Source organism: Anabrus simplex, chromosome 6 (assembly GCF_040414725.1).
Source record: "Anabrus simplex isolate iqAnaSimp1 chromosome 6, ASM4041472v1, whole genome shotgun sequence".
Classification (NCBI taxonomy): domain Eukaryota; kingdom Metazoa; phylum Arthropoda; class Insecta; order Orthoptera; family Tettigoniidae; genus Anabrus; species Anabrus simplex.
The window spans coordinates 136068021-136212199 of record NC_090270.1 but is presented as its reverse complement, the minus strand read 5'-3'; positions in this window follow the sequence as shown (position 1 = coordinate 136212199).

Sequence of the window (144179 nt, the reverse complement as noted above, 5' to 3'; positions counted from 1 at the left end):
CGGCGGTCTGAGGATACAGCCAGACGTGAGACTATATGGTCTTCATACTTAGCACTTTGCAGTGACAAATGGGTACATTAAGATATGAGAGACAGTGCCGATATATGTATGTTCTTATTAAGGAATTCTTTCTCAAGACAATATAATAATAAAATAAAATAACCTTAAACGAATGAACGGGAACAGGTTGACCAAACAGATCTTTCATTTGTTTGATTCAAAACCTAAAACCAGGATGACTTGGTTTAGAAACACCAAAGAAGACCTTCAAGTGCTACAGATCAAAACGGAATATACCCTTGACAGAGGTATTTTAAGAAAATGATAGTGACGAAGGGGCTAAACCGAGACGAACAACGGAAGACAAGACACGGTGTCCCCTGGACAGAGGAACGCAAGCAGGCCCACTCATTTAAGTTCACTGCCGAATGTAACAAGACTTAACGTATCCTAGATAGCCCCAGCGAATAAATAATAATAATAATAATAATAATAATAATAATAATAAGCAATGAATCAATTGACTGAATGAATAAAATGTGTGTTAAATGCGTCGGAACGTAATAGAAAATACAGAAAATAACAGAATGTTAAGACGACACTACACGATGAAAAATCGAAACAAATACTACCAGGAAGTTGTCTATATTGCTTATTCATTATTCATCTTCCTGTCCCTCGTTAGCCGTAACCTCTTACAGTTTAATAACCATGCATTACATCGTTCTGAAGGGCAGTTGGTCCATCACAAAAGAAATTACCGCTTGATGAAGCGGAAGTTGCGGCTGAGACAGGTTTATTGCAGTACCCAGTTTCTGTCGGAAATACGTCTTCCTTATTACGTTCTGTATGTGTAATGAGGGCCGACCACTTTATGACACGCAGGATCTTGACAAAGAACATGCACACGAAACCAGTGGTGAGGACACTGCATCTCAGAATATAGTGACGTACAAGGACGCTGTCGCTGTTACAAATCACATGCTGCATTGGCTGGAGTGATCCGTGGTCTCCTAGAATAGACTTAACATAACGCTACAGGTTCCGGGAGTTAATGAAATGTGTTTTGTAGCCAGTGGCCAATTACGTAGATAAATACATGAAATTCTACCTGCAGTGTTATCATAGCTACTATACTAAAGTCCATTTATGTTCTGTAGTCATTTAAAATTCTGTGCTGTATTCAGTCGAAGTTTTGGTTCTTTCCTTGCACCTTTGGATGTGATATTTTTCGCATCTTTCATCGCATAGAGTACACACGCAATCGTCTTTCACTGTATGATATCACGTGGTCGCACATAATTTATGATAAAAGTAAACTCCTGTCCTCATGAAACCCGCGTACTGCCATTCTTGTTTGAACATGTCGGAGTTCCAGATTTGGATCCGTCCATTTTCTCTCCATCTTCACGTCAACTAAATACAATTCAAGGCAGACTTTTTCGTTTCTCTGCTTCCTTTCTTCAAAAATATGTGTACTAGCCTATGTCTTGTAGTTTGGAGAAAAAGCTTAAATTTCCAATCTTTTGGGAATTATTGACGAACTTCTGAAATTGAAATTGTTTATGAGAGTCTAGGTATTGTTATCAGAGTTACTACAACAATCAACGAGTTCGTGAACTGGCACCTACAGTGAAGGCAATACGGCGTACACTCAATAACTTCTTGGATTGGCACTTAAAGTGTAGGCAACACACTGCAAACCGGCGAGTTGGCCGTGTGCGTAGAGGCGCGCGGCTGTGAGCTTGCATCCGGGAGATCGCGAGTTCGAGCCCCACGGTCGGCAGCCCTGAAGATGGTTTTCCGTGGTTTCCCATTTTCACACCAGGCAAATGCTGGGGCTGTACCTTAATTAAGGCCACGGCCGCTTCCTTCCAACTCCTAGGCCTTTCCTGTCCCATCGTCGCCATAAGACCTATCTGTGTCGGTGCGACGTAAAGCAACTAACTAGCAAAAAGAATAATAATACGGTAATCATCATCATGAATCGTCGTAGAAGGGTTCACATAACAGCTTCCCACTCAATAGACCCGAATTCAGTTCCTGGAGCCTGCTGCTAACTTATTATTGATCCGTGGTGCTGAAACGAGACACTTCTGCTGTAACATAACAGAAGTGGGATAAAATTCAATTAGTTGAATTTCCATGGTTTCCCATTTGAATACTAGTAATTTTCTTGCAGGCCACGGTCCCTTCCTTCCCAGTCCTAGCTCCAGGTAAGACACAAACCAGTAGAGATAAAACGGCCACGTAGTTTATCAGACAGACGTTACAGAGACTAAGTTATGATGTTCCAGCTCATTTACGGGAAGCAGTTATACCATACAGTTTTATACGTCACAACTGGAGACGTCTTTATATATTAAAACTAGATATATTTACTCTCTAATATTAGCAGCAGCAATAAAATCAGCACCTCCATTCCTTTGATTGTGATCGTTTAAGGTCTACTGATAGAATGGTTCACCAGAGCTTGTTGATAGCGGATTCGACTTGTGACCATAGAATCTAAAAAATGATCACGAATCCAAAACAATCAGTGGATCGATTTCACAATGCCTTCTTTTCTGAGGCGATACTTGTTATAAAAAGGAGGTCCAAAATCCAGGTCACCGGCCCCTTAGAATAGTACCGTGTTCACTGGTTAAGCAGAACCATGGTTTTCCTCCTATAGTGGTACTAATCACAGGTGACGCAGACTCATGGTGTTCCTCGCTTGGTTGTATTAATCACGGGCAACAGCCAAACCCACGGTGTTCAATGGTACTAATCAGAGGCAACGCAGACCCATTCTGAACACAGGGGACCCGAGAGCCTTCGTGCATTAAACTGGAAACACATTTCTGGAGCTCATTTGATGACCTTCTCTTTGACGGGAAGTACCGTTGGAAGAGACATTTCTTTCGCGGAAGTGCTATTTCCTGTTTGTCTCCAGGTAAACAGACAGTATCTCTTTTAGGCAGAAATGTGACAGTACACAGTGAAAAAATGTGTTACCGCCCTCTGTATCTACATATAAATAAAGAAGAGAATACACGGGAGAGATTGTCAGCTGAACTGAAATTTGGCTCTGAAAATAGTTGTCCTGTTAAGTAAATGTTATACATGTTTGTTTTCTATGTTGTTTACAAATGTATTAAACAGACAGGGTCTACTCTTAGCCTACCACAACATTGCACAAACTGGTGCAACATGTCCGCAAATTGACTTTTAAAATGTGTGTACCGCTGGAAGAAATTCCGTGAACCAGTATGTGTTACACGATGTTTGTACACTGAGGATATGTTTGAAATTGGTTGCCTAAGTGGTTTTTCGTACTGCCTGCTGTTGGTGAGAAAGAAGAAGGAACACCATTCTTCATTGAACTGAAGATTGATTTTGTTATTCATTATATAAGGATAATCTGTGAAGAATATACGAATTAATCTAACAGACATCTGGGAAATAGAATAACTTAGTGACAAAGCAGTCACCTAGTTGACAGAATTTTAATGACGTTTCTGACTGTGTCCATGTGCCCCACTGAGTGATCGTCTAGAAACATTGTTCCTAATACTTATCTTCAAGGGCAAGAGATACTCTGGTGAATGCACTAAATACCGATAAATCCAGCTCCTGTCCCACACCATGGAGATCTTTCACCGTGTCCTCGACAACAAACCGCGCAGTGTACATTAGTCCAGCTCACAGTAATCAATGTGATTTCGCCAAGGGATGCGGAATAGTAGATGCATTCTTTGCAGTGTCTCAACTGGTGGGGAAACATTACGAGAAAATGAAACCACTACAACTGTCGTCGTTGATTTTGAGAACATTTTCAATTGTATATCGCGTCCGATGATTTGGTACATTTTTCGCAATTATCAGGTCCAGAAAACAGACGAAACAATAATCAATTGGGTGAAAATTCTGTACAAACTCAGCTTCTCTACAGGACTGACTGACAGCTTCCTTCTGTCAGTTGTATTTCAACAAGGATCTGCTCTTTGTCCGCTATTCTTTGTTGTCATGATGGACATAACGACGCCGGACTTGCAGAAGAATGCCCCATCAGTCTTGTTGTATGTTGATGACGTGATGCTTGCGACAAACATCAGAGAAGGTCTTGATCATTTGAAGAAGTTTGAATTATGTACAAACATCTTTGAGGCAGAATACCTGGAAACATTTCCACATCCTCGCTTCATACAAAGTAATGGAGTATCTCCTACCTTCCACTACTTCGATATCAGACTGAAGAGTGATAGTTTCTCGCATAAATAGAATGCACAAAGCTACCTGGATGCAATTTAGACATGTCACACACACTCTTTATCATAAGAGATCTATTCACCTAAAATAAAATATATCGTACAGTGATGAGATGTGCTCTGTTGCATTGTACTGAGTGCTGCATAATTGCATAAGCGCCGAACATTCTCTGCATATCGCGAAAATATTGATTCTGTGATGAAGAACACTGGGGATTTCTCTACTTGACCTCGTCAACAACACAGCCATTGTAGAAATGGTTGGCGTGGCTACGTTTAATGAGAAAATACTGGAATGCAGCCTTTGCTGGCCCAGACACATCTTACAAGCACCACATGGTTCTGTCATCAGTGCAGCTACCATTTTGCATATAAGGTAGAGGCAATGAAGACACGACGTGGTTAGTCACCACACGAGTCGTGAATCTTAAACTGAAAATACAACAGACTGCACGAAATTCCGTGCATTTCTCTGAAGAATAGACCACGCCCCGGTGTGACAACACTGAGGAGAAGTAAAAGAAGATAAATAGTTGTTATGATTAAAAACTCATATTTATTCGTGACTAGCTTTTAACCCACGGCTCCTTTCGCGTTGCCCGAATATTGCGAAGCGATTGTGTCCTATGAATTAGGTAAAAAATCATCACAGTCTTACAGAAAAGCGTCCCAGTTTTAGCTATTGAAGTGAAATGATTTTGAACAAACCGGGGATAAATCTTTCTGTGGTAGGCCTATTTTGCAATCTCCGTTTAGGTGTCTGACTTGATTGTAAAATTTCGATGCTTTCTGTGTGTTCTGCAACGTATCTCCTGGTTGAAAATGTTGTTTTTCAGAAGTTATAGGAAACCTTCATTATCATAATAATAATAATAATAATAATAATAATAATAATAATAATAATAATTTTCCAACTGCAGTTTCCCGGGTGTTGTGTACAAGCGCTCACCATCTCCTCCTGCCCCCCTACATCTTCAGGACATATTCCCATCTGAGACTTCTGTCGTTCACATCTGTCTTTACTGTCTCTATCCAGCGTTTCTTTGGCTTTCTCCTTGATTTTTTCTTGGATAATATGATAAAAAGTATTTTCTGGTAGTTATTTCGCTGTTCATTTTCATAATGTGTCCATACCACTGAACTCTGCGCTTATTCAATACGCTGATAATAGGGACCTCAGTGCCACCAACCTTCCTATTCTCTTCATTCCTGATTTTGTCCCTTATAGTAGTTTGATGTATAGTTCTAATGAATATAATTTTTGTTGCCTGAATTCTGCTATAGTCATTGTTTAGTAGAGTAGATGCTCTAAACCAAACGTGATAGATGGATGGAGTAGGTTTTGTGCTAAGCAGTTCTTGATTTTTGTGGTATTTTGCAATACCTCAGTAGGTGTCTAACTTGATTGTAAAATGTCGATGCTTACTGTGTTCTGGTGAGTATTTCCTGACTGACAATGGTTTTTTCGGGATTATACTTCCAAATCAGTTTAAGTGAGAAACCCATTCGAATTTGGTTCCTTCCAAAAAGCGGTTTGAGTTTGTTCCTTCCCTGATGATGATAATTTCTACGGTCTTTGTTTTAATCACCTTAAGCTCAAAATTATCGAACATATTGTTCCATTCAGTCAGTTTTTTCTGTACTTCAACATCTGTTTCTACCCATAAGAGCACGTCATCAGCCAACACCAGGACATTTGTTTCTGTGTCCATTTTCATCACAGACTTTATTAACTTGTTCATTACTGTTAAGAACCAAAGTGGTGAGGGTGCATTTCCTTATTGAACACCTCTCCTTGTCTCACATCATTCTGATCATCCACTACCGATATGATAACAGCTGTCACAATAATTCTGATATAGCATCTTTACTTTGTCAGTCAGGTGCTTTGGCAACTTGAGATCGTTCAGACATTCACAGATATTGTTCCGAAGGGCACTAACGCAGACCTTTCAAAATCCAAAGATATAGTCACCATCTCCCGTATTTCTATTTCCGCAGTACTTTTCTGTAAGCATTCTTACGGCTAAAGTGAGATCCATAGTACTTGGGTATCTGTCCTGAAACCGTGGAGTTCTTCCTCAAACAAAGATTTAACTATCTCTGTAAGTCTTATTTATTATCTTTTTGGACAACTTCTGGATGTTTGACGACAGCGTTATTCCCCTATAGTTTTTTATGTGTGATGCCCTTTCTGAACAGTGAAAATATGATTCGTTTTTCCCAATCATCAGGCATTTTGTTTCCTTCTCATATTACTGAAATCACTCTCTATATTTCCAATTTAAACCTGGAATTCCAGCTGTCTTTATCATATGTATCATCAAAGCCTGGGAAATTTCTACTTCACATGCTCTTTAGTGCTGTTTCGACTTCAAGCCATGTTAATGGGGACTGGTGCACCTATTCTACAGTTGGTGGTGGTGGTGTGTGTCTCCATCTCAATTTAACAACATATTGAAGTACCTGTTCATTTCATATCAAATCCCTTCCTCTGCTCTTCTCAAACTAGCATTATTTGTTTCCAGTGCAAGGTTGTTTCGTATTCATTTCTTTAACGTTTTACTATTTTATATAGAAGCTTTCTACGTCTTCAACAGTACAATAATAATGCTATTGGTTTTGCGTCTTCTTCCTCCATCCTGGTGCTAAAGTTAGCCCAGCACTTTTCCTTCTTTTCTTGGATTAGCTTTTTTACAGCTAACTTCTTGTTCCGATATGCCTGTGTTCGCTTTTAAATTTCTATCTCTTCCATCATACATTTTGTTTTAAGCATATTGTTTTATTTATTTTTTATTTTAATGCTGTCTTCACCCAGTAATTCTTATCTTTCGGTGTCACATTTGGTCTATCACATATTTTCCCAGCTTTATTTAGGTCCATTATTCTTATGGCCATCTAATTTCCTTTTGGGTAATTTCGTTCTTACCCTTTCTCGGTAATTCTCTTTTCCGAGTCGTTTCTTGGACTTGGCTTCGGGGACATAACCATCTTTCAGATCAGCTATTAATAGCCGATGGTCATTATCTAGGCACTCACTAAGTATGACTTTAACATCACTAACACAATGACCAGCTTGGCCATACTCCCTAAGAACTGAACATGACGTTAACGCTTCTCTGCATTCCTTACTTCTGCATGAGTCATCTAATTAATCATGGAAAATAACGAGGAAATACTGCGCAGGATGTCAGTTTTCTTGGCAGAAGAATATAAAGGTATAAGAACAGTCTGGACAACCCGACATTTTTCAAGAAGCCGTCGTAAGGTTGTGCCACACTTCCGGTAATTTAAGTCATAAATGTACTGCAGGCTCGTTCTTCACGAGCACGTAACAGAATCTAGCAGTCATATTATTAAATGAGGTTGCTATGTCGCCTTAGGATACTGGCATACGAAGTATAATGACTCATAAACTGTTCACAGAAGCCACACTTCAGAATGATGCTACACATCACTTCGTTGTGGCGTGTTCCCTTGTCACTGAATATCATGAGAGTCTTTAATGCAAAATATTGTTGATTTTCAATATTGTTTTACATCGCGCCGACACAGACTGGTCGTACAGACTGAGCCAGTGACTGCCTGGTTTGCATCACGTAGCTGTCAGCTTGCATTTGGGAGATAGTGGGTTCGAACCCCACTTTCTCATGATTTCCCATTTTCACACCAGACAAATGGTGGGTTGTACCTCAACTAAGGCCAGAGCCACTTCCTTCTTACTCCTAACCCTTCCCTGTCCCATCGCCGCCATAAGACCTACCTGTGTCGGTGCGACGTAAAGCAAGTTGTGAAAAAGTCCACAGTTCTAGCCCTTCAGGCAAGCAACTTATGTTGAAAACGTCCTAGGGATATGAGGTACGAATTATAGGTAAATAAAATATAATAATATATGAGATTATATTCTTTATTTATTCTTGAAAATTACAATCCTTTTCTTAATCATCGTTATCCGGTCGATTAGATTAGCAGTTTGCCTCTTTCTACCAATGCGAGCGCTAATGTAAGTCAATGCATTTTTTCACTTAAGCCCCACTACGAGCGCTAATGTGATTCAATGCATTTTTTCACTTAAGCCTCACTACGAGCGCTAATGTGATTCAATGCATTTTTTCACTTAAGCCCCACTACGAGCGCTAATGTGATTCAAAGCATTTTTTTCACTTAAGCCCCAGTACGAGCGCTAATGTGATTCAATGCATTTTTTAACTTAAGCCCCACTACGAGCGCTAATGTGAGTCAATGAAGAGTTTCACTTAAGCCCTTGTAACTACATTTTTCAAAAAATCAAAAAATTGCCTGAAGGTACATCAAATAAGAAACGAGTCAAGAAACAAGTGGTTTTTGGCTGATTTCCGGAACTGCATTTAGGCCGGAATCTATTTTCGAAATTTTAATTTTAATTTGATAGATCCATCCAAGACCTACAATTCGAAACCTTTCCGGGTCATTTAGCCCTTCAACTTTCGCCACAATTTAGGAAATCGTTTAATTTTACGTTTTTCGTAGTATGGGGGGACCCATAATTTGCCTGCTAAGAAAAGTTTTCAACATTAGAAAAAAGAAAAGCATGTGCAAGGACAGTGTTCTATACCTCAAGGATAGAGGAAGCACCAGTCTACCGTTCGGAGCTCACGTGTTTGCTAGCGCGGGGTGAGGCGACGAGCAGGGAAAATGCTCTTCCCTCGACACAGTCTAACTGCCGTTAGCACAGTAACCTCCTTACAGCTATGTAACGGAAAATATTGACTCGCTCTTCGGACATTTCCTGAGTGGCGTTTTCTTTCCTGTGTGTTAATCAGACCGTATTTGTGCCCTTATTAAGTCGTTATTATCACTCACCCTTGTGGGTTTTTTTTTCCAGAGAACTTTATTTCAGGTTGCATAGATTTTTATCTTGGTGCTTATATTTTCTGCCTTCATTATACCTACCGTTAGGAAGAAGTAGAAAAGGATTCGTAGCGGAGTTGGGCGAATAATACGGAACATTATTAATTGGCGTAATCATAGAGCTAGATAACGTAAAAATATTATTAGCTAAGTCACCCTCTTTTAATTTTAAGCAATCGTAATTAAATTAATTATAACTGTTACGGGGAATCCGTGGTTCACAGTGGTATAGGAAGCGTCTGGGTTGAATGGCTGGACAAGGAATTAACTAGAGCAGAATTTTACACAACAAATTTAGAAATTGTATTTCTTTCCGTTTTTCTAGTTTGAAATGTGAGAAATAGAAAATCTGAATGAACAACAAGTATATTAATGAGTTCGTCAGCTCTAACTATATAGTGGACTTAGAAGTCCGAAATATCAGTTACAAAAGCTTGAGAGAAATGCAAATTTTTAATTTACACCGAAAAGAGCCGAATAGGTCATGCTAGCTACAACATTTAATACGAGCAAGAAGTGCTCCAATAAATTACACTTCGTAGGAGTTTGCGCTCCAATTATACCATAGCCCAGTCTCGCAGAGGCATCAGTTTCTTATGGCGCACTTAAGTTTCACCTGACAAACTATCGGTTGTCCTTCATTAAAGTATGTACACCAAGTTGCCCCGATGGAGGCTTATCTATTGTTCAACAGTTACACGGTTCACTGTTCCCAAAGGGAACTAATGGCAGAAAAACTTTACACACTGAGATAAATGTACAAGGGAATAATTGCCCATACTAAGTGGCTATAGTGTAAAAACAGGATGAACATAACCGGCCATAAACAAAAGGCTAGGAGACGAAACATTTGCCCGCCTTATAGAAATGGTTAAAAATCTAAGTGGGCTTATGGCTCAGAGATACAGAGGCTAATCCTATACTACACCGGGGTGACTAAATGAGAAACATTAAATGCCAAATAAGTTTAAGAAAATTTAGGGGTTTGAAAACTTTAGTCACCCCATGCCAAGTTGAATGGGAACCGACAGAGGGTAATCACTCTTTGGCCCCTTACCTTACATATTTCCCAGTAGGGAATAAACAGAGTCCGTAGACTAGCCGAAATTTTACATTTAAACCACCAGTTTTAGAAATTTCCATTAAATGAGGGAGGTTTGAAACCTTTCCCTCACGCTATCCGCTTAGGAGACGCCGCACTCAAATCACTGGAGCAAGTAAGAAAATATGGCCCTAAAGCGTCCGCAACTCTTTACTGATAGGCTGAATTTCTGTTCACAGCCCCAATTTTAATTGGCTAGAGAAAATATTTACAAGTTTCTGATAAGTGGATTACAATTGAAGAAGGAACGAGCTGAAGTGTTGACAACTTCGATACGTAAACAAAACAATCCTCAAAAGTTAGGGTTTGTCAACTAAAAAAATAAACATTCCTTTATGAAATAATTAGAGTTCATCCCGCTAGAGGAAGCAATTATACCGATGTTAGAGACATCTAACAGTTAAGACCAAAGTATCTTGTAGTACACCAGTTCAAGTTTGTTTAGATAGATGGCCTTAGAGAAGGCGCGCAGTTTAACTGGCCGGGTATGGTTTGCCCCCGGTACAATAGCGATATTAACGTTCTATACACTCCACGTGTTATGACATAACGCTTTTAGGAAGATATATACGGTACCGTTACGCTTCAATGTGACTGGCTGGCGCTGCGTTTGCGGTGGTTACATTCCTCAGCCTAGCAGCTAAGTGAGCTCCGAACAGTATCTAGGAGTCTGACAATGGCATGACATCATCAGGTAAAACAACAGTGCTGCCATCTTGGTGTGCTATAATCGCCGTGCCACGCGGCTAACAATTAGAGCAGCTCTGGACTTGATTCTTCTCAGTGGCTTCTACACATGTATGACATAAACAGAATCGATAGTGATGAGTTGATAAAATTGTGGTGAATTTATTTCTTCAGTCTTCCGAAACTGATTTTGATTAATAAATTTATAAACTGTCTGAAAACGAAAACATGTGGTAACAGTTTTATACTTGAAAAAGAAACAATTAAAAATAGAATGACATGTTTCGTTCTTGAAAGGACAACATCCGATTCTATCAAGTAACACTCAACTATCTTAGAAATGTATAAATATTTATATTTATTTCTGTTTAAATACCTAAGAATTTGAAATCTGGAACTTATTTTAATGAAGTCCTGCTTTGTCTCCACTGCAGTATATATCCACTACCCATAACCTCAGTTGTCAGCGTACTGGGCTTCGGCTCAGGGGGTCCTGGGTTCGATTCAGGGCCGGGTCGGGAATTTTAACCTTCATTGGTTAATTCCCATGGCCCAGGGTCTGGATGTTGGTGCTGCCCCCAACATCCCTGCAACTCATTACTAACACTATCCTCCACCACAATAACACGCAGTTACCTGCACACGGCAGATGCCGCCCACCCTCACCGGAGGGTCCGCCTTACAAGGGCTGTACTCGGCTAGAAATAGCCACACGAAATTAAATTAAAATTAGCCACAACCTCGGCAGTTAATGGAGTAGAATGGTTAACTCTTCGCTCCACCGCCTTTGCCCTAATGAGTTAACCTGGTACACATTTTTGGTGAAGACTGAGTGATTCTCAGAGTCATGTGCACCTCCAGGAGTGGAAATCTTGTTTCTTAAATTTTTCGACTTCCTGACGAGGAATCGAACCCACGTCCTTCCGGGTGAACCGAGCACGCGTTTACCGCCTCGGCCAGGCAGCCCCTCTATTATTGATGTGACAGCCAATAATAAGTCCAAGTTGTTCCTACTCGCCCCCAACCAACCTACTCAATCCATGGGCACTTCATCTTAACGAGCGACATTGCCACTAGCTTCTCATCAAGGCAGCCTCGGTTCGAATCCTGGCTAATGGTTTTTAAAAATATGTCATGACCCTGTGGTTCGGATTACACGTAAAACTGGAGGTTGCGTGGCTAAAGTTATGTATCAACAGTCAAGTAAAGCCACATGCTAGCTTGAACAACTCACTAATCTGTACCATTATTTCACTGGTATGAGCTGTCACTATGACAAGTAGAGCTAGGCTGAAGTTTACTGCAGAAAAATATCCGGACACTTCTCATAAGAGGGTGTTGATTCGAAATCAGTTTTAATGTTAAACAAAATCATCTCTCACAGCGATCCAGATCAGATTATGCGGAAAAATGAAAATAAGAATGAAAATAATAGTCTGATAAGACGTTATAATCCGCCTCTGTGGTATAGTGGTTAACGTGATTAGCTGCCACCCCCAGAAACCCGGGTTCGATTCCCGGCTCTGATACGAAATCTGAAAAGTGGTGCGAGGGCTGAAACGCGGTCCACGCTCAACTGAGTAGAAGAGGGTTTGATTCCCACCTTAGCCATCCTCGAAGTGGTTTTCCGTTGTTGCCTACTTCTCCTCCAGGTAAATGCCGGGATAGTACCTAACTTAAGCCACGGCAACTTTCTTTTCTCTTCCTTGCTTGTCCCTTTCAATCTTAACTTATCCCTACAAGGCCCCTGTTCAGCATAGCAGGTGAGGGCGCCTGGACGATGTACTGGTTCTCCTCCCCAGTTTTATCCCCGACAGAAAGTCTCACGCTCCAGGACACTGCCCTAGAGGCGGTAGTGGTGGGATCTCTCGCTGAGTCCAAGAGAAAAACCAACCCGGGAGGGTAAATGGATTAAGAAACAAACAAACAAACAAACAAACAAACAAACAAACAAACAAACAAACAAACAAACAAACAAACAAACAAACAAACAAACAAACAAACCCCATAGCACTACAGCCCTTGAAGGGCCTTGGCCTACAAAGCGACCGCTATCTCACCGTCAGATAGCTCCTCAATTCTAATCACGTAGACTGAGTGGACCTCGAACCAGCCCTCAGGTCCAGGTAAAAATCCCTGACCTGGCCGGGAATCTAACCCGGGTGCTACCCCTACACCACGGAGCCGGCAATGGATTAAGAAAGGAAGAAGAAAATTTATATATATATATATATATATAGAGAGAGAGAGAGAGAGAGAGAGAGAGAGAGAGAGAGAGAGAGAGAGAGAGAGAGAGAGAGAGAGAGAGAGAGAGCTGTGAGAACGTTGAGGCCTATAATAATTTCAGGTAGAAAATAAATATACTGTAATTTGCGTAATATTTTTGTTCCAATTTTCTCTTCACGTTCCCTCAAGTATTAATTTATTTTGTACAAGAAATATTGGCTCAAACTCACGTCTTCGAGGTTCTAAGACAAGTACGGTGACCACTAGGCCACCCCTTCGGTTGACTTTGATGCAACTCCAAATATACAGTATATGCGTTACATTTCAATCGGGGATTCATAAGTTTTCCTAAATTATTAGGTTTCGGACCTGTCATATTTGAGTAAAATTTGTTCGCCTTTTAGTGTTCTGTCGTCTCCACTTTGTCCGAAGCGGATCCTGCCTCATGAAATTTGACCTCATTTTTTCGAAACGAAAGCGTATTGACCTAAAATCTTACACACGAGTTACTGTTGAGTGTGCCCCGAAGGGTACACTGAAGCTCGTTGAAATCGATTGGCTGCAGGGGATGGCCTCTCCTTGTTAAAAGTTATGGGCCCCTAGGAGTTACAATTTAGTTAGGGTTTATAATGGTAATAAATACCGACATGCTTCATTCGGATGGCAAAACAAAAAAAACAAAAAAAAATTGTGATCGCGTACTCATTTGCTAACGATAAGCAATTATCCTGACAGTGGAGGATAATTTCGATTCGTTCATTATATCGTGTGGACCGTGCAGAAGATAACTATCTAACAGCCAATGATACGCATGGTAGAAAAGATTATGGCCTTAGGCATAACTCGCTCAAAGTTGGATAGGACAGGTTAGTGGGTACCAAAATACTCACGAACGTGCTCTGTAGTGCGCTGAAGGAAAATAAATACCTTTTTGTTTGCTCATGGCAGTGAAGAACTTCAGCTTCTTCTGGAAGGAATAGAAAACACCAGTAGAGCGCATGGTTTTAATGTAAATATTAATAAGGCCAAATATACGATAAGCAGAAATAAACAATTTGGCGCTGATACACATTTAAAAATTATTGACACCAATAATAAATTTCAAATATATTCGAGAGATTGGCTTCACGAAGAATGGGACTCTACTAAAGAAATTAGATATGGGATGGGGATCTTTCTGCAAATATAAACAGTTTTATTTCCCCACGAAATTACAGTAATTTGGGATGCGCTATGCCTGTGATGCTATATATTCTTCTTATTTATCTGTTTTACCCCCCAGGGTCGGTTTTTCCCTCGGACTCAGTGATGAATCCCACCTCTACCGCCTCAAGGACAGTGTCCTGGAGCTTTAGACTCTGGGTCGGGGAATACAACTGGGGAGGATGACCAGAACGTCACCCAGGCGGCTTCATCTGCTATGCTGAACATAGGCCTTGCAGGGGGATGGAAATATTGGAAGGGACAGACAAGGAAGAGGGAAGGAAGCGGCCGTGGCTTTAAGTTAGGTAGGCCTATCATCCCGGTATTTGCCTGGAGGAGAAGTGGAAAACCACGGAAAACCGCTTCCAGCATGGCTGAGGTGGATATCGAACCCACCTCTACTCAGTTGACCTCCTAAGGCTGAGTGGACCCCATTCCAGCCCTCGTACCATTTTTCAAATTTCTTGGCAGGGCCGGGAATCGAACCCGCGCTTCCGGGGGTGGCATCTAATCACACTAACCACTACACCACAGAGGCGGACATGATGCTATATGACATGGAAATCTGGAAAAAAAATAGGTGCATTTCAGATGTGGACATACTGTCGCCGAAATAAAGTTCCCTTGGACTGATCGAGTACGGAATGATGACATTTTTAAAAGAATGGGGATACAGAGAGGAGTAATTTAGATAAATACAGAGTAACATCATACTTGGGCCGCAATGTAAACAAACTAGGTGGAAAAAGAATGGCACGAAGGAAAGGAAAATTGCAATCTCCTTTTTCTTATGGTTTCTGTTATATTTTCTATGTTCGTGTGTATTTCATCATTAGATCTTAATTTCCATATTTCTATTGTTTTCACAGGGCCTAAGATTTTTCTCATGATTCTCCTTCTAGTACCTCAAGTTTATCTAATCTATAGTTTAGTACCAGGCATTCATTTGCATATAAACATTCCGGTTTCACCAATGTAGTGTAGTGCTTTATTTTAAGATTTTTAGATAGACACTTTTCGTTATAAAAATTCTTTGTGATACCACATGCTCTTTCCATCTTCTGTACCCTTTCTTCTACTGCAGATTTGGAGTCGGACCATTTATAAATATAATGATTAAGATATATTAATAAAAGCCTGAAACTCCTGCCGAAACACCTGATGAACAGGAACTGACACTTCCTCCCTCGCACGCTTTCTGCATACCCCCAATCTTTTCCTTATTTCGATATCTGCAACTTTCGGAACACAAGTATGTACCCTGTAGCTTCCTTCGATGACATGATGATCTCCAGTGATTTTTAACGCTCCAGAACAGCGGAACTTCTGTTGTACACAGAGCCAAGAAATAAGTCCCTCCCTTTTTCTGTGTGGCCTGTATCGATATCAGTTTAACACCAAGGATGGTTGTCCCATTCGCGTCTTAATCATTCCTACCCCACTATCGCTCATTTTATTCTGAAATGATTGCCAAGACAGACGAACGAAGAATGCTGTTTACAAAACGCGAACACATGGGTGGAATGAGTCTGAATATCCCCTTTACACTGAGAGGAGTTGGAATTTCCCAATTAGCTGACTTAGACCCAGAGAAATTGTTATCAAAGTTATCCATCCGTACGTCTCATGTACGTGGAAATTTCGCTGTACGCCTCAAACACTGTACGCCTCGAGCACGAAGCCTCAAAATCTTCCTCGACAGCAGCTACCTTCCCAGATGTTTACTCAAGACTTCCCCTATCTTGTTCCACAATTAAACTGACCATTTATTTCCTTGGATCAAAGCGGGGCGCACTGATTCCGACAGCCTACAAATAAACGAAAGGTAAAATTTTGACACAGCTACTTGTTACACGTTGAAGTTGGTATTGCAATATTTCTCCACTACACATTTTAAGATAAAATTATAATAACACAGTACCCTCCCTTGTGATACATTCCAGTGCTACTCTTACTTCTCAGAGGATATAATTAGCTGTAACAACTGTGGTGATGATTTCAAAAACTTATGAAACTTTAAACAATTCTGCGAAAAGTTGAACTTGATCATTAACAAAGCCTTAAGAGTAGAAAGTTTCAGGTGAGATTTTTCAGATTTTCACAGTTTGTTTATTAGAGAGAAAACTCTTTCAACTCAATCATTAGTTCCGGGAAGAGAAAAAAATACTGTGGCAGTATTGAGAGTTGACTGTGCCTTATATTGTTTTCCTTGAACTGAAGAAAAACCTCCGTCCACCTTTTGTCTACTGAAACTTCTGCATCATTTCAACTGGCTATTTTCTTCTCAGTGTCATATTTGGTTAAGCAGAAAAATTTATCAAATCGTACTGAGTCATTCCCATTGTCAAAAATTCCTTTACTTGCCACAAAATCACAACATGTTTCCACATCAGACCATTCAAGAACATTTTCAGTGATGTCCATTAGAAATTGTTCATGTCTTTAAAATGACCAGATCATTGGTCTGCGTTTTAGGCATTGTGCAATCACAGGAAAGGAACCAAACGTTCCAAACCACACCACATCAAGCCACTATTGTGAAGTTTGAACGAGAAACGGAAGTGCGGAAGTTTCGAGTATCGATATCGTGAATAATGAATCGATATACATAAATGACTTTTTACCAGTTTCTACTGAAGTGCGATGTTTAAAATTGTCAATCTACAAAGCGGGAGATTTAACCGTCCCCAGAGTTTTCGAGGGGACAGCGGGACAGAATGCCTAAAAGCGGAACTGTCCTTCCGAATCCGGGACGTCTGTTCAGTTTATCCACAATCCTAATGGACTCCGCCGCAATGAGCATGCCACTCCTCTCCAACTTAGCAGTGGCTCCTGAAAGCTTGCTGAAGCTTGTCTTCAGGAATGCCAAATCTGATCGAACTGATGGGCACGACATGGCTTCTTTGGCTACTCTTAAATGCTAGATGCTCCAGCCTTTTCAGTGGGATGTTGGCTCCCACAGATCTCAAGTAAATTGTTCCTGGTTGTTGTTCACAATGGTGTGGTATAAAAGCTGCGTTAATAGAGTCTCCTGCAATCGTTTGAGGTTCATCGTTGTAGTTTTGTACTCACCTATCTGGTATTTTTTCACGTTTGATATGAATAATAATTAAACTGGCTTGTTACAATGCTCCTATACCTCAACTTTATTTTTCTATTGTTGGGCTAATTGACAATAATACTCGGCATGCATGCAATAGTTTTATACAAGAAGTAACAAAATAGAGAGGCTAATGTTTCCAGGAGTATATATATAAAGTAATAGTCTTGTCTGTACATTGCTCAGAATTTAAAAAAAAAGAATGGTATTTCTGTATCCGTCGTGTCCACAGCAACAATGAAATGCACTTTTTAATTTTCCGTAATTTCTGTCCGTATGTATGTACGCGCATCACGAGGAAACGGCTGAAGAGAATTTAATGAAAAAAGGCATGAAAAATCGGGGAATAAGTCAATACAATCTAAGATATGAATAATTTCATTTACACTGAGTGAAGTGGTAGTTTAGGGGAAAACCAAAAATGTAATTCTCAAATATACATGTTATTAGTGGTCTTATCGATAAGTACTACATGACTAAAATTATATAGAATTGAATTTCCTATCGTATATGTATTATACATTTTTACCGTACCTGCTATTATAACGGAGATGTTCATGAATTTCGATTTTTGTTGCTAAATCCATATCAACATCAAACCACGAGAAAATGAGTGAACAGAATTTAATAAAAATCGGTATGCAAAGTCAGAGAATAAGGCACTACAGTCCAAGGTATAAATAATTTTATTAACGTTGGATGAAATGGTAGTTCAGGGGAAGGTGCCTAAAATTAAATATTTTATATACCTATGTTATTGGTCCTATCGAAAAGTACTGCATAACAAAAATTATAGGAAATACAATTTCCGACCATTTATGTCTTATATAGTTTGACCTACCGATAATAGAATTGATGAATTTAGACTTTTGTTGCTTAGTCTATATCAACGCCGAACATTGCTGACTTGAAAATATTGTTCAATTTCGTTAACTGGTCATGTTTCTTTCCATGACTGCCTTAAGGTGTAAAACTGCGTCTCACAGGGCCATATCGCCAAGGAATATTGGGATTTTTAAAATGAGAAAACTTGAAGGAACGATCGCTTGAAGAATAAGACAAGAGGGATTCTTGAAAGAAGGAAGGTTCCCTTTACATTAGATGCCCTAATATCACAAAGTTGAAAGGAAACTAAATGTGAAGCCCTACAATATCGAAAGCTCATAAAACTGATCTACAATAACATTACATTGACCACTGCTGTGATGTGCTTTGTCTCTCTTGCTGCTTCTCTGCGGGGATTACAACAACGTCCCGAGTAAAACAGTCTACCTGAATATTGGTGAATGTAGCTGGGGAGTTAGAAAACTTTGCTCATGCGTACGGTACACCCGTCAACGATAGGTACTGCAGCTAGTTGAACTGTAACGTTGGAACAAGGGAATTAATTCGTAATTTGCATGGAAATATGTCCTTAAAGATTTGTTCAGTCATAATTTGGCAGTATTATTTATAGTTCACAAGATCCTAGACATAGCGCTGAAAATACTCACGAATGTCAATACATTGCTGTCCGGCCCATCTGACGTATAACTGGCCCCTGTGGCCGGAAGGTTTTGGCAGAGACATGGAGTTATTGCACGGTATCATAATTTAATAATTTTAGGTTCATTCACAGTTATATCTGTCCACTGTAAAGTTTTTGGTGAGATTTTATATTTCGATTCATTCTGGTATTGATATCTGTTTGATTCCTCCACCATATACGCCAACAAATCACTACAAATGAACAACTTGACATCACAACCTATATTTTCAGGTTCACTCGGCGAAATTTTAACGCCAGGCGTCCACGAGAAAGACTCCAAAAACAGTAGAATATCCTGTTCGGCCATTCACTGCCAGAAAAAGGGAGAATATTATCAACAGTACGTACATCTAGACCATCTTTGCTATCTGAAGCATGAGGTCATTGCTCACATGGTGCAATAAACGTGTCATTCAACGCATCACTTCCACATAAATGCATGACACTAGCACTAGAATTATCATTAGACAATTCATGTTCACTCTCCTCACAATCACGGGAAACATATAACAAATTATCAGCGTATAATTCATGTATAATATCACCAGGAGTCAGTCCACTGTTTTTGTTTACCGGGGCTGCCATTTTTGTTTACTAGCATTGATGGATACACGGAAGATATTCGAAGGCAAAAAACAAATGCAACTGACGCACTAAAACGGGCAAAACCAGTACTAAAAGAAGCGTAGTTTTTCTACCATTTAGGCACATCAACGATAATCTTCAAATAGTTCCTCAATAACCGCTAGACGGCATCAGAAGACAGACTTGCACAGACTTGCTGCAGAGCACCGTGCTTGGAAACACGTATTGATACGTGAGCGGACAGCATTGTGTTAAAAAAGAGTTTTAAAAATTGCTTTACAATCTTAAATGTATTTTCACGGAAAGTGAGACATAGTTCAAAATACCGACTTTTAATTTTCATTCACTTTTTGACGAGAGACCATCGCGGTGGTCTCACGGTAACACTAACACCTCGTCCAGTAATTAAATTATTATTTACAGTTTGGTTATATGCATTTCGGAAAGTTCACGCTTATACAACTAGACGATGGTTGCCTATTTGTACTTCCTCTTAAAACAATGATCAAAACCACCACCTGCCCTTCTTATATAGCATTGGAACAAAACATCTTGCCACAATACATACATTAATACGCCTGTAAATGCTACAAAAATGCAATCGTAGTCCACAATCAGAAGGAGATAAAAGGGACAAGTGAACTTACCTCCTTACTGCAAGCTTGACAGAAGACTACCCTCCCATTGGTTGTGAAGTTGGGATGTCTAGTGATTCACTGCTTCAGCCAGTAGGACTTCGAAGATTTTACTTTAGGCATTGCCGAACACAATTCTTCAAATTAGATCTCATCACGGTCTCAAAACAAAGCGTCCAACAATTCTCAGAGTGAGGGAGGTACGGGGTATGGGTATGCACAACTCAGCTGTTGATTGGTTCTCTAGTATCATCTTTGGAAGTGGGAGGGATGGAAAGCTTCAAAATCAAATTGTTCCTCTTTTGTTCTGAAGGAAATTCCCGAAGAGTTATTTCTATTGACTTACGAGAATTTTCCTTATTTTTAGTACGGTAAACATATGTCAAGAAATTATTTACTTAATTCTGTCGACCACACCAGCTAGAACATAATGCATTGGAAGAAAAATGGCTTCTTTAAAAGATTATCAATAAGCATTAAATATAAAATTATACTCCAAGTAGACACACACTCATGAAATGGGCATTTATAGGCACAACAAAACCAACTCATTCTTGCTAAAAGGAGACTGAAAGGATTCATGTCTTTAAAGCCTAAGTTTCTGTACACAGGAATAAAATAGGCAAATAGGCAAAATCTCATCCCTGCGTATGTGGTTTCAGAAGTTCTTACTAGACCAGATATTTATAAGATACCGACATATGATAAGCACACAAGTCGGATGTTAAAACTATTTAGCGAAAAATCCTTACAGAGCATCCCCGACTGGGCATGTAACCAGTCACTCCGAGATATTGCACAATACTCTCTAGCAGAAGACACTATTGAATTCACGATGCCTCTAAATCCATGGTTAGAGTATTTATATAACATCAAAAAGTCCGGCTCCATGGCTAAATGGTTAGCGTGCTGGCCTTTGGTCACAGGGGTCCCGGGTTCGATTCCCGGCAGGGTCGGGAATTTTAACCTTAATTGGTTAATTTCGCTGGCACGGGGGCTGGGTGTATGTGTCGTCTTCATCGTCATTTCATACTCATCACGACGCGCAGGTCACCTACGGGTGTCAAATCGAAAGACCTGCATCTGGCAAGCCGAACTTGTCCTCGGACACTCCCGGCACTAAAAGCCATACGCCATTTCATTTCAACATCAAAAAGAAACGGTCAGAAATTACAGGGATGGAAATCATTTATTCACCTTCTCTAGAATCACACCTTCCTGCGAAGAACCCTTCCAAATTAAAAACGTTATGGTCGTCAAAACAGAGCACACATAAGACCACACAGCCAAACACAAGCCCCTCGGGGTGACCCATTTCGGGCTACGAGATTCTCGTAAATGAGAATAAACGTGGCACTTCCATATTCATTAACGATAGCATTCCGTTCAGTGATGCTGCGTCTTGAAAACGCGAGGTAGCAGTATACGTGTTAGAAATATACAGAGTGTGAGTATCTATGCATCTTCAGGTCTGCAAGCCAGACTTCTACAATACTTTTCCGTCCTATTATCCATAAATTCCATTCAACATGTTACATGGGGGCGATTTTAATGCCGTAATGTCAGCGAAAGACCACACTGGTTCATGTCAAAGTTGCCCAGCTTTAGCCGTTTAATACAAGGGCTACGATTGAAGGATACTTGGGAAGTGAAAAGATCACAATCTGAGGGACGCACTTATTTCTACAATACAAGAGCCTCTCATTTGGATAGAATATTATTATAGCAAACATTTGCAAGGAGAAGAACGCGAAGTGGAAGTATGTCCTGCGGAATTTTTTTAATCATTGAGTATACGTATCCATATTAACACGACCAGCTCTAGGACCAGCTCCTGTAAGAGGCTCGTGGAAACTAAATCAAACTATCTTACAGGATAGATAGTTATAAAAATAATTTTACACAGAATGGCAACGACGGGGATGACAAATACACTGAAATCAAGATACTGCGGACTGGTGGCTGTTAATGCAAAACCCCGAGTTATAAAATCCGTAAACAATGTTCAGATATATACAGAAGATCGTACCAAGCCAATAATTTATCAGATAATACAAAAAGGACGAGCCCAGTTTCTGACGTAGTACCGGAAGTATCAAGAAAGAATAAAAATACTTGCCCGAGACAATCAGAGCAATAGTGACGAAACTCCTTCAGTTTATCATATAATTCTAGCATGCCGTAGGGGACAACGGAAATGCATTCATTAACTTACGAACTCTGATAGAAGGACGTTCCAGGACCATTTACAAATTAAAGAACCCATCGTGCGCTCTTTTGAAAACTTGTACGGAGATGAACCCAGGAAATGATCACAAAGACTGGTTCTTTGATGGCATACGAGGACGAGTACAGCATCGTAATCATGCATGTCGTTTACAGAAGAAGTGTACCAAGCTATTACAAACAGTGCGTTAAATATATCTCCTGGCATAGATGAAATTATATACTGTGATTTGTCCAGTCATCGAGAATAAACTCATTGAGGACTTAAACAATGCACTTTAACCTAGAAGCAATATCGATCGGATGACAGAAAGTGTAATAGTACTCGTTCCCAAAAGCCACGTCCCAAGACTACAGTCGACTTTCATGCTCTATCGCTCTTAAATTTTGTTTATAGGTTACTCCTCCGATGCCTGAAGCTTAGACTCAGCGCTTTTGTAGAGGACGCAACATCCAGACATTAATCAGGTGCAATCCAAGGACGCAATATCCTTAATACCGTCTGTGATATTCGAGACACGATAGACGGAAATTCAACGTACCTAGATCACGAGATTTTGCCCATGCTTATGACAAAGCAAACCACAGAAGATATTTAAATCTTTGCGGTTCAATCTACAATTCATGTCAATAATAGAGAAAATTGATGGAACATCCCATATCAATGTGAATCGCTATCTCACAAGTGAAATAAGAATTGTAAAAGTTGTTCGACAGGGCTGTCCTTTATTTATGGTACTATTTGCTATCGCTTTAGAACAGTTTGTTAGTAATTTAAAACGCACACTTTCACAAGGAACCTCATATATATTTGCTTATGCTGATGATGTCATCCTGATTATCAACCTCGCCACCAGCTAGTAACGGAATTAGAGACTATTCTGGAGCATTTATTAACTTTCAGAAGACCAAGACCATGCCTGTAGGTAATAGAAGCAGCGAGTACAGATATCTTCCTGCAACTTAACACAGGAAATTAACATATTAGGAGTGACATTTTTAATAGCGTACAGTAGATGATTGGGAAGAACTTGGCCCATGACCTCACGTCATTGAAAGGCATTCTCCAGCAAATTAAATTGCAAATCCTGCTGCAAAGTATCCATTGCGTTAACATATTATATGTGCTTTAGTAAAATCTGGCATGTCAGCCAAATCTTTTGCCATGATACGACAAATGCTGGGCATCCGGAAAACTTTAGCAATAGGATGGGACATTTAGCAGGGTTCAATATATCGGATCAGTAGAGCTACATTTTCACTACCTAAATCTGAAGAAGAACTTGCACTTAATGAAGTGCATAAAGAAAAAGCAAAGCACACTTTCTAAAATTTAATTTGAAATTGATGCAATTACCCCGCCAGCCCACTTTAAAAATAATCCTAAAGCAATTATGCAACCCCAGCGAAAGTAGTAACCCACCCGCAGCCAGACATCAATCAGCACGTGCCTTAAGCACGATATTCAAGATGTAGACTTCGTTATCTCCCCCGGACCTTCTTACAGCTACAGAAATGGCAATAAAGAAATTGCACACCCATATACTCCGACAGCAATATTCAGCCCTTAATATCAAGAAGACGGCACTGATTGTCAGCTAGTTCCAAGTATGGAAGAATGCATCGAATCATGCAGTTCCCGAAACACCTCGCGACACTTGGTACAGAAAACATGCCCACCAACAGTAAAGCTCCACCGAATTCATATGAAAGAAAACGACCTGTGTGCGTTATGTAGGAACTACAGAGATTTGCTTAGTGTGCAATCCAGCAGGTATGGAGAAAGTTTAAGGGAATATCACAAACAATTATAAAGCAGTCAGACATTTACATAGCGTCTGATTGGCTGCTCCGTCCAACATTCGGTTTGACGCCATCTGAGTAGAACAGTGTAGTAGTGTTGCTACTAGGGTGTTGCGTGCACAGCGTGTTACACACTGAAAGTCCTTGGAGTGAAGAAGAGGTCTCGTATATCAGTGTCTGGCAACGGAAAACTTCCGCTTATCCGAAGAAGACGAAGCGAGTCGGAATATATAACTTCCTAGTAAACCGGCTGGCCTATATGAACCAAGTACAAGAATGGTTTCATACAGTGAACGCTCCAATATTATGATGTGAAGGTGAAAAGCATGGACGAAAGAAACAGGGACTCTTGCTGTTTTGGATGTGCTTAAATTATTTGAAAATTAAAGTAGAATTTTTTCCAAGTTTGTACAGTGTGAATATTTAAACCGCCTCTGTGGTGTAGTGGTTAGTGTGATCAGCTGCCTACCCCGGAGACCCAGATTAGATTCCCGGCTTTGTCACGAAATCTGAAAAGTGGTACGAGGACTGGAATGGGGTCCACCCTGCCTCGGGAGGTCAAGTGCGTAGTGGGGGTGGGGGTCGATTCCCACTTCAGCCATCTTCTGAGTGGTTTTCCGTGGTTTCCCACTTCTCCTCCAGATAAATGCCGGGATGATACCTAAATTAAGGCCATGGCCGCTTCCTTCCCTCCTCCTTGTCTATCCCTTCCAATCCTCCCATAAGGCTCCTGTTCAGCATAACAGCTGAGACTGTCTGGTCGATGTACTGGTCCTCCTTCCCAGTTGTATCCCCGACCTAAAGTCTCACACTCTAGGACACTACACTTGAAGCGGTAGAGGTGGGATCCTTCACAGAGTCGGAGAGAAAAACTAACCCTGGACCGTAAACTGATTACAAAGGAAAGACAGAAATTAATTACTTAACAATGTTCACGTTGTCTATGTACAGTTCTTGTGCAGGTTTATGCTGATGTTTTACCATCACTTGAATAAGCCTTGTTTCAACATAATTATTTGTAATATGTAAGCATGTTTATAAGAAAAGTATACACGAGCTTAAAAACATTCAGATTGTGATATTTTTCCACCAATGGGACTCAAGTCTACTAACCATGGTGACAGACCTTAAAACTCGACGCCCTAACGGTCATGGCCACCAGATATGGTAGTAGTAGTAGTAACAAAACTCGCGCAGCTGTGAGTTTGCATTCGGGAGATAGTGGATTCGAACCCCACTGTTGGCAGACCTGAAAGTAGTTTTCCGTGATTTCGCATTTTCACACAAGGCAAGTGTTGAGGCTTAATTAGGGCCACGGCCGTTTCCTTCCCACGCCTAGCGCTTTCCTGTCCCATCGTCGCCATAAGATCTATCTGTGTCGGTGCGACATAAAGCAAATGGGGAAGAAAAAGTTCAATTATAGAACTAACAGCCACTTTTTCGTAGTATCCAATGGAAGGAACGACGATGACAACAACAACATAGCTTCGTATCTCATCTCTATAAATTACGAAGAATATCAGATCGTGTCGCACAACGTATAATTTCAAGCGGACGCGCAAACCGAAGTGTTAGAAGTGAGCGCAAAAACTACTTGAACATCTCTTCGATAATGGATTCACGTTCACTGTCAAGGCCGGACTACGTGACCTTGCCAAACCTTCCTCAGCGCTCAGCTATAACCGAGATCCCCAGCATTCTCAGTCAGCCAAACTGAAGTACAGTGTCCAGTTCCGATCACTGGATTGTGTTGCTCTCCATTATGATAACAACGGTGACCTTATATCATGTAAGGAAACATCTAGTAAATAATAATAATAATAATAATAATAATAATAATAATAATAATAATAATAATAATAATAATAATAATAATAAACGTTGAGCAGAGTGTCTCATACATTATAAGTCTGAGTCCAAGTTGGCGGATTTGATCCCGGCCCAGTCCGGTGGTTTTTGAAGACGCTCAAATACGTCAGGCTCGTGTCGATAAATTTATTGGCGAATAAAATATTCTGCAGGACAAAATTTGGGTGCATTGGCACCTCCAAAAAACGTAAAATTGTTTAGTGGGACGTAAAACCAATGAGCAATTATTATTATTATTCATTCAACTTCGCTAATCGGCCAACTAGGTACCACGATAAGCCCCACTTTACAATCTGGCATTTGTTCTAGCTCACTGAGTTTAGCACGACGTTCTTCTGTCCATTTATCACCAGTTGCCCGTTTTCCGTAGACTAGAGAAATCGTTCTTATTGTATAATCCGAAAAAAATGTTCATAAACTATGGAATATCACTATTAATTTGAATTCACATTTAAGAGATGACTCTGAGCTCGTAATTTTCTGAATATAATTTTTTCCTTTCCCGATATGCGCATAGGCGGAAACTTTATTCAAATTGTGTGTAGGTACTTTCTGACCGAAAGTATCCGTACACCAGTTTCGTCTCATGGACAAAGTACCTAGATGTACACATTTAGCTGAAAACGGACAGAAAAGTAAACAATAGAAGAACTTACCTTATTTATTAGGAAACACTCACCGATACACAATCCTTCAGAATGACTAAATAACTGTAGTCATTCACCAAGTCACAACACACTCGCAACAAAATTAGAGTAAGAATGTATTAATCTTCCTATAAATATACGGTTATAATACAACTTAAAAATCATAAGGTTGGCACATGTGAACTCGAATAGTAAACTCTAGCGGTGCAGTAGCACATAATAAATATTTCAAGCGTGTTCATGCTGTCTGTGCGTACCATCTTAAGATCAAGTCACTGAAAAGAATGGCACGGGTGTTAAACAAACAATTTCGGAGTAATTGGAATTATTTATGTTCATGTCGTACAATAAGCTATTTCATGAAATCAGGTAGCATAATTTTTTTAAATCATAGAATCCACTAACAACAGTGTCAGTACGATATTTGGTGGAGAACTGTAATGGTTGGTAATAGCATCTGACATTAAGTGCATTGCCAACCTTTTATAAACGTAAGCAATTGAGATCAATCAAAATGACCTTTTATCCATGTGTAGGACAATAAAAGCAGTTGCTGAAGGAATGGGATAAAAAAAAATGACCGGGCGAGTTGGCCGTGCGGTTAGGTGCATGCGGCTGTGAGCTTGCATCCGGGAGATAGTGGGTTCGAATCCCACTGTCGGCAGCCCTGAAGATGGTTTTCCGTGGTTTCCCATTTTCACACCAGGCAAATGCTGGGGCTGTACCTGAATTAAGGCCACGACCGCTTCCTTGCAACTCCTAGGCCTTTCCTATCCCATCGTCGCCATAAGACCTATCTGTGTCTGTGCGACGTAAAGCAACTAGCAAAAAAAAAAGTATTGCCGGTAGATAGCAGGACGTAACAAATAACAAATCCTCTTACTGCTACGTACTCGATGGTGTGTGGATTTTTTCGGTGAAGACCTCGACTAACTTCAAGTTGGACACCCTTGTCTAAACCACGTGTTCCTCATTTCATAGATGTTTTCACTCTAAGCTCAGAGTTCATCCAAGTGTTTGTATTTCTTCGAAGGCATTTCTTAATATCCCACAGATTGCTCGGGCTTATGTATACACGTAGGTGTGTTCATGATCTAGTCAATTGTTTCACGTGGTCTATGATTTCGAGAGTTCCCATCAATGGTACCCTTGCTTGTCGTATCGGTGGAGCTTGTGTGGTAAGGTGGTCCTTTGGCTAATGATGGGTATTCCAAGCCGGGCAAGTCAAAGATGAATATCTAGACTAAAAGACGTACCCTGCTATCAAGATGGTAGTGAGCAGACAGCCCTATTTATCGCTGATTAGATGATGGACCAACATCCTCTCTCAACGAAAGCCCAATGTTGCCAAGTACATGTTCAGTGGACGAGGAGATTCTCCAAGAGATGAATCACCAAGAGTTTAAGTAAAGTAGGATTTCAAGAATATTAAACCATGAAAATGAAAAGCGTTAGGGTATGATGATATTCACTTATGATTTGACAACCAATAACATTTCATTTATAGTTTAGAACCCTACTCTTTATCTGAACTCTTTTAATGTTCTCCAGGATCTTCGTCCACTGAGGGAGGAGATTTCGTGTTTGAATCCACAGCAAAGAAATTTTAATTCATTCATTCAGAATAGACACAATTGCACAATACGCTATCTAGTGTTCTTGCGCCGCAATCTTCTTTACTAGATCATTTTAATAAAACACTGGAAAATTCATTCTTCTTTCTCCCGGTAATATCTTACTTGCTAGCACGTATTATTATTATTATTATTATTATTATTATTATTATTATTATTATTATTATTATTATTATTATTCACAATCGTGAAACATTTAAATATCGGATTGTAAAAGCGGCTTTCTATGAAGAAATATTGAATTTTACGAAATCTATATATATAAAATAAGAGTTTTGTCTGTACATTGCTCAGAATTTGAAAAGAATGCTATTTTTGTATCGGTCATGTTCACAATAACAAGAAAATGCATTTTTTACATTTCCGTAATTTCTGTCTGTCTGTCTGTCTGTCTGTCTGTCTGTCTGTCTGTCTGTCTGTCTGTCTGTCTGTCTGTCTGTCTGTCTGTCTGTCTGTCTGTCTGTATGTATGTACACGCATCACGAGAAAACGGTTGAAGAGAATTTAATGAAAATCGGAATGTAAAGTCGGGTGATGAACCGCTACAATCTAGGCTATAAATTATTTTAATCACGCTGAGTGAAATGGTAGTTTAGGGGAAGCCTGAAATTTAATTCTCAAATATTTATATTATTATTGGTCGTGTCTTAATGAAAATCGGTAGACAAACATGTGAAATAAGTCGCTACAATATAGGCTATACACGCTGAGAAACATGGTAGTTTAGGGGTAGGCCTAAAATTTAATTGTCAAATATTTATTGTATTAGTGGTCGTATCTTCACGAAAATTGGTGTGCGAAGTCGGGGAATAGGTCGCTATAATCTAGGCTATCAATAATGTTATTCACATTGAGTAAAATGGTAGTTTAGGGGAAGGCCTGAAATGTAATCTATATATAAAATAAGAGTTTGTACATTGCTCAGAATTTGAAAAGAATGGCGTTTCTGTATCGTTCATGTTCACAGTAACAAGAAAATGCATTTTTTACTTTTCCGTAATTTCTGTCTGTCTGTCTGTCTGTCTTTCTGTCTGTCTGTCTGTACACGCATCACGAGAAAACGGCTGAAGAGAATTTAATGAAAATCGGAATGTACAGTCGGATGTTGAACCGCTACTATCTAGGCTATAAATTATTTTAATCGCGCTGAGCGAAAGAGTAGTTTAGGGAAGGCCTGAAATTTAATTCTCAAATATTTATGTTATTAGTGGTCGTGTCTTAATGAAAATCGGTAGACAAAGATGGGAAATAAGTCGCCACAATATAGGCTATACACGCTGAGAATAATGGTAGTTTAGGGGAAGGCCTAAAATTTAATTGTCAAATATTTTTTGTATTAGAGGTCTTATCTTCACGAAAATTAGTATGCAAAGTCGGGGAATAGGTCGCTATAATCTAGGCTATCAATAATGTTATTCACACTGAGTGAAATGGTAGTTTAGGGGAAGGCCTGAAATGTAATCTATATACAGAGTGAAGCGAAATTCGCGCACTCGGGCGTCGCAGTGCGACTCCCTACATGCCAGCAATAAAAAATGTCTTTCACAAAAGTTCGTCCTGCGAGTATATCAGGCAGAGAAAGGACGTTGAATAGTGGCAATCTGGCGACACTGTAACCACATGTACGGTAAGTACCTCTGTCAGCATCATATATCCGTGCTGAGCAGTTGGTGCATTGGATAGGGTTTTGGGTTGACATGCAGGTGGTAGAGGGTACGATCCTGGGTTAAGGCGCAGTTTTTTGTTTACTAATTTCCATCGGACATTACATACTGTAATACAGTAAGACACCGTACCTTAGGTCTCATGTATCCTACATTTACAACATTTTGTAACGCTGAACACAACAAATACCTTGCTAGGCCTACTGGTAACGTAAGCCCTTACGAAATACAATGGACTTGAACGAGGCAAGAATAACAGTTGCTACTAATCTATGAGATCGTTGGAGGACGGTAGAAAGAAAACAGGTTTCGCATTTAGTATATGAATTTGTGCGAATAAATTCACGCCCACGACGTGGAAAGGACGTCTTTCAAAGCTGACCAAGGGAAACGATTGTTCGTCCATTTGTAGGATCATAGTATGTAAGTGCAAAGGGTTTCTAGAGGACCCGCTGCAATGGCTGTTGACGATTAAGTTGCCAGATACCATACCACCACCTGGACTACATTTATGACATAAAAAAAATACGCTTCAACCCACGATCGACCCCTCGACCTCCTGAATGCTAACCCAAAACTGTAACCACTGCACCAACTATACAGCACAAAGCATATGTGCTGACAGAGGTAGTTACCCTACATGTGGTTACAGTGTTACCAGATTGCCACTCTTCAACGCCCTTTTTCTGCCGGATATACTCGAAGGACGAACTTTTCTGAGAGACATTTTTTTATTGCTGGCATGTGAGCAGTCGCGCTGCGACGCCTGAGTGCGCGAATTTCGCTTCACCCTGTATATAAATTAAGAGTTTTGTCTGTACATTGCTTATAATTTGAAAATAATGGTATTTCTGTATCGGTCATGTTCACAATATCAAGAACATGCATTTTTTACTTTTTCGTAATTTCTGTCTGTCTGTCTGTCTGTCTGTCTGTCTGTCTGTCTGTCTGTCTGTCTGTCTGTCTGTCTGTCTGTCTGTACACGCATCACGAGAAAACGGCTGAAGAGAATTGAATGAAAATCGGAATGTAAAGTCGGGTGATTAACGGCTACAATCTAGGCTATAAATTATTTTGATCACGCTGAGTGAAATGATAGTTCAGGGGAAGGCCTGAAATTTAATTCTCAAATATTTGTTATTAGTGGTCGTGCCTTAATGAAAATCAGTAGACAAACATTGGAAATAAGTCGCTACAATATAGGCTATACACGCTGAGAAAAATGGTAGTTTAGGGGAAGGCCTAAAATTTAATTGTCAAACATTTATTGTATTAGTGGTCGTATCTTCTCGAAAATTGGTATGCAAAATCTGGGAATAGGTCACTATAATCTAGGCTATCAATAATGTAATTCACACTGAGTGAAATGGTAGTTTAGGGGAAGGCCTGAAATGTAATCTATATATAAAATAAGTGTTTTGCCTGTACATTGCTCAGAATTTGAAATGAATGGTATTTCTGTATCTGTCATGTCTACAGTAACAAGGAAATGCATTTTTTTACTTTCCCGTATTTTCTGTCTGTCCATCTATATGTATGTATGTACACGCATCAAGAGGAAACGGCTGAAGAGAATTTAATGAAAATCGTCATGTAATGTCGGGTGATGATCCACTACGATCTAGGCTATAAATTATTTTATTCACGCTGAGTGAAATGGTAGTTTAGGGGAAGGCCTGAAATGTAATTCTCAAATAAGTTATTTATGTCATTAGTGGTCGTATAGATAAATCTATATATATCAATCTCACAGCTGCGCGCCCCTAACCACACGGCCAACTCGCCTGGTCGTACCGACTGAAACAGCCCGCCTGTATATTGGCGGGAAGTACCATGCCATTCCTCTGGTTCATACATTTGCTGATATATCTGGTTTGTAACACATTGGTTCATCATAGTATTCGAGCTATTCAATCCCTACTCGGAGGCACTGATTGGAATGAGTAGTGTGCATGTTTAACGGAATAATGACAGAGGAGTGTTCACGGCAGTCTGCGACCTGGTTATTCCAGCTCTGGAACTTCGGACTCTTAGATCGGCACCGTAGTACTGTTCGTTGAAAGTGAGAAAGTTTGCGGTGTTTCATTTGATCGAGTATTTTATATGATAGCATTGCTTTCAATCGCTACATTCCTACTGACGTTTTTGTAATGACCTATGTTGGATTAAGTTAGGAAAACCACCAAGTCAGTCTTTCTGAGAATCCCGTAGCGAAGCACGGGTACATCAGCTAGTCAAAGTATAATTTAGGGAAATGACCTTCAGATGTTGATAATGAGGTCCACAAATACATTGATGCTACCTTCGAGAGTAAATTTAATTTACAAAACCGTAAGTGAATCAAATCAATTGTCACGGTACTGCAGTTTCTATCTAAATGCATGATGATTTTTAAATCCCTCAGTGTAGGAAAATTGGTTAACACACTTTGCTTACTTAATACTGAATGTAGTAACGGCTGGCAAGAAAGAGATGGAAATAATACAAGAGCTAAAAACTAATCGGTTTAAATGACGGACAAATAACTGTAGCTTCTTGATGTAGTTCAGCAGGAAGTGAGTCTTTAAACTATGGCTGATTACAGTTTTCAAGTTAGTCGCTGAATAGCGTGCTACTTGCTCGTGAGTAAAAACTATTAATGTTAGCAGAATGGAAGTGTAGGTAAGAATTACAAGCACTCATCGGCACACTAATTATTTATGTTCCATACATTGTCTCTTGTATTACAGCAAAACCACTCGTAACTGACCGTAAGTTAACGTTTATTCTTGCCTGACCAATGAAAATAATAACATTTCAAATTCATTGAAAAATAAAAACTGTATATACAGAAAGTTCCCGAAATGAAATCCTGAAACTTATAAGGCTTGGTTTCTCAGAACCGACGCATGCGAGGTGCGAGGCCCGCCTCGCACAAATCCAGACTACACGAGCTTATGCAAGTGGTTTCTCAAGCTGCGCGGTGCGCAGTGTGCGCAACCTCGCAGTGAGACCTTGCAGCGTCACCGCGCACTGATTCGTCCGGCCAGATTTGTGCGAGGCGACAGCAGTGCGAGGCGACATTGTTTCTGTTCTTGTTTTTACTGTTTTAAGCAACGCGATGAGCTTTACGGACGAAGTGGACGAGGAGGTGATTGAAGAAGTTCGAATGCACCCAGTGTTGTATAACTTACAATACAAGAGCTACAAAAACAACGTTGTGAAAGACAACTTATGGAAAATGTTATCACTGAAGTTGGATAGAACAGCTAATAAATGTTGCTAGTTTTATGTATTATACGATGGTCTTGAGAAGGAAAGAGTTCGTAAAAATAGAAACTCCAAACGCGGAGGTACCAGACGATTAGTGTTAATTTACTGTCATTTGGAACCTCCATTCTTGGGATTCTTTGTTTTTTCATTGATGTGGTAGCTGCCTCTGTGGATCGGTGGTAGGGTGTCTATTATTATTATTATTATTATTATTATTATTATTATTATTATTATTATTATTATTATTATTATTATTAATGTTACTTATAACAATATAATGAGTTCAGTTTCAAAGGATTAAATAATTAACAGATTTAGAAATGATATATCAACCAATAAATCCATTATTTTAATATCAAACATCAAAATTGAGTTCAGTATTGTTCATTTAATAAAATCACGTGTTTTATTTTAATGACGGTGTTCATTCCGTTATTATGCTAACTGGGTCACAGAAAAAGTAAACTATAGGTAAGCAAATACATGTTTGTCAGTTAGAAAAAAACATTCACTCCACCCTGTTAGCATACCGTATTCTCTTTGTCATACTGATTCTCTCTCCCTGCTACAAAAATATTTCTTGAAGCTGTCTCTTATCATGAAAGCATCATGTGTAGAATTACCTCCGTTGTCAGCTGCCAGAGGAATCATGTTTTCTTCTGTTAATTCCAAATAGCCAATAAAGTGTTCATTTGGGCAAGGAATTCCCTCATTCCGGAGAAGGTTGTGGACGATACAGGCTGACATCACAAGATCATCAACAGTTTCCATTGATACTGCTATAGGGGTGAAGAAAACCCTCCAGTACTGACACATAATCCGCTTCCTCTTCCAACAGTGGCGCACAGGCTGCGAGATCCAATGAACAAGACATGTGCTCGGCAACGGATCCGCTTTGCAGCCTGGGAAACCACGAGCCTCGCAGAGTCATTGGGACGAAAGTACGCAACGTCGGCCTCGCACCTCGCACCTCGCATGCGTCAGTTCTGAGAAACCAAGCCTATAGGGATGGCAGAAATGATTAGATGAAGTACACTTTATTCATGAACTTACGCCCTAAAAGAGCATTGCGTAATGTTTAATATGGGTACCCGATGAAGGGTGCAGAAGGGCTGGAAAATTACTCAAAGGATACAAAATTTATTATTTTGACCTTAAAAAGCAAAATTATGGCTGTAGTTTAACATGGCAGGCGTAAATCTTTAATCACAAGCTGCGTAATCTTCTGTTTAACGCGTAACCCGAATTGCAGTCGTGTGACGCTCATTTTCGAACATCGCACATGATTGACGTTAATAGAAGGCATAGGCATATCGACGATACTGTCACGGTGGTACTAATACCAATCCTTCTTTAAAACTATATTTTAATTTTATTACAATTTATAGTGTTTAATTGAAGACCTCCCGGAATAAGAACGTAACCAACAAATCAGTAATTATTCAGGAGAGAGGAAAATTAGTTTTGGGATTTATTCCTTAGTATACACTACCTGAACGAATTGCATATGCACCGAGCTCGATAGCTGCAGTCGCTTGAGGGGGGAGACCTAGCTTAACAAAGGAAAAAGTAGGTTAATATTCATTCGATTGTTAAATATGCTACAATTGTTGTCGACAATTCTTGCACATGTCCCAGTGTTGGCATGCTTCCTGGCAACCAGAAGCAACTTCAGTAATGTCAGAATTTTAATAATTTTAATATTTTAAAATAAAATATACAAAATTTCCCGCCTTTTTAACAGTATATCACTGTTTCCCTCATAAATTCCAAATTTATAAGAATTTTGGTACTTTTCCTTTTTTTAAAGTGTGTATCAAAACTCCAGCTACAAAATGAACCTCAATCATTAACATAGACTGTGATTTGGATTTTTTGTCGCGTTTTTATTCCGAGCACCAGAAAATATGAATAGCTTTTAAAATAAAAATGTTATATAAAATCGAATTTAAATCCTATTGGTCTAAATGAGGTACAGATTGTAGTACAACATTATGGGAGCAAGCTCTGAAAAAATTATAATTATCCGTGAATCAGTAAGAGAGTTATGAAGGAAACAGTGATATATTGTTAAAAAGGCGGGAAATTTCGAACATTTTATTTTAAAATGTTATAATTAGAATGTTGACATTATTGAATTTGCTTCTGATTGCTCTTAAGCATTCAAATCCTGGTATGTGCAGCATTTGTCAACAACGTTTGTAGCATATATAACAATCGAATGAATATTGTCCTATTTTCCCCGTGTTGAGCTAGGTCTCCCCCCTTAAGTGCGGCCAGTATCCAGTATTCGGGAGATAGTAGATTCGAACCCCACTGTCGGCAGCCCTGAAAATGGTTTTCCGTGGTTTTCCATTTTCACACTAAGCAAATGCTAGGGCTGGACCTTAATTAAGGCCCCGGCTGCTTCCTTCCCACTCCTAGCCTTTTCCCGTCCCATCGTCGCCATAAGACCTATCTGTGTCGGTGCGACGTAAAGCAACTAGAAAAAAAAAATTACATATGCAAGTGTGCAAATGAGTTCATCTGTAATTGCTACAACTGAGGTTTAAAAATTATGTAAGAATTGGAAGTCATACAATGGAAAATAATCTGCAAAGTAAGTCTTACGTTTCTATATAACAGAAGAGAAATCCTGTCCATTTACTTGCAACACAAGTGATAGCAATTAATATTAGCGTAATAGTAAAAATAACAATAATATCAATAAGAAACGTCAAGACAATATTTCAAAATATATATGTGATTTGGTCTATGGCCTTTACTTAAATAATCTGTGAAAAAAATTAAATGGCGTATAGCTGCTTTGTTTTTTTTTTTTTTTTTTTTTTTTTTGCTATTTGCTTTACGTCGCACCGACACAGCTAGGTCTCATGGCGACGATGGGATAGGAAAGGCCTAGGAATGGGAAGGAAGCGGACGTGACCTTAATTAAGGTACAGCCCCAGCATTTGCCTGGTGTGAAAATGGGGAAACCACGGAAAACCATCTATGGGGCTGCCGACAGTGGGGAGTGTCCGAAGACAAGTTCGGCTCGCCAGGTTCAGGTATTTTGATTTGACTCCCGTAGGCGACCTGCGCGTCGTGATGAGGATGAAATTAGGATGAAGACGACACATACATCCAGACCCAGTGCCAGGGAAATGAACCCATTATGGTTAAAATTCCCGACCCTGCCGGGAATCGAACCCTGAACCCCTGTGACCAAAGGCCAGCATGCTAACCATTTAGCCATGGAGCCGGACATTTTCACTGAAATCTCACTTTTCAAAAATTTGTTGTTTACATTCGTATACCGGGGAGGTTGTCAATTGTTTGAAAATTTGGGTGTATGCCCTATACCGAAGAATAATATGATCAGGTTAGTTCTTGCGTCGATGGGCCGATGACGTAGATGTTAGGCCCCTTTAAACAACAAGGAAGCATCTTGCGTACGGCGTACACAAGCATCTCTCTTTATCGGTTGGTCGTTCAATCATGACATGCAGGGCTATAGAAACACGAATTATGTTATCAATGAAGGAACGTAATATAAATAACTCGGCACCATTGGTAGTAATAAGCCGACAGTAAAATATTGCCACTCCAGGTATCTTGCAAACTATCAAAGTGAAGCAGTTTTCACACTGCCTTTGAATTCTGACATTAGACGTCTGATTTTAGGAAGAACTATCTCGCCATCTCCAGTTTTCAAATCACGTAATTATTCCAACAGATTATATTTACATACTACTACGTTTTTTTCTCTGAAACGAAATATATGTGCTTCTAAATTACTTGTTGTTGTTGTTTGAGTCATCAGACCATAGACTGGTTTGATGCAGCATTCCATGCCACCCTATCCTGTGCTAACCTTTTCATTTCTACGTAACTACTGCATCATACATCTGCTCTAATCTGCTTGTCATATTCATACCTTGGTCTACCCCTACCGTTCTTACCACCTACACTTCTTTCCAAAACCAACTGAACAAGTCCTGGGTGTCTTAAGATGTGTCCTATCATTCTATCTCTTCTTCTCGTCAAATTTAGCCAAATCGATCTCCTCTCACCAATTCGATTCAATATCTCTTCATTCGTGATTCGATCTATTCATCTCACCTTCAGAATTCTTCTGTAACACCACATTTCAAAAGCTTCTATTCTCTTTCTTTCTGAGCTAGTTACCTTCCATGTTTCACTTCCATACAATGCCACGCTCCACACGAAAGTCTTCAAAAACATCTTTCTAATTCCGATATCAATGTTTGAAGTGAGCAAATTTCTTTTCTTAAGAAAGCTCTTCCTTGCTTGTGCTAGTCTGCATTTTATGTCCTCCTTACTTCTGCCATTGTTGGTTATTTTACTACCGGAGTAACAATATTCACCTACTTCCTTTAAGACTTCATTTCCTAATTTAATATTTCCTACATCACCTGCCTTCGTTCGACTGCACTCCATTACTTTTGTTTTGGACTTATTTATTTTCATCTTGTATTCCTTACCCAAGACTTCATCCATACCATTCAGCAACTTCTCGAGATCTTCTGCAGTCTCAGATAAAATAACGATATCATCGGCAAATCTCAAGGTTTTGATTTCCTATCCTTGGACTGTGATTCCCTTTCCAAATTTCTCTTTGATCCTTTATTGCCTGTTCTATGTAAAAATTGAAAAGGAGGGAGGACAAACTGCAGCCTTGCCTCACTCCTTTCTGGATTACTGCTTCTTTTTCAAAGCCCTCAATTCTTATCACTGCAGACTGATTTTTATACAGATTGTAGATAATTCTTCGTTCTCGGTATCTGATCCCCATCATCTTCAGAATCATAAATAGCTTGGTCCAATCAACATTATCCAATGCCTTTTCTCGATCTGCGAATGCCATGTACGTGGGCTTGTCCTTCTTGATTCGATCCTCTAAGATCAGACGTAAAGTCAGGATTGCTTCACGTGTTCCTACATTTCTTCTGAAGCCAAATTGATCTTCTCCCAACTCAGCTTCAACTTGTTTTTCCATTCTTCTGTAAATAATACGTGTTAAAATTTTGCAGGCATGAGATACTAAACTAATGGTGCGGTAGTTTTCACACCTGTCAGCACCGTCTTTCTTGGGAATAGGTATAACAAAAATTACTTACGTTTCGTTATTGTTATTTTATGTCTGATAGTGCTGTATTATGTAGATATAAGAAGTGTATTGTTATTGTGCAGTTACCGCATCACTGAGAATAATGATCGTTTCTGTGTACCATTATCGGCCTCGTGGTATAGGGATAGCGAGATTGCACCTTACCAGGACTCCGTAAATTTGATTCCTGGCCAGGTCGGGAATGTTAACTGGATCTAAAGGCTAGATCGAGATCCACTCAGCCTATCTGAAAACAGATGAGGAGTTCTCTGATTCATACAGTGGCCCCGGCATTGCAATCAAAAAACAACTTTAAAGAGGATTCGTAGTGCTCACCACGCGTCACTTCGTAATCTGCAGGCGTTCGGAATGAGCAGTGGTCTCGTGGTAGGCCAAGGCCAGTCAGGGTTGTCGTTTGTGTGTATAAATAGCCGGACTGAGTGGCTCAGATGGTAGAGCACTGGTCTATAATCTATTAGTTTCTGGTCCGTATTGACAGTTCAAGTACAAGTATGAAGGATGAGTTCTCAGTCTTCTGTGCCCAAGTTTGTGGGCTCAACCCCAGCTCAGTCATGTAACTTTTGAACGGGCTCAAGTACGCCAGCCTCGAGTCTGTAGATTTACTGGCACGTAAAAGGCATCCAACAAAAAATAATATTATTTTGTCTCCGAGTCTTCGAAAACCATTAATTTACATACTCATCTTTCCTCTTGACGCTAATGATCATAAACCATTATTCTCTATTCTCAGCTTCCTTCCTCTATCTTCTTACTCCCGCCTTCCTCAAGTCTTTGTCCACTTCCTGGGACGTCCTCTATTTCTTCCACCGTCTGCTGCAAATTTCTTCTCTTTTCTTCCCTTTTCCGTTATTTCATTGATCGTTTTTGTCCAATTTCTGTCAAGATTTATGCTGTAATATATGCATTTCTCACTGTAAAAAGGAACTTAAGTTTTTCAAATGCGTGCGGTTAATCCCTCTCGCTCGGGGACTAGTTCTTTATGTTCGTCTCAGTGCACATCTCTTCATTCATACTCAACACACCACACTGCGTACCACTATAGAAAAACGCATTAGTGAATACATCCATAGCGTTGGCGTCAGAAAGAGCAACTTGTCGTAGAACTGGGCCAAATCCATACTATGCCGAATCTTAAAATATTGGAAAAACAAGCTGCGAATGTTACGTACTTTGGAGCATAGAACGAAAGAAAAATGTTTCCATATTACCGTTTTATGAAGTCTATATAGGTTCCGATTTTGATGCTGTTGTCTGTTGACTCTCAACCGACGGAGTTGGCCGTGCTGTTAGGGTCGCTGTGGGCTTGCATTCGGGAGATAGTGGGTTCGAATCCCGTTGTTGGCAGCCCTGCAGATGGCTTTCTGTGGTTTCCCATCTTACATAAGCAAATGATTGGCTGTACCTTAACTAAGGCCACGGCCGCTTCTTTCCCACTCCTAGCCTTTTCCTATCGCATCGTCACCATAAGACCATATAGGGTTCTGACTTCCTTATTTTTTCGGATTTTCTTTCTACATATTTGCTGACCTAGCCCTACTCTAAACATCTATCTGAGCATTTTCCTTTAACAAGTCCTCATCCTTGCACGTCAGGCTCCAGCATTCTGTTCCATACATCATCAATTCATGTGGTGATAACACGGAACGGTCATGCAGCTTTCATTCAGGAGATAGTGGGTTTTCTGAAGATGGTTTTCCGTGGTTTCCCATTTTCACATCAAGTATATGCTGGGGCTGTACCTTAATCAGGGCTGCACACGGTTCACTCTCCGTCCTATCCTATCGTCACAGAAGGACCCATCTGAGTTAGTGCTACGTTAAACTGCTAACAAACGGAAGCAATTAGAGGTGATAACAGTGGTTAATGGGATGTAAGGGAAAGAAGATGGCGAAGACTTAGTACAGACAGATGACGAACACTCGTTTCCATGGTTACCACGGTGTCAGTTCTCTGTGCACGCTATTTCCAGGTAGACCACCGTCCCAAAAGCATATCAGTGATAGACCAATTCGAATCCGGAGCTCAGTGAACCGATAACACTACAATGACCATTCAGCCAAGGAACCGGACTATGTTGTATAAAATATACCCTTATTCCACAATGACCAGTGAGCAGAATAGTTGACCATTTAAGATTTCTTGAATTCGGGAGATAGTGGGCTTAGAATCTCACCGTCGGCAGACATGAAGATGGTTTTCCGTGGTTTCACATTTTCACACCAGGCAAATACTGGGGCTGTAGCTTAATTAAGGCTACGGCCACTAACTTTCCAATCCTAGCCCTTTCCCATCTTTCCGTCACCGAAAACCTTCGATGTGTTAGTACGACCTTAAACCACAAGTTTAAAAAAAATCTCTGAATACACGAGTTTTTTTTATATAGAATCAAATAATTTAAAGTAAATGCAAATAAACTAGTATCAACATCTAAATAGCGGAAGTGTGTTTCTGAAATTAAAACGACCGAGCTCGATAGCTTCAGTCGCTTAAGTGCGGCCAGTATCCAGTAATCGGGAGATAGTGGGTTCGAAACCCACTGTCGGTAGCCCTGAAGATGGTTTTCTGTGCTTTCCCATTTTCACACCAGGGAAATGCTGGAGCTGTACCTTAATTAAGGCCACGGCTGCTTCCTTCGCATTCCTAAGCCTTTCCTATCCCATCGTCGCCATAAGACCTATCTGTGTCGGTGCGACGTAAAGCAAATAGCAAAAAAAAAAAAAAAAAAAAAAAGTGATATGTGCTTCGAAATTCGTTGGCGTGTCGTGAGATATTATGTGCTGCCGGTGACATGTTACGGTGTCGGTCACTAAAGGTTTTGTCAATTAACCGGCTCTAGTCCTTTGAAATATAGATTATCAAGATCCCATGGGCAGTTCACGTCGAGAGGCCTGGTGCAGGTCTTTCGATTTGACGCTGTAGAGGCGACCTGTCCCTCCGTGAGGATAGTTCTCTACCTAGGATGCTTATGACAACACATACACCTAGCCCTCGAGCTATTGGAATTAACCAATGAAGATTAAAATTCCCGAGCCGGCCCGAAATCGAAACCGGGCCTTCTGAACCGAAGGCCGGCACGCTCACCATTTAACCATGGAGCCGGACATTCATGTCAGCAAGTGGGAGGAACTCTATCGTGCCGGGAAATCATGTGGAGCCTTCACCCTTGCCAAACCAGCTGATCTTGGTCACATATTCTAAAGTGACAAATATAGCCTCACACAACTACTCATAGAAGGCAAAGTGGAAAAGAGATACGTGGCGGTGCGTAGACGTGGACATTTCTACAGTGCTTCGACATTCACAACAGGGCAATAATTCTAATACAGTAAACGCAAAATAGAAAAACATTAAAAAATACTTTGTGTTCGCTCACCTTCAAAAGAAGAAGATTCAATACGTCAATACCAAATGAGATTTTGACGGAAGCTTCTTCTTCTTCTTCTTCTTCTTCTTCTTCTTCTTCTTAATATGTTTACCCTCCAGGGTTGGCTTTTCCCTCGGAGGGAGGGATCCCACCTCTACCGCTTCAAGGGCAGTGTCCTACAGTGTGAGACTTTGGGTCGGGGGATACAACTGGGGAGGATGACCAGTACCTCGCCCAGACGGCCTCACCTGCTACGCGGAACAGGGGCATTGTGGGGGATGGTAAGATTGGAAGGGATAGACAAGAAAGAGGAAAGGAAGCAGCCATGGCCTTAAGTTAGGTACCATCCCGGAGGAGAATTGGGAAACCACGGAAAACCACTTCGAGGATGGCTGAGGAGGGAATCGTACCCCCCTTGACCTCACGAGGCTGAGTGGACCCTGTTCCAGCCCTCGTACCACTTTTCAAATTTCTTGGCAGAGCCGGGAATCGAACCCGGGCCTCTGTAGGGGGGGAAGCTAATCACACTAACCGCTTCACCACAGAGGCGGACTTGACGGAAGCTTTTCAGAGCGTAATCGGGCTACTGATGTCGTGAAGCCTCCAGAGAGGCTTGGTGCAGGTCCTTCTAGTTGCCGCCCATGGTCGATCTGCACGTATGGCAGTGGGATGACGATGATGATGATCGTGATGATGATGATGTTGATGAAAGTGTAAAAACAGTGTCGGCACATAGACTTCACCTTTCGAATAACACCACAGGTTCTGCTCATAACTTTACTATCCCACCCGAAAGTCAAATCATTATTAACAGCGTCATATTTCCTCACTCCTAATGAACACTGTGGAGAGGTTTAGACTTGCACCCAGGATTTTTCGCACACGATCTAGTGATCAGAAATTGAATACCACCTCCTTTCATACCCTATCGGCCAACATTCTTTGGTGACGGTTTACACAATCGGAACTCGAACCAGCTAACCGTGGTGTCAAACCATACAATCTTGACACTTTAATAATCAGACATATAATATGTTACTAAGTGTGTGAACAAACAATTTGTGAAAAATCCACTGCTCTAGCTCTTCAGCCAAGCAACTCAATGTTGAAGACATCCTAGGGATTTAATAATAATAATGTTATTTGCTTTACATCCCACTAACTACTTTTACGGTCTTCGGAGACGCCGAGGTGCCGGAATTTAGTCCCGCAAGAGTTCTTTTACGTGCCAGTAAATCTACCTACACGAGGCTGTCGTATTTGAGCACCTTCAAATACCACCGGACTGAGCCAGGATGGAACCTGCCAAGTTGGGGTTAGAAGGCCAGCGCCTTAACCGTCTGAGCCACTCAGCCCGGCTCCTAGGGATTTGAGCTACGAATTTTAGGTAAATAAAATATAATAAAGTATGAGATCATATTCTTTATTTATTCCTAAAAAATTACAATCCTTTTCTTAATCATCGTTATGAGGTCGATTAGATTAGCAGTTTGCCTTTTTCTACCACTAGGAGCGCTAATGTGATCCAATGCATTGTTTCACTTAAGCACCACCGCGAGCACTATGTTGAACCAAGGATTACATTACAGAAATAATTATGTGAATAAGTTAATTTGGCTAGGATTTGAATTTAAAGAACGAGTAAAGAAGCAAGCGATTTTAGGCTGTTTTATTTTTCGGAACTGCATTTAGGCCGGAAGTTATTATTGAAATTTGTTTTTTATTTTGATAGAAATATCCAAGACTCACGATTTGAAACCTTTCCGGGCCCGTTAGCCCTTCAACTTTCGGCACAGTTGAGAAAACTGCTTAATTTTACGTCTTTCGTAGTATGAACCCTACTTTGTATGCTGAAAATTTTTTCAACATTAAAACCTGAATATTTAGTACAAAGAACTTGCTGCTATCTAATGATGTTCACACTTCTACAATAGGCCTATAAAATGATTCTGCTGTGAATAACGCAACGGCCATTATACTTCGTAAGATATACTAACTTACAAAAACTAAACACACGAGTTTTTGAAGGCCAACAACCCTTTCAATTGTTCACCATTAGCATATAATGTATTTGAGTTGAACTGAATGAAAAGCACGTGATCTTAGTCTTTAATACCTCTCTGCATCTCACTCGTTTGCAAATCTTCATGTGCCTGAGTCCCTAACGTATTACTCAGAAGAAAAACCAATGGCAAGGGCATTCCTCAAGAATTGATTGTGAAAGGTTCTGTTATGTTGCATCTCACATTAACCTCGGGCCAATGAATATTTAAATTGAATCTTTGTATCAGATCACGACTGACCTGCCAGAACACTCCTGCAGGGATCTCTTCACTCAAAGTGTATTTGTTGATGTTATCACTAATGATACCGAACATTAACATATTTAATGAGTAACAGTACTTAACTTGCAGCATTTATTTTTCTATTTCATTCTCCTTTCTTTCTTGCCTTCTTTCTGTTGCTGAGCTTACGATATCAGAAATAAGCAAAATAAGGCATAATTTAAACTCTGGAAGCATAGGCTACTTTTATCTAATGCCTTGACATACAGTTTCATCAATCCTAATTTGATGTGCAAGGGTTGAAGTAGAAATTTTTGGATCCTGGTTGTAGCTGTTTCCTTTCTGGCCAATTCACTGTATCCCAATGTTTATCCCGTGCCCTGCTCTCCCATTCGCATAGGAAATAGGGAATTTTTGTATAGCTTTTTTGTTGTACCAGCAACAATCCAACTATCTTCAAATCACCGCAAATTTGCCACCCATGCTCATGATATGTAAATTTTTCAAGCACCAACTTTAAGGTCTCGTATGTTTCAGACATTTTTGTGGAGTGTGCAAGTGGACATATCCCAGAACATTTGTATTATGAAGCAAAACAGCCCCTAAACTTATTTTGGAAGAGTCAATAAAAAGACGCCAGTTACTAGGATCATACTCTTTCTCTCCCAATTGACGTAGAAGATTTGAAACATCCGTACAAAAAACAAGTTCATCTTCTTGAGTAAAATACTTTCGGGCTGTTATCTTTGAAAGGAAAGTGCTTTATCAATCCATCATAAATATTGCATAAGGGTTGGGGCTTTTAACACGTCTGTTTATTCAAGTGGTCTAAGATGAAAGACAAACTCTCAACTGTCTTATTTTCAATCCTACATACCTCGCGGTCTATTGCGTATCTGGGGGAGTTTGTTGTGAATTTACCAGGAAACCCCCAACTACAAAATGAAAATTTAGACAGTAATTAACCTATAATAAAATGCAAACAATAACAAATCAAATCACATAATTGTTTTCTAAAAATAGTTGCGCGAGAACATCTCTCAACATTACATCTTACGAATTCATGCAGATACTAGAAAACAGAATTGCGTCAAAAATATACGTGATAGGAAAAAAATAGCATCATTTTTGGAATCAGGGCAGCGATTTCCATAAGAATTACATATTTTCTATTTTACCGCAAAATCATGTTGGCTAGTGAAATTAATGATGGGCACCTGACCTCGTTTAAAGCAATTTTTGTTTATTATAAATGCATATTTCTGGTTTTTTATTGTTTTGGTCATTTTTTACTCATTTTAGAGATATAGGGTAATTATTGGCTACATTTTGAGCAATTTTGTTTAAATTGGGGCGTCTTTTTTAACAACGTACTGCACCCGCCCCCTACCCAATGGTTCTCCGGCTATGAATCTACAGGGTCGTTAACTGGGTATAAATGATGTGGGCATCACAAATATATAAGAATAACTTAGCGGCATAAAGGGTAGGAGAATACGGGTGTCACATAACTAAAATCGAATGAGAACAATATTTTAAAATATTAAAATCAAAGGGTTTATTATTCTCCAGATGATTCTGAAAACTGATGCAAAGCAACCAAATTGAATATATGTGAATAATTACAAGTTTCGCAGCTAACATGTTGAAGATTGTTTCAATACGTTTTGAGTGAAAATTCATCATGACCTCGCATATACAGAATATTAAACAAATAAATCACTCAAACTATCCCCGTTAACACTGGGGTATATTTACATAAGTAACTTATAAAATAACAGACCGAAACAAAATAAACATACTAAACACACAGGATGTTTCAACACGAAATGCTCTGGTTCGGAATTGAACCCAGCACACACACACTCAACCCCAGGATTGGAACCTGTGTTGACAAAATAAAATGCACTTGCCACAATAAAACAAAACATGATACAATAGATACAAATGAACATGGATCTCCACAGTGTGAGGTTCGAACAAGTGATCACTAGACTCCACAGATGGGCACTAAAAAGCCCTAACTATCATATTCATGCAAAAATGGTTGCATTACAGTACCTAATTGATTCTATCTCTGACCTAAGTACTTGAAAGAAAGGGATAATCTTCTTAATGGGTCACATAACACATAAATCGCATGTCTTGGAAACGGGACCCAGCTGTCTACAACCCCGGCTATGTTTCACCTCACAAAAAATCATCGCTCTCTTCCTTCTACAGGGGTCCCCTTGTGGGTGCGTCCCTGTCACACGAAATATATGGCTCCTCTAGTCGGTCAGCCAATATACATCTTAATTCGGGCGCATAACTTCACTCTCAAGTATAACTTTGGCTGCCTTCGCGGCTTTCATACTATCATTGCTTATAAATTCATACTAGCCCGTTAATGTACTATTTCACAGAGGCATTTCATCTCATATTCCAATTCATAGCGGGTGTTCAATCTTTCCAACGCAGAGTCCCGGCTTCCAATCGCTGCTTTCCCCTTATGTTACGTTTCACCCTGTACATCGACACAAAACTCACTACCACATAATTGGCAATTAAAAATACTTCCATCAAAGATTTTACTGAGTGCTTAGGATGACATAATTATTTTCTCAACTCACAGCCATTTATCTCATTTTTTGAACGAATTTAAAATCTCCGCCTCTCACCTAGCTGCATGGAATGACATGGTTCGAACCTCACGACGGCTCACTCCGGCACTCCTTCCATCCGACAACTAAATTACATCAAAATATGACTCGCATGCATGATGACACCACTGGTTGACTGCCAATCAACATAAACAACATTTCAGTCGACACTACTGGCACTAACCATTCTACTCTAAGTCAAACTATTTAAGAAACAAACACGAGAAAATTTCCAAATGATAAATGAAGACTAAAATTAAAATAAAATCGAATCTACCGTATTTACAAAATTGAACACTGTGCCCTTAATTAGCACATTTATATATTAAAAGAAAGAAACCCTATCAATTTATTATTTACAAATTAATGAACTTTAAAGGGATATTCCGTTGTACTGCGAGTCGTGCTAGTAAAATAAAGGAACTTAGCCTCATCCTCCTGACACCTCGTGTAGCTACGGGAAGTCCATCATAATGATTTACTGCTTCATAGCTTCCATGTCGAATGATTTGATGACCAGGTCCAAACTGGAAATCGTAGAATGAAACTCCATAATCCCTGACACTGGAATCTCCTTGGTCTACGCCACAGAACACACACACAGTTAGGCCCGTTACGTATGTCTGCTTCAATCGCGCACTTTACGGCCCGATTTTCAATCCAAAGTCTCGGGATCGAAATACAAATACTGGGTTATTAATTACACGCCCACATTTATTTCAGAAGTGATGTCTCCTTGTCAAGCCCTGTGTCTCTGTTCACTATAACTGTTATTATAAGGGTTGCACTCGTCCCTTATTTGTTTTGAGTGATGGAGACGATAATAATAATAATAATAATAATAATAATAATAATAATAATAATAATAATAATAATAATAATAATAATAATAATAATAATAATAGTTCAAGTCCGTGCACAGAATTTTGACCAAATAACCCGCACGCGCACTCTCATGTATCACCGATATCACTTCTTCTCATACGCCATTTATTAAGGCATTAACTATTGTTATTTAAAATAAAACTTCAAATATTAAAGACTCTGTTATTCGGGACGGTCACACGTCTGTTTCCCACGAGACAAAAACACAGACTGCCTAGGGATGACGCTCCCCAAATCTTGTATTAGCTGAGAAGTTTCCCTCTCTCAAATTTCCTATACACCCTATTCTCGGTGTATTAGAGGCGCAATAGTGCGATAATCAGGTGACCAATGGTGTTGTATTATGGTTAAGACTCGCCCGGACGAAATAGGTTCGCAGAATCCCTTGTAATGAATAATAACTGTCTTCAGTTTTCAGCTCGCTCACGGGGTTCCCCCTGTCAAGAGGGTGTGAAGACACTTAACACATGGCCCATGTAACTTTCCTCTGTTATGTAATAATCTATTCCTTCTTTTAACAGAAGATAATCATCATAAAGGACGGCATACACTCTAAACAAAGTCACAAATCAAGAACAGCTCTTTTGAATCGTTGTACAGTGCAGTATTATTAACATCCTTAATTCCTTTAATGTAGAAAACGTAGTTGGCCAAACTGTTTCAAAAATGGTTCCAAGATTACGATGCTAAAATGTTTACCTCTCCCACTTACAAACACCTTGTGGTGGGGATAACATCTCCCGTATTTTCATCCAGGGATTCCCTAGCTCTGCTTGGAAAGGGGGGGGGGGGAATACACTCTAGCCTCCCGTGGCGTTCCAAGCTTCGAGACCCCGCGAGCTCGCTTCCAGACAAAGAAATGCGCATCCATTTGATCACTAGTCCTTGGTTCATGTCCCTGTCGGGTACAGTACATGTTATCTACGTCGATTTTCAACACAGGATTTCAAAATACTGTAGTAGAGAGCAAGTACCAGGTAGCAAGTAAAAAATTCGTGATTCCGAGAAAGAGTTGCCAGAAAGCATGCTAATGCTTCATTTTTGACATTCGGGAGATAGTGGGTTCGAACCCCACTGTTGGAAGCCGTGAAATGGTATTTGTGTGGAGTCCCATGTTCACACGAGGAAAATGTTGGGGTTGTACCTTAATTAAGTCCAAAGCCGCTCCCTTTCCACTCCTAGCCATTTCCTATCCCATCATTGTCATAAGACCTATCTGTGTCGGTGCGACGCAAGGCAATTTGTAAAAAAACTTCATTTTTTGCAATTTTTAAGTAAAAAGAATGAGAACTGCGGCTCAGGGCTACGATACTGAATTAACGTATAAAGTGTTAATTTACCTTCTGTAGCTCTGTCAGTTTGCATGATGAAATGTATCAGCTGTATTATCGCTTATCACATTTTGAGACGTCTAGTCTTATAGATCATTCCATGCTAAGAAAACAGAATTGCTCTTATGACAAAAAGGCTCTGCGCAACAGCATTACGGGAAAACCGTGGCGTATATATTAGTGAAACTCAGTACTTTAGTTCAAAATAAAAGAAAGAAAGCTGCAAAATATTTTTTTAATCTAGGGTACAGGGTTTGTAGGGCGGAGGGAGCTTATTTCGGTTTTTACAGCAACATGGGTAAACTACTGCAAATACAAAACCTCAGTATTGAAGCTGAAGGCAAATTGGGGGAGAAGATAGACAACAGATACATTTTATAGGCTCGGGATGGGGGATGCAGTTAGTTGCATTTAGTAAATTTGCACAGGCAAAGCCGGGTACTACTGTGCCGTCATATTGTCACACGAAAAGAATGGTAACAATTTAAAGCGCTTGTAAACATGTGGCAAAAATAAAATGTGCTTAAGAAGTAAAAGCTAACTAACAAAACCAAGCACACATAAACATCATAGCGAATTTTTGTATCAGTACAAGCCATGCCGTGATGTATCGCTACACACCACAGCATCAAAATCTTCAGTAACAACTGCTGTACAGTACAAGAATATTAGAGTAGACACATAAATAAATAGATGACATCTCTGCAACAGTGTTAAGCTGCCGGCGATTCACAGCGTAACATGTACCGTGGCAGAGCAACTCAGAAGGAAAATGAAGGGAGACAACAAAGCGATGGCTGTTTCCGCTTTTGTGCTTCCTCCCTGCGAATGTATTTATTAAACAGAGAATATTAAGTAATTATATAATAACTCACGGGCAAAATCATGCCTCATCCATTTTCTTTCTTTCATAATATCATAATTATAAAGTACATTATAATATTCTGTAATCACGAGGAATTATGTTTGTCTAAGAGGGGGTGCGTTCACTCATTGTAGGTCCATAAGAGCTATACCGTCTTCTTAACATGAAATGAGCTATAGTACTGTAATTCTCTAATACTTGCTACGTACCCCTAAAATGCTTAAGTCATATTTTACTTTTTAGGTCATATTTAGCTAGTGTTTAGGGCATATTTGCTGCATATTTCGTATTTATTTAGGTCATAAACTTCCGAACCACACTCATTTACTACGTATATTATAAAATTCTGTAAACTTCAAATATTTATCTCGAATTAGCTAACAGAAGTCAAAGATAGGTTAAGTTTTGTTTGTTTATTTGTTAGTTTGTGTCGACATCACGGGAAGGTTGGGTGTTAATTGCGGACAGTTTCGATTGCAGACACTAAATATTTGGGAAGAGTGCCAGCTCGTGGCATGGTTTTCCTATCTATCCCTCTTCCACCCATCTTACCAATCCAGTTCTACTCTACTTGTCATACACAACGTTAGATATACCACGGTATTGAGTTTTTAGTTAGTTTGTTTATTTCTGTTCATTAATCGTTTTTGTGCTAGTATGGGATTTATCGAGACGGAAATGAATCAGAGTTGAAACTTAACAGAGAGGTTTATTTATTAAAATTATTATCTGTTAAAATTAAGTTCTGTTATATACTTTAAGTGCCTTCGGACTGAGTAGTGGTCGCTTGGCAGGCCAAGGCCCTTCAAGGGCTGTAGTGCCATGGGGTTTGGTTTGGTTTTATATACCTTAAGTGAATAATTTTCATTTTCATTTCTTCGTTTTCTCCTTCGAGGAAATCCATGTAGTAACACCATTTTTACTAATTCTAAATTGTATGTAACTATAACATGCAATAAAGCACAGCTTCACTTAAGGTATATAACAGAACTTAATTTTAACAGATAATAATTTTAATAAATAAACCTCTCTGTTAAGTTTCAACTCTGATTCATTTCAGCTTTAAGTGAAATGTGTTAAAATACATTATATTTACTATTTGTGACGTATCTCTGCACGGGTCTTGAAGTGTGTAGAACAATTTAAGCTTAATTTGGTTGTATTTATTAGCAACCAAAGAAATTGATTTTATTATAAAATAATTCACTATTATGCATTTGTTTACTTACTTACTTACTTACTTACTTTTACGAATGCTTATCTGTAGGAAATAGTGCCTGCAATCGAGGCACATCGAGATCACCAATGGGGTTTCCGCAATCGAGATTGTCCATAATAAAGACGTTACCGAAAGGGGAAACCCCTGGAATGAGCTGGCACTCTTCCCAAATATTTTGTGTCCGCAATCGAGACTGTTGGCAATCGGGACGACACCACGGGAAAGCGGCTAAAGGGAACTTCTCGAAACACTACATTTATGGCCAGGGTTGGCCGGTGTGTGGGATAGGCTGTATGTTATTTGTTAGTACACCGTAGTATATCAATATTAAGGGGGGCCAAAAAAGAAAAAAAGGCCAGGATTCTGCGTTATAATAACATATTAATCGAAATTTTATATAGTGTAATTTACAAATTTTATGTTTCACGGGGATTTACCGTGAGTTGAATATTAATCGACATGCTCGAAATTAAAAACATTTTTCCTACATTTACGAATATATAGTATTCGGAAATATTACTTATACCTAAAAAGTGTGCGTTTCGAAAGTTATAGAAATTGCAATTTCCAATTATTTTTATCTGAGTCTGGGAAAAGTTCTGGATAAATTGCTGAATGGAATTGGCACAGACTTGTAAAAGGAGTACAAAAATAAAGGTTAAAGGTAAATAAATCCTAAACAAGAATAATGGAGTTCAGACCAACGAAGTCAGGTGATGCAGGAAATATTAGGTTAAGAAATGAATTTTTAAAATAAGTTGATGAATGTTGTTCCTCAGACAGAAGAATAAACTAACGATGGCAGAAGAAAGGAGGACATAAAATGCAGACTAGCACAAGCAAGGAAGAGCTTTCTTAAGAAAAGAAAATGGCTCCATTCGAACATTGCTACAGGAATTAGGACAATGTTCTTGTCTAGAGCGTGTCATTGTATGGAAGCGAAATATGGACGAAAACTAGCTCAGAAAGGAAGAGAATGGAAGCCTTTGTAATGTGGTATTACAGAAGACTGCTGAAGAAGAGTTTGGAAGATCGAATCACGAATGAAACAATACTGAACCGATCTGGTGGGAGGAGAACGATCGAACCCACCCTGTGAACAGAATGAATGATATACTGATCAATGAGATATCTCGATAGTTGTTGTAATCCTTCCTGTTCCCTTGCTTATAGATAGGAGCATTTACTGTCTTTGTCCAATCAGAAAGTACCTTACTACCACTCCGTTCTAAAATTATTAATCTATGAAGCCATTTAATCCCCGCCTTCCCAATATATTTCACCGTTTCAGGTCTAATTTCATCCATTGCTGCTGATTTATGACAATGGACTTTATTTACCATCCTTTATACTTCATGAAGCGTAATTTCATCATTGTCATCCTCCCCATGAGACCAGATTTCGCGACGTCACCAGAAAGATTTCCTTTTAGGTTGAGAACATTTTCAAAACATTCCTCCCACCTGTCCAGTGATTCCGTGCGATCGATTGTGAGTTCATCTGATTTACCCAAAACACTACTCATTTCCTTTTTGCCTCCCTCTCTGAGATTCTTCATTACTGTCCAGAAAGGTCTACCTTCTGCCTTTCCAGGTTATTAACAAAATCTCCCCATGAATTCTTGGATTCAACAACTATTTGCTACGCTCTGTTTCTTTTATCTACATACAATTCCCTCTCTACATCAGTTAGTATTTGGGGCTATCTATGATACGCCTTCCTTTTACGTTTACAAGCTGGTCTCACTTCATCATCCCACCAATATATTCGCTTTTTCCCATCTTTATGCAGAGTTGTTCCTAGGTATTATCTTGGTGTTTCTCTCCGTCTCGTAAAATCCCTGGGGCTGCGTTTTGAATCAATTCTGAATTTCTCCTCGACATTGTCGTCCGAGGTAAATCGTTTGCTCTTCAGAGCCTTCTTTACCTTACCTTGGATTTTTTGGGTCGCGGCATGCTTCCACTGGAGTCTGTGTCGTTTTGACTCGGGTTCGAAGTGATGACATCATGGCTCGTCTCCAGCAACCACTCGTGACAGAAACTCATCCCCTCCCTTGATATCGCGCAGCAGATGTTCAAGAGAGAAGTCCATTCGACATGGTTCCTGTGCTGGTTGAATACTGTGAGGCACCCATTGGGCGCACTTTTAGCGAAATTTCAGTCTTTTCTTAATGCTGGCGTGAACACTTCCGACGCTCACTCCGACTTCTGCTGCAATGGCTGCTACCGTAACTCGCCCGTCTTGCGTAATGAGGGCATTCACCTGCTAGACAATGGCATCGGTAATGTAGTGTGGCGTTACAGACCGTGCATCTTCGGCCAACGACATGCGTCATTCCCTGAACCGCTTGACACTTGCAACGGACATGCAGTGTTCTCGGTACATTTGTGTCATTCCTCGACGAATTTTCATTACCCGCACTCCTTCTGCTGTCATGAAAAGCTCTACACCCCTTTGTTTTTCTTTTGAAGCCTCCATTTCACTGTTGTCAGCACGACTGGGTGCAGTACACGTGCTCGCTCTGTCGTCCGTGTTGTACATCCATGTCCCTCTAGCGGCGAGTTTAGGACGTCAGCGCTCTTATAAGGATCGCACCTCCTTCCACGGGAAATTGCATTATGATCCTTTCGGCAGTTTTCATTTTATAGCCTCCGGCTTCTTTCTGTTTGAATGACCCTCATACATGTATTAGTCTACATCTGTAAGTAACAAATGTATAGTACATTGAAAAATGAACCTTATTATGTGTCTTGTAGAATTCCTTCGCTGTGAAATCCTTGAAAACTTGCGGAAAGACACAGTGTGGTAATAATCTGTCAGAAATACAGCGTGGGTGGACAGCAAATATTGGCTCACTTGAGCTGAGGCCGAAAGATGAGTACGTGTCTGGAGTGGATTGTAAATTACCGGTCACTAAATGATCCTGGGTCGAGACTGTTACTCCCAAAGCAATTAGGATGATCGCTCATTCCTCTCACGAATGGACAAGCTGAAAATAATATGTAAATATGTTCATTTCACTTTAAATCTGTCTCATGTTACTAATGAGATACAGGAACTATTTGTTAACGTCGTCCCTCTGCGTCATTCACAAACAACTTCAAGAAGATTATCAGGTTTTCGTGTTCATTTCGTCCAAAACAAGTTTGGTTCTACACTGATAAATACATATAGTATATAGATGGAAGTGAATTTCTATACATTGATAGATTAAATCGCAGTCCTATTTATCTTGTTCTAAGAACCATCCAGTCCACGGTATAATTATGTACGGAACACTGCATCAAATGTCATGCATACATCTAGTATTTACCGAAACCTGTACAACATTATGCAAACTACTTTACTTATCACAGCTTGTTTGTTTATCTCAACTGTATATTTGTTTGGTTCATTACTAACAACACAGGGTCCAAGTTGGAGGTAACCTCTGTATAAACCCATTGGAAATAAATAAATAAATAAATAAATAAATAAATAAATAAATAAATAAATAAATAAATAAATAAATAAATAAATAAATAAATAAATAAATAAATAAATTTACCAAAACCTTTCAAACATCTGTTGTGTGGGATAGAGAAACCTTGGGACTTGTTAAATAAGACTTAGAATCGAAACATAGTACAGCATGAAATACCTATCCCTAGTAGTGAGATAAATCAGCAATTGAGCATAATAAATGTTCATGAGTTCATTCCCGACCCTCCTACAAGTGGTTTACCGGCTGCAACTTCCGGCGAGTCGCCCGGATGGAGCGTAACAGCAAGACTCAATCGAGTCTTTCCCAGTCATAGCACTTAGATACAAGTACCAGTTCTAACTACACAGTTACTGAGGTTATTGGACAGACTTCATACACACTAAGTGCTTGGGTCTGATAGCCGCAATGTTCATGCTTCACCAATCTTATCGCAGCGAGCGAGTTTGCCTTGCGGTTAGGGACGCGCAGTTATAGGCTTGTATTCGAGAGATAGTGGGTTCAATCCCCACTGTCGGCAGCCCAGAAGATAGTTTTCTGTGGCTTCCCATTTTCACACCAGGCAAATGCCGGGACTGTACATTGATTCAGGCCACGGCCGCTTCCTTCCTACTCATAGCCTTTTCCTGTACCTTCGTCGCCATAAGACCTGTCTGTGTCGGCGCGACATAAACTAATTGTAAAGAAGTAAAAATAATCTTATCGCTGGTTCTAACGAGCCGACATATCGTATCTGTATAACTTACGTGAATAAAAATTACGTCTTTCTATACATTATTATAATTATAATTTTGATTGACTAAAGATTCATTTTCCAAAAAAAGCCTGTCCGTCTGGTCTGTTTTTTCCTTTTTTCCCTTTTCCTTTTTTTTTGCTATTTGCATTACGTCACACCGACACAGATAGGTCTTATGGCGACGATGGGATAGGAAAGGAGGACCTATTTGTGTCGGTGCGACGTAAAGCAAATAGCAAAAAAAGGAAAGTGCTTCGGTATCGTATACAATTAACATACTATGCAGTATGAAATCTTGGTATTCTACATGGGGTGTTTCCTAACACGTGGTAAGTAATCGGAAGAATAGTACACCCCAAAATAACTCAAAACATAGTGTTAGAAAATAATACTCTAGAGGTAGCATTGGTGCCACCGTCTACGAGAGAATCACTGTACCGAGCAGAGCATGTTGAAATCGCAGCTGTTTGGCAAAAAGCTCACTCTGCTGTACACATTAATGTAAAAAAAATTGGGGACTTTTAAAACTGTGTGGATATAGATAAGGTTTAAAATTCTTACATGTAAACATTCTCAGATACTACAGTATACTTGCGATGCTTCTCTCCAGTACGCGAAATATTGGTTATAGTCCTACTACTCCTGAATTCACGCCTGCTCATTGATTTTCGGACATGTGATTCATAAAGGATCGACCGTAGGGATTACGTTCATCGAGAGAGTTTGAGTCATTTTGGGACGCACAATCCACCCCCACCCCGCGATTACTTCACGAATGTTTAGTAACACCCTGTATAACTTACAACGACGCCTAATATCATTATAACATTTTATCATACATAAGAAAACTGCTGGTTTCCTGTTCAGAATCAGTCATTTTGTCTGTGGACAACCTATGTAAGAGCGGCAGGCATGTAGCGATGTTCTGATATCGTAAATTGATCTTCCCTCCAAGTCCCATTGCAGTCTACGTTGTTCAGTCCAAACAGTTCCATTGTTAGTAGCCTAATGCTTAGATTGTACAAAAATGAACCTGTCAACGAACGGTACAGCAGCTAGTTGATTAAATGAATACCATATCCTTCCTACTTTCTGATAAATGTGCCAATTGCCTTCAGGGAAACACCGTAACAAATATGTAATGACTGAATAATGAATCATAAATGAATAACTAATAGTTTACTCGAAACGGGAATTAGTGGCTTGAGGGAGAATGCGATGTGCTTAGTTCCAGCGGAGAAATTTATGTGCTAAACGTCTGATTGGCAAACACACAAAATATAATTATTAATTCAGTTGGATTAGGTTTAAGATAAATTTTGTCAAGTGGTTCCGAGGCAATGCCTTCCATTAAGTGCGCTTTATTTTCGTGGTTTGTATGGCCTTTTATTTCTCTCATAAGTAGATCTTAACTACAGTGAGTACAGAAAATATTTGAACTCATCAGTTCTTGTAGACTTTCGAGTGAGTTTACTACTACGTGGTATAGGTTTTACAGCTATAAGCTGGCACTTGGTAGATAGTGTGTTCCAACCCCTTCGTCGGCAGCCCTGAATATGATTTTCCGTGGTTTCTTATTTTGACACTTAGCAGGTGCCGAGGTTATTACTTAATTAAGGCTACGGCAGAGATGCCGTAAATTATATTGCTGAGGAGTTCTTGTACGTGCTTATAAGTCTTCTTACATGAGGATGTTATATTGAAGCACCTTCAAACACCACTGGACTGAGCCAGGATTGAACCCAATAACTTAGGGTCAGAAATTCAGTGCCCCACCGTCTGAGGTACTCAAGCTGGTCCTGTAAAATATAATTGTATGAATAGATTAGCTCCTGCGCTGTTGGAACTTGGCGTACCAAGTTCGAAGACGTACATATTAAGAGGTGACGCGTGATGTCATCCCGATTGCCAACAGTCTCGATTGCGGACACAAAATATTTGGTAAGAGTGCCAACTCATTCCAGGGGTTTCCCCTTTCGGTTACGTCTTTATTATGGACAATTGCGGAAACCTCATTCGTGGTCTCGATATGCCTCGATTGCAGGCACTATTTCCTACAGATAAGAATTCGTGAAAGTAAGTAAGTAAGTAAACAAATACATAATAGTGAAATATTTTATAATAAAATTTATTTATTTATTTATTTATTTATTTATTTATTTATTTATTTATTTATTTATTTATTTATTTATTTATTTATTTATTTATTCATTTATTTCTACAGTATTTTGAAATCCTGTGTTTGAAAATCGACGTAGATAGCATGTACTGTACCCGACAGGGACATGAACCAAGGACTAGTGATCAAATGGACGCGCATTTCTTTGTCTGGGAGCGAGCACGCGGGGTCTCGAAGCTTGGAACGCCACGGGTGAGGCTAGAGTGTATTTTCCCCTCCCAAGCAGAGCTAGGGAATCCCTGGATGGAAGTAAGGTAGATGTTATCCCCACCACAAGGTGTTTGTAAGTGGGAGAGGTAAACATTTTAGCATCGTAATCTTGGAACCATTTTTGAAACAGTTTGGCCAACTACGTTTTCTACATTAAAGGAATTAAGGATGGTAATAATACTGCACTGTACAACGATTCAAAAGAGCTATTCTTGATTTGTGCATTTGTTTAGAGTGTATGACGTCCTTTATGGTGATTATCTTCTGTTAAGAGAAGGAATAGATGATTACATAACAGAGGAAAGTTACATAGGCCATGTGTTAAGTGTTTTCACACCCTCTTGACATGGGGAACCCTGTGAGCGAGCTGAAAACTGAAGACAGTTATTTATTCATTACAAGGGATTCTGGGAACCTATTTCGTCCGGGCGAGTCTTAACCATAATACGATACCATTGGTCACCTGATTATCGCACTATTGCGCCTCTAATACACCGGGAATAGGGTGTATAGGAAATTTGAGAGAGGGAAACTTCTCAGCTAATACAAGATTTGGGGAGCGTCATCCCTAGGCAGTCTGTGTTTTTGTCTCGTGGGAAACAGACGTGTGACCGTCCCGAATAACAGAGTCTGTAATATTTGAAGTTTTATTTTAAATAACAATAGTTAATGCCTTAATAAATGGTGTATGAGAAGAAGTGATATCGGTGATAATTGACAGTGCGCGTGCGGGTTATTTGGTCAAATTCTGAGCACGGACTTGAACTATTATTATTATTATTATTATTATTATTATTATTATTATTATTATTATTATTATTATTATTATTATCGTCTCCTTCATCACTCAAAATAAATAAGGGACGATTGCAACCATTATAATAACAGTTATAGTGAGCAGAGACACAGAGCTTGACAATGAGACATCACTTCTGAAATAAATGTGGGCGTGTAATTAATAACCCAGTATTTGTATTTCGATCCGGAGACTTTGGATTGAAAATCGGGCCGTAAAGTGCGCGTTTGAAGCAGACATACGTAATGGGCCTAACTGTGTGTTCTGTGGCGTAGACCAAGGAGATTCCAGTGTCAGGGATTATGGAGTTTCATTCTACGATTTCCAGTTTGGGCCTGGTCATCAAATCATTCGACATGGAAGCTATGAAGCAGTAAATCATTATGATGGACTTCCCGTAGCTACACGAGGTGTCAGGTGTCAGGAGGATGAGGCTAAGTTCCTTTATTTTACTAGCATGGTTTGCAGTACAACGAATTCGTTGTGGAACCATTCTTTGCAGTTTCCATCACATTATACTGCACTGTAATCCTCTTCAAATTGCTATTCGCATTGCGGACATACCTGTTGATTTCCATCTCCTTGTTTCTGTATGTTTATTGGGTTCGACATTATTTATAATACACGAATATATATTCTCGTTGATGTGCTCTCTTTGACTATGTTTGGTCCTGTAAGTTATTTCGCTTTCTCGTCCCGCTCGATATAAAACTCCGTGAAAAATTTAACTCTAGATGGAATATGGCACTCCTGAGTTCACGTCTACAGTGAAAGTAATTTTCAACCATTTAGTTAGATAACGCTGCTGTTTATTTGCCGGATTTGTCTCTAAGACACAACAATTTGGCTGTCCGCAAATTCCAATTAAATAGCGCTGTTATTCTGCTTGGTTTTCTTCCTACTCTTTAAAGTCAATGAGTTGCGTTTGTCCGCCTCTGTGGTGTAGTGGTTAGCGTGATTAGCTGCCACCCCCGGAGGCCCGGGTTCGATTCCCGGCTCTGCCACGAAATTTGAAAAGTGGTACGAGGGCTGGAACGGGGTCCACTCAGCCTCGGGAGGTCAACTGAGTAGAGGTGGGTTCGATTTCCACCTCAGCCATCCTGGAAGTGGTTTTCCGTGGTTTCCCACTTCTCCTCCAGGCGAATGCCGGGATGGTACCTAACTTAAGGCCACGGCCGCTTCCTTCCCTCTTCCTTGCCTATCCCTTCCAATCTTCCCATCCCTCCACAAGGCCTCTGTTCAGCATAGCAGGTGAGGCCGCCTGGGCGAGGTACTGGTCATACTCCCCAGTTCTATCCCCCGACCAAGAGTCTGAAGCTCCAGGACACTGCCCTTGAGGCGGTAGAGGTGGGATCCCTCGCAAAGTCCGAGGGAAAAACCGAACCTGGAGGGTAAACAGATGATGATGATGATGATGATGATGATGATGAGTTGCGTTTACTACTTGATAGAATATTGATATTCTGTATTGGGTAACTAGATTCTAGCTCGTTGCGTAATTTCCAATATGGAGACTCTTTGAAAGATTTTTCGCTATTATTCGATATCGAAAAATTTATTTTCGCCAACGGATTTGACAAAAGTTATATTTCTTTCTAAAAATTATTTCTTGCTTTACTAATTACTATAATTAGTACCTCCCACTGAGAGTCTGCATTTCATATACAAAAATCACTCATTATATCAGCTACGTAGAATCTTATTCACTCAATAATCACTGGTTAATACGCCACATAATATAGTCACATCCAATCCGTTCACAACTCTGCTTCAATATAAGCATCTAAAAGGCCAGCCATGTTTACATGTTTTCAAGGTGAAAATTCCAATCTGACACCCACCGGAAATCGAGATTCGGTCGTCCACTAAGCGTATCACGACTCCAATAATAGCAAAGTCCAGTTGGTCTAACGTCACTCTAATAAGATATAGGAAGGAACATGGAAGTGGAAGGCAGTAGCTGTGGCTTAAATTAAGGCACTGAACCGGCACTTCTCCAGTGTGGAAATAGGGAAAACATGGAAAGCAATCTTCAGGGCTTCGTACCCACCATAAGGAGAGTTCAAGCTTACAGCTATACGGTCCGTGCCGGGAGCCAGCTGGCATAATAATAATAATAATAATAATAATAATAATAATAATAATAATAATAATAATAATAATAATAATAGGACTGGAACAATGCCGTATGTGTTGAACAACACTTTAACTAACCATTTGTCTTATTAGATGACGAAATAAGTCGGCCTCGTGTTGAAGGCTTAGCCTGCCTGCCGCTTACGCGGAGGCTCCGGGTTCGATTCCCGATCAGTTCAAGTATTTTTACCTGGATCAGAAGGCTAGCTCGACGTCCACTCAGCCTACGTGATTACAAGTGAGGAGCTATCTGACGGCGAGATGGCGGCCCCGGTCTAGAAAGCCAAGAATAATGGCCGAGAAGAATCTTCGTGCTGACCACACCACACCTCGTAATCTGCAGGTCTTCGGGCTGAGCAACGGTCGCTTGGTAGGCCATGGCCGTTAAGGTCTGTTGCGACATGGGGTTTGGTTTAGGTTTTATTTTTCGATGACGAAATACCAGAATTTAGCTCTTGAATTTCTTTCTAACGAGTCAGTTAATCTACTGACACATCTTTCACATTTAAGTAGCTGAGACTCGATCCTGCAACCTTGAGCACAGGATTTAATAGCCTGTTTATCTGAGCTATGCAGGAAATCAATTATTATCTAACTTTGAACTGTTTTGCCCTCCAGTTTCTTAGTCCGAATATTTCCGAACCTTTAACAGGAGGTATACACATGATTACTTCTCACCACCCACGCAAATCTTAATGGAGATGTCAGGTCACTGCTTAGTCATGTAAATGACAATCAAAATAAACGTCGTGTTCTTTATAGTCTATTGAACTGGTGCTAGTTGTAAGAATGTACCTGTGTGGGTCTGAGAAGACATGCGAGTGACAGTTAAATGGGCGAGGAGTGGCTTTCTTGATTCCGGGGACACCTCCAAAATAACTTCCATACCTCCCACATCAATCTCATTTCAGGTTTACGTGCTTGGGTGAGGGGAAGCCGCTGTCTACTTATATGGAGAGGTAGAGATCGGAATTCCAGCTGCTCTGTCCGAAGATTACATCACTCCAAAGAAGGACTGCAGCCGATCGAACAGGTACCGCGAATCGTTTCGTAAGGCCCTGTGAAGAAGGAAATATTATCTACTGTGAAGACGTGTTGCGACATTTTGCCCCAGACTTATCGTCCCACGACAAATCGTTCCAGATTACAAAATCATCCCACGACGGACCATGTCGCATTACAAAGTTGACCCATGTCCATTCAAACTGGTACTAAAAACAAATACGACATGAAATATATTTCTTTGGTAACATGTAAATCTCTCGGTACGTACAGTGACTCGAAAAATGAGCGCATAGCTTCGTATAAGTTCCTCGCATGTACACTTTTATCAGAAGCAATTGAACCTATATACAGTGTTGGCAGTTCATAATGAATATTTAAAAAGATAGAGCTCGAACATTTCGGAAGATCTGGTCAAAATTTCGGAAGATGTGTGTAAATATGTCGTAATTTTGAAGTACTTACATTTAAGTTTATTAAGATGAAAGCTATGTTTGGCAGTATCGACTTATTTCATATCACCTCTAAATTCTTCAGCCTTTCGAACAGGTTACAAATGTATAAAACACTACAACTCACCTGAATGCTTCATTTGTAGTGGGGTTTTTAAATATATATATTTACTTTATTCTTCCTCCTATCCCTCCCCGGCTCTACAGATGTCATTCTCCATCAAACGATACAACTCTATTCCAAGTTTGGAAACCTACGTCTTCGAGAACCCTTCTGGAATGGCATCATTGGTTTTGTACTGATATGTTAGTGTTTGAAGCTGGTATTTAACACTGCCTACATCAGTCATGCCAAGGTCACAAGCTGACTGACAACTCTGCGTGCACGATGAACAGCTGTTACGAGCGCTAGCCCAGGGCGTTATTAGTAGAGCCCAGATTTTGATGCAGTAATAGGATAGAATACAAACTTACTGAAGCGAGTAGCAAGTATAGTCTACCTTCACAACGATTATGCTATGTGGTTTGCATAACCATTAGGGGAACGGTCAATCAAAACCCCTATAATTTATGTTACTCTTGCTACATTATGGAAGAGCGAGTGGCCGATACTTCCTACTAACCAAAATAGTTTTCAATCTAACCTGTTACTGCATAAAAATCCGGACTTTAGTTATTAGATACCGTAGCGCAAGCCTGAAGGGGTGAACATTACACGTTCATAACTACGGTACTCTTTACAATACACGCATATATCCTTTCATATAAGAACTTACCCGTGAGCCTCCGTGGCTCAGACGGCAGCGCGCCGGCCTCTCACCACTGGGTTCCGTGGTTCAAATCCCGGTCATTCCATGTGAGATTTGTGCTGGACAAAGGGGAGGCGGAACAGGTTTTTCTCCCGGTACTCCGGTTTTCCCTATCATAATTCATTTCAGCAACACTCTCCAATATCATTTAATTTCATCTGTCATTCACTAATCATTGCCCCAGAGGAGTGCGACAGGCTTCGGCAGCCGGCACAGTTCCTATCCTCGCCGCTAGATGGGAGCTTCGTTCATTCCATTCCTGACCCGGTCGAATGACTGGAAACAGGCTGTGGATTTTCATTTTCTTAATAACAACTTACACAATTAAATGTGTTCAACAACAAGGCGTTTGTATAAAATGTGTCGAACAATTTAATCACCGTGTGCTAGAAAAATAAACAATTGCTTTAAAGGTTGTCATAACAATGAAGTTATTATTATTATTATTTTTTTCTAGTTGCTTTACGTCGCACCGACACAGATAGGTCTTAAGGCGACGATGGGACAGGGAAGGGCTGGGAGTGGGAAGGAAGCGGCCGTGGCCTTAATTAAGGTACAGCCCCAGCATTTGCCTGGTGTGAAAATGGGAAACCACGGAAAACCATTTTCAGGGCTTCCGACAGTGGGGTTCGAACCTACTATCTCCCGAATACTGGATACTGGCCGCACTTACGCGACTGCAGCTATCGAGATCGGTATAACAATGAAGTAAAAAACAGGTATTTTTTTGTTTTTAGGGAATCTGTATGCTTAACTCTCCCATGAACAATTATGAAGCAGATTAATACCGAATATTATGCCGCTACTACGTCACCTCTGCAGCTAAACGCCATGCTTTCATAAACTTAAATAAAAGTATAACAATAATGTTATTTGCTTTACCTCCCACTAACTATTTTACGGTTTTCGGAGACGCCGAGGTGCCGTAATTTAGTCCTGCGGGAGTTATTTTACGTACCAGTACATCTACCGACACGAGGCTGACGTATTTGAGCACCTTCAAATACCACCGGGCTGAGCCACGATTGAACCTGCCAAATTGGGGTCAGAAGGCCAACGCCTGAACCGTCTGAACCACTCAGCCCGGCGCTTAAACAAAAGAAAATAGTTTATGACAAAAGTAGCATAAGCAACCGTGTTGATACAAAAGTACACAAACAAATACTAACAAAAGTACAATCCGGGTGAGGAGAAGCGACTTGTGCCGTCGTGCAGAGGCATTTCTAGCACCGGCACTGCTCTTATGGCGACCAAGGTTTGACACCCCTGGCCTACATACCAGGGACTCGTACCATCGCTGGCACGCCAAAGAACAGTTTTCAAACATATGTATCCCAGATTCTGTTTAAAGTGATAGTACAGGAAATTAAGGTAACTTCGGGAGATCCCGATATTCAGTAGAACTGGTAGAACTCAACATTTTAAACTTAGCGCCACTCGTATAAGATTGTCATTATAAATACAAGCTATCTGAATAGCTGAAGGTGAGTATGCAAGTGACTTGTGATTAAAAAGAAGCTTGCTATAATATACTGAATAAGTTGTGTAAGCAAATAGGTAGATATCCGATATTTGTAACAAAATTTAGGGTAGGCGCATTAGGCAAGGTTTGAAGAAGCTGTCGTGTCATGGCCAAATCGTAAAGTATTCATCTTGGTGAGTACTGCTACCTGTTGCCCGCCAATGAAACTAGGAGATATCTTGACACTATCGAGATCTTCAAGAAACTCAATTTCAACAGCAGGTTTGGGAAATGTGGCATCTATCCGTACAATTCCGATATCCTCCAAGACGACGTTTGTAATATGATCGTTCTTGGATGAAAGTGGTTCAGATCATGTGCATGTTGGAGAAGATATCGCTTAATTACCAGTAGGCGTACAATCATCCCCTGCGAACCATGTGACCTTGCCGCGGTGGGGAGGCTTGCGTGTCCCAATGAAGCAGATAGCCGAACCGCAGGTGCAACCATATCGGATCGGTATCTGTTGAGAGACCAGACTAGGAAATGGTTCATCGAAAGGGGGGTAGCAGCCTTTCGTAAGTTGCAAGGGCGGCAGTCTGGATGATTAACTGATATGGCCTTGTGATAATACTCAACATGACTTAGCTGTGTTGAAACTGCTACATGGCTGAAAGCAACGGGAAACTACAGCCGTAACTAACTCCCGAGGACATGCAGCTCTCTCTGTATGAATTATGTACTGATGATGGCTTCCTCCCGGGTAAAATATTCCGGAGGTAAACTAGTCCCCCATTCGGATCACCGGGTGGGGACCACACGAGAAGTGGCGATCATCAGGAAGATGTATACTGACATTCTGCGAGTCGGAGCGTGAAATGTTCGAAGTTTGAATCGTTGTGGTAGATTAGAGAATTTGAAAAGGGAGATGGATAGACTAAAGTTAGATGTAGTTGGTGTAAGTGAAGTACGTTGGCAGAAAGAACAGGAGTTTTGGTCAGGCGACTACCATATTATAAACACAAAATCAAACAGAGGAAATGCAGGAGTTGGTTTAATAATGAATAAGAAAGTAGGGCAGCGAGTGAGCTACTACGGCCAGCATAGTGAAAGAATTATTGTCGTTAAGATAGACACTAAACCAATGCCCACCACAATAGTGCAGGTCTATATGCCTACTAGCACAGCGGATGATGAGGAAATCGAAAGAACATATGAAGAGATAGAAGATTTAATACAATATGTAAAAGGTGACGAGAATCTAATTGTGGTGGGAGACTGGAATGCAGTGGTAGGCCAAAGAAGAGAAGGTAATACGGTATGAGAATTTGGATTGGGACAAAGGAACGAAAGAGGAAGTCGTCTGATTGAATTCTGCACTGATCATAATATAGTCCTTGCCAATACTTGGTTCAAACACCACAAACGACGGCTTTATACGTAGACGAGACCTAGAGACACTGGAAGGTATCAAATAGACTTCATTATGATTTGGCAGAGATTCAGAAACCATGTGTTGGATTGCAAAACTTTCCCAGGAGCAGAAGTGGACTCTGACCACAACTTGTTGGTCATGAAATGCCATCTGAAGCAAAGGAAATTGAAGAAAGGAAAGAATGCAAAAAGATGGGATCTAGACAAGTTGAAAGAAAAGAGTGTGAGGGATTGTTTCAAGGAACATGTTGCAAACGGACTAAATGAAAAGGCTGAAGGAAACACAATAGAGGACGAGTGGATAGTCATGAAAAATGAAGTCAGCAGGGATGCTGAAGAAATGTTAGGAAGGAAAGATCAACTAAGAATCAGTGGATAACTCAGGAGATACTAGACCTGATTGATGAACGACGAAAATACAAGAATGCTGGAAATGAAGAGGGCAGAAAAGAATACAGGCGATTAAAGAATGAAGTGGATAGAAAGTGCAAGGTAGCTAAGGAAGACTGGCTGAAGGAGAAGTGCAAGGATGTCGAAGGTTGTATGGTCCTAGGAAAGGTAGATGCTGCATACAGGAAAATCAAGGAAACCTCTTGAGAAAGGAAATCTAGGTGTATGAATATTAAGAGCTCAGATGGAAAGCCACTTTTAGGGAAAGAAGTCAAAGCAGAAAGGTGGCAGGAACATATCCAACAGTAGTATCAAATTGTAGATAATTTGGTTCTGGAAAAAGAAGAGGCTGTTGATGCTGATGAAATGAGAGACTCAATTTTGAGGGTTACGTCTCAAAACTCATGAGTTTCAAAACTCACGGGCTAAAATTAGTTACAAATGGTATCAAAATTCACGACTACAAACTGGTAGCTAAAGTAAACATTCTAATGAGTCTCAAAATTCACGACTCCGGGCAGTAGGTGCTTGCGATGACCGCAAGAGGGATGAGGTGTGCGGTGACTCACTCTTCCCTTACGACAGACAGGGGATAATGTGGATGTTATTCTGCCACCCCAACCCACAGGGGAAAAATAATGGCTGGTGAATGAAAGAGACCAAGGTGTATTATTATTATTATTATTGTTGTTATTATTATTAAAATATGTTGCTGTTGTCTTAAAGCTAAAATAATGCATTCTTTATCTTTCGCATAGAAATTTATAGACCTCCGGTGAGGTCTGGTGCAGGTCTTTCGAGTTGAGGCCGTATAGGTGACCTGTACGTCTGTGAGGATGAGGCCCTACCTAAGATGAAGTCTAATACTGAAAACGGCACGAACACCCAGTCCCCGAGCCATAGGAATTAACTAATGAAAATTAAAATCCCCGACTCGACCGGAAATCGAACCCGGGACCCCATGGACGCCTTGGACCAAAGGCCAGCATGCTAAAAATTTATGCATGCAGCCGGACGGCATAAAATTGAAGTAGGTATATTGCCCGCTGGTAGTTAAAAGAAACTGTCAGTTGGTAGTACTGGGGCTTCGTTCCATTATGTGGCCAGAAGGCGGCATTTACTTGAATAAGGGATTTTATTTAGAGATATTAAAGATCAAGACAGTTAATTCACTCATTTAGTTTCAACACTTGGAGATTCATTTGGAAAAAAGGCGTATTTCTATTTTTTCGTAAGAGTTCATCTATTCGCTTATTTCAATAGATTGTCTAACCGACACACTTAAACCGAAAAAAAAAAGTCATGACGCATCCGATTATTCTGTGCGATATAACTGAATGATATTTGAAACTCATTCGATTATTTAAATAATCGGATGGAAGTTATTCGATTATTAAAACTATTCCATTATCCCATCACTAATAGGGTGGACATTAATCCATTCAAGAAGAACTGGCCCTGCTCGTGAGTTTTGAGACTCGTGAGTTTTCAGACTAGCCCAGGTAGAGAAACCTGTTCTTACTAATCCTCTTCCTGGAATTCGTGAGTTTTGAGACTCGTGAGTTTTGAAACCCGTGAGTTTTGATACGACACGTTTTTGAGATCAGAGTGTGACTGAGCTGTGAGCGACCTAAATAGAAACAAGGCACCTGGAATTGATGACATTCCCACTGAATTACTGACTGCCTTAGGAGAAACCAGCATGGCAAGGTTATTCCATTTAGTGTGTAAGATGTATGGGACAGGAGAAGTCCCATCCGATTTTCGGTAGAATGTTGTTATACCTATTCCCAAGAAAGCCGGTGCTGACCGGTGTGAAAACTATCGCACCATTAGTTTAGTATCTCATGCCTGCAAAATTTTAACACTTATTATTTACAGAAGAATGGAAAAACAAGTTGAAGCTGAGTTGGGAGAAGATCAGTTTGGCTTCAGAAGAAATGTAGGAACACGTGAAGCAATCCTGACTTTACGTCTGATCTTAGAGGATCGAATCAAGAAGGACAAGCCCACGTACATGGCATTCGTAGATCTAGAAAAGGCATTTGATAATGTTGATTGGACCAAGCTATTTATGATTCTGAAGGTGATTGGGTTCAGATACCGAGAACGAAGATTTATCTACAATCTGTATAAAAATCAGTCTGCAGTGATAAGAATCGAGGGCTTTGAAAAATAAGCAGCACTCAAGAAAGGAGTGAGTCAAGGATGCAGTTTGCCTCCCTCCTTTTCTTTCTTTACATAGAGCAGGCAGTAAAGGAAATCAAAGAGGAATTTGGAAAGGGAATCACAATCCAAGGGCAGGAAATAAAAACCTTGAGATTTGCCGATGATATTATTATTTATCTGAGACTGCAGATCACGAGAAGCTGCTGAATGGTATGGACGAAGTCTTGGGTAAGGAGTACAAGACGAAAATAAATAAGTCCAAAACCAAAGTAATGGAGTGCAGTCGAACGAAGGCAGGTGATGCAGAAAATATTAAATTAGGAAATGAAGTCTTAAAGGAAGTAGATGAATATTGTTACTTGGGTAGTAAAATAACTAACGATGGCAGAAGAAAGGAGGACATAAAATGCAGATTAGCACAAGCAAGGAAGAGCTTTCTTAAGAAAAGAAATTTACTCACTTCAAGCTTTGATATAGGAATTAGAAAGATGTTTTTGAAGACTTTCGTGTGGAGCGTGGCATTGTATGGAAGTGAAACATGGACGATAACTAGCTCAGAAAGAAAGAGAATAGAAGCTTTGGAAATGTGGTGTTACAGAAGAATGCTGAAGGTGGGATGGATAGATCGAATCACAAATGAATATATACTGAATCGAATTGGCGGGAGGAAATCGATTTGGCTAAATTTGACGAGAAGAAGAGATAGAATGATAGGACACATCTTAAGACACCCAGAACTTGTTCAGTTGGTTTTGGAAGGAAGTGTAGGTGGTAAGAACGGTAGGGGTAGACCTAGGTATGAATATGACAAGCAGATTAGAGCAAATGTAGGATGCAGTAGTTACGTAGAAATGAAAAGGTTAGCACAGGATAGGGTGGCATGGAGAGCAGCATCAAACCAGTCTATGGACTGATGACTCAAACAACAACATTCGTACAATATCAAAGGAACATGAAGCTTCATCTGCGTTAACATCAATCAGCCACTCAATCCAGGAACTGTCTCCAGTTCTGATATTAAGACCACCATCTTGAAAGGGAAGAAGAGCACACGAATCCGCCCTGGTAACTGCACAGGACTACGGAGAAAATCTAAGGAAGAGAAAACGCCAAAATGAAAAGATTCCTTCAAATTGAAAGACACCAACCAGAACTCGGCATGTCGGCAACGGCGAAGCTTGTTCCTTAATCAACCTTAAATGATCAGAGAATGAGTGTGCAATATGGGACAGCTATTTCTGTGATGACAAATGTAATGAGGCATGGGTCCAATGTAATGGCGAATGCAGTCAAATGATTCCACGAGATGTGTGTGGTAAAATGGTAAGGATGAACGATTTAAATGTATCCACTGGTACAATAGTTTTATCACTATTCCGAAATCTTATTTAGCGTCATATCCTCCCTAAATGCGGGAGAGTGGACATTTTTGCATTTTTATTTATCTCATACTTAAAACTATTAAGTAATTTTTATTTACATCATAAATATCAGAAAATATAAACTAACTATGTAGAAAATCACCAGGCAAATATTTGAAATAATTTGTAAATAAAGTATGGTTAAAATTACAGCTTCTTTACTTAAAGTGTTGAAATGTCCGTAAATTACCGTTTTATAGAATTCGAGCAATTTCCTTTAGAATAAAACATGCATTGACACCGAATTTTTATTAACGTCAGAAAAATTAATTTTTCTTCCTCATTTCAAAAAACACATTGTACGACATTCTTACTGATTGCCTCCAAGTTCTTCACACATTACATATTTTATAACATTCGTACGAGCAGTTGGAAAAATTCCAGAAATATTTTGCGTCAAATTATGAAAAATACTTGTTTACTATATTTATTATTAAAAATGGAATAATTAAATTGAAATCAGAAATAATGCAACAGTTTATTCCATTCACTTCTCTGACTTAAATAACTGTCCCAAAACAAAAACAAAATCGTAAATTCTTGCATTGAGGCTTTTTGAAAACTGAACTGTTTCAAATCCCGCAATTGTGAAAAATTTTCCCCCTTCTGCCTCCTTAACTAGGCCTATTGCAATATTAACCAACACCCAAAGTTTGGTATAAGTATGACTACAACGAGAGAAAATATAATTGCAATACAATTTCATCATTAGAAATGCAATGGTTATCACCCCACCCGCGCTGTAGGCATTCAGACCCGTCTGAAATTCCCATATAATAATACTTAATACTTTAAATCACGAGTTTTGCAGTCGCTTAAGTGCGGCCAGTATCCAGAAATCGGGAGATAGTGTGTTCGAACCCCACTGTCGGCAGGTCTAGTTTTCCGTGGTTTCCCATTTCCCCCAGGCAAATGCTGGAGCTGTACCTTAATTAAAGCCACGGTCGCTTCCTTCCCATTCCTAGGCCTTTCCTATCCCATCGTCGCCATAAGACCTATCTGTGTCGGTGCGACGTAAAGCAAAAAGCAACCCTCGGACTCAGATTTTAAAAAATAATTGATATACCAGGAATCGAAATCATGATCTCCATGTAAGAACCAGACAACCTCTCCCTGCACCACGAGGCGGGCCAATTCTTACGTTGGGTTCTTGTATTTCAAAGCACGTACTGTACGAACTAATACCTGCTGAAGATGCATAATAGATTCTGATGGTCTGATAATGTCGAACACCATATTTAGTGCTGTCCACGACGAAATGAAAGGGTAAGAGTTCATGTAATATTAGCTTTAGTTTCCTTGACACTCCAACGTCCATCCTCTTCTCCTGGTGCAGCAATTATTATTATTGATTTAAGCCCACTAAGGAGCGCTGGTGACTAGTTCTTCCTCGATGCTCTTCTTTGTTCCCAATATCTCTTGAGCCCTGCTGATAATTTCTCCTTTCTCTCCTGTGAAAGGGGCTTCCGACTTCTAGGAACTCTAGGTGGTGGGGTCCAAGACTGTACCATAGCACAAAATTTGGAACGATCTTCTATATCAATATCTGAAATCCCAGCCGAATCCAAGTCCTTCTTTACTTCATTAAGCCACAAGCTTCCAGTCTTGTAGCTTTTAACCAAAGAAAAGATCTTCTTGGTAAGCCTGTTGCTGTCCATTCGTTGTAGGTGTCCATAGAACTTAAGCCTCCTACGTCGCATGCTGGTATTGGCTGATTCTAACTGTCGATACAGCTCAGAGTTCGATTTAAGTCTGTAGGTTCCATCTGGGAGCAATCTCGGTCCATGAATTTTCCTGAGGATACGTCTTTCGGCTTTCTCTAGATCAATATTAATAAGCATGCGGATATTCTTTCAAACAGTAATTTTATAATTCCTACACTCTCCTTTTTGTTTTATTGAAACAGGGACTGTGTTATTAGACTTCGGCGTATAAACTCAGGATCCATCCTACTAATTAGCAGTAGTATTCATAGAATTTGCATTATGCTGATTTTACTTGGTACCATCCAGTAGCGTAGCTAGGCTCGGCCGATAGTGGGGGGGGGGGGTTACAGAGTGATGTACACCAAAAATGAGTACCAGGTTAATAACTGGGGGCAAAGGCGGCCGGGCGTAGAGCTAACCATTCTACCCCATCAAGTGCCGAGGTTACGGATAGTGGAAGCCTTTGCCTTCCACGCCTCCAGGGGCCTTCATGGCCTCTACGGAGATGACTTTACTTTTTGTTTCTTTACAAAATGTTGATAGAACACAATGAAGGTGCGTATGTGGCGCGCGCACGCAAGGCTTGTCTTTATAATGACACTGACAAGTGAGTAATGTTGATTGCAGTACACTATAAAATCTTACATTAAAATACAGAACACCGAGCTCGATAGCTGGAGTCGCATAAGTGCGGCCAGTATCCAGTATTCGGGAGATAGTAGGTTCGAACCCCACTGTGGGCAGCCCTGAAAATGGTTTTCCGCGGTTTCCCATGTTCACACCAGGCAAATGCTGGGGCTGTACCTTAATTAAGGTTCCCACTCCTAGCCCTTTCCTGTCCCATCGTCACCATAAGACCTATCTGTGTCGGTGCGACGTAAAGCAACTAGAAAAAAAAAAAGAAAAAAATACAGAACAAGAACAATTCAGTCAAGATCAACAGTTTTACAGCGTATAGTATGTTCAGATTACGGTCTAAAATTCAACTTTCGAGGCTTCTTAGAAAATAGATCTACCAGATCTGTTAGTTCTACAATTGAATATCTGCCGGCAAAAACGTCGTAAGCCTCAAAATGCAAATAAACAAGCGAATTGTTTGTGAATTGTTATTCTACCATTGACAATTAGTTTAAATTTCACTACTTATTAATGCATAATAATTTTGACAATGTGTGACATTAAAATCAAGACATAAGAGATGATCGTTGGACGTCCGTGCAAAAAAGGTTGTAATTGTAATGGATGTAGCACATTTTTGCGGGTTACAACGTTTATACTATTGATAATATTTAGAGCTTTTAATACTATTTACTGTTTTTATTCGGTGTAAAAATAATGAAACATAAACCACGCTTCTAATTTGCAGTACCCATTGTTAGAGCTTCCCATTGTTTAACAGAATTCACTGAACACCAACAATATTGTTGCGAGAATGTTTTGCAATGATGAATAAACATTACATTGTCACTTCACTTTGTCTTTAGGTTCTCATAAAAAACTCGATATTTTTCACGAATGTATCGACACATGTCTAGCAGATAAGCTTTATTTTCCGCAGATACAGGCAATACCTACTTTAATGAATACTATGAGCAACCTGTAAAGAGAGAAAGACATATGTATATGCATATACAGTATATATAATACACTATATTCGTATATAATAATGTCGAGAAAAAACTCTGATTACGCATTAAAATATAAGACATATGAATCTCCCATCAAACACCTTGACTTTCTTACATTGGCTTACAATGTTTTTGCACCCGCCTGTTCAACAAGGATTTTCCCAGGCAATGATTTGTTATTGTGGGCCAAATATGGTTGCCCCGAATTCTGCTTGTATTTCCTTTCATTCCTCTTCCATTTACTATATTTTCAGTTTTCATCCCCTATTTATATCGTTGCACACACTCGGACTTTGCGACACACGACTTTCCTCCTCCATTAATACAACGTTTCTGCACCCTAGAGATGGCTGAAAAATAACGTAGCAGTTACTTTGTCCCAGTTACATGTCTGTCACTGTTACACATGTAACGAGGACGAGAAATAACAGGTTATCGAGTAACGACAACAGAAAAACATACTAGTGAAAACAGTAACTGGGAAGTGGGGACCAGTCACTAGTAGCAGCTTGCACACTAGTAGCACTTTACAGACACAGAATGTGACCTTCAGATAGTACGCATGTCTTCCAAGTGAGAGCGGTTTCGTAGGAGATTGCTTTAAGTTCCTGCTGTCATCTGGTAGTGGTAACTAAAGTGTAAACTGTTATCACACATTCAACTGTTCGTGCAAGGCTACCTACATTATAATATTATAAGTTTCACCCGTATAATTTTTCTTGTACCATAAATAAATTATTATGCTAACTTTCCATACTGAACTGATATTATAGAATGAACGTAGATAAAATGCATTTTGTAATACTATTTCACTTTGACATCATTATAATTGAATAAACCTGAACCGCCGGGAACCGAGCCCGGGACCACCAGGTGACAGGCGGGCGCGTTGCCCCCTACACCGTGGAACACAATGAGCACAATTGTTTGAATATTCATAACAAGTACAATAAACATTTCAGATTGTCATGAATGAAACGAACGTGATAACGTCTCTTCACCCACTTAAGTTTTTATTAATTCATTTCACACAATCCATTACCGGTATAACAAAATAACACATTATCGGTTCTTCATTTTACTTAAACGATCCTCTTGTACCGGTTTGTGCAAGGTTTGGCAGACAGATCATCATGTTTTCTTGTCTTCCATCCTTAACTGGGGCATTGTCAAACTCACTCCTCTAGATTTCAGAAAAAGATGCTATGTTGTCTTCTCATTTCATCCCCTGTCTGCCTCTTGATAACTTCATAGCAAATTGGAATGCGTGTTTTGCTGTTCAACAGTGTGTGTAGTGATGCGTGCGCGCATGTGTGAGTGAATGAATGGCAATTTGCAACACAGCTGTAAGGGGACAAGCTTGAAGCCGTGACCAGGCTGTGACCAGTAAAAGGTGAGTAACGTTGGACGTTAAACGGGGACAAGCTTGAAGCCGTGACCAGGCTGTGACCGGTAAAAGGTGAGTAACGGTGGACGTTATTTTTCACTGATACTTTTCACAATTACTTTATTGTAGCAGTGACAGATGTAGCAGTTACACAAAAATAACCGTTTGTCACACCTCTACTGCACCCGCACGACCCGTGGCGAAATTTAAACAAAAGAAAAAAGGCGCTTAACGTACATGTTTGCCAACATAACTTCCTACTTGCCTCACTCTGACCGCATACGTCGTTTATGCACGGAAACCCAGTATTCTAGAAAAGTGAGGGTTACAACGTTTTTGCCGGCAGGTATTCAATTATGTCTTTGAATGTTTATTTAGTTCATTGTTTACGGTCAGTTTTTCTTTTTTTGTACAATTTCCATGGAGGTTTATAGCCGCTAGTAACTCCTACCCCCTTCCCCACCCGCTTGCCAATGCCCTTGGTACCAGAGTTATGTATCCCGACAACTAGTGTCGAGTCTAGGACTTTCACAGTCCAGAACTTGGGATTTTAAATATATATTATATTATAAACTAAGACCATACTTGGTCGTTTCACAAGGAAGTAAAATTATATTGCTTCATATTATTTCACTTAGGAAGCGCTCTCCAAGAAACATGGGTTTCTTGAGAATAACAAACTTTGACAATAACAAGGTTACCCTCCTTTTCTGAGAAAATATGTGTTGTTCAGATTTGGTGGCACTCACGACTTACTGCAATATTTCACAAGTGTGTTGCAATATTGCTCAACTATACGTCACCAACCCATCTTGTCAAAAACATGTAAGATTGTTTTCCAGTGGACTGACACGTGATTGTAACCTGAAAGCTAAGCATATAAAACCAACAGTCTCATAAGACTTATTACTCATTCGTCAACCAGTCAGCTACAGACTAGTAAGCTCTCAGGCTTCGCACGTCTCGGATCACGGGTTCGATCCCTGATCATAGTAGAGATGTAATTAATCTACAGTTGTACATAGGAATAATCAGCTAAGTTAAAAACAAGTAATATCAAATTGTCCTCTCATTTCGATTGAATAGATAAGGCTCAGCGCGATATTGAACTATCGGAACCTGAGAGCTCAGTACCTGTAAAACTTGTAAGCATGGAATGGTTCTATCGGAGTTATGGCGATTCTGGTGTCGCTCCCACTTCTTTATGACAAGCTCCTCTCCATTTTCTTTCCCATCAGACTTTCACTGGTATTCGGATTTCAAGTCTTTCATCATAAATTACACTTTCCTTTGTTTAGCTGATAGCGTCATTCTTCGAGATGGACCACTTTGTCTTCTTCCTGTTATCAACTAGCTGTACTTCCCCCAGATGCAAGATAGCCAGAAGGGTAGGGCTACGGATCGCCTACGAACAGACTAAGACTCTGAACACCACCGGTGATTGTAAAACGCCAGAAGGCATAATGCAGAAGGTAGAAAAGTTAAATTAAACCCCATGGCACTACAGCCCTTGAAGGGCCTTGGCCTACCAAGCGACCGCTGCTCAGCCCGAAGGTCTGCAGATTACGAGGTGTAGTGTGATCAGCACGACGAATCCTCTCGGCCGTTAATCTTGGCTTTCTAGACCGGGGCCGCTATCTCACCGTCAGATAGCTCCTCAATTCTAATCACGTAGGCTGCGTGGACCTCGAACCAGCCCTCAGGTCCAGGTAAAAACCGTGACCCGGCCGGGAATCGAACCCGGGGCCTCCTACCCCTACACCACGGGGCCGGCGATAGAAGAGTTTAATTACCAAGGAGAATATGTAACAAGAAGGAACAGGAGTAGCGATGGGATAAAACAGAGGGTAAAAGAAGATGAGGACTATCTACCTTGCGACCAGAAGAGTGCACAATAAAAGAAACATAACAACAAACGCGAAGCTCAAGCACTGCAAGATAACAGTAAGGAATGCAGTACTGTATCCGGGCGAGACGATGACTCTAGGAACGCATGGGGCAGAACAACTGGAGAAAGAAGAAAGGAAAGTTCTGAGAAAGATCCTGGTACCAAAAAGAGGAAGTGAAGGATGGGATCGAAGTTCAAGGGATGAACTGTACCGAAACATGAGGTCGATCTCAGAAGAAATAAGACTCAAAGAGCAAGATTTGTTGGACATGTGATCAGAATGAACATGGAGATAATGTTTAGAAGAGCATGGGAGACAACGGGTAGGACGAGAGAAAAGACGGGAACTAAGTGGGTTGTCGAACTCCGGAAAGACTGAACTGAGATGGGGATCAAGGTGGAAGGGATGGAGAACTGGAGAAACAGGATAGAGAAGTGCCAGTGGGGAAACAAGAGAAGAGCATACTGAAAATAGCAGCTGAAGAACGGAGATGAGAGAAGGAATGAAAAGATTCCGGGAGGAGAAGAATAAAACCCAAACCATGACAAAGCTGCACGTAGTCCTACACAGGCCGTAACGAAAGAAGGAGAAGATTTAGAATATAAGCGCGTCAGAACAAGCCGAGGGACGGTGGCATTGTGGTGGCATATTTTGGTTGCTGGTACTTTTTGTTAATACCTATACTAATATAATTGTCCGGCTTCTTGGATGAATTATCAGTGTAGTGACCTTCGGTTCCTATGGCCGCAGTTTCGAGTTGCGGACGGACTGGGGATGTCAACCGCGTGCAGTTCATTCCCAAGCTCGGGAGCTGGATATTTGTGTTGGTCTTAATACACACCTTCATTTACATACAACACACCGCACTACAAACCACAAGGAAACACTCAAAGGTATGGTTGACGTCAGGAAAGGCATCAGTTCGTGAAAGTAGGCTTAACGCACGTCATACTGCCGATCGCAAATAGTTGGGAAAATGCCGAGAATAAGAGGAAGAAGAAGAAGACGCACAATCATATTTTTGTACGCTTTGAATAATTACAATTATTAGTAACTGCCTTAATTTCTTAGAACAACTCAACACCTATGCGATCTAAACGTTTCTAACAGCCATGACACAACAAAGAAGGGGACAGCGGTATGTTGTTAATCAGAAGTGATATTTCGAGAAACAGAACTGTTGTATTGGAAGGGGTTGAGAATGCTAGATTTATGTAAATTAAGTTGTAGGGGGTCCGCTGTCTAATTTAGTTTGTTTTGTAAATGTTTCCGTTATTTACCCGATTTAGTCAACTCAGTCCGTCTGTTCCACCATCACCGCGAAACGGCGGAATAGATCTCGACCAAACTTCATGTATAGAGTTTACTTATCCAGGGGAGGGTTTAGGTACGCATATTGTTACGTGCTCAAGCGACCGTCAGCCTTGTCGCAGCCCCTTCACTATTACTGAAAGGGGATGACTAAGCCAGCTCGGGGAACTTCCTAGCCCGCCCGAGGACATGCCACGGCCCTTCGTCTATTGTTCCCTTCATCTAGATTCTCCATGCGATTTCTAGAAGATACGACAGGAAAGTTCAATCTCCAGCCGAACCCTGAATGTTCTAGTAGGCCAACATCGAGGTATAAACGCAAGGCCCTGCGAGCGAGTTGTTGTTGTGGTGCCGGAGAGACCAGTGAGCGCGTGGACTGGAGACGACGGAACGGAAGACTCTGTGTTCGTGTACGTATTTCTGAGTGAGTCAGCGAGGAAAGCCGCTGTCGCGAGTGTGAAGGTAAATGGACCTGTGTTAATGTTTGCTGTTGTGAGTATCGTCCAGCTGTTGAATAGTGTTGAGCTGCCTGGTTGTTCACTGCATGTGACTGTGTAAATTACTGGACTGTCTGTGGAGTCGAACCAATGAACAGTCATCGTGTGTCGAGTGGCCCGTAGCCCTGTGTTCAGATCTAGTGGACTACACACAGTTGCTGTATGAGGTGACTGGACTTGGAGAAGTGAAAGTGAGGATTAAGGTAACTTAGGGAGATCCCGACATGAGGGAGAACTCGACACTTTTAAGCTTAGCGCCCCTGGTAACCACAGTACTCTACAGGTCGAACTAGTAACTACATGTATTGGAGCCGTAGGGTGTTGTGCTCATGGTGATCCTGGTAGCAGATGATTATCACTATAAATACAAGACATGTGAATAGTTGAAGGTGAGTATGTAAGTGATATGATGTAAAAGTAACGTACTATAAGATAATGAGTAGGTTGTAGAACGAAATACGTAGATATGCGATATTTTTAAGGCAATGTTTGAGGTTAGGCGCACAAAGCAAGTTTTGGAGAAGCGGCCATGTCATTTCCAAATCGCCAATCATTCAGCGTGGTAAGTGCTGCCACCTCTTGCCTGCCAATGTAAATCGGGGAGATGTCGACATGACAAGCGTGGGAGATCTCGACACTGTCATTTATCCGTACAATCCCGATATCCTCCAAGAAGACATTTTTGAATACGACCTTGTGCAAGACGAAAAAGGTTCAAATCACGTACATGTTGGAGAAGATATTGCTGTCGAAACTAAGGCCAGTAGTTCTACATTATCACAGGAACATGAAGCCTCACCTGCATTTACACCTCCGAGTTGCTCAGTCCAGGAGTTATCTCCTGTTCCGATATTAAGACTCCTATCTGGAAAAGGAAGAGGAAGAAGAGTGCAAGAATCCGCCATGGTGACTTCTCAGGATTACCGACAAAAGTTAAGGAGGAGGAAACGCGTAAATGAACAGAATCCCTCAAATCTAAACAAAACAACGAGAACTCGGCGTGTTGGTAGTGGGGAAGCTAGTTCCTCAAGCAGTCTTAATTGCTCTGAGAATTACTGCGCAGTATGTGATGGCTATTTCTATGACGACAACCGAAATGAGGCATGGGTCCAATGTAGTGGGGAATGCAGGAAATGGTTCCACGAGATGTGTGTAGAAAATGGAAACGACGAACAGTTTATATGTGCCCACTGTGTACAATAGCTGTGTAAATCTTACGAGGTCCTACCTAGTGTCAGGTTCTCACTAAGTGCGGGAGAAGTGGACATTTTTGCATCGTTTATTTATTTTCTAATTTACAATGATATGAAGTTTTATTTTTGGCCATAAATAATAGAAAACATACACTAACTGTCTACAAATTCACCAGGTAAAAATTGAACTATTTTGCAAATAAAGCATTATCAAAATTACAGGTTTTTGCTTAGCGTGTCGAGATATCCCTAAATTACTATAAGTGTCCCCATGTAGAGGAACGGACTGGACCGCCTGCTGCGTCATAAGGAAGAGCAATTTGTAAATAGACAGTAATTAGTAAGTGTGGCCATTCATAGCTGGTTATAATTGTGTGTGTGTGTGTGTGTGTGTGTGCGTGTGTGTGCATTTATTGGGTGTTCCTGAAATAAATTAGAGCAATGAAACAGATGGAGTTTTATTCGTAACAATATGATTAGAAACTACTGAATAGAATGGGGGTTTATAGGGAAACCAGAACAATTTTCTTCCATTTTCTCATATACAATTGATTTTCCGTAAAATCCGTCGACTACGTGTGAAACTTCCCTTCATTTTAAACAACTTTTGTTATGTACATAATTTCTCTTACTCTTCAAATGACGATGGTTCATGTTTGTGGGTTACTGTAGTCACGTCCTAGTTCGTGAACCATGGGCGACGGCTGAGTGGCCTAGTAAGTGGTCCTGAGAGTCGGGATACCAGTTGCTATGGAATGGGAGTGGGCATCTCGGACATATTCTGAGTCGTGGCCCTCCTTGTGCTCAGGCGGCCAGGACTACACAATTCACCGGTGGTCCATAACCCGTTAGAGGAGAGATCCTCACTTGGACTATGTGCAAGTAGGTTAGCATCCTGCTTCATGAATTTACCGAGCTCAGAACACTTTAAGCAAGCCTCGGACCTATGGGAGTAATGGAGTCCCACTCCCATTTGACAGGCGAGGGACTCCTTGGAAACAACTTGGCGAACGAAATGGAATTCGATGGGGAGCTATCAATATTAATGGGGCTTATGGAAGAAAGAAGGTAGAACTTGCTGAGTCAGCAAAGAGGATGCATCTGGATGTGCTAGGAGTAAGTGATATTCGGGTAAGGGGAGATAAGGAGGAAGAGATAGGAGATTATAAAGTGTACTTGACGGGTGTTAGAAAGGGAAGGGCAGAGTCTGGGGTAGGGCTCTTTATCAGGAATACCATTGCACGCAACATAGTTTCTGTTAGGCACGTAAGTGAGCGAATGATGTGGGTAGATTTCTCATTGGGAGGAATTAGGACAAGAATTGTGTCCGTGTATTCACCATGTGAGGGTGCAGATGAGGATGAAGTTGACAAGTTTTATGAAGCATTGAGTGACATCGTGGTCAGGGTCAACAGCAAGGATAGAATAGTGCTAATGGGCGATTTCAATGCGAGAGTTGGGAATAGAACTGAAGGATACGAAAGGGTGATTGGTAAATGTGGGGAAGATATGGAAGCTAATGGGAATGGGAAGCGTTTGCTGGACTTCTGTGCTAGTATGGGTTTAGCTGTTACGAATACATTCTTCAAGCATAAGGCTATTCACCGCTACACATGGGAGGCTAGAGGTACCAGATCCATAATAGACTATATCTTAACAGACTTTGAATTCAGGAAATCTTTTAGGAATGTACGAGTTTTTCGGGGATTTTTTGATGATACAGACCATTATCTGATCTGTAGTGAACTAAGTATCTCTAGGCCTAGGGTAGAGAAAGTGAAATCTGTCTGCAAACGAATAAGGGTAGAAAATCTCCAGGATGAGGAAATTAGACAGAAGTACATGGATATGATTAGTGAGAAGTTTCGAACAGTAGACAGTAAGCAGGTTCAGGATATAGAAAGTGAATGGGTGGCATACAGGGATGCTGTAGTAGAAACAGCAAGGGAATGCCTAGGAACAACTGTGTGTAAAGATGGGAAAAGGCGAACATCTTGGTGGAATGATGAAGTGAGAGCAGCCTGTAAACGTAAAAAGAAGGCTTATCAGAAATGGCTCCAAACAAGGGCCGAGGCAGACAGGGATATGTACGTAGATGAAAGAAACAGAGCGAAACAAATAGTTGTTGAATCCAAAAAGAAGTCATGGGAAGATTTTGGTAATAACCTGGAAAGGCTAGGTCAAGCAGCAGGGAAACCTTTCTGGACAGTAATAAAGAATCTTAGGAAGGGAGGGAAAAAGGAAATGAACAGTGTTTTGAGTAATTCAGGTGAACTCATAACAGATCCCAGGGAATCACTGGAGAGGTGGAGGGAATATTTTGAACATCTTCTCAATGTAAAAGGAAATTATCATGGTGGTGTTGCAAACAGTCAAGCTCATGGGGAGGAGGAAAATGATGTTGGTGAAATTATGCTTGAGGAAGTGGAAAGGATAGTAAATAAACTCCATTGTCATAAGGCAGCAGGAATAGATGAAATTAGACCTGAAATGGTGAAGTATAGTGGGAAGGCAGGGATGAAATGGCTTCATAGAGTAGTCAAATTAGCGTGGAGTGTTGGTAAGGTACCTTCAGATTGGACAAAAGCAGTAATTGCACCTATCTATAAGCAAGGAAACAGGAAGGATTGCAACAACTATCGAGGTATCTCATTGATTAGTATACCAGGCAAAGTATTCACAGGCATCTTGGAAGGGAGGGTGCGATCAGTCGTTGAGAGGAAGTTGGATGAAAACCAGTGTGGTTTCAGACCACAGAGAGGCTGTCAGGATCAGATTTTCAGTATGCGCCAGGTAATTGAAAAATGCTACGAGAGGAATAGGCAGTTGTGTTTATGTTTCGTAGATCTAGAGAAAGCATATGACAGGGTACCGAGGGAAAAGATGTTCGCTATACTGGGGGACTATGGAATTAAAGGTAGATTATTAAAATCAATCAAAGGCATTTATGTTGACAATTGGGCTTCAGTGAGAATTGATGGTAGAATGAGTTCTTGGTTCAGGGTACTTACAGGAGTTAGACAAGGCTGTAATCTTTCACCTTTGCTGTTTGTAGTTTACATGGATCATATGCTGAAAGGTATAAAATGGCAGGGAGGGATTCAGTTAGGTGGAAATGTAGTAAGCAGCCTGGCCTATGCTGACGACTTGGTCTTAATGGCAGACTGTGCCGAAAGTCTGCAGTCTAATATTTTGGAACTTGAAAATAGGTGCAATGAGTATGGTATGAAAATTAGCCTCTCGAAGACTAAATTGATGTCAGTAGGTAAGAAATCCAACAGAATTGAATGTCAGATTGGTGATACAAAGCTAGAACAGGTCGATAATTTCAAGTATTTAGGTTGTGTGTTTTCCCAGGATGGTAATATAGTAAGTGAGATTGAATCAAGGTGTAGTAAAGCTAATGCAGTGAGCTCGCAGTTGCGATCAGCAGTATTCTGTAAGAAGGAAGTCAGCTCCCAGACGAAACTATCTTTACATCGGTCTGTTTTCAGACCAACTTTGCTTTATGGGAGCGAAAGCTGGGTGGACTCAGGATATCTTATTCATAAGTTAGAAGTAACAGACATGAAAGTAGCAAGAATGATTGCTGGTACAAACAGGTGGGAACAATGGCAGGAGGGAACTCGGAATGAGGAGATAAAGGCTAATTTAGGAATGAACTCGATGGATGAAGCTGTACGCATAAACCGGCTTCGGTGGTGGGGTCATGTGAGGCGAATGGAGGAGGATAGGTTACCTAGGAGAATAATGGACTCTGCTATGGAGGGTAAGAGAAGTAGAGGGAGACCAAGACGACGATGGTTAGACTCTGTTTCTAACGATTTAAAGATAAGAGGTATAGAACTAAATGAGGCCACAACACTAGTTGCAAATCGAGGATTGTGGCGACGTTTAGTAACTTCTCAGAGGCTTGCAGACTGAACGCTGAAATGCATAACAGTCTATAATGATAATGAATGTATGTATGTTCAAATGACGGCGAAAATTACTATTTTTTGCGAGTTTCATGCTCTGCATTGAGTGGCCGACAGATCGACAGCGTATTATTATAGCCTACTACATTTTCTCTCGCATTGTTCGAAGGGAGAGATAGTTTACTGTCTGATACAGCTGTCGACATGAACCAAATGCTTTATTTATTTATTTTTTTTTTGCTTTCTGTCGCACCGACACAGATATGTCTTATGCCGACGATGCGATAGGAAATGCCTAGGAAGTGGAAGGAAGCGGCCGTGGCCTTAATTAAGGTACAGCCCCGGCATTTGTCTGGTGTGAAAATGGGAAATCACGGAAAACCATCTTCAGGGCTGCCGACAGTGGGGCTCGAACCCACTATCTCCCGATTACTGGATACTGGCCGCACTTAAGCGACTGCAGCTGTCGAACTCGGTATATTTGTATTTTACTACAGGCCTATTCGTCCTATTGTTTGTTTTCTGCTTGGTGTAGGTAGATTTACTGGCACGTAAACGGAATGCGGGACAAAATCCCGGCACATCGGTGTCTCCGAAAACCGTTAATAAATATTTAGTGGGACGTAAAAACAATAACATTATTTTTTTTTTGCTTGTTTATACATCTCTATACAGAATGGACTTTAATAAAACCGACAAACTGCAGGGACTGATTCCTGACTGGAAATGGAGGAAGAAATGTCCTACGAACATGTGTCAGGAAATGGACGGTGTGCGTGCGACGACAACAAACAATCCCGGAACACAGAAAGTTGAATCGCATCCACGTCACAACAGATTTTCAAAGTGTCCTCCATGGGCTGCAATGCACGCGTTCAGACGTCGTATCATGGATTGCCTCACTCTTTCGCACGTTCCGGCTTCTCACCGAATAGCGTCACAGGCGTGAACACGCTGTTGAAGGGTCTGCACATTAGAAACTGGTACAGCACACTCAACGCTTTTCAGATGTCCCCAGAGGTAAAAATCCACGGGGTTTAAGTCCGATGATCGAGGAGGCCATGCAACAGGGCCTCCGCGTCCTGTCCAGCGCCTGGGGAAGATGTTGTTGAGGTGTTGGCGAACTGTAATGCGAAAATGGGGTGGTGCTCCGTCATGCAGGAACCACATAACCTGTCTTATTGCCAAAGGCACATTCTCAAGCAATCCAGGCAGAGTATTCTGCAGGAAGTCCAGGTACGTTCCTCCGTTGAGGCGTTGTGGAATAATAACTGGTCCAAGTATGTGGTCGCCAAGAATCCCTGCCCAATCATTGATGCTGAACCGATGCTGGTGAGACGTTTCAACCATTTACCGAGGATTTTTAGTAGCCCACAGATGACGATTATACAGATTGACGATGCCATTTATGGTAAAGGCAGCTTCTTCGGTAAAGAGGCCTGACGACAAAAATCCCATAACTGTGATGACCTGGTGCAAAAACCATCGACAATATCCTTCCCGTAGAGGGAAGTCCGCTGCTGATAATCCTTGCACTCTTTGCAGGTGATAGCTGTTGTCATGCGGCATACACATAATCGTAGTCTGGCTTACACCATGTTGGCGGGCCACTTGCCTGGAGCTTGTACTGGGGTTCGTCTTAATGTCCTGTAGAACCTGTTCCTCCAGATCTGGTGTATGCACAGTCCGCCGCCTCCCTGCACGTTCGTCTGTCTGAAAGGACCCATGATCACACAAACGCCCAAAAATGGTTTGAAACGTTGTGTGATGTGGTTGGTGTCTGTGCGGGTACTTGTTTTAGTATAGCCGTGCTGCCTCTCGACCGTTTCCATTGGCTTGGCCGTACACAAACACCATCTGGCATGAATACTGGACCATTCTGCTTCCGACAGTACGCTGCTTCAATCACACTATCTGCAACAGAAGAAACACACTGCAAGTAGTCAGAGAAAATTCATTCGTCCCTGTCCTCTACCGTCGCAACGATGCATTTCCGGACACATGTTCATATGACATTTTTTCCTCCCTTTCCAGTCAGGAATAAGTCCCTGAAGTTTGTCAGTTTTATTAAAGTTTACCCTGTATATCACTTGATTTGGTACTTGATTGCTCCTTTCCAATACCTACCCAGACCTGGCGTATAGGAGCAGCGACATTTTAGTACAGTTGACTCTTTTTAATTCTAACACTAAGGGAGATATGAAAAAAATTGTACTATCAAACATTCGAATTTAGAATAGATTTGTAATTCGATGATGACAGGATTTAAGCTAGTAGGAATTTAGTTATTATTTACGCTACCTATTTATCTAAAACCCGTTAATGAACACTGCCGCTATGTAGAGTTGATCCACAGGTTTTGTATTTAGGGTCCATCGTACACAAGGTACATGTTCCGAGCTGTCACATGTTCAATGGCCTGGAATTAGATGACAATAGTAGACTAGTAAGGTTGAGTGGTGTCTTTAAAAGTTAAGATAAGATGGAATTCAAGAGGACAAATGTTTGGCAAATGTTCGTTTATAAGAGGAGTTAGGGACTGGAATAATTTACCAAGGGAGATGTTCAATAAATTTCCATCTTCGTAGATATTGTTCAAGAAAATCTGCCACTTGGGCGACTGACTTAAACGCAGAACATTGGTGATTTATCATGTTTGAAAGGCCACGAATTCAACCGAGAGAGGTAAAAATTGGACTAATGGGTCAAAATAGCCTTTCGATTTCAAAATTATTTTAAGTTAGGTACAATTCCGGCATTTGCCTGGAGAATAAGTGTAAAATGACGTAAAACCTCTTAGAGGATGGCTGAGGTGGGAATCGAACGCCCTCTACTCAGTTGATCTCCCAAGGCTGAGTGGACCCCGTTCCAGTCCTCGTACCACTTTTCAAATTTCGTGACAGACCCGGGAATCGAACCCGGGCCTCCGAGAGTGGCAGCTATCACACTTACCACAACACCACAGAGGCGGGTATTATTATTATTATTATTATTATTATTATTATTATTATTATTATTATTATTATTATTATTAAAGTTTTCACTGGTTTTCCCGGCGTTTAGTTTAGTAATATTTTATTTTACCTGGCAAGATTAAGGCCTTCAGGCCTTTTCTTCCATCTAACCAGGAACTGATATATATACATATATTACATTGTATTACTTTACACTAATTATATTATTATATTAAATACAAATTACATAAATAATAATAATAATAATAATAATAATAATAATACAAGAATGATGAGTGATGAGATAAATTAAGATGAAATAAATTAGATGTAATAAAAGGAATTTTTTACACTAATATCCTACATATAAAAAAGAGCTAGTACATAAAATATATTAACATTTGAAAAACAAAACGGTTAAGAATTTTCAAACTAAACAATAAAATGGTTGTGAGTAGCAGCATCAAGTTTGCAGATGATCCTTACTGTTGCATCAAATGTCTCCAAAGTGCTTGAAAGTGTGAATAGCCCTTAACCCTCTGATACTTTCGGGAAGGAGGTTCAACTCACGGCAATTACTGTGAATGAATTATCGTAGATGGTACTTCTATGGGTAAGTAAAGCAAGGATGGAATTATTAGTAGATCTAGTTTTATAAGGCTGTGATAAGATGAGAGGTATTTGAAATATGAAGTAAGGTAACATGGCAGTGAAGAATGAATTGTATGGAGATGGCATAGGGTATGCACAATGCGACAGATTTCTAGTCGGGGCCAAGATAGGTGGTTATATGAAGGAGTTACATGGTCATAGTACCGTAAGTTACAGACGTATCTCACACATGCATTTTGACCACGTTGTAATCTGCTCAATAACTTGAACTCAACGTCACAATAGTTGAAATGAAGGAAAACTAGAGCTTCTACCAGCATTTTTTTTTTTAGTTTTTTCAGGAAATAAGTATTTATGCCCGCGCAGCGTCTACAATGCAAAGAATGTTTTCTGGGTGGTATTCGTGATATGCGTTTTCCATGACATGTCATCGTCGAAAGTAACGCCTAGGACTTTTAGTGATGACTAGGCCAGGATTCATATGCACTAAAAATTCAGAAAATATGCATGCTCATATGCACTAAAAATGTTGTAAATATGCACGAAAATATGCACTAAAAATAAAACAAAATACACTTACCAGACGCATCATTTAATTTTAACTCAGTGTTAAATTTACAAACATCTTTAATTCCTTGCAAAATGATGCACGTCAGTAGGTTTCAACAGTTTTTCAATGTTTTCAGGAGTCAATAACTTTCTGTTGTCGGCCAGAATTAATTTATACCCTGAAAATGATCGTTTTACGTCGACTGATGTAAGTGGGTAACACTTGAACACTGGCACTGACTGCTCGGAACATTCTTCTGGCAAAATCTTAGGGCATTATTCAATTTAATCTGGTAATGAAATGTCGTATGGCTTTTAGTGCCGGGATATCCCAGGACGGGTTCGGCTCGCCAGGTGCAGGTCTTTCTATTTGACTCCCGTAGGCGACCTGCGTCGTGGTGGTGGTGGTGGTGGTGGTGGTGGTGATGATGATGATGAAGAAGACAACACATACACCCAGCCTCCGTGCCATTGGAATTAACCAATTAAGGTTAAAATCCCCGACCCAGCCAGGAATCGAACCCGGGACCCTCTGAACCGAAGGCCAGTACGCTGACCGTTCAGCCAACGAGTCGGACACTTAATCTGGTGAAACATTGCAGTAGATCAAGAGCAAGTTAACAGATGAATGCCCTTGTTTAAGAAAACTTCCGGAGGCTACTGTAAGGAGAAGGAAATAGCTGTTGTGAAAAGCGTCATTATCCGTCTACCAACTTGTATTGCGACACTGAAAGCTTTTTCCTTGATCAGGGAATGCTTCTTATGTTGCCAAGGGATGTATAACATACAGAGTTCATTAGATTTTTCATTTCGTTCAGAAATCTTAGATAATTGATCACACATAAGAGAAAAATATGTCTCTATATGCACTAACGCTCAAAATATGCACTAACGTTCAAAATTTGCATTTGCATATGCACATATGCATTTTTAAAATATCCGGGCCCTAGTGATGACGTGTATGGTATGTTAGTACTGCATAAAACTCCCGGCACTAAAAGGCCATACGCCATTATTTTATAACATTATAGATATAATCTATGGTTGGTTGAGCTTCGCGAGTAATTTCGGGTATCCAAGAATGATAGCTCGCGTTTTTGCTGGATTTAACCTAAGACCACATCTCAAAGACCAAGAGGAAAACGTTGTTAGATCCTCACTGATTTTGTCTGTGGTCAAAAATATAAGTTCTGGAGATGTGTGGAGGTACATTTGTACATCAACAGCGTACATATGGTGTTTTCAGTGCGTTAGGTTTTGGGAGACATCATTAATGTAAATAGAAAAGGAGGGGTCCTAACGCCGAACCTTGGGGCACACCACACTTCACGGACAGCCAAGTTGATTTTATATCCTACCTGTGACACACTGCCTGCGGCCATGCAGATAGGAATGCAACCAAAGGAGGGCACTGTCCGAAAAATGGAGGGAATACAATTTAGAGAGCAAAATGTTTTATTAGGTGCGATTTCTATACAAGCTTAGTGAAACACTATTGATCACTGGTGTTCGTCTGTCATGAATCCTTCACACCCCTATTGCTGTCAGCTTGCATTCGGGAGATAGTGGGTTCGAAACCCACTGTCTGCAGTTCTGAAGATGGTTTTCCGTAATTTCCCATTTCCATATGAGGCAAATGCTGGGGCTGCACCTTAATTAAGGCCATGACCAGTTCGTTTCCATTCCTAGCCATTTCCTATCCTATCGTCACCATAGGACCTGTCTATGCCGGTGTGATGGAAAGCATATGCTAAATTTTTTATAAAAAAAGCCCTATTGTGCGCTTTTTTTAAATAATGCTGCAGGTTTCTTAAGACCCTTCTTCCAGCTCAGTATAAATGTTCTTCTTGAGGTTTAGCCGGCGAAATGGATCGTAAAGTTAGTGATAAATTTGTCCTAGTTCTCCCACCACTATTAGAACAACAACTACTCTGTTCTGGTACCAAATCGCTCTTGTTTCGTTCGCCTGACGCAGGTACTTGTGGAACTTCTTCTTCTGGATGTTCTCAGGAAGTGGGATTGCAATATCTATCAGATATCGTCGTTGCGGCTAGGAAAAACGCTCTGTGAAATATTTCAGCTTTGAACTTTGGCCGGTAAGGTAAGGTCAACTAAGGCTCAATATTGTGAGAGTTGCCTCAAAGAATTCTCGTTCTTAATGAGGTATGTGCTGCGGGTCAGTTTTTCTCCGACATGCTCATCATGTAGCGGATTTCGCAGGTGAAACGTTGATGAGTGACCTTTGATTCCTTGTCTGTCAGAACAATATAGGGTTGATTGTGACACGTTGTTCTGTCAGTCTGTACTTTCCTGTTCCAATATGCTTTCCACTCCTAATTATCGTAAACCGGTTGCGGATGGTATTTATTATAGAGTGTATGATTTGTTATAAGGTCTTTGCCCAAATCCATCCGCTGATGAATGGCTTTTGCAAAATTCTCATTTCGCTCGATGCAATCAGCAGGGCCTCGGGTAGTGTAGCAACAAGCAACATGCGATGTGCTTTATTTCGTGTTCTGTTATTATTATTATTATTATTATTATTATTATTATTATTATTATTATTATTATTATTATTATTATTATTATTATTATTATTATTATTATTATTTGTTGAGTGCTTTAGTGTTATTTATATACATACATTTATCTTCGTTATAGACTGTAATGCCTTCCAGCGTTCAGTCTGCAAGTCTCTGTGAACTTACTAACCGCTGCCACAATCCTCTATTTGTAGGTAGTTCTATACCTCTCATCTGTAAATCATTAGAAACTTAGTCTATCAATCCTCATCTTGGTACCCTCTCTTTCTCTTACCCTCCATAAGAGCCTATTATTCTCTTAGTTAACTTATCCTCCTCCATTCCCCTCACATGTCCTACCAACGAAGCCGGTTTATTAATATAATAATTAACTGATGCGTTTCCAACTACTGGGTTCTCTTTTGTCTCTTAGAAAGTAAATGATGCGAATCACTTCCAAAGCTGAATGGTCAGCGTCTTGGCCTTCGATCGTTGGGGCCTCTGGTTTGATTCGCGAATGGATCTAGAATTTTAATCGTAATCATTTGACTTCCTTCGCTTGTGAAGTGGGTGTCTGTGATGGCCTCAACATTCCTCCAACTCACCAATTCACACCACACACACCACCACCACTCTCCATCAAAACGAAACACAACTTTCCCTCATCGGAAGGTCTGCCTTACAAGGTGATGATGATGATGATGATGATGATGATGATGCTTGTTGTTTAAAGGGGCCTAACATCGAGGTCATCGGCCCCTAATGGTACGAAATAAAATAACAAAAAGTTCAAATTGATCCACTGACCAAAATAAAATAAAATATGTCATGAAGAATGAATGGATGGATATGAACTCAACAAAAAACAAAAAAACCAGTGGATGAGACACAAAAATCGTAAATAATATTATTACTGACCAAGGGACCACTTATAAAGCACAATGATGCTTGATGTCCAAAGGGGTGCAAAATCCACGTCTAAGGCCCCACAGAACGGTACATGTCACGAGTAAAGTAGAACCATGGTATTTGTCATGTTGGGGTACTAATCAAAAGTAGCGAAGACTCACGGTGTTCCACAGAAGATGTTACTACTCACAAGGATTGCACTTCGTACAGGGAACGCAGACCTATGGTGTTTCACACACAATGGCGCCACTCAGAGCCAACACAAAACCGATAAAGTTCCCCACCTAGGTGTACTAATCACGGGCGCCGGTATTCCCGTGGTGTTCCTCACATAGTGGGTACTAATCACGGGCAAGGCAGACCCACGGTGCCGCTCATATAGCGGTACAACTCACAGGTTACGCCCAGACCCGCAGTGTTGCTCACATGGGTACGACGCACGGGTACTGGAAACCCCCAGGCCAGCCTCTTTACTGCTACTAATCACAAACCTATTTCGTACCAATTTAGTGATACTACTCGCAAGTACATGCAACCCATGGTGTTCCCCGCATGATGGTACGAATCAAGAGTAGTTTCATGGTTCTAATTCAATCATCCCTTGGTCGCCCCTTGTAGTCGCCTCTTACGACAGGCAGGGGATACCGCGGGTGTATTCTACATGTGCGTCCCCCACCCGCAGGGGGTAGTGTGTTTGGTCCGCGAGAGGTATTTTATTTCCCTCAAGTCCACCGGCAAGCCGGTTAAGACCCCCCTATCCGCCACCTGGGATGCGCCACGTGGGAGTATCACCTCTCCCCCTGCTACGCCAGCGTAGTAGGTTCGTGGAATATCTCCATTAACATGGTTCGTAAGGTAAGCATTGCTCATACATAAAATATTTGAAAAGAGTTTTTCTATAATATTTGTTATCTATAACTTCTTTATATTAAATTAATATGTTCTTCCTTTCTTAATTCGTTTACCCTCCAGGGTTGGTTTTCCCTCGGACTGTACGAGGGATCTCACCTCTACCGCCTCAAGGGCAGTGTCCTGGTGCGTGAGACTTTGGGTCGGGGTGATACAGCTGGTGAGGAGACTAGTACCTCGCCCAGGTGGATTGGAAGATCACAAGTGATAGACAAGGAAGAGGGAAGGAAGCGACCGTGGCCTTAAGTTAGCCATTTGCCTGGAGGCGGGAAACCACAGAAAACCACTTCGAGGGTGTCTGAGGTGAGAATTGAACCCCCCCCCCCTCTACTTAGTTGACCTCCGAGGCTGAGTGGACCCCGTTCCAGCCCTTCTAGCACTTTTCAAATTTCTTGGCTGATCCGGGAATCGAACCCGGACCTTCGGGGGTGGCAGCCTATCACACTAACCACTATACCAAAGAGACGGACTTAATCTAAAATTTCCAGATATATTTGAATGTTTTTGAGAATTTTAATCATTTCAAATCAACAATATTCCTTTCCCGTACGGTAAACTCGCATAAAACATAAAATATCGTAAAATTTATTATACAGAAAAGTTATTAGGCTCAGTTTTGGACACAGCTTTTGTTATTATTATTAACATTTCCTGTTTTAACCACCTGTACGACAATGAAACAACATACAGCCTAGTGCCCACCAATTTAGCTGAAGAGCTAGAGAGCCCTGACGCTGTCTTGTGTTTGCCCAGGACTGACCTTCACTCATTTCCCTTGCTGTGGCTATGGTAATGTAAGAGTGCATAGGCTGGATTATTTACATTGGCTTTCTGTTTTGCTAGTGGCTTTACGTCGCACCGACACAGATAGGTCTTATGGCAATGATGGGATAGGAAAGGCCTAGGAGTTGGAAGGAAGCGGCCGTGGCCTTAATTTAAGTACAGCCCCAGCATTTTCCTTGTGTGAAAATGGGAAACCATGAAAAACAATCTTCAGGACTGCGGACAGTGGGATTCGAACCCACTATCTGCCGGATGCAAGCTCACAGCCGCGTGCCTCCAACCGCACGGCCAACTCGCCCGGTCCTTGGCTTTCTAACCGGTATTACAAATGATTTGAGTGATTTAAATATTTCTTTGAGGGGCAAGTTCGTGCTTTTAAGACGACACTTCTAATCTTCAAGAAACAATTACAGGAGAAATAATTTGAAGAATTACCAACTTCAAAAACATGTTACATGTCCGATTTTAACTCTGATAGTAATTATGTAACCCTTAAACGATTCGACAATGGTTCAGAAATATTGAAGGAATATCACGAATTTTGAGCAAGCTCCAGTCAAATATCTAAGAGAACTAACAAGGCTTCACTGTAACACAATTTTGAGAGATAGGTAGGTACTACATTATACCAGGGGTGGACCGAGCAAGTGGCTGCGTAGTTTGGGTCTCGTAGCTATAAACATCCATTCCGGAGATAGTGGGTTCAAAACCCACTGTCAGCACTCTGAAGATGGTTTTCTGTGGTTTCCCATCGTTGCCATAAGAGCTATCTGTGTTGGTGCGACGTAAAGCAAATTGTCATATGTACATATACCAGGTGGCCTCCTTGCTTTTATAAGTACTAGGAACATAAAGTGTTTCCGCGTATCCACGCATTACCATGCAAGTTAGTTACTGTGTTTAGCTCTGCATAAGTTTGCGAACACATGTTCTCAGTCATGAACATCAATAAAACTAAAACTAGGTCATGTCTCTCCAATGTTGCGTAGGAAGCAAGGCCACACAATCATTCTGCTCAAACAATTTATTCACTAAGTTGGTTTTTATTTATTTATTTAGCTTAATGTATAAGTTAAATCGCGAACAAATCAAGTAACATTATGAAAAACAACGAATAGTTTACAAAACAGAATAAATATAAAAAATATATAAATCCAAAAACACATAATTTATTCATAAATTAACAAATGAAAAATTAAAACTAAACTAGGATGTCCAGTTGTTGTTGCCACTGAATAGCCATTGTTAAAGTTGCCAGAAGGTCGTCCATAGTTCCACGGAAAGCTCTATGTGAGCATCTGAAGGTGATGTGTCGCATCGCCTGGAATTCTTCACCAGAGTCACAGCTTGTAGAAGGTCGAACGCCCCAAGAATGCATCGTAGAGCAACTTCTTCCATACCCAGTGTGTAGTAGGATCCGTACACTCCGCTGGAGATGAAATCCGTGCGGGGGCCATTCGTCAGGGGTCTTATTTGTCCGTTCTTCGTTCCAAGTTCGCAGTCCACAGTAGTTTGCTTTCATCAGTTTTGGGCCAGCAGCAGGGGAGGATTTCTGGATTTTAGTCGGATTGAAGCGGTTCTAGGATGTCTTGGTGAATTGGAAGTGATTAATTGGCCTGTATCTTATTTGCTTCTCGGACTAGATAGTTCATGTGGCGTAGATCTGGAGGAAGGACGTGGCTAAGGACTGGAAGCCAGTGCAGCGAGTTTGTTTTGATGACACCGTTGAAAATCCCCATTGTCTGATTCAGGACGGTATCAATTTTCTTGCTGTGGGCACTATGCAGCCAGACGGAAGAGCATTGTTTAGCTGTTGTATACACAAGACAACGTAGAAGTACGTAACATTGCCTTTGTGGGTACCCACGTGCTGCTAGATAGCTTAGATAAGATGTTGTTTTTTGTACTTAGTTCAGCTACAAGGCTGGAGAGATGTTTACTTTCTCCGGTCTAGTGTAGCACCGGGATATTTTGTGTTTGGGTTGTACGATAAAATTCTTCCATGGAGTCACTTTCAAGATGGAATATGCCAGGATGTTACTCAGAGGAAAGCAATGTTTCTGTTTTGCTTGTGCTAGGTATCAGGTGCCAAGTTTTGAAGAAATTTGTCAGTAGGCAGATATCTTTCGTTAGCGTGTCCTCAAGGCTGTTGTATATTTTGTGTTGCGTGGCTATGCAGATATCATCGGCGCAGAAAAAGTTTCTTCAGACTGTTTCTTGGATGTCTGCGAGATAAATACTGAATAATAGAGGGGCTAGTCTTCTTAGTTTGCTCAGGGTATTGTTCATGACCACTTGAATTATTCTATCTGGAAGCATGCGATTGATTAGATTTGTAGTGTGTTTATACTGTAAGATTCTGAGGAGTTTATACATTAGCCCATCCCTCCATACAGTGTCAAAAGCATCCGTGAGATCTATGAACACCGCATCAGTCATTAACTTCTATTCAAATCCAGCTTCAATGAATGTCGTCAGAGCAAGTACTTGGTCTTTGCAATTTCGTTCCGATCTAAAGCCAGCTTTTTCTGCGGGGAGGATCTTGAAAATGACTGGAATGATTCCATTGTAGATCAGTCTCTCCTGTAGCTTGTTGATTAAGCTAATTAATAATGCTATTGGTCTATAAATTTTAGTGGAATTGGACGGTTTTCCAGGTTTCAGGAAAGCAATGATCTTTGATCTCTTGAACTCCAGTGGCATGTCCTGTGCGTTGGATGGATGAAAAGAAGTGAGCAAGCCATTTCCTAACGTTTTTTCCACAGTGAACGAGGAACTCATTCTGAATGTTTTCAAAGCCGGTGCCTTTCCCTTTTTTCAGCTTTGAAAGGCTATTGTAGCTTTATCTACGGTGAATGGTGATGCTAGCTCTGGTATAGAGGAGCATAATTTTCTTAGTTTTCGCCGGTCTCTTCTGGTTGCTTTGGACCGTGCTTTGTCTGATTTAGCCCTGGACATCGTAGCATTCCGTTCAGCTATTATGTCTGGTTTGACCTCTAGAGGTGCTTGTGGGTTATGGGAATGGTATCCTAGTTTCTTTAGAAGGCTCCAGGCATTTTTTTACTTAAATGCGTAAAATCTAGTCACTCAACCGTTTTTGTACATATTTTGTCCTCATCCAGACTGCTAATGAGATCATCTGAAACTTCTGTCCGACTACTCTGCAGAAAATCTTGATACAGAAATTCACTAGTGTCGCTTCAACATGGTACCTATTTTTCTGAATGCCTCTGGGTATGTAATTTTTGGCCGTTGAGATTCCCATCCTGACGAACTTCTGGTAGTTACCAGAGGTGGGAGTGATCTATTGCTATCTAGGTCTTGAGTAAATCGGTCCCAGTTGCCTTTGGAAAATTTCCATCGCGGGTGTGGTGAATTTTAAATTATTGGTATATGCATTCCTACCTCTAGGATGTTGGGCTTGTGTTGACTGTGTGGAAATTTATCAACAATGTATCTAGTTGTCGTCAGAGGTAAACCTGCATCATCAGTCGTGAGAAAGCTCAGGTGTGGATTTGTTCCACATTTCCATCTGGATGAACGGAATATGCGTTTATTTTTAGGATCATACGCGAAATGCAGATTGTGTACTTCGGCCGAGTTGATCACTGTCTGTATCTCCAATTGGTATGATGACTGTTGAAATCTCCGATTATGGTAGCTGGATGTGAGGCGGTTGGCAGAAAATCATCAGGCCATGATGCATTTGGTGACTTGTAAATATTTGTAATGCTGAAGTTGCCCATTTTGATTGTTATTGCTGGGGTGGTCGTTGTGAGAGATTATTGCAATGAGTTGGGCGTTGAGTATTGACTTTCGAACATAGGTAGCTGTGCCATACTGTGGCACCTATCATGTGATATCCAAGGAGTGAGCCACTAATCTTAAGTTGATCTGCGTTGTCCATATGCGTCTCCTGCCGGGCAACAACATCTACTTCGTACTCTCTAAGGATCTTGTGTAATATTTTCGAATTTTGATCTGCTGATGCCTTCTATGTTGAGAAGGAAGATACGGAGAGCTCCTCCAGGGAATCGAGCCTTTGGGCAAGCCTTTGTGCGGCTCTTATAAGAGCCTCTGGATATGCGGCGCACGTATCGCTTCATCCGGGAAGCCAGGAGACAGGTCCGGATAACCAATGATTCAGAGTGCCTATAGGAGCAGATGATAGCACTTCCTTTGCGCCTGCAGTGACTGTTATTTAGCACCACCCAGGAGACACGCGTAGCTTAAGGAACACTACGAACGCGAACAGTCATTGTCTCACTAAGTTCGTGAAATCAAAGAAATGTCAGATGTCGTATATGCAGAAAAACAGGACAGTTTAATTTTTGTATTATTTTCTTGAAGAATGATTTGCTGTCTTTCTTAAATTCTTTCTTTGTCTCATAAAATTAGCCGTACCGGGCGAGTTGGCCGTGCTCTTAGGGGCGTGCGGATGTGAGCTTCCATGCGGGAGATAGTGGGTTCGAATTCCACTGTCGGCAGTCCTGAAGATAATTTTCCGTGGTTCCCTATTTCTCACACCAGGTAAATGCTGGGGCTGTACCTTAATTAAGGCCACGACCGCTTCCTTCCAACTCCTAGGCCTTTCCTATCCCATCGTCGCCATAAGACCTATCTGTGTCGGTGCGACGTAAAGCCACTAGCAAAAAAAGAATTAGCCGTCCATGCACCTGACTTCCTTATCTCTTTTCCACGCATTCGCTATGTCTCTTCTTCGGGACTCGCTGTCAGCACTGAGAGCGCAGGACAGTCCTGGGCAAAGCTTGTAAGCTCTCCACTTGGACTGGCCTGGCCTAATGCACCAAAGCTAGGTTATCCCTGAATTTAAATGCTGAAGAATTCTATTAAGCAAATTTCCCGCAAAGTCGTAAAAAACAAACAAACAAAGGACAGAACAGACAAACAAACAAAAATGAACAGAACCTACTTTCGTTCTTCATATGCCTGATCCGAAATAACAACGAAAAAATATGATAAAAATCTGAAGTCAACAACCAACATTATAATGATTAAAGCTCGGATGTGTGGACAAGAATAGGGTTATTTTATGTTTTGATTTTCGACCTTGTTTAAACATGTTAGCCAGCCTATATATTTGTTCTACTTGTCGATGAAGCGTATTTTATTACTATATGATATTTTCTATATTGATTGTGAATTGACCTGCTAAGATGAACTTAAACATTTGAGACGAGCGCCATCACCCAGACCCCAAGTCAGAGGAATTAACCATACAGAAATCCTTGTCCCGACCGGGAATCGAGCTCGGGGCCCTCTGAACTGAAGGCCAGTACGCTGACCATTTAGCCAAGGAGCCGGACAGCAGTAGGTTAGAAAATGCCTCAGCCTATTTCTAGTCATTTGACCGGGTCAGGAATGGACTGAATGAAGCCCCCATGTAGCGGCGAGGATAGGAATTGTGCCTGTCACACTCCTCTGGGGCAATAGTTAGTGAGTGACGGATGAGATGATATTGTAGAGTGTTGCTGGAATGAAAGATGATAGAGAAAACCGCAGTACCAGGAGGAAAACCTGCCCCGACTCCGCTTTGTCCAGCACAAATCTCACATGGAATGCCTGGGATTTGAACCATGGAACCCAGTGGTAAGTGGATGGCGCTCCGCTGCCTTAGCCACGCAGGCATAGTGGCTTAGAATGTAAAGTAATTCGGCCAGTAGGCAGTGCCTTTTATCCCGTTCTCCCATAATGTAGCGAGAGTAACATAACTTGTAGGGGCCGTGAAGTTTATGCACATCTCAAAGCAGAACTGTTGTCGGGGCTGAAGTATACGTATTATTCGCTTCAGTAAGTAAAACCTAAACATCCGGACTGTGATAGAAGTATATGTGAAATTGACTGAGGTATGAGCTATGCTAATCATGCTATTTTCATGTAGCCAGTTCCTGCTATGAGCAGTGTGAAACTCTCGCTCATAGGGTCGGATGGGTTGGTGCGTGCATCTCACTAGGTTTGGCAGACTGATATGTAATGGCAACTTCTGGCTCGGTGAGGAAAGCAACGGGAAACGACTTCACTCCTCAGTTCCCTTGTAAGCTGATGCTAATGATCCAACTGATGATCGGGCTGAGTACTCAACATACATACTGATTGTATTGAAAGACATTTTGAGTCTCATATAACCCACTACGTTTCCTCTTAAAACAAGAATCCCCACCATCTGCAACCACGAAAAACAACGACAACAATAAACTTTCTACTGCAATTCGGAAAGCTCTTCTCAGTGGTGGAACGTGATAATTTTGTAAATTATGTGAATTATTATGTGAATAGTCTGTAGAAAACATGGGAAGATGTATATTATTTGACTTTCAATTACATCACCTGTAATTGGGACACCCTGTATATGATAAATACATATATATTCTATCCAAACACGTTATGGGTTGCCACGCACTGTTGGTGTGGGGTAAGGGAATGGAGGAGCGGAACGGAACTGGCCACCCTACCGCACGTAAACTCCGGCTCAGGAACACCTCTGCGGAGTTTCGGACCTGCCTTCGGGCAGAATACACCCTTACCTTACCTTATCCAAACACATTGATTGGACATTTCTGTTAGATCTGTATTTTTCAATCAATTGTATGCAGAAAAGAATCCCGCTTAAATAACAGGGGCCCATTCAGTGTCGCTAGAGATCTTGTATTTTAAGGGACAACCATATGTTTGAAAAATATTTACGTGCCCCTCATAAACCTTTCACGGCATGTAAAATTTCCAGTATTTTTAAGACAATAAAATTTGTACTTTACTTCAAGTTCTATAAGAAAAACTATCATGAATTTATTCTTATTTACAGGTTTTAAGCATTCAGTGAGAAATGTTAAAATGAGTTTTGTACATATGTGCAATGTCAATATTTAACGAAAAATCATACAAAGTTATATCATTATGAAAGAAGTTTGTGTTGTTTAAGTATTATGTTAAATTCTAATTAATGCATCTGTTTTGGTTTGAACAAACTCTGTGTGTTGAGTGGAAGTGGTGTAAATTTCTTATTCTTAAATACTGATTACACCCTGTGGGCGGGGGACGCAGACGAAGAATACACCCACGGTATCCCCTGCCTGTCGTAAGAGGTGACTAAAAGGGGCGACCAAGGGATGATTGTATGAGTTACCAGTGATTAGTACCCATTATGTGAGGAACACCACGGGAATACCGGTGCCCTTTATCAGTACACCTAGGCGAGGAACACCATGGGTTTGCTTTGTCTCTGAGTAGCGCCATTATGTGAGAAACACCATAGGTCTGCGTTACCTGTGCGATGTACAATACTTTAGAGTAGTGCCATAATGTGTGGAACACCGTGAGTCTACGTTACTTTTTATTAGTACCACAACATGACAAATACCATGGTTCTACTTTACTAGCAATAAGTACTATTGTGAGGGGCCGTTGACCTGGATTTTGGACACCTGTAGACAACAAGCATCCTCGTTTTAAATTCAAATCCATCCATTCATTCTTCGCCATAACGTTTTTTATTCTGGTCAGTGGATGATTTTGAACTTTGTTTTTGAACTTTTAAATTGCCGTCACATTTCGTCTCATTTGGTACCACTAGGGGCCAATGACCTAGATGTTATGCCCCTTTAAACAACAGGCATCATCACCATCATCTTCTTCTTCTTCGTCTTCTTTTTAAATACAGATTATTCATATTTTGAAACCCAATGAAAGCTTGTGTTCTTGTTTGAACGTGGTAAATCAGATTTGGAAAAAAATCTTAAATCTCATTAGTTTGTAATAACATTTTGAAAACGAGATTTTTTTTTCATAATTTGGATTTTATAAGTAATAAAGATCAATCGTATGCTGGTGTTTCTTATTTTAATCTCAGAAATCTGGCAACTCTGGTGCATTTGAGTTGATTAGTGCTAAAGGAATCTGTAGCATGGTATGCTCTCTCTTATAAAAATCATTTCAACCCGTTCTAGAAAACAAATTTATTCTTGAAAGAGACCGCTGGCCCCAAAGGAATCTCGTCCGAATGCGGAGGTAATCAGTAAACATTTTCGATTGGGTAATCGAGTGAAATCACATCCATATACGGTAGGTAGGTCTGTCCGTCTCCACTCTGACAATATGCCGGCCAAAGAACCGGACCTAGATACGATTATACCTTACCGGTACAGAGAGAGTGCCTTTGGTCAAAGTGTGATTTAGGCTAGAAGAACAAACGGTAAATAGAATTGGAGAGTTAGTTCCGTGATAATACTTGTTGGGTTTTCCAGTTATTAGATTACGTTCGATGCGGATGTTTAGTACGGAGCTTAAAATTACACGGCATGACTTAAGGTTGAAGTAGGTACCTCCAAATATTCAATTGTATCCAATTTCTGAACGGCAAAATATTCTGGGTATACACTTGACCTAATAACCAAATAACTTAGCATGAAGTTAGTATGGCCTTGGAAATGTTATATTCAATGACTGTTTATCTCTCGTCATAGGTTTATTTCATATTGTCACCTGGAACTTGAAAAGGGAAAATCCGTCAAATAAATTGCTGAGATACAAACGAATATATTACATATTATTTGCCAGTTATTAATTACTTGCTTGCTGTAAGATGTCAAAATTTATTTTGCCTACAAATACGGAAAGTTCTTTCAGGTTTTTGGCCACGAGTTCGTGTTTCTCCACCAGCTAGCGGCCCATTGAATTTATAATACTTCTACGAAGTTCACCTCTCTGAGAGTTTAGCAACTTACACTCTCAAAGGTTGTGGTCGCTTCACCACACACACCTGAAGGATATTCTGTTATTTTGAATCTAGAGAAGTATTCACAAAATTTCCCGTGGACTGTTGCCATAATATATTTTTATGTGTGTATGTATGTATGTGCGCGGGTCACTCCAAAACTAATTGTTTTTTTCTATTGGCTTTACGTCGCACCGACACAGATATGTCTTATGGAGACGATGGAACAGGAAAGGGCTAGGACTGGGAAGAAAGCGGCCGTGGCCTTAATGAAGGTACAGCCCCAGCATTTGCCTGGTGTGAAAATGGGAAACCACGGAAAACCATCTTCAGGGCTGCCGACAGTGGGGTTCGAACCTACTATCTCCCGAATACTGGATACTGGCCGCACTTAAGCGACTGCAGCTATCGAGCTCGGTCAAAACTATTTCACCGCATAGTTTTGCAAAACACTTTCTCGTTCCTTTTTTACGTCGTTGATGGATGCAGCATCCGTCTCTTGGCACAGGCCAGAACAAAATGTGTCCTCCGCCGAAGTCCCAGTCTCATCTGTGGCTGTAACAATATGGAAGCTGTTGAGGTATGAGTAGTGCTGATAATGACATTCGGAGCACGACTAGTGTCTCTGAGTATTATAAAACTTGTTATTCATGGGATCAATTGTACTGCAATAGCACTTTCTGTCCCAGTGAGGAAAGTAATGGCAAACTACCTCACTCCTTATCTTGCCTGGTATGCTTCATTTTGGCGCTGCCATCGGTTTTTGCTATTTTCCTAACATCATATAAACTTGGGTTGTGCTATTTGAGTATCCAACCAGCCTCTGGGCTGATAACATAACAGTCAGACAGACAGACGGATACATGTAGTACACAGTATGTCACTGATAACAATTTCTGCTCCCTTAAACTTTTCCCGGACACCGAAAGAACAATCTTACAGCTTGTAGTAGAATTTAGTTCAACCAGATACTACGCGTGGAGCGCTCGTTCAAGATGGCCTCTGCACTTCATATGCAGAAGCAAGGTGCTATTACAGACGTCCTGTGTTTTGAGAATAGGACTGTGAGAAATAATAGCAAGAAGTTGGAACAACTGTGCGGAGATTACGCCGTCGATCGTAGTACAGTAAGTCGCTCAACACAAAGATTATCGGAGAACAATGCACACTTTAGGATTCACGATTATTCTCGTAGTAACTGATCGCACACCGCACAAACTCTTGGCATTATGCAGCGTGGTAACAACATTGCTATTAACAAATGCGTAACTGTGAGCGAAACGTCACACCCAATTGAATTTGAGGAAGGAAGTGTGTGCAGAATATTGAAAAGTGTTCGCTTTGATAGGATTCCGAGGATATTGATAGTTGCCCATAAAGAAGAAAGACTGAGCAGTGAACTGTTGGCGCTGTACCATGATAGTGGGAATGACTGCCTTACCAAGAATTGTGATGGGCCGAAGCAAATAAAGAAACCTAGAACAGCGTTAAAGTTATATAAATGACACAGGATTTATTTTCTTGACACGGCATAAGCCTAAAAAGCCTATACCCTGCTTACAATTACGGTAGTTTAGTTTCAAATATTGTTTGAACGCTCATATTTCGTCCCGGTCGTGAGTAAAATCGCTGCTTCAGTTTGCACTAAAGGTAACACAGTGAAGACACGCCCGCAAAGCCATCAAGCACTTCTTACACACAGTATAGAATACAGACGTTACATTTCGAACTGAAGCAAGCAACATTTGTCTGTGCTGCACTTCGGTCATCACCAGATAGCGGCAGTTTACCCTCGAGTGCGAAGTCTAGGGCTGTAAACTGTCTGAAGGAGTTAGAAAATAAACTCTTGGATTCTTCTCGGGTCGCAAACATGCTAAGGCAGAAATGAACAATGACGGACGCAGCAGTAACAGGTTGTTGCTGTATTAATGGTCGAATACACACTGATGAGCAATTGTATTAGAGATAGATTACGTTTTGTAATAGCTCGGCGTGGTGCATGACTGCAGTGTCGTCAGATCTCGTAATGTCTGTGAGTAACGGGTGAGCACAGGATGGGTAAGGCACGAGGTCTCGGAGCGTTTAATCCTGGCCAGATTGTTAGTGTCATCCGTATTGGCTATTCCATCTCCAATGTCGTGCAAGCAGTGGGCTTTCCTCGGACCACCGTGTTAAGAGTGTATCATGAGTATAAGATTCGCGCAAAACCACCATCACTACTGTCAACTGCCGTCGAGTACATTTTGATGCCAGGGGTCAGAATTGGGTAACTTGGATGGTAAGGGCAGATAGAATGATCACAGTGCAACAGATTGCGCATGAATTCGATGCTGGATAACAAAGGAGTGTGAGCAGCCACCTTCTTGAAAATGAGGTGCAGAACCACCGTCCCACTTCAGTAGCAATGCTCACACAAAGAATGGCCCTGGCATAGAATCGCCATCATTGAAATTTCAAAGCATAGAGAAAGATCGCCTTGAAAAATGAGTCGTGAAATAGTTTTTACACTCCGATGGCAGGGTTCGAGTGCATCCACAAGCACTCGAGGCAGTGGATTCATCATCTCTGCAGGGTTCAGTTCAGGCCAGAGCTGGTTGTCTCCTCGTATGGGGACTGTGAACGATGGATGAAATGAACCCGTGGTACCCCTGGTACATCTGACAACGAACCTCACCGACGAACGATACAAGAACCTGCTGTCAGTTCATGTCCAGCCCTTTATTCACCCCCAGCACACTGTAGGAGATCTGTATATATAGTAAGACAATGCATCGTCCATTCGCTCAAGAACTGTCGTTTATTAGTTCGATGGTTGCCTTGTTCCTAAGATCACCCGACCTCAATCCTATTGGCATATCTAAGATATGTCGAGAGAGATCTGCGGACCGTTGACCCTTCTCCGAACAGCCTCTAAGCATTACGGCAAGCTGTGCAGTGGTCATTGAACAGCATGACTTCCCACGCTCCCGGTATCCTATGGAATCCCTGTCATGCCACTATGCCGTCGTCATCAGGGTGAAAGGTGGATGCTAACCCAATTAGCCAGGTATCTCTAGTTCAATTGCTCAACAGTGTATGTTCATCACTTGTCACGTTCCTCTACGGGATCGGGTATGAAGTGAGATGAATCTTCGTAGCGAGGTTTTGCGACCGGATGCTGTATTTCATGACGTCAACTTCATCACAGGAGTTAATAAGATGGAACGAGTGTCGTGGTATAATATAGTAGGAAGAGAGACGGTGAAACTCGGTGACAGCACATAGCCTACTCCTGTCATATAGCACAACAGTACCAAGGGGTGTGCTTAAGGCGTAACGTCTCCATCCGACGGACGAATCGCCGAAAACAGCGTCATATGCCCTCACTCCATATGGACACTACGCAATCTAGTAACTAGAAACTGTATACCAGCACCTCTCCTACCCTGCCGGCCAACATTCCGATGGTGAACTTTTCCACCAGCGGCACTCGAACCGGCTAACCTCGGTGCCTGACCATATAGACTTGACGACCATGGCCAACAGGGAGAATAATTCAATTGGCCTCAGTGTAGAGTATAGCATTAATAGGGACATATCGTCATTGCGCCTATAAAATAAAACCTTATTCAATTTTCTTTCTCTACGGACAACTGACTTATGGGCATCCGAAGTCACGAAAATAAAATCATACCAAAAATTTAAGGATATTTTACGAGAGCGATATTACAGTGAGGAAGATATCTTTCTACATCTATATTTAAACTTTTGTAACTTAAAAATCCCAAGATATTTTTTTGAGTTTTCGTTCGATTTTACGTAGAAAGTCATACTTAAATAATGCAATAATATTATATTTATTTATTTATTTATTTATTTATTTATTTATTTATTTGTTTATTTATTCTTATTTTCTCTTGTTTACAACAGGACGAAGGCACTCCAATTATTGCAAACCTCCACCAATTACTTTTACCATAGGTATTATTAATGTAATTATTCTTTATTACGGAATGAATTTTAACGATAATATAATGTTAATTAAAGTTTAATTAAGACATTTAAATGTTAAGAATGTTGGAACTAAATTAAACTAACATACATCCATATAGAGTGCCTTCTGTTAGTCATGGTAGTCTTTCAGAACTGCTCTGTTGTAGTTACTACACAATCTGTAAAGTGGTATTGTTGTGTGAGGTAGTGCGTACTTTCTCATACTTGAATGGAGTGTTTAGCATTGTATTTGTACGAGGTACGCGAAAATTTATCCTGGATAAAAAGTCCGGTATGTCTACGATATTGTCAGCAATTTTGTGGAGGAATTTAGCATGACTTTTCTTCTGTGGTTTACCAGGCTAATTATTTTCATATTCTGTAGCAGCTGATTGTATGACACCATAAAAGGATAAACACCATTTAGTTTACTGTCTATACATTTTACGAAATGTCTCTGTACCTTTTCAATTAACCTAGTATGTTTTCGAGCCTCAGGCTCCACGCTACACTCCCGTACTCTAGTTTTGCTCTTACATGTGTGTTGTAGAGTGCCGTGATCGACTTCACCTTGGTGAATGGTTTCGCGCTTCTGATGATAAATTCTAGAGCTCGGTATCCCTCAGCTGTTATTCTGCTTACCTGCAAAGTGAAAACAAGACCCCTGTCAAGTGTCACTCCACTGTAAAAACAATTGGCGGTACACTGTCACTATTGTTACAGCTGCAGGGTTTTGAGAGTTTCGTAAACTTACTTGTCAGAGATAATGAAATAATATACAACTGACCACAATGTATTCAGAAAGACAGCTAACCTCCAACTGAGCACGCGAGTCAACACAGCGCCATCTTATAACAGAGTATGCGTTTGACGTCACATATTTAATCACAAGTTCTGCCTTAATTTGAAGCGATATTTCATTGAAACTAAGTTTAAGGTTTTTAATTATTTTTTTGCAATAGGTATCCCCCTCTTTTATCTGTCAACTGAGACGTTAATCATAATCGTAATTTAAACACTCAGGGCGATATAGGCCTACGTGTTCTACGCAAACACTAAAATCGTCTTAACATTTTCCTTTCCATGTACCCGTTGTCGAGAATGTAAGTCTACGTTAAAATAACAAAGGCTTAAAGTAAAACCTGGCTTTGTAAAAAATCCACAGTTCTAGCCTTTCAGGCAAGCAACTCAATGTCGAAAGCATCCTGGGGATATGAGCTACGAATTTTAGGTAAATAAAATTTAATAAAGTATGATATTATATTATTTATTCCTAAAAATTACACTCCTTTTCTTAATCATCGTTATCCGGTCGATTAGATTAGCAATTTTCGTTTTTCTACCACTACAAGCGCTAATGTGAGTTACTTAAGCACCACTAACCGGGCGAGTTGGCCGTGCGGTAAGAGGCGTGTGGCTGTGAGCTTGCATCCTGGAGATAGTAGGTTCGAACCCCACTGTCAGCAACCCTGAAGATAGTTTTCCGTGGTTTCCCATTTTCACACCAGGCAAGTGCTGAGGCTGTACCTCAATTAAAGCCACGGCCGCTTCCTTCCAACTCCTAGGCCTTTCCTATCCCATCGTCGCCATAAGACCTATCTATGTCGGTGCGACGTAAAACCACTAGCAAAGAAAAAAACACCACTACGGGCACCAAAGTGAGTCAATGCAGAGTTTCACTTAAGTCCTTATAATTATATTCGGTGTGGACATTTAAAAAAACCATCCTGAGGGTATTAAACCAAGGAACACATCACAAAATGAATTATGTAAACAATTTAGCTAGGTTTCAAATCAAAAAGAAAACGATTAAAGAAACAAGCGATTTAAGGTTGTTTTTCCCACACTACGCCGGCCCCGTGGTGTAGGGGTAGCGTGCCTGCCTCTCACCCGGAGGCTCCGGGTTCGATTCCCGGCCAGGTCAGGGATTTTTACCTGGACCTGAGGGCTGGTTCGAGGTCCACTCAGCCTACGTGATTAGAATTGAGGAGCTATCTGACGGTGAGATAGCGGCCCCGGTCTAGAAAGCCAAGAATAACGACCGAGAGGATTCGTCGTGCTGACCACACGACACCTCGTAATCTGCAGGCCTTCGGGCTGAGCAGCGGTCGCTTGGTAGGCCAAGGCCCTTCAAGGGCTGTCGTGTCATGGGGTTTGGTTTGGTTTGTTTTTTTTCCGGAACTACATTTAGGCCGGAAGTGATTTTCGAAATTTGATTTTTTTGTTTGATAGAGCTATCCAAGGATCGCAATTTGAAACCTTTCCGGGCCTTTTATCCCTTCAACTTTCAGCACAGTGAGGAAATTGCTTAATTTTACGTGTTTCGTAGTTAGTGCATTCGTTTTGTAGCGACCCCTTCGGACAATACTCAGTACCACTACCGCAGTTCATCATAAAGAACTTGTCTTCTCAAGCAAGTCATCGTGTTGGGTGCACATCCGTTCCGGTGACCACAGTTACCATGTAGTCACGTCCGTAGCGCGACTAAATGAACGCGGTTCAAACAGGTTCTTAATTCACGTGGAACAGATACGTGTCACTATCTTCGTAACGGACCACCTGCTGTCGTTTATGAGGAAGTCGCCACAGAAACCGGTAGCCACATCACTTGTCATTGCTTCAAGATGAAGGACCGCACTATTTTTAGCTTAATTGTCTCATCTATGTAAGGTAACGGGCCAATTGATTCTCTCAAACAAAAACGATCTTCGCCATCTATGTTTAACGCATGATTTACGATCTTTTAATGACACCCCTTTACCAATCTGAAGATAGTGGTCTCCATTAGTTATGTAACTTCTAAGCGGTGCTAACCATAATGTTTCACTGCCTTAACGAAGTTCATTCCACACTTCGTTATTACGGGATTTTATGCTAGTTTGTGGACGGGAAAGCAATCATCCTAAAGTTCTACTACACACAAAGAATGTGCCTACGTATGTGGAAGTCTACAGCATGACAACATTGTTGATCATTGTTTTAAGAAGAAGTACAACTGCCGTACTGTTCCTTGGCTGAATGGTCATCGGTTCAGAGGGTCCCGGCTCCGATTCATGGACGGCCCAGGGATTATAGCCACATCTGGTTAACCATAGAGGTGTCGAGTGTTTGTCCCTAAATGCCAGGCCATTTACATATGCATTGCACATTTATCGTGTAAACAGTTTTAATCACGCTTAGGTAGAGAAATGGCAAACACGCAGCACACCATATTACTTAGAAAAATGTATTTAACATGATCATATAAGTATTAGAACATTTACTTACTTATTTCGTAATTGTCAGGCGATCAAAATTTTGGAAAACTAAATAAGTACTTGAATATTGAATTTTCACGACCGCATTGTAATCGAAACCGACTTACAACCTATTAGCTGCTAGATGTTAAGTATAGAACAAAAATGGCCAACCGGACACCAGTGGGATCCGAACCACAACCTCCCGATTTCACTTCGGTTGCTCTACCAATTGAGCTATGGTGGCCTAGGCCATCTTTGTTCTGTTGGAAAGGATCTAAGCTACAGGTCTGGCACTATTGCCATCACATTGTAGAGTGCGTTTAAGTCGCCCGTTGAGGGCGGATTCGGATCCCACTGGTGTCCGGTTGGCCATTTTTGTTCTGTACTTAACGTCTCTTCAAGACGTACTAAATGTAGGTAACACGACCTAATAGATTGAAATAAGTACTTGTTTTTCATATTTTCAACTTCATGATTCATCATCATCATCATCATCATCTGTTTACCCTCCAGGTTCGGCTTTTCCCTCGGACTCAGCGAGGGATCCCACCTCTACCGCCTCAAGGGCAGTGTCCTGGAGCTTCAGACTCTTGGTCGGGGGATACAACTGGGGAGTATGGCCAGTACCTCGCCCAGGCGACCTCACCTGCTATGCTGAACAGGGGCCTTGTGGAGGGATGGGAAGATTGGAAGGGATAGACAAGGAAGAGGGAAGAAAGCGGCCGTGGCCTTAAGTTAGGTACCATCCCGGCATTCGCCTGGAGGAGAAGTGGTAAACCACGGAAAACCACTTCCAGGATGGCTGAGGTGGGAATCGAACCCACCTCTACTCAGTTGACCTCCCGATTCTGAGTGGACCCCGTTCCAGCCCTCGTACCACTTTTCAAATTTCGTGGCAGAGCCGGGAATTGAACCCGGGCCTCCGGGGGTGGCAGCTAATCACGCTAACCACTACACCACAGAGGCGGACATCATATAAGTATTGGATAATTTACTTACTTATCTCGTAATTGTCAGGCGATCAAATTTTTAAAAACTAAATAAGTATTTGAATATTAAATTTTCACGACCGCATTGTAATCGAAACCGACCTTCAACCTATTGGGTGGCGTTATGTACATTTAGTACGTCTTGAAGAGATGTTAAGTACAGAACAAAAATGGCCAACCGGACACCAGTGGGATCCGAACCCACAACCTCCCGATTTCGCGTCGGTTGCTCTACCAATTGAGCTATGGTGGCCTAGGCCATCTTTGTTCTGTTGGAAAGGATCTAAGCTACAGTACTGGCACTACTGCCATCACACTGTAGAGTGCGTTTAAGTCGCCCGTTGAGGTTGGATTCGGATCCCACTGGTGTCCGGTTGGTCATTCTTGTTCTGTACTTAATGTCTCTTCAAGACGTACTAAATGTAGGTAACACGACCTAATAGATTGAAAGTCGGTTTCGATTAAATAAGTACTTGTTTTTCATATTTTCAACTTCATGATTACTAACAAAACACACACATTTTAAAAACACTATATATAATACGCGCAACATTTCTTCTAGTTTTTAAAAATAATAAGTTCTGAAAAGTAAACACAGGAACAAAAAAGTTCCGTGCTGCACACAGTTCTGTCAGTCGCGGAGCACAACTCCGAATCATTCTCGGAGAGTTTTCTTTCCCTGTCAGGCCTCATAGGTCTCCAGAAGTGTTGTACCCAAAAATTACACTTTAAAAGAAACAGTATATGAATAAAATCTATAATCGTTCGAAGAATAACGAAAAGAATTCAGAGAAACTAACAGCAACAGCCAGCGAGCGCGAAGTTACATACCAACTGAGACTACAGGGGGATGAGAAAAAGCAATTGAATTTACACATATCCTGACCTTGACTGAGTGAGAAATGTATGGCGAAAGACTTAAAGCTTTGTCTTCAAAGTCTTTCTTCCTGTAGTAGCGAAAGTGAAAGATAAATTATGCTATACGTGATTAAACGAAGGCATGTACAATGCATCGCGCTTGCAACGTTGGCATTCTAGTGATGTTATATTTAGAGCCCTGCACGGATGCGGATATCGGCGGATATATCCGCGAATACCCGCGAAGTTTGTCTTCGTAAGCACAAACTGTACGGCAGTGCGGATACGTTTTCTGTTAACTTATAAATAATGATGTTTATTGATTTTCACCCAGGTACACTATTGTTTTTGCTTGCGTTAGGTGACCCTTGACATTGGTATTTTGAATTTGAATTTGAATTTGAATTTATTGATCATGATTTACATGCCACTGAGACTGAAAAGCCCCTTTATGCAGCGTCTTCTTATAATACAATGCAGATTTATGAAAACAGTAACTACATTTTTATAATATTAAAGTATTAAACTAAACAAGAAACTTAAAAAAAATGAAAATACAGATACCAAATCCAGTAAGGTTAAGACATACATTATATAATAAGTAAGAAAGTAAATCATTAAGCTCTTCTGTTATTTTGGACTACATGGGTTTAAAGAATATAAAGCTAAAGCAGAGAAACAATTTTCTTCGAAATATACATATTCCTGATTGTTCGACACAAGAATGCCTGATCTCAGCCTCTTGCGTACTCCTCCAGAAAGATAGATGTTAAGAACTGCTTTAGTTGGGTACAGTTAGTGTTACTTGCGAAACGGTGAAGATTAAAGACGTTAAAGATACGTGATGCAGTGCAAACAAAGGATTTGTTAAATTTAGTGGTACGATGAAGGGGAATTTGAAGGGTGGTTTTTGTAAACCTATTATCTCTGTTATGTACCGACTCCATAGGTTTAAATGCATTATAAAGGTAGGATGGTGTCTTCAGTTTGAGAATTTTCTGCGTAGCAACAGCTACTGAGATATCCCGACGTTCATGGAGTTTCAACCATTGTAGCTGTATGTATGGGAGAATAGTGATATATAAAAAGCCTTGAGACCATAAAGAAGTAAATCTGACCTAACCCTAACTTGTTCATGTACGCCAGGGCCTCTCAGGGTGCATGCGCGTGGTGCATGCACTGTGCACGGTGCAAAAGACGACTTGGCTTGGTTGACCAGAGTGCAGACCCCCCAGTCCTCGATTTGGAGCAATAGCGCTTACTCTCTCTTTCCTCATGCCTCTCTCGCTCGCTCCGCCTGTCTCCCTCTGCCCCACTTACGCCGTAGCGCTCCAAAACCGGGCTGAGTTGAGCCGAGTATAGCCGAGTAGAGCCGAGCTTAGCCGAGTAGCCAAGAGACGAAGCGTTGATCCGAGCTATACCGAGCGGCACCGATGCACAGTGCACGGAGCTCTTGCGCCTCGCTCTGCACGCGTGAGATTTTGGACGTTTGAGAGGCCCTGATGTACGCAATTAATGGAAGGAAGGAACAAAGGTCAATACGTCAGTAGTTGTCGCAAGAGAAAATTCCTAATAAACCTGTGACTGTAGGGGTTCTGGTGCCAGGTGTCAGGCCTATTGTATTATGTTAACAGATCTATCCATTTCAATAGCTTGGGTCTAATATACTGTACTTAAATATTTACAATATCCGCGGATATCCATTTTGCGGATGCGGATATCATTTTGTATATCCGCGCACCGCTCTAGTTGTATTGCGTCGCAAGTGCGACACTTGGCAGTTCTAGGGTTAAACACTTTGGCTCGGGGCCTGGGTATTTTTGATCGTCTTAATACACATCTTCATGTATCTGTATCTCAGGACTGGTTCGGTGTCCACTTACCATTCGTGACTACAGTTGAGGAGCTATCTGACAGTGAGACAGCGTCCCTTTTCTAGAGAGCCAAGAATAACGGCCGTGAGGATTCGTCGTGCTGACCACACGACACCTAGTAATCTGCAGGCCTTCGGTTTGAGCTGCGGTCCCTTGGTAGACCATGGAACTTCCGAGCTGTTGCGCCATGTTTTCCTTTGTTTATCTTCACATATAAATGGAACTGCTGAATCTCTTTCAAGAGATCCTCAGTCTGCTTTTAGCACTTTCATGCTTAATCGCATTCTAGACAGGCCATTCCCTAATACACGACACCCATAGCACGCAAACAGTGAAAGTAAATATTCCAGTGAAGCGATGCTTTCTGGAGGGAGTCCGAATCCTTGGCTGAATGGTCAGAGTTGAAGCTTTCGGATTAGAGTGCCCAGGATGCGATTCCAGGCCGCGTCTGGTTAATTCCTGTAACTCACGGGCTGGGTGTTCATGGTCGTCTTACTGCACATCTTCATTTAGACACGACATCACAACCAATCACCACAGAAACACGGAGCAGTGAATACTGGGCATCCCTCCAAACAGGGCTGGCGTAAGAGGTAGGGCATCCGACCGAAACAGGCTTAATCTTGATTAGTGCCGATTTCAAATAATTGGGTACAAAATTGACATAATGATTACGATGATGATGATGATGATTACGTTTGATGTCTCGCTAACATGCGACCTTTACTCTGACTGCGGAGACTTTGTTTCCCATTTCTACACTAAATGGAAGAGAGAAATGTTCGGTTAATAGCTCTCATCAGTGTACATGTGGGTGGGTGGGTGGAGAGAGAAAGGATAACATCAATGCATGTATTCCAACGGCGCAAGAAGTTCTGTCACTCTCTCGCAAAGATCCCGGGTATCTATTGTACAGTGGAACAGGCAGCGGGTGATAAATAGCGTACACCCCTGGCCACCAAACAGACGTACTGTACACAACTTAGCTCATAACACTTGTGCCATGTGATGACCGCATGTATCGCAAGGGACACATTAACCAGTACCGCACGCGCAGCACTATCCCTGGTGTCAGTTGTCCATTGCAACAGGCAGCTTGTGATGCGTCCATTGTGCGGTGTTACTGTAGTTAAAGATGGAACGTTACTCGTCACGAGAGTTGGCAGATATGCATTTAACCAACGGTGCGGCGGAATGTAGTGCCCGCAAAGCAGCACGAATGTACAGAGAACGCTTTCCCAACAGGCGTCATCCTAACTGAAAGAAGTTTATCCCCGTGTATATCAGTTATGAGAGGCGGAGTCGTTCACACCACAGACAGCCGGCCAAGGCTCCCGCCAAAGATATCCAAACACCAGACTTTGAGGAGATGGTATTGGATCGTGTGGCCGACAACCCTGCAATAAGCACCCGTCAACTTGCCCGTGAAACGCACACTTCGAAGGATACAGTGTGGAGAGTACTGGTAGAACAGGTATTACATCCCTATCATAAAGAACGCGTGGAAGTACTGAGACAAGCGGATTTTGAGCCCCGCGTTCACTTCTGATAATGGATTATCCACCGCAGTGCTGTAGTGCCGAACTTTGTACAGTTTGTATTGTCGACGGATGAGGCCTCTCATCCGTGATGATGTATTAAACAGCCGCAACAGCCATGTCTAGAGTGAAGACAATTCCCACGCCATCCACATCGGTGGCCACCAGCAACGATTCTCTATCAACGTATGGGCGGGCATTGTCCAAGATCATCTAATAGGACCTTATTTGCTGCCTCCCTGTTTGACTGGTCCACGTCGCCTGGTGTTACTGCGAGATCTGCTGCCGCAGTTCCTAGAGACTCTACCCCTTGTTATGGTTTCAATACGACGGTACACCAGCCCACTTCGATGTTAATATCCACGAGCACCTGAACAACACGTACCCTCATCGTTGGATTGGAAGGCAAGGTCCTGTCCAATGGCCAGTGTTATCGCCGAATCTCTCACCTCTGGACTTTTTCTTCTGGGATTACGTCAAGTTGTTGGTGTATGAAACCCTTGTAGAAACAGATGAAGACTTGCTTGCTAAGGTACAAGCTGCCTGTCTCCTGGTACAACAGACACCAGGGATCTTTGAGGGAGTGCGGCAGACCTTCATGCGCCGTTCCCATGCATGCATTGAGACTGACAGTCCTCACTTCGAACAGTTACTATGAGCTACTGTACGTTGTTGTTATGTGGTGTACGCTGTGTATGTCCATAACACAATGAATTTACATTTCCAACCATTGGTTCCCTATCACAATATATTCGGTTTCACCTGTTTCATTTTGACCCGAAAGGTTTGAGACACCCTGTATACCTACTCTATCAGCATCTTCCTCGAGTGCGAATAGAAAACTTAGGCACTGCTCAAGAATTACTTGCTCCATAGACGAGCAAGTGCCTATTGAAAAATAATCAACCTTTTTTCAATTATATCTCAAGAGCTGTCGCTGATTATCAATCATTCAGTATAAGAGGGCTAATTTCTCCGTGTTCTTAAATGAAGTTAATTGAATGATCACTCACTTCAAATATTTACCGCTATACCTGTAGGCTATGTGTTTTCTAATAGCATGTTCGTAAATTCACGTTCTGAAGAGTACCTTTCGCTAACTCAACTCTTTATAGAACGGTGATTGGCAGTCGTCTCTCTCTCTCTCTCTCTCTCTCCCCCACTCTAATCATTTTGCACAAGACTGAGCATCGTGACCTCATACATGTTGTGTCAAATTGATTTGGACATGACATGCTGCCTCCATTGTTGACAATTCTCGCATGATCTTCCTTGAAGGCATCTGAGTAACCTCTGTCACCTGATCAACCCATCTGCTTGGCACTCTTCCTGTTCGCCTTTTACCATTGATTGTTCCCTTCTCTAAGTTGCCTGTCCCTCCCCCCCTCCCCCGTGTCGTCTTGCAATGTGACCGAATAACTGCAATATCATCTGGTAACATAGTAAATAAGAGGCTGCATTCAGGGGATAGTGGGTTCTAGCCTTTTTCTACACCACCGTCGCCATAAGACCTATCTGTGTCGCTGTGATGTAAAGCAAACTTGTAAAAAAAAAAAAATGTGGTCTTCTCATGACCAGCTCACTCGCGATAGACAGATTCGTTCTCCTTTGTGTCCATTATATTCTTAGCATTCTTAGCCAGCACCACATCTCAAAGGAATGAATATGCTGATGTTCTCTAGCTTTGATATTGCAGCTTTTGCAAAAGTACAGGAAAGATTGAAAATACGAGAGTATGCACCAAGCGGATTTTGGTATTTCGACACTTCTCTGTCACGCCAGACGATTTTTAACTATTCCATTGTAGACCTTGCAGCATCCAAGAGCTATTCTTCTTTTAATTTCCTGTTCACAACCAGCCATATCACTCAGAACTGAGCCTAGATAAATATATATGCATGTACAACTTCAAGATTCGTCAGGAGACCAGTGAACTGAACGTGCTTGCCACGCTCAACTACATTAGCTTTGTCTTGTTAAGGTTTATCACAAGGCCAGTCGTAATCACCTAAAATTTGTCCGTTCATGAATGATGGTTTGCGTGTGACCACCTGGATTTTTAACATTTTCTTGATGATCAACGTTAATAACCACCCATTTTTTGCTCATTTAATCTGGGTTGATAACTCAAAACAAAATATTATAACTAAATATAACATGTTTATGTTATAATGGATAAGTTGTGATGTGTAATGAAGAACAAATGACCTTATTCTGTGCATGATGGGTCACAGAGGTGAAAACTTTTTCTGTTACAAAGAGATAAATTCAGTAAAATTCATTACTTTATAGGCCAGCAACAAGTGCTACCAAAATAAAACGTTACATACTTAATTTATTCATACCATTCATGAAATAATGTTCAAATTTGTTTAAATAACCTGGGAGCTGATATTTTAAAATCAAATTTACATAGTAATTATTTTCCAGCTGAATGGAGTTTGAAGTTTAAATACGCTTCATTGAATATTTACATCTTGGCCAGATAGAGACGGTGTTGACCCACCTCACCCCTTCAGGGTGGGGAATTAAAGCTTTCTAATGATAATAGTAATAATATTTACATGCATCTTTTTATGAAACGATTTCAAGACTTGCATCAACCACATTCTCTAGAATTTCTAAGATATTCCTTCATAAAATATCGAACTTTTATCGTTAACTTTCATGCAATTTTTTGTAATATTTGTGATAAGTAATGTTTAAATTTAAATTAGATGTCAAAGTAACTATCCTTGAGTATATTATTCACATAAATAAATTACACTACTATGCAAACTTTCGTGGAAATATGTTCAATATTTTCAATAAATATATCCAAAACAAAAGTAATGGAGGGCAGTCGAACGTAATCAGATGATGCTGAAAATATTAGATTAGAAAATTAAGTCTTAAAGGAAGTGGATGCATATTGTTACTTGGGTGGTAGAAGAACTAAGGATGGCAGAAGTAGCATAGCAAGGAATATCTTTCTTAGGAAAATAAATTTGCTCCCTTCACACATTGATACGAAAGTTAGAAAGATGTTCTTGAAGACTTTTGTCTAGAGCGTGGTATTGTATACAGTAGAAGTGAAACATTGACAATAACTAGTTCAGATAGAAAGAGAATGGAAACTTCTGAAATATTGTGTTACAGAAGAAAGATATTGGTCAAGTGATTAGATCGAATCATGAATGAAGAGATACTGAATAAAATTGGTAAGAAGAGAACGGTTTGGTGAAATTAGACCAGAAGAGAAAGAATCATATTACACATCTTAAGACCCAGCACTTTTTTTTTTACTTATTTTGTGAGGGAAGTGTAGATGGTAAGAACGGAAGGGCTAGACCAAGGCGTTAATATGCACAAGATGCAGGATCTAATAGTTACATAGAAATGAAACGGTTGGCACAGGATAGGGTAACATGGAGGGCTGCATCAAACCAGTCTATGACCCAAACAATATCATATTCAATAGTTTTTGAATTATGACAGAAACCACGTGTAAAATGAAAGCAAGAGAAAATGGTCAACAACATGACAGAGTGGGAAGTAGCAGGTACATTGACAATTAAAAATATCGTTTGACCCAGTGGAGGTAATCAAAATATCCACCAGATTAAAGAGGAAATTATATTTTACAAATAAGAATAAATTGCAAAATACTATTTTTACCCGTAAGTGAAGACGAAGAACTGTGAACTATTTAAAAAGTTACAGGAACTAGATCTCTCCTCCGGTACGGCAGTGCTCTACTTCTTCTGGTACTTTCTCCTCAGAGAAGGTTGTGTATTGTGAATGTCGGAGATTTCCCGTCCGTGTTCACGTTTCCTTTTTACCTTACATCCTATGATCAATTAAATCAGGCTGTGTTTGTTATTTCGGTAGGTGATACCGAAATAGGCTACTTTCCTGTCATTTGCTAGGGTTAAGACTTTGCACTATTTTCCCAAACGAATTCCTAATTAGTGCCGTGGTTTACCTTTAAGATCTTCGATATTCTTCAATACATCCACGTTTCAAAAGTCTCTTCCAACATACTTCCCCTGCCCAACACGCAAGCGGTATACTCATCATGTGTCCCGTCCGCACCTAACCTTACAACAACGCTCTATCTTCCACTGTTTCCTACTCCTGGTAACTCACTGCCCGAGATTGACATATTCACACTTTTCGCGTCCTTCAAACACAAAACATTCCTTTGAAGTCCTTTCCAGGTTTCCGTTTACTTCCGTAGGGCTGCCTGGCCGAGGCGGTAAAAGCGTGCTCGGTTCGCCCGTAAGGACGTGGGTTCAAATCCCCGTCAGGAAGTCGTAATATTTAAGAAATGAGATTTCCACTTCCGGAGGTGCATATGGCCCTGAGATTCACTCAGCCTACACCAAAAATGAGTACCATGTTAATTCCTGGGGGCAAAGGCGGCCGGGCGTAGAGCTAACCACTCTACCCCATCAAGTGCCGAGATTACGGATAGTGGAAGCCTTTACCTTCCACCCCTGGCCTGTACGGAGATGACTTTGACTTTTGACTTTTATTTACTTCCGTCCTTCCATTCAATGACCTTTCTTCTTGCTAATCTGTAACCGACCCTTGCCAGCTATTGTTGCCATTCTTGTTATATTGTTATTGTTGTTAATTTAATATTGATACTTAATATTGTCGTTTATACTGATTGTTATCTTATTATACTCATTTAAATTTGTTATATTTTTAGTGTAAAATGGCCCTCCAACGTCTGTATCTAATAATTAAAAGTTGGGTTAATTGGTGAAACATTTCATATAATAAAAATCTTCCGGGCAATTTTTTTTATTATATTGACACCGGCCGTGAAAGCCTTCATACTTCAAAGAAACATTTAATGTTCAGCCTTCGACACCATAAATCAGCACTAGTAACGTAATATTCCATCACATGATAGTGAGTTTCGAATTCAAAGTCACAGTTGCACCCAATATGCTTTAGTTTTCAAATCACACCTCTTACATTGTCTGTTTTTATTTTGATTTCTAAATCTGGGTGCCAGTCTTTATTTAGTCAGTATCCTAGGTACTTGAAATGTAACACAATTTCAATAGTGTATATGTTCAGGGTGATAACAGCGTTGTTGGATTTCTGCTTGTTAACGACCCACAAGCACAAGCAAGCACAGCAGAAGACATCTACCGTCGCCTTTTATTACTCTGCAGCAGAATACTCATATCCGGAGCACATAAAGATAACGGAGAACATGAATAAAACCAAGTAATATACATTTCAGTTTATCAAGCATTTGATTACTATCTTATAAATACAAGGTGTTGAGTTTTTCTCCTACACAAGCACCTACTTCCAGAGCAAGGAAATATTGCTATTCCCGGTACTCGTGTCAGTTTTATTTCAATTAAATCCAGCATTTATTACGTGTATGCTGTTCTATGGCAGCTTGTAGGACGGGTTTTAAAGCTTTTTACTGATCGGATCGGTGCAATAGGATACCTTACTTCATGAATACTGAGAGCAAATAACTTGGCGGAGGTGTGATGAACCTCTTTAAATTTAAACTCAAAAAATGGTTCAAGTAATAAGCTAAATCAGGGGCTGCCTGGCCAAGGCGGTAAAGGCGTGCTCGGTTCGCCCGGAAGGACGTGGGTTCGAATCCCCATCAGGAAGTCGATTTATGGTGTCCAAGGCTGAACACCTTTGACCGACCAAAAATGCGATATCAAAATTTAATTTTTTCATTTCAAATTGAACCTTTCTCATTATAACAGTGCAAAGGTTTTGTTAATATCTCCAATACTTTTGGAGTTATGACCGGAAACGTGAAGCTCTGTCACCCAAGTAAGTTTGCTACTCGTTTCCTGTAACTTTTATTTTCCAGAACGGTTTCCCTGATAACTCTAAACTTATTTAAGATATTAAATTTTGCATGCTTGTATATTTCGTAGAGAAAAAGAAGACATACTAGAATTATTGGGCTGGCGTCATTGGTTAAATTTAAAAAAGTATTTTCAAGTGAAAATTAATTTAAAAATTGACTACTTGAAAATAACTTCATGAAAAAAATATTTAAACTTGATGGACTTCACTGATTCTAGCACATGCTGTAACTATAATATAACTAATCTTAATAAAAAAGAATAATAGAAAAATATTCATGTGTTTGTAAATGATCGGCGAAACAGAAAAATAGTGGCCATCACACACCACCATTTTGAATAATTAATTATATATATTGGCATAGATTTATATGATTTCTAAATATGTAGGCATATTATGAAGGGATAATGTGTTGTCATAAGTTTCGTTTTAGTGTTCATTTTCATTGCTGTCGAAAAAGAAGTTTAACACACCCCATTTTTCTACGTTCAAAGGGCGTAGGTCCTCCCTAAAAGACACAATAAAGCTTTAGCGAAGAAACTGTTCACTATTTCTAAAAAAAAAACGACAGGTACAAATGGCTAGCGATTCTGCTAACACCCCCATCTTCCCCCTCAAAAAATGGTTCAAGTAATAAGTTAAATCACTGATTTCATTATACATTTTGTTGCATGAGCGAGCGCAGTGAACCCTAGACCTACTCCATTAACTGTTTCAGTATTATTTATTACCAGCAAATGTACCCGTGCTTAGCTACGGTATTCTACCTTGTATACAGATTTCTCGGTAAATTACTGTACACGCAGTGAGTAAGATTATATTACTATCCGAGAAACAAAATGCTGTTTCCAATGTAAGGTGGGAATTGGGAAGTTTTGATGATAATGGCAGGTCACATTTCCTACTGCCATTCACAATCGAATTCGGGAATTTCTATTATAACGGCAGGCTCACTAGTCAACTGCAATTCACAGTAAAAATGGAGAGCTTACATTATAACGAGATGCGCCTTTTCCTAATGCCAGTCACAATCGAGTTGGAGAATTGTATTATAATCGAGAAATGCAGCGCTATCTAACGTATGAAGAACCGAGATACGACAATAAGTCATAGGACCAAAGTTGAAGTTCTCTCCAAATTGAGCGGCGATTGTGTAATCTGCTTTGTGAAATGATTTACCGCTTAGAAAGCACTTACTCCGAAATGAAGGTGTGCACCGTCATTGAAATTGCCTCCATATTTCGATATATTCCGGGCCAAAAAGTTATACATTTGAACAGCTTGGATTGTTTCCTCAAAAGAAAGAGTGTCCAGCGTTCGGGATTAGCACTCGCATACGGAGTAATTAAGGAAGAAAGTAATACAGTTAAGAAAGTTGAAATTAACTGAAAATAGGACTGTAACTGAGGACAGCTGGGTAGAGCAAATATGTAGCTACCAAGTGAATAAAATGAAAGGTCCCTCACTTAATTGTGATGATATGAGATACGGATATAAGAAGGCGGTAACAGAGGAGAAATTTAGGCGCAGGGATTCTTAGGTAAACTGATAAAAATATGACTTGATGTGTTATTAAGCCTAAAATGGCAAGGCAGAGGCAAGAAATTAAAGCAGAAAACAGAAGAGAAGAGAAATACAGGAAAAATTATAGCGAATGCCAGAAAAGACCTTACGGTGTGAAATAATGGACCATACTCCGCGGTGCAGTTCATATATTAACATGCCCCCCTTAGTGCTATTTGAAGACGATTTTTTAACCTCCAACAGGATTCCGCAAATATACCGCAGAAGGGCAGCTTGACGTCTCTCTCGCCTTCTATGCAAGGACCAACCACGATTTTACAGGAATGTTGACGAAAATGGCATTACATTACTTCCTTGTTGACAAGCATCCAGAGACGTTGCCATGAAAACCGGTAGGTTCGTTGTCGGTCTGTCGTTCACTCAATGCAGATCATGAAAGCCGAAGAAAGCAGTAATTTTCTCCGTCATTTGAAGAGTAAGCGAAATAATGCTAATTACAGCAGTTCTTTAAAATCAAGGGATGTTTCACATAGAGTCCACGGATTTACCAGTAAATCAAATGTAGGTTTCTTGTACATTGTATGGCCTAGTGTACCATAATTCTTTTTGTTATTATCACATCAATAAAAGGTAATTTTGAAGTAGAAAATGAAGGTAAATTACCTACACATTCTGAAAGATACCTTCATAAGTCTTCATATCACCACCCCTGTCAAAAAGCAGCTCCCGTTCGAACGTTATTTACTAGGGTGAATAACGTTACAGACGCTGATAACCGCTCAAGTGCATTAAAAGAACTGACAACATCCATGAAGTAAAACGGCTATACGCCTGGAGACATAGCACGGGCTGTGAAGATCAAGGAGTCTAACAGGGATAGTACCACCCAGGACTACAATAAAAGGAAGAAAGTATTCCTTCCTTACGTGGCAGGTGTAACTGACAGAATAGGGCCCATTCTTAAGAAATACAATATAATTCCAGTTTTCACCACAGACCGGAAACTCAAATCCCTGTTACGACCATTCAAAGAAAAACCACATCTTGAAACACCGAGCTTGTATGAAGTTCCATGTGGTTGTGGTTGCTCATATATTGGCACGACGAAAAGGCTAGTCAGTACCAGGTTGAAAGAACACATCAGGTCGGTAAAGAATGTCACTCTTTCATCCTCCACGGAGAATGCCATAAGCCAGTCTGCCATAGCAGAACATTTCTACAGTACAGACCATAAAATCCTCTTTGAACAGGCGAAGGTCATCTCGCCTGTAAAAGACGTCGTCTATGCTCGACTTGTAAGGGAAGCCATAGAGATACAGCTGCGTCCAAATAACATCAACAGGGAAGACGGCTTCAAATTATCAAATACAGTACATGGAAACCTGTACTGCAAATATATATGCAAAACACCACCATGGCACAGCGGGACGCACTCAAGAAACTATCGACAGAGGGCGGTGAATCAGTAACTTCCCTTCTGACCACCACAGCGTCGATTCATGAGTCCAGTTAGTGGAGTAGGCCATGGATACCACGGTCATGACTTCCACGTTCCTTCGAAATTCTTTGCTCACTGTCGGAGGCAGAACTTCACAAGCCCTGATGAAGGCCAATGCAATTTGGCTGAAAGCTCCGCTTCATTAAATAAATATATGTAGTGGTTTTAATCCAGTATTCATATATTTCTTTGCGTTAAAATTATTCATTCTTAAGATAAACTGTAGGAAGAAGATGTACCTGGAAAACGGAACATGGAGGAGAAGGGAGAATTAATTAAATTTATTCGTTAAAGACCCCAACGAGCAAAGATCGCTTTAAGGGGATGTATACATTGCACATAAACATGAAATTGGAGCAATTTCAAGATGTGCGAAAAATGAATAAAATAAAATATAATCCAAACTAAAACGAATTCAATAATACTGTTCATAATATGAACAAAGAAACTAGAAAAAATAATTGAAACGAGCTATATTTTAGCCTGACTAATGACCTCAAAAATGGTTTCACGTGTTTTCAATAGTTTGACAGAAAACAAATGTTTTAAATCAGATAGGATTGAAACAATAATGTCCATGTGTTAATAGTGAAAGAGGTATTTCATGAGGCAGTTCTTCTTCTTCTTTCTTCGTTTCGGCCTGCTGTGGACCACGTTATTTCAACCGTTTGCATCCTTGAGCTTTAATTCTTCCCCAGTACTCACGCATTCTCGTTCTGTGAGCCTCTTTTCTTTCATCAGTCCACTTCTTGCCTGTTTTCAACTTTAGCCTTTCTTGGAACCTCTTGTATCCCTGGAGCTTTTTCTGGAGAGGAGCACGTTTCTGGATGTCTTCAAGTGTGATTCCTATTTCTTGAAGGACTTTTCCAACTTCGATAAACCAGGGTCCCTTGGTTTTCTTGTTAAGAAAGTAGGAAAATATCCTATTGGTCTGTCTCTGTGTGCTCATTATATAATTTAGAAAAGTAACTTTTCAGACTCTTTGTTCCGTAAATTACTGTTTCTTATTGACAGGTATAAATATTCAGACTTTTACATTTTTTTGTGTTGAACGAAGGAAATTTTATGTATTTGATTTTTAATATTTTTGAAAAATTAAACAGCGGTATTGAACTGTATCTCTAAATCCAAAGGTAGTATCCTAGTATGCTTATTAAATATTTTAGTTAGTGTTATATATGGTGATCCAAACAAATTTCTAATAAACCTATTCTGTAGTACTTTTAGTGATTTCAGATCTGGTTTATAACATACCTGTAAACATGAAGGAATATCATGTATATTATGTGAGTTTGTATGAAAAAATAATTCAGTATCTCTGTCCAGAAAATGATAAAGACTCCTTTAAGTCACCTAAACACACCTATAATTGGAGCAATCATATTATATACGTTAATTAAGTTGTCATCAACCGTTAAACACTGAAATTATTTAGTTTAGTTGGTGAATGATGTTATTTCCAATTGACACCTAGTTATAAATCTCGGTATGGTCACTCTAGGTCACTTGGTCGCTATATTTAACATCAACTAGCTATGTATACGTCCACGATTAACTGATCAGCAGTATCACTGTTATAAAATACGGAAATATCGTCTACGCACAATGATGTAGTACGACGATGAAATAAGTTTTATGTCATTAAAATAAATTAAAGAGAACATGTCCTAAAATATTGATTCTTGAAGCACCCGACAGCTCAACTCATCGGAAGGTCATCCCTTTCAGTTAAATTCACTGAACAATACTGGATGCGCTCATGCGGATAACTTTTAAACCAATCCTATACGATCCACTTTATCCCGATACATTCACATTTAATTGATAGGATTGAATGGTCTACCGTATCTGAAGTTTTTCTTAGGTCAATAAAAAGTCTCGAAGGAACTGTATGATTACCCAGGACTATTTTTCGATTTTTTTAAGTATTGACAGCAGCAGATAGTGTCATGGGTGATTGACGGTTATTCACAATATTACATGAACAACATGGTTTTTCACAAGAAAACCGAATACTGACATTAGAATGGTTTTCATTCTGAATTTTAATATTTAATCAGAATTTTTCTATCAGGCACTATATATTGGGATTATGTTTTGTTAGGTTTTAGAAGAGTTTCAATGGTTTAAATCATAGAAAATATTTTTAAGTGTGTGTGACGTAGGAGGACGATGTAGAAAATATATTTTCAAAGAAAACTAAAAATTCCCTGAGTCGCACCAGTGCAGATTTTAATAAATATTCACTTCAGGATAACTATATAACGAACTGTAAAGTTGCTAGAGTTATTCCATTCTTTAAAGGAGGCTGTACTTCAGATCCAGTGAATTATCGACCGATTTCAATTTTCCATGTTTTACCTCACATCCTGGAGAAATGTACGAAAGACAGATTAAATACCTCTCTATTTCATCATAGTTTTCTGTTTTATGATTTCCAAGGAGCAGATTTATTTAAATGACTTCCACGCTGCTTTTTCCGGTAAATTTAACAGTTTCTCAAAATGTTCACCATTGATTATTAATCCTATTTTTGCCCTATAAAAAGGCATTCCTTCAGTTTTGTATCACTAACGCTGGATGGATGACCTGGCGAGGAACCTGACAGTTTTTTTACCTTGATGACACATGGAGGAACCGAAGCAACTTGGAGGAAGATTCTGGAAGCACGTGTTGTGTGGTGGGGCGACACTGACTGGATATTGCATAGTATTGGTGATGAAATATTGAAAATTATGCATTGATGAGATGTGAATTTAACTGGCTTTCAAAATCCACCCAATAAAACCGATGGAAGCTTATATACAGTAAGTAACGAGCCCGGCTGAGTGGCTCAAACGGTTAAAGCGCTGGCCTTCTGACCCCAACCTGGCAGGTTCGATCCTGGCTCAGTCCGTTGGTATTTGAAGGTGCTTAAATACGTCAACCTCGTGCGTGTAGATTTACTGGCACGTAAAAGAACTCCTACGGAACAAAATTCCGGCACCTTCGCGTCTCGGAAAACTGTTAAAAATGTAGTTAGTGGGATGTAAAAACAATGACATTATTATAATTATTATTATTATTATTATTACCGGGCGAGTTGGCCGTGCGCGTAGAGGCGCGCGGCTGTGAGCTTGCATCCGGGAGATAGTAGGTTCGAATCCCACTATCGGCAGCCCTGAAAATGGTTTTCCGTGGTTTCCCATTTTCACACCAGGCAAATGCTGGGGCTGTACCTTAATTAAGGCCACGGCCGCTTCCTTCCAACTCCTAGTCATTTCCTATCCCATCGTCGCCATAAGACCTAACTGTGTCGGTGCGACGTAAAGCCCCTAGCAAAAAATAAATTATTATTATTATTATTATTATTATTATTATTATTATTATTATTATTATTATTATTATAAGTAACCAAGAAGCAACAGCAAAGAATACGATAGCATGTAAATAAATAATGAAATAAATAAATGAATAAATGTGTATTTTCTCTGAGTCACGTCCAAATACAGGTGTCAGGAAAGAGAACCCAGTGACAGTATAGAAAGGAGAACTAGATAATAATAACAATACTTGTATGGCCTCAGCGACCGTGTACAGCCATTTTGATTTAACACCGTACTGGCTGCCTGCGTGTCAATTTTGACGTCCATTTTTGCTCTTGTCATATGGTGAAGTACACCGAGTTTGTCTTTGGCGATCTATGTCTGAGTTTTAATTCATTTTCTCGAATAAATACCAAATGTTTCACCAGAAATCTTTTACACACCGACGTTGTACGTCATGGATTGTCGAACGAACTTTCTTCCACCCCTCGAAAATCTGATTATCTCTGCCTGATTTGAACCCGCGGTCTTGTTATCTGGAGGCCGGTACTGCATCACAGCTCCGCAGGGTATAAAACATTTGATATCTGACTGAAGAAATATCCTAGGAGATTACACGTTCAAGCATGTTTGCAAGCTGTAGGACTTCAGATTACGAGTTGACGCGTGGTTATCGTGACGAATCGTCTCTTGGCTTTCTAGACCGGGGTCGCTATCTCACCGTCAGATAGCTCATCAGTTGTCCTCACGTAGGTTACGTGGACCTTGAACCAGCAACCACTGACCTGGCCGGAAATCAAAACCCGGGCCCTCCGAGTAAGAAGCAGGCACCCTAACCCTAGAATACGGGGACAGCCAGTTGTAATTCCACTAAACAGAGCTTTTGGGGTATTTAATTTCTTTAGGAACAGTGTTGAACTGGTGTCTAGAACCATGCCAGATATTGTACGTCCTCCATCTAACATAAATTTCTCACGTAAATTGAATGTAAGGTGTCTTGATTTAAGTACTGTAAGTGCTGTAAGATGGGTGTAAATCCACTGTTGAAATTTACACCCTTTCAAATAAAAATTCTGGTTCGTAACGGTGCCCTGTCATCAAAACAGAAAATTGAAACACTTATCTGATTCGTTAGCGAGTCAGCTTTCCGAAATGGCATTGGACAAGATCAGCATGCAACAGACAACCACCAACAAAACCAAATTTAACTAATGGAAAATTAAAATGATTTCGAAAATGAATCTAGTAAATAGCAAGAAGCTTACAAAGCCAGATAGAAAACTTTATTCCATCATTGTGTAAACAAGTTACAGTTCCAAATGAAATTATACTAATAAAGATATTAAGTAACCTGGGAGAGTCCGACTCGCTGGCTGAACGGTCAGAGTACTGGCCTTCAGTTCAGAGGGTCCTGGGTTCGATTCCCGGCCGGATCGGGGATTTTAACCTTAATTGGTTAATTCCAATGGCACGGGGGCTGGGTGTATGTGTTGTCTTCATTATCATTTCATCCTCATCACGACGCGCAGGTCGCCTAAAGGCGTCAAATCAAAAGACCTGCACCTGGCGAGCCGAACATGTCATCGGACACTCCCGGCACTAAAAGCCATACGCCATTTCATTTCAACCTGGGAGAGTTTCCGATGGCAGTGTATCTGGTGTCGGGAATATGGTCTTATTCGAACTGCCAAGAACAAGCACGTTTCTAAGAAAACAAGGAAATTCTTACGCGTACAAATATGTGCTGGAACAGTTTTCTATAACTTAATGTCTACGATTTACGTTAAGATATATTTTATTCATACCACTCTATATGTTGCACTAGAAATGAAATGTCGTATGGCTTTTAGTGCCGGGATATCCCAGGACGGGTTCGGCTCGCCAGATCCAGGTCTTTCTACTTGACTCCCGTAGGCGACCTGCGCGTCGTGATGAGGATGAAATGATGATGAAGGCAACGCATACACCCAGCCCCCGTGCCATTGGAATTAACCAATTAAGGTTAAAATCCCCGACCCGGCCGGGAATCGAACCCGGGACCCTCTGAACCGAAGGCCAGTACGCTGACCGTTCAGCCAACGAGGCGGACGTTGCACTAGAAATGCACTTCAACGCTGATTGGTGGACATTTCCTCACTCGTTCTCAATGTTATTCATTTCTCTCCACAGACCACGACCTCCCTGTTTCAGCTTCAAATTTTCGAGGTGTGCTTGAAGTTCCTTCCAGCGAACCACGTTATTAGTTTTCTTTATCGGTGATCCTCACTTCACTTAGAAAATGTTTCCACTTCAGAGAACCAGGCATCCTTAATTTCTTTGTCCTGAGAGTAGGTAAAGATCCGGTTGGTCGCTCTTGCTGAGTTCATTCGTTTCACATAGCATGCGCCCATAAAAGGCGATTCTGATTCTGATTATAATAATAATAATAATATTATTATTATTATTATTATTATTATTATTATTATTATTATTATTATTATTATTATTATTACTCGAAAGAATATAGTCCTGTTCTATTTACTGGAATTGTAGAGGAAACAAAGATCAGGTTAGAAAGAGAGATTTTCAGAAGTAATGCTCTCTCATTACAACGACCACGTAAGTTATATCCTCGGTGTTCGATGATAGCCATCAGGGAATAAACGCACTTTGCACCTTCATACGAGGTTAGAGATTATTAGAGTGTAGGCAAAAAACTGAAGCATACCTAACAATTTACCAATGTTAGGTCAGCTTGCAAGAAATAGTAAATTACAGGTCAGACATTACACACGAGTATAGCCTCAAGGGCGATAAATTTGCTGTTAATGTCTCCAGCGTGGATGTAAAAATTAGGTGCATTAATAAGTGACCTGTAATACTTCACTACAAATGCTAGTTTTCTCGAGGCGATTAATGCTGCTGATCAACTGAACACCTGTGTTAGCTTTCGATTATTTTAAATATAACCATACCCACGTCGTGTCTCTGCAATCCAAGGTGCGTGGAAGTGGGACACTTGCGTATTAAAATATCTCGATCAATTACATTTTATAAAATCCTTATTTCGTACGTCGATATGGAGAAAACGAGGAAGCTTCAAACATCTAAAATTGGCACCAGATAAAAGTTATTTCTCATTTACAAGGAATGAACAATGTGAAGAAAATTACATTTCTTTCAGGGAAATGACTGTGCAATATTCGCCACGATGACGCACACATGTTTACCTATTCGCATGAAATCGAATTATGTCCATTCTTGAGTTCTGTCACCCACTACAGCGATAATGAGAACACGGGAACTTTTGCAAGGCTGAAATTGGCTCAAGGTTTACAAAATCAATACAATAATGAATATCATATTTGAAATATGTACTGAAAAATACCTTCTTTCAGTGAACTGCTTGAATCATCTCCACCATTCTGGCGTATGCAACGGTATTACCTCTATCTACAAGGACGAGACAGAACTATTACCGCTGAGATTGGGGAGTGAAATCTAACAAATTTTGATAGCAGATACTTGGTTCTACAGTAAGTATTCTCCATGGTAGAGGTATGATTCAGCCTATCTCGACAGAATGCGTCTCGATCAGCGATTTGTATTTGTCACTTTGTTACACAATGACATTAGGCTGAGCTAAGCCCTTCTGCTTCCTTTGGAGTTGTCACGTAAGAATTTAATGTTGAGGCTTCATTGTAAGCGTTCGCCAGCGAGCACAGAATAGCATGGAGATGACACGTACTGCAATGCACTCGCTCGCTGAAGCCGAATATTTTCCCTCTTGCCATATTAGTAAAACCATCAGTGCCAGTCTACAAGCACAGAGTAAAATATAGCACGTCACCAATGTGTTGCTAGAGTTGAAGCCAGAGGACACACATGACTGCTATATTGCTCGTGCCAAACACTAGGGACCGTCTGCTGTCTATTATTGATCAATGTACGACGTTTTAAGTAAAAACAAGAATTCCAATTTACGATTTTTGTCTACTGAGATGTTGGAAAGAGTTGCAAGAAAAATGAAGGCATGCACTTAAGAAAGGCAATCAGAAATGCACACTTACACCACATGAATTTGGAAATGACAGTTAAATTACATGTAAAAGGTTTGAACCGCTTCAAATGGCTTCAAATGTCAGTGCCAGCAGGATTTTGTATCTACATATAATGTTTTCGTCCCCTATTCAGTCGAATGGAAAATATTCTACTCTGGCCCAATTTAAGATTTTAAAACTAGAAATGAATTAAATATATACACTAGTGTCCAAAAGTGAAGCATAATCACTAAACGAGGCCATACCGCGTGATAGGAATGTCAGACGGATTGCTGAACAAATGGAAGCTGAATCACACACCATATGTCACACAACTTGTCCAATAAAACAGTGTCAGAAAGGTTCGGATATCTAAGGTACACCTTTGACAACAACTAACAAAACTTGTCAGTGTCTTCCACAACAAAATATGCTGTTAATAGGGTGTATGGTTACCCCTAACGGCCACACATGTTTCGCAGCGACGTGGCATGCTCTCTATCAGATGGTCCAAGAGCTCTAGTGGCAGTCGATCCCATTCCTCCAAAAGGGAGGGTGGAGGCTGACTGGTTGCAATTCGCCTCCCCAATGCATCCCAGGCATGATCTATAGAATTCAGATCCGCAGACCTCACTGGCTAGTCCATGCGATGAATGTCTTCCTCAGCCAGAAATATTCATCCACCAGAGCAGCGCGGTGCGGTCGGACATTATCGTTCATTAAGAGGAAGTCTGGACCAACCACACCTCTGAAAAGTCGAATATGTGGTCTCAGTACCTCAACGCTGTATCTTCGAGAGTTAACAGTGTTCCTCGGACCACCCATAAAGATGTGCAGGTCCGTACGGCCATTCAACATGATGCCGCTCCACACCATGACGCCACCACCACCATACTGGTCCCGTTCCACGATGTTCCTGTGCTTGTATCGGCTACCCGCTTCTCTCCAGGTTAATGTGCGACGGGAATCGTTCTGCAAACTGAAGCGGGATTCATCTGTGAAGAGCACAAGCCTCTATTCATTCATGGTCCAGTTTCGATATTGACGACTCCACAGTAAACGGACCCGTCCCTGTGCTGGAGTGAGCGGGACGCACACCGCTGGACTTCGGGCAAACAGCTCTGCTGTTCTGAGTCTCCCGTACACAGTTTGCCGGGAAACGGCAACCCCTGAAACGGCTGCAAGCTCCGCCGACAATTTTCTTGCAGGTGCACTCCGATCTGCTGTGGGGTGGTTACCCTTGGTCAACCTGGTACTGGCCTACGACTAACATCTCCTGTGTCTCAGAATCGTCTCCAAAGGCTGGAAATGACACTTTGTAGCACATTCAGGGATACGGCGACTTCGGTCTGTGTCTGGCCTACTTCCAGGCGGCCGAGTATTCTACCCTGCAAAACAGGGTCCAAATGGCGCCGTTTTGCCATTATGTTGTCACGTTCACCACGAGGCTACACTCCGCACACTATAACAGGGCAAACACGACTGAGGGAATATGGGGCGGAGGCACTGGCTGTGTTTACCTTGCGGTTACACCGCTAGTCAAAGCAGGGAACACTCCTTTCATATACCGAGCGAACACGTAAGGTTGGTAAGTGCGATTTGCGGTCTGTTTCCTGTTGCCCTGCTTACTCGTAACTTATGACTAAATTTCGGACACTAGGGTAGATCACACTCAACTATAGTGGATGGGCTTCTAATATTCGGTAATAGAGAACTAGGCCAAAATTATATTATTGAAATTTTACAAAATCAACTCACAAAAAGTCCTACAATATTGATTTGGTTTCCCTCGTTTCCAAATGTGACTTGTTATTCATTTTTTCAAACACTTATTTACTGAATTAGTAGGAGAAGTTAAAGTCATCAACCAAAGAGTTGTGAACATTTGGAAAGGTGAGAAAATAACGTACATTAGCATTAACTCCCCAGAATGCGATGATGTTATTGAAGTAGTACATGCATTATCCTCTTGAATGTATTAGCTCTCCTCATCCTTCGGGCCGTCAATATTTCAAGCTGGATGCATCGTAACTCTTCCTCACAATCTACATACTAATGCTGGTTTGTGCATCAGAGCGATGTGGACAGCGGTAAAGCCAGAAAAAAATAATACAGTTCATGCAGAAATTATTCTCATGGGCTCAACTTCATAAAGAACGCATTTTATTCCAAGAATAGATTTGACAATCGTGTCACACCATTCGTTCTTAAACAGTGGCAATTTCCTATACATTTAGCTTTCTCTTTCACAATCAACAAGCCACAGGGACAAACTTTACATACAGTTGGGATAAATCTCTCCACTCTGGTGTTCACTCATGGAAAACAGTGTGTAGTTTTGTCAAGAGTTCACAGATTCATACACGACAAAGTACAATTCCCGTCTACAACATCACTCAATATCGTTCATAAGGAAATTCCATAATACATGTTATGATTCTATACAAGTGGCATATATCTTACATGGGAAATATACCTATTATTCCCAACACACATGAACATGTTCACTTCAAATATTACGATTGATTGATTGATTGATTGATTGATTGATTGATTGATTGATTGATTGATTGATTGATTGATTGATTGATTGATTGATTGATTGATTGATTGATTGATTGATTGATTGATTGATTGATTGATTGATTGATTGATTGATTGATTGATTGATTGATTGATTGATTTATTTATTTATTTTCGGAGAGGCCAGGTCCAGGTCTTCTGTTTGACGCCCATGAGCAATGTGCGCGTCTGGGTGTGAGATGATGATGGCAATGACTAGAGCCCGGATTTCCCTGCAAATGCATGTTACACTTCACAAACTTTTCAAATATTCTTTTCATGACTTAATGATTCCAAATAATATATCCTTTTAGCTGCATATTTGCATGTTTTGGCCTATTTAGGAGAAAATACATGCATAGTGCATATTTTGAAGATTTTGGATTTAATAGCGAATATTGGACGTTTATATTTCATAATATGGCGTTTATATTGCATAATATGCCTTTTCTTTTGACTTTGGCACATATATAATGTTATCTTGCATGATAGTGTCTTTTATGAATGGCGATTTGCAGAATTTGGGACCGTTTCTCCATGTTATGCAGTATGTCTCTTATTGAGAGACGGAGTGAATGTATTCCTGGCATCCCATCTGATAACCAAAGTTAGTATACACGGTAGAGAACCCTTAAACCAATAAACCGAGTGTTTCTGATCTGTTGCTTGAGTAAACATTGACGTAGGCTAAGCCGGAAGGCCCAAGTCGATCTCTGCAATTCTTAGGAATAAGGTGTCCCAGTTATAAATTGGGCATTACTGAATGGCGGCCCATTTTTTCTATGTTAAAAGAATAAAACAAAACTTGTATCACACTTTTGTGATGCCGCGTTACTGAGATCGAAGCTTACAAACCTTGGTTTGGACTGAACCTTCCGTTGTTATCCTGAAATTTCCTACCCGGAACTCTCACTCTTCAGACGTCTTTGTTTATGCAGCTTCAATCTTTAGCAGTTATTGAAGACATCATCCTGTGCATTCATCGAAAGGAGAAGTAGCTGCGGCAGCTACAGATAAGCTGAACAAAATGATCCGTTCAAATCCTGATTTTAAATTCGTCAAGCTTATAAAAGACGTATTGTGGTGCAAATGCAAAGACGTATAATTTGACTTAACTTAATCCCAGATGTCTTCATTTAAGTATGCACCTGTCACTTCTTGTGACGTAGAAAGATCATTTTCTGTGCTTAAGTATGTGCTGACAGATAAATGGATGAGCTTAAATGAAGACAATTTGGAGAAATTAGATTTTGCACAATGTTTCAAAAGGAACTGAATTTTGATAGTGCATAATTGTGCACGTGTTGCCGTATGATAGTGCATATTTTGAGATTTGATAGTGCGTGGAAAGCCGGGCTCTAGTAATGACAAAGGAAAAAGGTGAATTCCCGGTGTCGTCATAGCCTACTCCTAGCGAATAGCACCAACATCGCCATCAAGAGTGTCATATGCCTTCACTCCATATGAACACTGCGGATAGGTTCGTAATTGTACTCAAACTTTTGCCACGCTATCTAGTGATTAGACATTGTTTATCACCACCTCTCCTAGCCTGCCGGCCAAGATTCTGAGGGCAAAGTATTACGTGTCCATCTTCTCAAATCAATCCCTTGCGAACGCCGTGCATGTCTAGTAGCATTCCAAACATGGCAAGTAGGTGTGGTCTGATCTTAGCCTATCTCCCGACCTCTGACACGTTATTACTGAGCCGCAGCGAGCAGTATTTAATTATATCTTAGACTACTCGTTACTTCTTGAGGTCTTAATAGTTGAGATTCTTATCGTTTAATTAAATTATTCTAGCAACCCCTAAACATTATAATTTTCTCCAGCGCATCCTAGTATAAATGCTGCTTTATAATGTTCGGGAACACCTTGAGGAATTGAAAAAGTAATTCGAGACATGCAAAATTGCTTGATTATACCGGTGTCTTGACAATACAGGCTCCTGGGCTATATTACAAAACTCTGATGGAAGATAGAGAGTATTAGCATTGCCAATGTTCTGGTGGAATTATGTAAATAGCAGAGAATTATAAACAGGCCCGACGCGCCCGATTGACCTGGCCCGATCAAAATCAAAGTCGAAAGCGAAATTTGTTTAATATTTGTCGCCCGCCTCCGCCCATGTGAGATATTACTAACTAACTTATTTAAAGGAAGCCCAGAAATTTACAGTCTTAAGATACTACTACCATCACTAATAATAAAATTAATAACAACAACAACAATAATAATAATAATAATAATAATAATAATATTAATAATAATAATAATAATAATAGACGACGCTACTGAGTATCAAATAAAAATGCAGGTGGACATAAATTAGCTTAAGTATTTTTAGCATTTGCCGACCTCGTGCTGTAGGGGTAGCGTGGCAGCCTTTTACCCGGAGTCCCAGGGTTCGATTCCCGGCCAGGTCAGGGACTTTCACCTGGATGTGGGGGGTTGGTTTGAAGTCCACTCAGCCTACGTGATTACAATATTGAGGGGCTATTTGATGGTGAGATGGCGGCCACGGTCTAGGAAGCCAATAATAACGGCCGGGAGGATTCGTCGTGATGACCACACGACACCTTATAATCCGCAGGTCTTTGGGCTGAGCAGTCGTCGCTTGGTAGGCCATGGCCCATCGGGGCTGCTGCGCCATAGCGTTTGGGGATTTTAGCACTTGGAAATGCAATACTTATTTATTGAGAGTAGGTTAATCACTGGTTATTGGCTTTGCCATCTATTTTTTTTTTCTGGTACCACCAATGGAGCACCACAAATAGGAAAACTGGATGTGTACCACTGGTGGTATATTCACGATCTGGCTCCTTTTCTCGTTGAGGCTACCTCGAAAGATAGTACAGTTCTCTTTATAATCATTAATTCATTTGATAACAACACACTCCTGGAAAGACTGCAGAGATGTGTGCACTCATCAAGTTTTTCCGCCATTTTCATGGTTTCAGAAGTCATTTCTTGCCGTTGCTAGGGACTTTACGTTGCACCGACACAGGTCTTATGGCGATGATGGGATAGGAAAGGCCTAGGAGTTGGAAGGAAGCGGCCGTGGCCTTAATTAAGGTACAGCCCCAGCATTTGCTTGGTGTGAAAATGGGAAACCACGGAAAACCATATTCAGGGCTGCCGATAGTGGGATTCGAACATACTATCTCCCGGATGCAAGCTCACAGCCGCGCGCCTCTACTCGCGCGGTCTTGCCGTTGCCACTAGGGGCGATCCTAAGTCACACCATACACTATGACTCCTCCAGGAGCCGTAAACAAGAATCGAATTCCTCGCTGGATGAAACTGATGAGAAGGCAGAGGGATACCGATGGAAACGTCGAGATGTCGCAAATTTGTTCCACAGGAGTAAGGTACAAAAAGCTAATGACACCTAATTTGCAAATGACGGAGCGAGTTGGCCGTGCGGTTAGGGGCTCGCATCTTTGAGCTTGCATTCTGGAGATAATGGGTTCGAGCCCTACTGTCGTCAGCCCTGAAGATGGTTTTCCGTGGTTTCCCATTTCCACACCAGGCAAATGCTGGGGCTGTGCCTTAATTATGGCCACGTCCGATTCCTTCCAACTCCTAGCCCTTTCCTATCCCATCGTCGCCATAAGACCTATCTGTGTCGGTTCGACGTAAAGCAAGTTGCAAAAAATATATATATATTGCAACCTTTCCACCCCACGCCATTTGCCCCATAGATCCAAATGACTGCATGAAAATCCCTAAAATATCGGGATACCGTCATATAACACCATACGTCAAGGCGTTCGTTGGAAAGGGACCTTTTTAGCCTAGAATCAAATGCCAACTAATATGGAAAGAACGAAAAAGAAAATTTTCAGAATGTTGGGTGAGCAAAAGCTCTTCCGACCGTGCAAGGATCTACTGCACCCTTCCGTTCCATAGAATCAATCCACCGACCTCCCAGGGCCATGGTGCGTTCGCGGCAAAGGATCAAAGAAAATAACACATAGCTAGCTTAAAGGCATAAATGAACGGAAGGAAACTTGGGATACAATGTTTTCCGGCAAAATGACAGGCAAACAAAAGTCTAATTACCTATTTATTAATCCTTGATAAATCAAATTAATTAAAATTGACCCTGAATACTTATAATATAATCATAATTGAATATGCAATGTCCAATGGACTAAATACAAAATTGTAAAATGTCAAAGTTGATTTCTCCTTTCTCTCTTTCCGACATAACGATAAATATTACATTGAAATTTTTATAACATATTTAAAAAATCAGAAATATCCTCATAAATGCGACGGTTATCATTAAGAACTTTCTTCACTATCAGAAGAAACAATTATCTATACGACAAAAAAATTGAAGATAACTTGAAGTGGTCACCTAGCTAAATTAATTATATTACAAATAAGTAAACAAAAGAATAAGTGAATACTAGTCGATGAGATCATAATCATAAAATAAATAACAACGACCGATGTCGGGTCCAGAAATCGAACCCACATCCCAAATAATCTAATGACAAATAATGAAATAGAGCTCGTTTTGTCATCCAAATAAAAATGTTGAAACACAATTAAAAGAACGTATAAAAGAGGAAAATATGTACACACAATTTAAAAAGAACAATTAACAATATATGCATGCAATTGGCTGTATAATGAAAAAGAAAAAGAAATCATGTGACAACAAAAATCCATGGTTGCCTCAGAACTCGAACCGATGATATCCAGGATGGCATCGACAAACGGGTCCATAAAAACTCCCTTTCTTAATTAATCATAGGATCAACAAATAAATAATAATACTGGCGTTCCGGTTATGTTATTTCATTATAAAATTAAACATGAAAAAGTTAAAAGTATCCTTTAAACTATAATCGGTTTTGTGCAGACTTCCCTGCGTTCATTCTAAGTGGAATAGCTCGAACAATACAGCAATCCTCTACAAGGGACAAGATCTCTCATCCCCTTCAAGTTGTAAATCATTCCTTGTCATACTGTAACAAGTAATGGCCTGGTGTGGCAGAAAATATTTTGTTAACAGCTCAAGGCGAGACCAAATCGTCTCCCTTAGAATCCATCATTGTCAAATAATCTCATTTCAATACATATTCTCATATCATATTTCCAAAGCTCCACTGGCTTATTAGTTCACTGCCTTATCACAATTCAGGCCACTTTTTATCTCATATTCACATCCTTAGAATTAGAATGACCGGGTTCGTATCCATCCGATTACAGAGGTACACAGCCTAGGTTTTCCTACATTTTAAACTCAGATAAATAAAATCAAATATGGATTTTAAACATATCCATAATGTTATTCTCATATACAGAAAGGGAAAATATTTGACATTAAAGGAAAACACTAACCACAATGGGAAGGCGTTTGTCGGTTGTCCAGGCTTGTCACAAGTTACGCAAATAATTAATACAGCCATCTACAAATTTTATCATACAAATTACGTGAAAATAAGAGTGCCTTCCTATCTTGATATAATGAACCGATAGTCCATTTTTGAAGGGATAGACACCATGCATTATCACAATAAGCTAGGATATCTCGTAAATAAATTATACATATCACGGTTTGGGATCAGTACAAATACAAATCTGCATTTTTATTATTTTTATCTAATCTAAGCACTCTCAGACTAACTAATATTTTTCATCAAATCATGGACATGCATTACGTTAAATATATATTGAAACCTATGTAGTAGACTATTAATTCCATCTAGATGAATATAAGCGATATGAAGACCACTCACAAGTTCTCTCTCTAATTCAAGAGTACATGCAATTTACATTTCTAATCTAATTTATGTGATCTACAGGTTAATAACCGCGCATTTATTTAGAAAAATTATTACATTTTAGTACTTATCATCATGTCGTGAAATCCAAGGCTAGAGCCCAGGAAAAGGCCCTCATTTTCTTTTTAAGCTTCCATGGCAGTGACATTGGTCACAGGTTCGTGTCCGCTGCTACACCTGCTGAGCGCGTTCATAATCCATGGTCCTCTTCTACACTTATCACAACTTTGAAGATGTTATCATATGTTGCATCACTTTAACAAAAAAAAAAAAATACCGTAACACTTTAATGATATTAACATATATTGCGTCACTTTAAAAAAACTCAATAACACTGTTCTTGCGGTCACATTACTTCAACCATTTTAATACTATCATTTGTAGATAATTACAATAGTCTCGAAGATGTAAAATGTAGATTTCCAGTCTGAAATACGAATAAAATCAGAACCCCAGCAAACCGTGGTTCTGCCTTGAATCCTTCGCGTCAAGTGGATACTGGTGTCATCACCGCCATCCCTTTTAAAAGATTTCCCCCACTCACGCCAGAGACAGTGGCAAATCCCCACTACTTTTTGAAATTAATAGTTCAACGTGTCGTATGACATCGGTAATGCACTCAAACGTGTGACTCAAATTCCTAAGTAGTCTAGTTACGTGCGGAACCTGCGTTGATCGGCCGTTTATTTACAATTAATTATTCAAATATTTCCCCTACAGAGTCTTCCATGGTAGTTCTGCGTACATAGTAAGCGTACTGACGCTAAGCTGTTATATAACCCCGATGATCGCGTATTTTTCCACACGTTAATATATTATTAAAAAATTGGAATTTTGGCAGAGGTCTATAATGAAATCATATAACGTCCCGAGGTTTCCCATTCTAATTGTTATCCATATCTCGAAATCTTATCATACAAATGAAGCTCGCAAGCTGGCATCGCCGCGTTCGGCCATTTTTTCAACGGGTGAAGGTATCATTATCGATTTTTCTGTCTTGACATTTGTCATCTCTCTCTCTCTGTGGATTCTTTTAGTTAAGACGGAGTGGTGTTTATTAGGCTAGAAAGGTTGTGTAAGCATGTGCAACCTAATGCAACTTTCTGTAACATGTACGAGGGAGCTTAACAAAGTTTTTTCACTGCCTAAAATAATTAATAAATATGTATATGACCGATACGGTCACAATATACACTGACTGACAGAGCAAATGCAACACCAAGAAGGAGTGGTGAGAACTTTATGCCAATTGCAGGGTAGACTGACGTCACTGAGGTATGCTCATGATGTGAAATGCGCCGCTGTGCTGCGCACGTAGCGAACGATAAATGGGACACGGCGTTGGCGAATGGCCCACTTCGTACCGCGATTTCTCAGCCGACAGTCATTGTAGAACGTGTTGTCGTGTGCCACAGGACACGTGTATAGCTAAGAATGCCAGGCCGCCGTCAACGGAGGTATTTCCAGCCACTGCCTTCGTAATGTCCAGGCCGTACTGTACCTCTGATGACGTCACGCTTTGGGGGGGGGACTTAAAGGCGATACGCATACGCTCCGCTTGAATAACACACTCGTTTAAATTACTTAAAGAACTGTTAACACCTTATAAAACCAAAACCTATCCTCAAATATTTGTTAATTCTGACATACAATGCATATCTTTCTCCGTAACGTTCTATTTCTCGCGTATATACGTTCGTTTGCGCGAGTACAGCCTAACACTTTGAGACATATTCTTGCGATTTTATCCATTTTCTGGTCAACTGGAACATTCACATCATACACACTGACAGAAAACATGCAGCCAATTACCATTACTATTTATTACAAATATAAATTATTTCTGTACCTCACTGTTTCCACTCCATGCACACTGCAGCTTTCCTGGACCTCTTACAAGAAGTTACACCAGTATGGAGTAGGTCTGCTCTCTTTGAAGCACTTTGTTGAGTACACAAGTCGGTGTGAATTTTGGAGAAGTTATTTAAAAATATATATAGGCCTACAGCCTACACTGTCCGGCCAGGTCTTCCAATTTCTTCCCGCAGTCAAAAATGACTAGGGAATCTGCCAACTTCATTGACTCCAAAGCCACGGATTTTGTGACACACTTAGGATCGTCTGAATTTAGAAATACCATCTTATATGTATCTGACACTAACACACAAAATACTTTGTACACCTCAATTCCAAGTTCTATTGACATGTCTGATGGATACTTTAAGCCCCCTCGATTTAGGAAATTCAGATATCTTACTTCTGGAGGTAATTCATAAATAAGATCTGAATCTGTCAGAAGATAAGGTTTACATAAATCACACTGCTGTTTGATACTCATAATTTATTTATTTTTTAAAATTATTTTTTGCTATTTGCTTTTCGTCGCACCGACACAGATAGGTCTTACGGTGACGATGGGAGAGGAAAGGTCTAGGAATGGGAAGGAAGCGGCCGTGGCCTTAATTAAGGTAGAGCCCCAGCATTTGCCTGGCGTGAAAATGGGAAACCACGGAAAACCATCTTCAGGGCTGCCAACAGTGGGGTTCGAACCCACTGTCCCCCGAATACTGGATACTGGCCGCAGTTGAGCGACTGCAGCTATCGAGCTCGGTGATACTCATAAATAAGACTTGCATTTTCAAATACACCGAATTCAGATAAGCCGTAGGTCTGATTACATAAAAATATAGGGCCTACCTAATGTTACCCATGTTTATGACATAATAAAAAAAATTAACTCACCATCAGGACGGGACACACTTATTTCTCTCAGGATGTGATTTTTAGGAAAATGCTTAATACACACAACTGTGTTGTGATTAACTATTAAATTCCCCCCTGGGAATAGCCTTCTTCCATAACTTAACTCGTTCTTCATCAGAAGGAAACACTAATACCGGAGTGTACTCTCCTTGTTTATAATTGGCTTTGCAGCCAGGCACACAGCAACTCTTAGGCATGGTGATTTCCCTCACTGATCATCTTAATTCAAGTATATACAATTCGTGGTTAATAATAAAACACAGAATTAATTTTACACTATAAATATAACTGTACATAAATAAACTACAAAATTAAAACACTGAAGAACTATCTTCTTAACCTATAGCTTCATATAAATACACGCACATACTAAGTTTTCTTCACTAATTAACGACTTTCCACTTAATAATGCAGTCGATGACGACTCATTCTCACATATATCTGAGTGAACACGCGGCTATCGTTAAAAAATTCAATAAAACTGCGAAAATCTATGTTTAACTCTACTAACTCATGTGCTAAACTTCCCCCCTAACGATCAGCTGATTGCTTTCCCGCGCTCGTTATAGTACGGCCTGGACATCACGAAGGCAGTGTTCCAGCAGACAGACGACTTTACGAGCGGTATGGTGATCGGGCTGAGAAGGGCAGGTTGGTCGCTTCGTCAAAACGCAGCCGATACCCATAGGGATGTGTCCACGGTGCAGCGCCTGTGGCGAAGATGGTTGGCGCAGGGACATGTGGCACGTGCGAGGGGTCCAGGCGCAGCCCGAGTGACGTCAGCACGCGAGGATCGGCGCATCCGCCGCCAAGCGGTGGCAGCCCCGCACGCCACGTCAACCGCCATTCTTCAGCATGTGCAAGACACCCTGGCTGTTCCAATATCGACCAGAACAATTTCCCGTCGATTGGTTGAAGGAGGCCTGCAGTCCCGGCGTCCGCTCAGAAGACTACCATTGACTCCACAGCATAGACGTGCACGCCTGGCATGGTGCCGGGCTAGAGCGACTTGGATGAGGGAATGGCGAACGTCGTGTTCTCCGATGAGTCACGCTTCTGTTCTGTCAGTGATAGTCACCGCAGACGAGTGTGGCGTCGGCGTGGAGAAAGGTCAAATCCGGCAGTAACTGTGGAGCGCCCTACCGCTAGACAACGCGGCATCATGGTTTGGGGCGCTATTGCGTATGATTCCACGTCACCTCTAGTGCGTATTCAAGGCACGTTAAATGCCCACCGCTACGTGCAGCATGTGCTGCGGCCGGTGGCACTCCCGTACCTTCAGGGGCTGCCCAATGCTCTGTTTCAGCAGGATAATGCCCGCACACACACTGCTCGCATCTCCCAACAGGCTCTACGAGGTGTACAGATGCTTCCGTGGCCAGCGTACTCTCCGGATCTCTCACCAATCGAACACGTGTGGGATCTCATTGGACGCCGTTTGCAAACTCTGCCCCAGCCTCGTACGGACGACCAACTGTGGCAAATGGTTGACAGAGAATGGAGAACCATCCCTCAGGACACCATCCGCACTCTTATTGACTCTGTACCTCGACGTGTTTCTGCGTGCATCGCCGCTCGCGGTGGTCCTACATCCTACTGAGTCGATGCCGTGCGCATTGTGTAACTTGCATATCGGTTTGAAATAAACATCAATTATTCGCCCGTGCCGTCTCTGTTTTTTCCCCAACTTTCACCCCTTTCGAACCACTCCTTCTTGGTGTTGCATTTGCTCTATCAGTCAGTGTATATCAAATGCCTCCAGCCTTACCCGGTTAAAACTCGCTGTCTTAGGAAGAGAAGTACAATGGCTAACTACCTGAGCTACTGAAGTCGGCATTGTTTTCTAAATTTCTAGACTTTCTGTTGAAGAACAGAGTCCGCGTCATACCAGGAGAAAAGCCATGCATTTGCAACTTCGCCTAGGCAGCGGCTTGCGGACACCAAAACTCGCAGCCACTTGCTCGGTCCACTAAATACGATTACGGTGTTTAGAGATGCTGGGGTCCTGGAATATTGTACCACAAGTGTTAATTTACGTGCCATTAAATATATCGACATCGGGCTTGCCTATGTGAGCACCACAAGACTGAGCCAGGATCGGACCACCATCTTGGTCTCAGAAAGCCAATCTTCCGTCTTAACCTTTCAGACCGGGCGAGTTGGCCGTGCGGTTAGGAGCGCGCAACTGTGAGCTTGCATCCGGGAGATAGTGGGTTCGAACCCCACTGTCAGCAGCCCTGAAGATGGTTTTCCGTGGTTTACCACTTTCACACCAGGCAAATGCTGGGGCTGTACCTTAAGTAAGGCCACGGCCGCTTCCTTCCCATTCCTAGGCCTTTCCTATTCCATCGTCGCCATAAGGCCTATCTGTGTCGGTGCAATAACCTTTCAAAGCCCGAGGTGGCGGAGGAGAGGAGGGTAATGACAAGTAGCCTGACTGCTCAAAGAATGGTTCTGGAATGAAATTCATGAGGAAAGGGAAGGCCCAAGAGAAAGCCTACCATCGCACGTCATCCAGCACAAATTTGATTTTAAGGGTCCGTGATTTGAACACTTCCAGAGTCCGTGATATGAACGCAGCTTGAACCTGTGCAAAGGGGCATCTGACAGAGTCACAGGGAAACTTTTAATATGTTACTACTTAGCTTAACAGGTCCGACTCCTTGGATGAATTGTAAACGTTGTGACCTTCGTTTCAGAGGGTCCCAGGTTCAATTCCCGACCAGGTTGCAGATTTTAATATTGCGTCTGATTAATTCTTCTGGCTCCGGGACTGGGTGTTTGTATTTGTCCCAAATTTTCCTCTTCATATTCAGACATACTGCATTTCCAACCACCACAGAAACGTGCAATAGTGATTACATCCTTCCATATAGGGTTGGCGGCAAGAGGGGCAACCGGCCGTAAAACAGGACCCAATCCAAATGTGCGACACAGTATATAGCCGCGATGGTAGAAGCGGAAGAATAAGAAGAAGACAATTTAGGCTAACACAGAGTAAGATATACTACGGACACAATTTTCCTTATAATCCGGTGATTTATGACTTTCGGGCGACTAAGTACAGTAGCGAGATTATTAGGTTAGGTGCTTGCCTCCATTGATTAAGTTGTGAGATTGAATTCTTTTTCGGTTGTTTGGCAGTTATGACAGTTTAATTGTGAGAGAACTAGACCTATTGTGTAAGAGTAGCGAC